The sequence below is a fragment of the Ambystoma mexicanum genome, chromosome 5q (genome assembly GCF_040938575.1).
Source record: "Ambystoma mexicanum isolate Mex_15411 chromosome 5q, UKY_AmexF1_1, whole genome shotgun sequence".
NCBI classification, from domain to species: domain Eukaryota; kingdom Metazoa; phylum Chordata; class Amphibia; order Caudata; family Ambystomatidae; genus Ambystoma; species Ambystoma mexicanum.
Genome location: NC_090933.1, coordinates 578,883,491 through 579,027,669, shown reverse-complemented (window position 1 = coordinate 579,027,669; position 144,179 = coordinate 578,883,491).

The window sequence follows — 144,179 nt, the reverse complement described above, 5'->3', positions numbered from 1 at the left end:
TTGTGTTAAAAAAATATAAACTGTTAGAATACTCCAAAAGCTATCTAACTGCTCAAAGATTCTACAACAACTAATCAGATAAATGAATACCACTAAATTAGACCAAAAAATACACAGTTAGAATACACCAATTGGTATCTAACTGTCCAAAAATTATAAATTTGTGTTAAAATAATATAAACTGTTAGAATACTCCAAAAGCTATCTAACAGCTCAAAGATTCTACAAAAACTAATCAGATAAATGAATACCACTAAATTAGGCCAAAAAATACACAGTTAGAATACGCCAATTGGTATCTAACTGTCCCAAAATTTAACAATATCCAAATAGATAAATCAAAACCACTAAAATATATTAAAAGAATAGACAGTTAGAATACGCCAATTTGTATCTAACTGCTCCAAAATTTTATAATATCAAAACAAATGAAGAATATGTTACTGCTCCAAAAAAAAAATACAACAAAGCAAAGTATAAAGCATTAGCCAGAAACAACAAGTGAACATTGAAGACAAAAAAACAAACTGTAGCATAACAGAAAAAGGTTTTTTTTTAATCCAACATGGATTTTTTTTTCTCCCACAGAACAATGATTTTAGCAACAAATACAGAAACTGAGCAAATTGCACAGTACTCTGATTTGTACTCTACTAAATATGAGGGTCGATAAAAAATAAAAGTATATTGCTTATACAATGTAATAAGTCATTACAAAATACTAATACTAACATGCTATTTTCTTTTATCACAGAAATGAAGAAGAAAAACATGGACTCCCATTACTAGACCAAACAGTAAGTATACAATAATAAGGACAACCATAGCAGCATATCACATGCATAGTATCTAATACCTTTGTTCCTTATACATTTGTTTTTCACCCAAAGTTATAAGCAAATATGAATGTGATATGCTGCGGTGGTTGTTGCCAGGGCATACAGTCTTGGGTGCATGGCCAAATGGCCATGCACCCAAGACTGTATGCCCTGGCAACAACCACCGCAGCATATCACATCCATAGAGTCAAACATTTCAACTATGATCTATGGGAAACTTTTAATGTCCGCGAACAATGTGAGTGTTCTTAGAACACTTTGAACTTGCCAGCGAACAATACGGACACCGTTTTCAGGACACCCCCTACTAACATTTCAGAACAACGCGATAGTTCTTAGAACACTTTCAACTTAACAACGAACAATACGGACAGCGTCCTAAGGACACCCCCTACGAACATTCCAGGACACCGGGAGTGTTCTCAAAAACGTCTTCAGAACACCCCCATTTTGTTTATTTGCGAACATTTCAGGACACCGCGGGTGTTCTTAGAACACATTCAACTTGACAGAGAACAATACGGACAGCGTCCTCAGGACACCCCCTACGAACACTCCCCGGACACCGCGAGTGTTCTTAGAAGCTTCTTCAGAACACCACCATCTTGTTTATTTGTGAACATTTCAGGACACCACGAGTGTTCTTAGGACACATTCAACTTGACAGAGAACAATACGGACAGCGTCCTCAGGAAACCCCCTACGAACACTCCCCGGATCCCGCGAGTGTTCTTAGAAGCGTCTTCAGAACACCACCATCTTGTTTATTTGCGAACATTTCAGGACACCGCGAGTGTTCTTAGGACACATTCAACTTGACAGAGAACAATACGGACAGCGTCCTCAGGACACCCCCTACGAACACTCCCCGGACACCGCAAGTGTTCTTAGAAGCGTCTTCAGAACACCCCCATTTTGTTTATTTGCGAACATTTCAGGACACCGCAGGTGTTCTTAGAACACATTCAACTTGACAGAGAACAATACGGACAGCGTCCTCAGGACACCCCCTACGAACATTCCAGGACACCGGGAGTGTTCTTAGAAGCTTCTTCAGAACACCACCATCTTGTTTATTTGCGAACATTTCAGGACACCGCGAGTGTTCTTAGGACACATTCAACTTGACAGAGAACAATACGGACAGCGTCCTCAGGACACCCCCTACGAACACTCCACCGAATCCCGCGAATGTTCTAAGAAGCGTCTTCAGAACACCACCATCTTGTTTATTTGCGAACATTTCGGACACCGCAAGTGTTCTTAGGACACATTCAACTTGACAGAGAACAATACGGACAGCGTCCTCAGGACACCCCCTACGAACACTCCCCGGACACCGCGAGTGTTCTTAGAAGCGTCTTCAGAACACCCCCATTTTGTTTATTTGCGAACATTTCAGGACACCGCAGGTGTTCTTAGAACACATTCAACTTGACAGAGAACAATACGGACAGCGTCCTCAGGACACCCCCTACGAACATTCCAGGACACCGGGAGTGTTCTTAGAAGCGTCTTCAGAACACCACCATCTTGTTTATTTGCAAACATTTCAGGACACCGCGAGTGTTCTTAGGACACATTCAACTTGACAGAGAACAATAGGGACAGCGTCCTCAGGACTCCCCCTACGAACACTCCCCGGACACCGCTAGTGTTCTTAGAAGCGTCTTCAGAACACCCCCATTTTGTTTATTTGCGAACATTTCAGGACACCGCGAGTGTTCTTAGGACGCATTCAACTTGACAGAGAACAATACGGACAGCGTCCTCAGGACACCCCCTACGAACACTCCCCGGACACCGCGAGTGTTCTTAGAAGCATCTTCAGAACACCACCATCTTGTTTATTTGCAAACATTTCAGGACACCGCAAGTGTTCTTAGGACACATTCAACTTGACAGAGAACAATAGGGACAGCGTCCTCAGGACTCCCCCTACGAACACTCCCCGGTCACCGCTAGTGTTCTTAGAAGCGTCTTCAGAACACCCCCATTTTGTTTATTTGCGAACTTTTCAGGACACCGCGGGTGTTCTTAGAACACATTCAACTTGACAGAGAACAATACGGACAGTGTCCTCAGGACACCCCCTACGAACATTTCAGGACCCCGGGAGTGTTCTCAAAAACGTCTTCAGAACACCCCCATTTTGTTTATTTGCGAACATTTCAGGACACCGCGGGTGTTCTTAGAACACATTCAACTTGACAGAGAACAATACGGACAGCGTCCTCAGGACACCCCCTACGAACACTCCCCGGACACCGCGAGTGTTCTTAGAACAGTTTCACTTTGCTTGCGAACAAAACGGACACATATTGAGTCCTTAGAACACCCACCAGTCAGTTTATTTAGAACATTTCAGAACACCAGTGATGTCCGCAAACAAATCGAACACAAAAAGAACGTCTAGCACATAAAAAACACAACTTTCATCCTATCTCATGCACTCCCACCCTCCCCAAACACTCCTACACACCAACACACTGTACTAAATACATATTTTGAACAAAGTTTCACCGCGCTGTCCGCGGACGTCCGCGAATCCAAGATGGCGGGCGCTACCAAAAAATCTGACGCGCTTCACGCTCCATGCCGTCCAATCAGCGAACACGTTGCATGTCCACGAACATCACGCAAGACCATTGGCCAATCAGGACACTGTCTGCGGAGCGAACAGGGAAGTGTGTCCGCAAACCGAACACAGATATCACTAATTTTTTTTGACCTACTTTTTGGTCATTTTAAAAAAAACTACTGGACGGATTTTCACCAAATTTGCAAAAGCAAGCTTTCGGGACCAAGCCGCTGCTCGTGGTCCAAATTTGGTGGAAATCCGTCCAGCGGTTTGGGCTGTAGGCGCGAGCAAAATTTCAGTCTATGGGAAAAAAAAGTTTGGGACCCCCCCCTATAACTTTGCCCTCCCTAGACGAATCCTCACCAAACTTTGCCAAAAAATTTGAAGTGACCCAAATACTTTTTTTGCAAAGTTTGGTGAGGATCCGTCCAGGGAGAGCGAAGTTATAAGCCACCCAAAAAGTGCTCTTCCTATGGAAACAGCAACTTAATCATAACTACATGGCCACTACCGTGGCCATGTAATATATATATAAATGTCATATACATTGAGCGAGCCTCCTTACGTTTGGTTTCAGCAATCAGATGAGCTATTACAACAGCTTTTAAAGAGGTGCTAATTTGTTTGCGGAAGCCAGTTTGGAATTTTGAGTAAGGAGAGTAAAGCCCAATGTGATTTTCTAAATCACATAATAAAAGTATGACAAAAACCTTGGCTTCAGTATTGATTAGGCCAATCACTCGGTAATTTGCTGGATTCTTTGGGTCACCTTTTTTGAAGATTGGAATGATTATTGAGCTAGTCCAGGACTCAGGAATTGTGCCGGTTGCGAGTATCCAATCAAATTTTACTTTTAAGATGGTTGCCAATAATCCAGGGTCAGTTTTATAGATACAAGGGGTATGCCATCCTCTCCTGAAAAGATTAGTTTCCCAATCGCCCATTCAATCTCCTCTTTGGACCACTTCAACATAGACATTTTGGGATAAGGTAGGCAGTGAAAAAAATTATTTTTGAATTTAATAGGGACAGTATATTTCATGGTGATATATGAGATCCAAGAGTTACTATCAATAATGTTATTTGCACATGGTACCTCCTGTTTAGTTTGTTTTATGACTTTCCATAGAGATCTCGTGTCATATTTACAAATTGAGGATATCAATAGACAATTGAGTTTGTTTAGATGTAGTTGGTGCACACTCCTCACCTTGTTCTTATATGTTTGAAGTATAATTTTACGTTGTTGATGATAGGTAGATGACAAAACACTCTGTGTCTTGAGATGCCTAAGGTTTCTGTTCTTTTTCCCTTTTTAACTTTTTGCATTCAGGATCGAATGGGTGTGTGTGACTTCCACAGCGATCCAGGTATTTGTTACCTGTCTTGGCAATAGCATTAGAAACAAGTTGAGATATTAAGGCTTCAAGGTCTATTATAGCATTAAGGGTTGTGTTTTGAGTCTTAAGTTTAATGTCGACAGCCGTGCTAACACAAAAGCTAATTCCCGGCACAGGCCTGGATTCAAACGCATAGAAGCCATAGCCCTGTGTATTTCAGGCAACTTTAATGTCGCTATGTTGTTTAAACAAAGACTGTCTAGACCTAACGTCAGAATCAAAGGAAAATGATCGCTTCTATAATTATCCTTAAAATCTGCTATGTGAATCAAAGAAATTAGTTCATTGGAAAGAAATAAGTAATCAATCAGTGTTTTATGGTTACCTCTTTCCCAGGTGTTGCTGTCCATCTGGGTTACATTCGAGAAAGCTTATGTCCCAATCATCAAAATATTCACTCCAGTTTTGCCCATATTTCTTTGCTTAGGGTTGAACAAATTGCTCTGTGTTTTTGGTATTCATCAACAGTACAGTGCAAAGTGCATTAAAATCCCCACCACCAACTATAACACAATCATTCGTAAGCGAGTGGATGGTTTCTAAACAAAGATCTATTTCGTCAAACATTTTCTCCTGGGTTATATTCTTTGGATTCCAGTATACATTTACTATGATCATTCTTTTAAATTTAGAGCCTAAAAGCATGATCGTTATGACAAGTATCTGTTGTGATTTCCAAATGACTGTAGAGTAATGGGAGATGTTATTATTAATGCCAATAGTTAATCTACCAAACGAGCGGTCAGTAAGGCCTCTAGTGGCTGGCACACATTGCCTGGAAAAGCCTTCAATATTGAGGTCAGCAATCTGCATGGTCTCTTGCACTAATAAGATAAGTGGGAGATCATTGCATAAAGTAAGGGATCTCCAATATTGTATATTGTTGAACCCACAGGAATTCCACGTATTTATCCTAACTGGCTTAACAATGGATTGCTAATGCTTTTTCGCCAGACATACCATTATTCAAAATAATTTTTTGAAGTGGTTCTACCCATAGCATATCTTTGGTGTTTCTTAAAGTGGCAATTAAATTAGAAATACATGTTTGCTGGTCTTTAGAGGCATTGTTTCCCTCTTTGAATTGATTTGATTCATTCAAACTAGCCGTCAGTGAGTACTGCAGGAATTCCTGTGCTTTCATTTCATCAACAAAGTTGTATAACACAAAACCTAATTCCTGTAGTTCTTTCCTATAGGTCCAGATAAGTTTGGAAACATTTACCGAAGGGAGAAAACAAATCATTCTGTAATTGTTAATACGGCAAGGGAGATTCTATCTATGTCATTAGTTGTGAGTATAGGAGCTGTGGAACATTGGATAGTAAGGCCAAGAAGTAAGCACGATTTATTCGCTTTGTCCCCATGATCTCTGCTTTACCTTCCAATCCGATAATATTTGAGTTCAATGAAGTTAGGGTATCCTCACGGCACTGGTCAGACAAATTTCTATGTTGTTCATCATATGACATGGGGGTACAGGTTGTCTCCTTATGAGTATCACTCGCAATCCTTACTGAGTTCTGGACATTGAAGTTACCTGATGCGGAAGGTTGCTTAACATCATTCTCATTGCTACGGCTACATTCTACAGCAGTAAGTGCTATGTCTACCTGCCCGTTTATGTTGGTCACTTGCTCGAGTATAACTTTGTGAGGTATGAGTCCTGTGTCCAAAGCATTGTGTAATGTACTAAAAATCTGACCACGTTGTTCATTAAATGATACCTTGGTTTGTACGTGCATGGGAGCATCATTCTTTTTAGGTGTAGATCAACCTTTTGATTGTGGATTAGCAGTATCTTTAATTAAAGAAATTGCATTCATTGCATGAGTCTGTCCTTATTGAGTTTCAGTCGTAGCTTCTAGTGAAGATATAAAACGATGTTTACTAGCACCGTTAATTATGATATATTTTTGTTCGTGTAATGGTAAATTATTTATAGGAGGTCTCTCACCATTATCTGTAACAGAAGCATAAATTGGGTTTGTAGTTACAATCCCAGGTGACTTCGCAAGGGCAGGGATAGGTGGTACAGATTCGATATTGATGTGTGCATTAACCTGCTGCGTAGAGGTACATTTTCTAGTTTTACTAGTGAAATATTTATTTTAATTTTGTTGGGTGCACTCATTTATGGTGTGAGCAATGGGAGGGTCAATTATTTCCAAAGGTCTGTCATGTTACACACCTGGTAATGAACACATTTGGGAATTGTGTTCCTTACACATGTTAGAATATTTTTTTTGCTGCTCAGATTAGGAAGCAGAGCAGCTTGACTCGCCTCAGATAGCTGCTCTAATTCAATGAGGGTTTCTTTGTTAAGTGAGTTGCTATTAGATGTAGTACTATATATTTGCTTAGGTGATAGAGCAATCTTTTTTTGAATAACATGTACTAACTGCATAGGACTTTTAGAATTAGATGCGCTCATCCTCTTGTTCTTATTCACAGCTCTCTTTAGAGCATGTTAATGATTCTTTTTAGAGCGACGAGACATGAAAATATCATGAGTATGCCTTAGTGCAGTCGATATTTCCTTGTTTCCTAGTGCCTCCATTGCGGTAACAAGAGGAGTTGGACTATCTGGTGGATTTCTTAGCAATGTAGCAGCTGCGATCGCCCCTTCACTTTCATTTGCATTGGTTGAGTGACATTCAATTGACTAACACTTGTTGATAACTCTTGCCCATTAATCAGACCCCAAAATGCCCTTAAATCCCTTTTCACCAGGGTACGCAGCATAGCTTATGGGTCCTTTTGCAGCAACGCTGCTTTCCTTGATCTACAAATGTTTTTGTACCTTAGTTTAACAAGTCTAATTCTATTAGATTGTTGTGCCTGGTCCCAATTGGAAAAAGCAGATCAACCTCAAGGATCGCTCCATGCACGCTTTTTTATTAGCAAGCTGCTGATCAAAAATATGCTGATGTCTACAGGATGATGTACCAGACCTCATCCCAGAGTTTAAACTAACTCTTTCGATCTGGCTACCCAAGAATATATCAAACCTACATGAAGTAAATGTGTGCAATGTTCATTCTAAGGTGTTGGAGTTCATTAGGCACTCCAGTTCCATGTTCAATATCCCGATGTTCTGCTGAGACCATCACATTGCTTTAACTGACTTATTTACCAAAATATCAAAGTCCGCTTTCAGGACACTATGTTCACTCCATGCGTTGGGTAAAATCTTGAGACCTATACTGGAGTTAAAGAAAAGGGCGTCAACAAAGATATAATATATAGTTGACTTACTATCTCCTCCTTTCCAGGTTGCTATGGGTGTGTCAGAGGCATCCATTCCCACATTCAGACAGGGAAGACCCATATACTCAAGCGACAAGATCCACTTCTGCACCCAAATTCCTACCCCCACCCCGTTGCTGCATCTGATTTTCCATAACCATATCTGTCACAATCTCCCATGGTTCATTATCCATATTCAACAAGCAGCAGTCTGAATTAAAAGTCTCCTGCCAGAATTACTCTACCATTCCAGACTGCCCCCTGACAGTCCCGAATTATATTGGTAATTGTTTCCAGGAATTCATTTAGATCTGCCACCCCCTAATGCCAAAAGGCATTAACAAAAAGTATTTCCAGGTCAACCACCAAGCAGTGGACCCTCACTGACATAATCCCAAAGGGGAGGTTGGACGTTAATCGTGATGTGAAACCCAGGGTACTCTTTATAGTAATCAGCAAACCATGTATGGTCACCCCACCTTATTCTTCTTGGCAGCTTAAGCAAAAACCTCATAACCATCTACAGACACATTTTCCACCAACCGTGTTTCTTGAAAAAATATACAATTACTCTCTATCAACTATGGCTCTAGTTTCAGGATTAGTTAGCAGATGGGTATTCCCCCCCATATTCTATGAAAGGGATTTCATGTATCCTCTTGAACCAACCCTTCAGAATCCAAGCTAGCTATGGAGGGATCAGTTCTTTGTTTTGTCTACTAAAACCTTTGTAATAATGCCTTGCTTGCCTCAGACTTGGTCTATCTGGTTGGAAAACTACCTTCAGGTTCCCACCATAATTGTAATTTCACCTTATGGGAATCTGATCGCCCTTCAGTAATTTCACCTTGAAAGTCTATCACTTCAGCAATGACACAATTCAAGACTAATTGGGAATTACAATAGATGTTACATTGTCCTTACTGGTCCCGATCTGGAAATTGAACCCTGCTCCGGTCAGAGGAGGATAAAAGACTTAGGTTTGAAATCGCCTAAAAGATTTTTATTACATTTCTTTGGTCAAACATACCTATGTATTAGGGCCCCATAGAATAACATTCCTGCTCAACAGTTCATTACAGTAATTAGCATTCCTACTATCAGATGACCCCTTTCCTCCCTAATTATTTTCATGTGTGTATTGTCCCAGCCCTTCGCTTCCTTTGGCTATCCTGAAGATACTCTGAGATCTGACAAAGGGCATGACTTCTATGGGCATTGTCCGTGGGTTGGGCAGGAATCGGTACAGGATTCAGTACATACAGTTTACTTAAAATTGTATCCTGTTCTGGGCACTGCATATGGGTATTACCAACTGCTCCTGAGTTACTGCATGAGTGGGTTATATCCCCTCCCACTGCCGGCCCCACCAGGTTATAAGACATATTGCAATAATATCATTTCTTGATCAATAACTGTTTACTCTCAGAGTCTGTCAGAGGGGCTGCCACTGCAGCCAGATCTCGAGCCATCCTCAAAGGACCCAGCTTAACTGTTATTTTGTATGGGGTGGGTGCTGGGATCCCCCCTATTTTCAGATCACCATGGGTAGTTCCATGGCCAACAACCATACCATCTGGTTTGTCCCTGAAGGGTCCTGCTAAAGGTCGGTTTGAATCCCGATCGCAACAGTCATACCTTGTGACCCCTGTACATCATTATTCTCTCGAGAGTTGTGATTGTTGCTACAAGAAGTTGGCTGGCTCTTCCCTACCCGCGTAGCCTCATCACTCACATCAGGGACACCCACCCTCATGCTTTCTTCCAGGACTGGTGTCATCACCCTATGTGAACCATTTCTTTTGTTACTACCCTTAGCCATTGACTATGGTATGGTAAGATTGCGGAAATATTTACAAGAGGAAGTGTTACATTTTTTGGATGTTGTAAACATTTTTTGATTTCTTTTCATTTGTGTTATGCCTATCATCTCCCTTAGGGGCCTTGTCTGTGGTCAGATCTATAATATCAGTTCAGCACTAACAACAACTCGATATTGTATAATTCCACAATTAACAGAGGTACCCTCAATAGAATTCACAACCTCAATTGCCACATTTCCTTTTTCCACATCAATCGGGTGGCCATCATTTGACAGACCCACCTGTCGGAAGAAACTCCCCTACCATGCAAGCCCTTTGATTCACTACAGACACACAACTCTTTTCCAGGCCTTCCAGTGTTTTATAGATTTCTGTCATTAATTCAGTATGTGTTCTCAGTTGGGCCCAAATGATGTCATATAAATTATCGAACGAACGAACTAAGGACCATATTCAATGCTGAAACTGTGGGCTGCTTTAAACAGATTCTGTCATTTTATTCGCTGAGGGTATTCTGGACTGCTACCTCTTCTGAGTCCTGATGTTCATCATTAGCTTCTGGGATGAGGCCCTTCTCTCTGAGCCACTGTTGTTGTTTAGTGTATTTGTTGATAAAATTAGTAAGCTTCGTAGGTGACCCCCCAATCGATGCATCACATGTCTGTTGTACAACACTGTGGACCACTAAATCTAAATTAGTGATTTCATTATTTTATACTGCGAGGTCTGCAAACTCTATAAGGCTCAAGTCATGAGGTTTAGTGTCTCTCAGCATCCGTATATACTCGTTCATCATAGAGTGTTCCAGCCTGGTGATCCCCCTCACTGGGATTATTGATTATATGTCAGTGCTTGTGCGGGGTTGTTTGCAAAAAAGAAATCATAATTTTCTTCTCGGTAATTGGAGAAAAGAGGGTTAATTTCTTTAATTCTTTTGCTGGTGCTTTAATCTTCAGTTTTTCTTGCTCCTCCCAGTGTGTTGACATACCGACACTAGCCGGACCTGAGTTGGTACCATCTAATCCAGACAATCAAATCCAGCAGGGTTGGATGTGTCTTCCCCTAAATTGTGAATTAAGGGTGCCATGATGAGATCTTCTTGACAGCCAATACATATTTCCTCATTAGGCCGCGGGACAGCATCAGTGTTTTTTTCCATGTATTGATTTCCATTAATTGAATCTTTAACCTGCGGGACAACATTAGCAATTTCATCCATGGTTTATTATCATTGAATGAATCTTCAGTAGTCAGTTGGCTCCTAAGGTCCTTTTGTGGCATTCTGTAAAAAGCCGGAAATGGGCAGTGCTAAAAACAGTAGCCCTTTAAAAGGTTACAATTCACTGGTTCCAGACAATTCAAAACAAATCCAAGATGTCTCTAGACAGGAAGCATGGGAGAGAGAATTAGGGAACAGAGGGACCATTCAGTTATTTCTTTATTTAGTTTTTTAAGAATGTAGATGTATAGGGGGCGGGGCCACCGATCGAAGGAGGTTCCTCTTCCTTTGATCTGTGGCGCGTAGCCTGCACGTACCTTGGGGACTGCGAGAAGTCCCTCCTTCGACACGCCCAGCAACCATCCTCATCACATTACACAAAAGATTCCGTACGGAGAATTACTAAGAATTAAACGCAACTGCACCACAGAAGAAGAATTTTACAAACATGCTACCAAAGCAATGGAATATCTAAAGAAAAGAGGATACAGCCCCAAACTTCCACAACAATCCTTTCAAAAAACGGAAAGGCGAACAATAGCGAAAATAAGTTTCATTACAACATATAGTGCTAATAACTCTACCATCAGGAAGATTTTATACACACATTTGAATTTTCTATAACAGACCCATACAGGACAAATATTCTAGAAGACCACCCCAATATCACCTTTCGAAGAAGCAAAAGCTTAAAACATATTCTCAGCCCATCCTATTTCAACAAAACGAAATTAGAACAATCAACAAGATTAGAACAGCAAACCTGGCTACCAGCCCCAACAAAAGGAAACTACAGATGCGGCCAATGCCACATCTGCAAATATATGATAAATGCTAAACAAGAATTCACAAAGCCAAATGGGCTAACAACAAGAATACAAAATATGATCAACTGCAACAGCAAATATGTCATGTGTGCAATTCAATGTGTCTGTCAGAAAACATATGTAGGCAGCACAAAAAGAAAATTGAAAATCAGGATAGGTGAACACCTTAGAGCAATAACAAATCAGGACTTGAGATCATCTCTTGCTACCCATTTCCAAGAAACTCATCCACATTCGGACATAACACAATTGAAATGCTTTGGGATAGAATAAATAAAGTTGCCACCGAGAGGAGGCAATTTGGAAGCCTTACTAAGAAAACGGGAAGCGTATTGGATATGCATCATGGACACATGTAACAATGGTCTAAATGTGGACCAGGAGATGCATCATGTTTTGTAATCTCCAATCTGAACTGTATAGAAATGTACTAGATATCATTGTAAATATGTTAAGAAATATGTACTGATGAAAGTCTTTTTTTGCAATGTTCTTTTCTGTGTTAGAATTGTGGTACACCATTGTTCTACAGAGAAATATCCCAGGAACACATCTTTGTGACAGCAGTAGGTACATCATTAAGCATTAGTACACATACATAGTAAGTTAGCCTCCAGGTGCTACAGCCCAACCAACACATATTATTTACAAATAGGGACAGATTCCCTAAACAAAATCTTATCTTTCATCTCAAATATAGGACACAATATTTTGCAAGAGCAATAGCAATTATATCAACTAAATATGGCCAACATCTACAAAAGCGACACCACATTTGGCAAGACAGAGTACCTACAACGAGTACTCTCTGACCAATAATAGACCAATCGAAAATGGCACCCAATCACTTGTAACGTGACTCACCCATGCACGTCATTCCGCTTTACATAATGCTTGTCCTGCGTCTCTGTATCCATGGCAATCGAACCGGGCAACACAGACGAGACGAGTATTATCACGAACACTAAGGTAAGCAGGATAACCAGACAATGAAATACATTTGAATTTTAGATGTATGCTTAAATTAGAAACCTATTATAAAATATGCCTCGTGAATTTTTAACTGGCAAGACCAAATTTGAATCTAGGATGCAAGCCCTAACTAAAATCAAAATATACATTTGGGTTATTGCAATTGGCACAAAATTACATACAGTGAACCGGATAGCCAGTAGGAATGGACCCTGCTTGGGTTTTAAGGAGCTCACCTTTTATTCGTTGCTTTGCTCTGCTACTGGTTTCTTCCCTGGGCAGTGCAGGACCCTCCAGTCTTCCTACTCCTGTCAGTCTGACAGTCGCTTCAGGAAACGTGAGCCTGCAGGACCTGCCAGGAAAGTCTACCTCAGCTACAGCCTTCTTCACCATTTAAGGTACTTTTCAAATCCAGTCGTTCGTTCCGACTGAAGGCGGTATAAAATTTTTGAAATCTTTTGCCAATCCGAGGGCTTGACCTTCTTTCTTCTTTAAAGTAACTTTTCGTCCGACCAACTTCATTCTGATCTCTTGGCAAAGACTTCACCTCAAACTATTCTGAACTATGTGATCCTCTGCAAAGACTCTGGTCCATTGACTTTGGCCCAGGCCTCTTGATTTGATCTCCTCGCTGTAGTTACTTTTTCTAGATTGCCCTGCTTACTTACTTGTTGGTGCTGCTCAACGTGTGTCTAACTTTGTCTTTCCCTCCCTTTTTAATTACTGGAGTGCCATTTTGCTCACACTTCATTTTGAGCTTAACTTTTCCAGAATCTATTGGGTGTGGTGTAGTAGATTAAGATTGTGATTTTTCAAATGCTTGATAATAGTGAAATGTTTTATAACTGATGTGTAAATAAATGTACATTCTTTTACTCAGAAACCTTGAGTCAGTGTTTGTTTGAACCATAGTAATTGATGTCATTTGTGTAACTATTGATACTGCTCACTTACTCTTGAGATAAGTCTGGCTGCTCAGCCATTGCTACCACTTTACTGTGTAGTACAGGCTTGTACCAAAGGTGAATCTGTACTGTCACTTGTAGTCTTAATTGTGTGTGGTGTTCCCAAAGGGTACTGCATATGATTCTCCCTAACACTACCTGAACACGAATAACAGTTGTACTGTGTGCCCTACCTGGTTCCTCCACAATCAGGGTTTCAAGATGTCTTAGTCGTCTAGAAAGAGTCTATTGTGAGCAAATACTTACTGATTACACCAGGCTTGTAATTTGATAAAAAAAAGCATAAGGATAAACAGTAGTAGCATTCAACCTGTGTTTTATTACTGAATTCATAATGACCTGGTTTTTGAGGGGGTTGCCCAGTCTTTATTTCACCAACAACAACTGGGTTCTAAGAAGTTAACTCTACATGCCGGCTACCACTTTAGACTAACCAAAAGCATTTTGTTATAATCATGACACACTTGTATGCAAGAGAATGCTGAATACGGCATTACTTTCTTAAAGAAATACTGACCTATATCAACCAGTTCAACATCTAAATTCCATCCTTGCAACATGTGCATGCTGATGGCATAGGAAAAATGCAAAGGACATTGTACTTTTTTCACAAGCATGGCTTTAAAACCAAGTAGTGAATCAATAAAGGGAGAAACATAATTAACCCCTAGCATTCACTATCTCTACCTTTAGGGGGTATAAAGATATATTTAAACAAAGAGATAGGACAAAGAAATAATAAGCTCAATGTGTAATGCTGAGAACCTCCACGTATTCCTAACTAGGAGACGTGTACTCATATCTTGAAAAAATAAAGTACAAAAAATACAAAAATATGTAAATTTATTACACATGGAAAAAAGTTAATAAATGAGAAAGTAAGACCCACAATATAGCACAACAACTGATCGTAAAAAATACAATAAAATTATTCAATTCACATAAAAACCATTATACATAAAACATGTGCACCACATTACAAAAACACAACCATAGCAGCAAATCACAATATCCTAAAACAAATGTGTTTCAAACAATGCATATATTCCCGACATGTGACATGTTTCAGTTCTTGGTGCCCCAAATGGCTGAACTCTCTTCAGGGGAAACAAACACTTCTTTTCTGTAGTTTTAAAGTTCTTCCAATATTGTGTGGTAGGGGTCCTAGGCACATCTACCAACAGATGTAGTTAAAACCGGCTTAAAGATATAAGGGGCAAAAGAATACCCTGAGTACTCAGTAATCCCAACAAGTTAACTCAACAGCATTCACCATCTTTCCATATGCAGAGGTGCACAGTCTCTAAAGTGTAAAGAGGGTGAGGGAACCAGTCACCATGACAAAATTATCAAGAGTCTGAACAATCACCCTCAACGTGAAAATACATTCACAAGCCTGCAACAAGGATTTATGAATAATCACCAATACATGAGCAGAGATTTGACCATCAATATGAGGCTAGTTAATATCAAATTTGACAAGAATATACTCCTTTGGAGAACCTTTTCAAAATGTGACAAAACATGTCATGCTTCCTATAGCTCTATTTACAAGGCCATTCTCTACAGGCTGATCTTCCTCAACTTCTTCAACATCTAAAGTCCATCCTTGAGACATGTGCATGCTGATAGAATAGGCAGAATGCAAAGGAAATTGTGCTTTTTTCACGAGCATGTCTTTTAAAACCATTAAATGAGCAGAGGTTCTACCATCAATATGAAACTAGTTAATAATATCCAATTTCACAAGACTGCACTCCTTTGGAGGATTTTTTCTAAAAGTAATAACAAAAGTTATGCTTCTCATGGCTCCATTTGCAAGTTCAATCTCTACATGCAAATTATTCCATCACATAAATTAACATTTCATGTAAAGTCGAAAAACACAGATTATAATTTCGCTGTTCGAAATATAGACTTTTCCATTTGAAGTAATCAAGCCTTTACTTTTTTATTCAACGTTAAGGAGATTGTGTGGTCATCTAAAACCTCAATAGATTTACATTTTTAAAACAAATGTCATTTCAAAGCCCATTTTTGCAGAATTAAATTGTGCACATTCTGCAATAAAATACATCAATTTAACATACTTTCATTTTTTTGTGTATTTCATTCATAGCTTGGGGACAATGCACCCTTCATAATATGTATTTGAATTGTGTGTACGCTATAGCGTTTGTTTGCTCCCTTAACAATTACTCCAGTTGCTCAAACACTTTTATGCATTTCTTGCATATTTAAGGACTGCAGATTGCTTCATATTGACACTATGTTAGTTGTACTGGAAGTCATTCTAAAGATTTGTTTTTCATTACAGCCAAATTATCTTTGCAATGAGGCACCTGAAAGACTGTTTGTCCTTTCAAAGGAGTTAATATTAGGGGATCATTGAAAACATGTTTCCCTCCAAACAGTATCTCACAGTCCTCAGTTCTGCTTGCATTCCCAAATTGATAAAAGCATATGTTTGGTAACCATAGTAATGTTGTCCTCAAGGAGAGCTTTTAATTTCCAAAGAACACATACACGTCTTTGTGTTGATTCGGCAGAGAATTTCCTAAATTCCAAGTGTCATGCTTTACTGGTAGCATCAAGAGCTTGTTCAGAGTAACATCACCTATGTTAAATGTTGCAGAGCCTCTTGCGGAAGTCAGAATACAAAAAACAGTGCAGCACGCTTCTTGCTGCAATAAATATCTCCCCGCATGAATAAGAAAACATCTGCATGTTTCAGACTGTCTACATAAAAACATGCAACAAAAAGGTTGCTAGTGTACACAAGAACACTTTCTATCCTTATGCATCAAACCAGGCATGATTTATTTCTCTTCCTTTCTCAAATATTTCCAATTGTTCTGTATTAAGATTAGATAGCAAAACATCTAAGTTATTAGCAAAAAACATATGGTTGCCTCATAGCATGTTCAACATCCTCGATGGCAAGTTAAACATCTGTCTGTACAAGTGAATCACCAAGAGCATTCTGACTACCTTGCAGGAACTCAGGAGTGTCCTTTGCAATTTCTGCTGCCACTAATTCTTCATGGCGATTTACTTCATAAGTATCATAACTTCCAAGCAACTATGGAAAGGTCACAACAAAAAGTAAAACAGTTAAAACAGTTGACTTTTTCTGCAGTTTGGCAAGACAGCTTCATGTGATTTATGATTTATATCCTATCTTGCAACAAAGATAGCTAAGTCATTTAAAGCATTCTGTTTTCACCTTAGTATTACCTTGTAGTATGATTAGTGCTCTCCTACTGCTTGCAAGCAAAGGCCCCCCAGGACAGTAGCCCTCTTTTGGTATGGGATTACTTTTTAAATATATTTGTACTGCCAGGTATCCTTTCTGACAATCCTTCAATCACATTAAGTTGCTTCTCACTCATTTCGGACACATTGACTGAGCAAGACTTAGCTAAACAATACTGAGGTTATCTAGTGAGTTGATTGCATATACCAAACTTTATCTGAGGGAGCCATTTTGGTGCCAAAGCTGAGAAGTTTCTCACTCTAAGTTGTCTCTGCTGACAAAGTAGGTAAAATCGTATTGGCATCTCACTTTTCCTTCAGCAGTAAGCAGTAAGATAACCTTCTGTTGTATTACTGGGTGCATTTTGAACATCAATATTTACATATCAAAGCAGAGTAATAACAGGAATGTAATAATTAATAAACTGACACTGTTCATTGCATCTGAGATTAAATGTACTATTGGTGGATATTCCAGTGACATATTGATGAACAGAAGACAGGATACTGTTGGCCTAAACAGTTAAACCTTGGAAAAACAAACCTACACTTATTATTTAATTTTCCATTATTTTGATATATTCGCTGGCAGTATTGGCTGCATTTGTGAGTCTGAAATCCTATTAATTTGTCCCAATAACTCTTTGTAATTCTGTCAGAATAGCACATGTGACATGCTTTTCTCTAAATTAAATGACAGAACTGTCAGGGTCTATTACAAACTTTGCCAGATATTTTACCCATAACAGCATGTGAATGTGGCGTTCCCAGAGAATCGACCACACCAAGTTCAGCTGGTGTAAACTGCAGCGCCCCATCTTTATCTGGGTTTTTCTCATGAATACAGTGAATGAATGAATGACTGAATGAATGAATGAATGAATGAATGAATGAATGAATGAATGAATGAACGAACGAATGAATTATGCAAGTCAGGTTCATCCCAGTATACTCTGCGCATCACAGAGTCCCAAACCAAGTGCGAGGATCCATGTTTTGCAGAATACATCAAACCAGTCAATGTCCTCTGTACCAATATTTCTGTAACATTATTCTGTAGTTCCACACATGTAGGCCAGGATGTTTGTCATCATTTATTGGAATATCTCATCCTTTTTTTCACTTTATACACCATCTCACTGACACTAACATGTTGGAAATGTGTCACTATCTTAAGCGTGTGAGCTATGGAATAGCAGAGAGTAGAACATACATTTCTGTACATTAAGTGGATTGTATGTCTGTTCTGAATCTGCAGTCTTCAAAATACATGTGTGTGCTATGGTATTCCAAAGAAGAAATAGCTTTCTGGGGTCATCCATTCTTCTACCTTTTCCAGGGGGAAAATGCATCGACAGACATTAGGCGTTTGAACTCTTCTGCCATACACTGATAGGTGCAGCTTTTGACAGATCTGATACAGTTTAATTGTATCACCCATTACCCCATCGGAATATCCAAGCCATTTGCTTCAGATGCAGATATTCGCTGAAATTACTCTTTTGTTTTGTTTTTTGTATGAGGCAAATCAGCCGGGGATATATCTTCTACATTTTGCATGTCAGCAAATAGTTAATTTTGTTTTGACAGATATTTAAAAGATGTCCTTACTTTCCTTATGTAAGTAACCTCTTGCAAACGTTCTTGTCTTTTGTGGCTACGATACAAATAATCCTAAAGCTTAGTGCGTAAATGACACCAAGATTCTAATTTTCTTTAAATTGATGTGGTAAATACACACATTTCCCTTCACTCTTTTTATGAGCTATTTGTGGGGATTCTTTGAACATCTAGTCACTGGTCCTACTATCACTTGAAAAGGATTCACTTTTTACAAAGCAATCACCTCAAGCATACCCAGGCTTTGAAGAGCTGCAGGAATAGCACACTCTTCCTTTTTATTTCAATTGCTTCTGAGAGGCATATACTCTTTTTTTTAAGCCTGTGAAACAATTTTTACATATTGTTTAAGGTTCCATAGATCCAAATGATCTTTGAAAGCATATGATCTTGATGTCCAGTTCCAACATTTGAGTGTTCAGTAGACCTCACTTTATCTTTTGTGTCAGTAGTCACCACACCATTGGGATACAGAAGAGACAGAGATGGTGCTTCGCAAGTATGCGTTTTTACAAGATGGTCACCCATTTTGGCATGATGTGCAGCTAAAATACGCATATGTTGCTACTTACTAATAGACTTTCCTTTGGAAAGACAACCCAAGAAATGAGCATTCAGACCTGTAAATTGTTGTTTATTCTCTTGGATTTTAATCTGCCTTTTGAAATGATCATTTTTGGGGTAAGTGAGGAAACCTTTAAAATGTGTACACAATTGTTGGTGCAAATTGCACACAGATGAACACCCCAATTGTAAGAGAGTTTCTCTAATTTGTGAAGTCATTGCATCTGAGTCTCCATTTTATTGGTGGAACATGTCTTTTTTTCACGTTCACTTATTACACTGTTCTTAACTTCAAAGCCACTTCCTGATTCAGTAATTTAAAAAGTTATATTCGTTTAATAATGTTTACTGTCCCCATTAAAACATCTTTTGCTATTTTTTGTATTTGTATTTGTTTATTGTTTATATCGTGCGCTGAACCCTGAGGTAACTGGGCGCTTGAGAAAATTAAAGGTTACAGACATAGACAGGCATACAGATTATCATCAACAAATGGGCCCTGGCTACAGGTGGGTCAAGTAATAAGAAACAGGGTGGAATGTACAGTGGTGAGCTGTGAGGGCTGGGCCAAGGCATCTCAGGAGATGGTTAGATTAGTGAGTGCTTCTTACTGAGGAGGCTTGTTACGCAGACAGTTTTTTATGCTGGCTTTGAAAGTAGGGAATGAGGGTTTGTGTCTGAGGGGGATGGGTAAAGAGTTCCAGCGTTTGACAGCTTGGACTGGGAAACTCGCTCCTCCTGCTGTTTTTAGATTGTATCTCAGGACCGCGAAGATCTGTGATGTTGTGGGACTGGGAAGATCTGGTTGTATGTGTGGGTTGGTGAATGCAGATTTTGTCTGCCAAGTATTTTGGGGCAGAGTTTGTGAGGCATTTGTGCGTGGTGGCCAGGGTGCGTAGAGTGATTCTGTCCCGGATGGGTAGCCAGTTGGCGTTATGTCTGTGAGTGGAAATTTGGCATGATCTCGGGAGACTAAGTGCAGCTCTCAGTGAATTATTCCGGAGTACCTGGAGTTTGTTTAGGTTGTGTTCCGAGGAGCCAAGAAAGAGTGTATTGCAATAATCCATTTTTGATAGAGCAAGTGCTCTGGCCAGCATTAAGCAGCTACTTGTGGACAGGGAAGATTTACAGCTGTAGATCAGTTTATTAGTGTAGGCCGTAGAGGATGCAACACTATTGACCTGTTTTTTAAGAGAGAGGGTTGAGGCGATGTAAACCCCCTGAGTTTTTATCTCTTTAGAGACATTGATTATGTTGCCATCAATGATGAAAGAAAAGTAACTAGTGTTGAGTTTATTCAGCCGTGCCTGAGTACCCACGATCATTAATTCGGTCTTATCATCATTGAGACATAGGCCATTGGTGGCCATCCAGGCTTGGATTTCAAGATAGATGCTATTTAGCAATTTAGAGTCGTGGTCGTAACAGCCAGTGTGGGGATTAAGAACTTGAGTGTCATCAGCATAGTTGGTGTAGACGACACCCACGTTATCCAGGCAGTTGAAGAGAAGCTTTGTAAAAATATTATATAGTGTGGGTGACACACAGGATCCCTGAGGCACACCACACAATATTGGAGTCGGGTCTGCTGAGGCCGAAGGGGAGATGACTCTGGAGCTCCGGTCAGATAAGAATGATTTAACCCAGTCGGAAGCATCAGAGGAAAATGCTGCAGCTGTGGTGAGGTGTTTGGTTAGAATTTGGTGATCGACGAGGTCAAAGGCTGCAGATAGGTCAAGTAGGAGGAGGATTGCTAACTTGCCTTTATCCTTCACCTCGTCCATTTGCATCTTTAGATCTAGGAGTGCTGTCTCAGTTTCATGTCTGGGTCTGAAACCAGATTGTCTGAGTCCTAGGAGGTCGTTCTCCTCTGTGTTTCTGGATTTGCAGATAATCTTTAGAAGGAACGGGACGGTGGTGATGGGCCTGTAGTTACTAGGGACATTCGGGTCGAGGTTGTTTTTTTTTTTTAGTAATGGCATGACCCAGGCTTCCTTGAGGTTATAAGATACCTGATTGGAAGAGAAAGAAGAGTTTATCAAGAAGGTGATGAAAGGGGCAAGTTTTTTTGCTCCATCCGTGATGATCGTGGCAGGGCAGACATCGCCTTGGCAATGGGACGTTTTTAGGCTTTTTATGATGTCTTCAACGTCCTTAGGAGTTACCTGTGAGAGGAGAAAGGGGTGCAGGAGTGAGATGTTTTATCTAAGTTAGGAAGGATGGTCTGGGAGCCCGTTAGGCTTGCCTTTTTAGCATTGATTTTATTTTGGAGTAAGGTGATTTTATCTGCGAGGGCTTGCTGGATTTTAGTGCACCAGTCTGCGTTTTTGTTGCAGTCTTGTGCGGGAGGAGCAGGGGATTCAAGCTCTTTTAGTATGATGATGAGTTCCTTTGTGCTGGATTTGGCATTCTGGATTCTGGAATCAAAGGTGTCTTTTTTAGCAGCAAGGATGGCCGCTTTGTAGATAGTGGGAGCTGACGTGAATGCAGTTTTGTTGGAGATGGAGGGTGCTTTACGTCAGGTGGAATCTGCTGCTCTTTTTGTGTTTCTGAGACTTTTTAGTTCGATGCTGAACCCTTTGTTGAGGTGAGCCAGTGGTTTGGCTTTCCTGAGTTTGAGAGGGGCTGCAATGTCTAGAGCAGAGATAAGAGTGCTATTGTATAGGTCTACCAAATTATGAGAGGCGAGGTTATTGAATTTTGCCTCATTAAGGATGTCATTAATGAGAGGCTGGAGGCTGTCTGTGGTGCTATATCGACAATTTCTGGATAGCGAGGGGGGTGCTAGAGTAGCTGTAGCTGATGAGGCTCCAGGGATGGAGACCAGGATACAGTGATGATCCGACCAGGCAACAGGTTAGTTTTGGATAGTGGAGAAGCAGCAATTGAGGTCAGAAACCCAGTCTAATGTTCTGCCTTTGGAGTGGGTGGGTGTTGTAATTCTATGTATAAAGCCTAGGTTGGGGATTGTGTTCTTAAGGGCTAGGACATGATGGTCGTTGGGATCCTTGAGGCCTAGGCTTAGGTCTCCTAGCAGGATAGTTTTGGATCCAAGTTTGGAATGTGTGGAGAGGAGGTCCAGGATGTTGTCTTCGAAGGAAGGCGAGAGGCCGGGGGGCTGGTAGACAAGATGCATGAGTATTGTGTGGGAGGGTGATAGTGTTAATTTCACTGATAGGAGCTCTGCAGATGGGAAGCTGGTATGGGGCATGGCTCTGAGAGCTAAGTGGGATTTGCCAATGAAGGCCACTCCACCACCTTTGCCAGTTCTATCAGCTCTGATAATTGTATATCCTTCCGGTAGGGCTAGGGATAGTGCAGGACCTGCTGCCTGTTCTGTAACAGCCAGGAAATCTAGGCTGTTTGAGATGATGAGGTCGGCAATCTCTGGAGCAATGGCTACAATAGAGCGTCTGTTGATGAGGGCTCCTTTGATGTTGGAGGCTTTTGGCAGGAAAATGGGCTCAACGGTTGTCGGCATGTGGTTTTGAGGGGGGGCGAGCTGAAGTGCAACTGGTGTTGAGATGAGGGTTTTTGGGTTTGCCGGTGACTTTGTGGTTAGGAAAGCGAGTACCTAGTCTTTGGTTCAGACTGTGGACTCAGAGTGGGATGAATTGCGTAGGACGTGTGGCAAAACGGTGTAAACATTTGAGGGGGCTGAGTGGGTCGATGTTAGCTGAGTTTGGACATGCTTCATTGATTGGATTAAGGTTAGGTGTGGCAAGTAGAGGGTGTGTTGGTGTGACAGATTGAACTAGAGCCAGGAATGAGGCCAAGGCCAACGTGACTCTGTGGAAAGAGGACATGGTGCAGAAAGGTGGACAGGAACTATGTAGTAGGCTAAATCAATATTTAGCAACGTAGGATGAGTAAATGCAGTTGTCTACTCCAGAAGTTTGACAATATGGGACAATGTATGCAGTATGCTAGTTCCCAGATTAAATGTTGGGTAGGTGGAAAGGCAAAAGGCTAAATTAGAATCAACAGTAGGGCATATATATAGGCAGTAGGCTAATTCAGAATCAACAGTAGGGCAGGTGTAAGGCAATAGGCTAAATTAGAATCAACAGTTAGGCAAATATATTGGCATTAGGCTAATTCAGAACCAACAGTAGGGCGAATCAGTAAGTTATGAGAAGTATGGAACCACTTGCAACTGAAAATAGTGCAAAACAATTAGGGGTAACCTTTTTAAAAAAAGAGCTTTTTTGTTAGTTTTTTAATTTCTGCCTTTGACGCAGTCAACCATACCATCCGCATAAAATGGCTCAGCAATGCCCTTGGCATCACTGACTGGGCACTGGATTGGCTGACCTTTTTTCTCACTAACCATCCTTCCCAGTTGCAACTGCGCCCTTTCTCCTCCATCACCTCACTCTCTACCTGTGGCATTCCACAGGGCTCTATCCTATCACCATTGGCTCTTCAATATCTATCTTGCCTCTCTTGCCCACCTGATGCCTCCTGCTCTCCTCATTTCTGATGTTATCCCGATGACACACAGCATTCCTTCATACTTCCCTCTATTACCTCCACTTCTCACTCTCTGATCCCTGTCAGTATGTCCACCATTTAGGCATGGTGTGCAGCAAATGATCTCTACCTTAATTCTAGTAAGAAAAAAATTCTTATGATCGGGACAACTGCGCCCTCTTTTCCTCCTACCCTCTGGCCACCCCCTTTGGGTCCTCTTCACTCACCATCCTGTGAGGCCAACAACCTTGGGGTCATCTTTGACTCTGCTCTCTCCTTCAGCCCTCACATCATGGATCTTACTACGAAGTCCCACTTCCAGCTTCACCTCCTCAAAGGCATTCTTCGTCACCTTCCCACAGAAGCTCAATGTCTCCAGAGCCCTGGTCTCCAGGCTGGACTACTGCAACAAACTCTTTCTAAATCTCCTTTTTTTCTTCCCATGCCCCCTCTAGCTAATCCAGAACAGGGCTTTTAGACGTATCCTTGGCCTCAAGCCCAGGAACCGTATCTCTTCCGCCCTAAAATCTCTCTGGATCCTGGCGGCTGCAAGGGTCAAATTCAAGAACATCTGCATCATCCACAAGTCCTTCTGGGGCCTGGAACCTCCCTATCTCCACCTCTCCCTCCCTCAATACTATTCTGCTGGAGCTCTGCGCTCCTCTAACTCCAACTCTTTGACTGTCAAATGCATCTCCAAGCAGAGAGTGGGGGGCAGGTCTCTCTCCTGTGCTGCCGCCTCCCTTTGGAACAGCCTCCCTTCCCCTCTTAAACTTGAGCCGGACCTCCTCAGGTTGCAGAAATTTCTAAAAACTCTGCTGTTCTCTACCTCTTTGCCTCTTTCTCTTTCCTGCTAATCACCCCACTGCCGCTGTGACTGTTGGCCTGATTCTCATGAATCACACAGGAATCCTGGTCCTCTTATCTTGTTGACACCAGCACCACCCGACTGCACAACACTTGCAGGCCCCTGCTTGGTGGCTCTGCATACCACCCTTGGGAGTTGCCTTCAGCAGCACTTAGCCTGAGGTTCTCCCCCTTGGCTCCCCTTAGCACATCCCTCCTGGACCCTCCACCAGCACTTGCCCATCCTGCTGTTCCCCCTCCATCCCTATCCAACACACTTTTCCTCACTGCACTTGCACCGCCGAATGCTACCAGGCCTAGTATGACCATGGCTGTATTTTACTGTTTTTGCTATTGTTATTTCTCCCCTGTCCTCTTCCTATTGAGCCTTGTGGTGCTTTGAAACACTACCAGAAAAATAGGGCTATGACCCTCTTTTTTATTGTAGGGGGGCCTGACTCTAGAGGGTAAATAAGTAACAGAGCAAAGAACAGTGAGTGAAGGCTACCACTCTCTTGGACACACAGGGAGTGCGAGAGACCTACAGAAGGCTAGGATTTGTTATAAAGTAGCCATTTGATCACACAGAGGATTACTGATAAAACACATTTTATTCCCATTAAATAAACATACTAAAACATAGGTATTCATCAATCGCTAAGCATAAAACATACAAATCTGTACATGGTGAGGTCAGTAGCATAATGGGTGATGGGTTATGAACTGTTAGACATTATCAGTATATTTCTACTGTCGACACAAAGAAATAGGTGTTTCTGGTTCGGAAACGATTTCGCATTGAGGTCTCTGAATGGTACAGAATATATAATACTCCGAACTGTCTTCAGGACACTGTGGGATATTGTTAATGAGAGACTTGTAGAGGCAGATGGGTCTATTCTTCTAAAAACTGAGAGTAAAAGAAGGGGGTTGTTCATAAAGGGGAGAAGGTGTGTGACCAAAACAACCTATTGTATAGAGTTGAGGGGACTATAGGTAGGCACCTACCTATAGAGATTTGATGGCGTCTAGAGATAGAATAGGTAAACGGCTGTCTCACATACAGGCAACATTTTCATTTGGGGTCTCTAGTGGTTACTGTAGAGAAAAGAAAATTCTAATATTAGGCCTCGTATAGCGAATGTGGTTTAGCAGTGTTAGAGTCTGTTAGAATTGTCGTCCAAGAAACAAGGCCAAAAGGTACCTGGTTTATTCTGAGGTGACGTGCATTTAGTATTTCTGATGCATGGAGTGGAAACAGTTGGCTGCTTGAAGGCGAAAAGACTTCTTTAGTAATATTGCCACTCTTGCAATGAGCGTCTCTAATGATAACTATGGAGAGAGCATGTACAAAGATATATATATATATATATATAGTCTAGTTGGAGATGAAGTCTACCGGGCTTGTCATTCAGAAAGAAGGGGCAACATGATTACCTTATTCGTTCTGCAGTGGCGTTAGTGTTACAGGTAAAAACCATAGAATTAGACCAGTAAGGCAACTCAAGGCGAACGTCCTTCCTAGGTAGTTCTGTAAATAAAGGCATAGCAAACATCAGCTACTGTGTGGTGCCTATGATGCGATGGAGTACGTGGCATGCATCTTAATGATGTGGTGGTGCTAGAGAGCAGGCAATGTTAGAAGCGGTCGTGCCTATACTCTAAAATGTAGAAAGGCGGTTAAGTCATATAAACCATCTCGTATGGTAAAAAAAGTTCACTTGGGTGCTAGATGGCAATACAGGTGGTGCCAACTAGATAAAATCGAAGAAGAAATCACAAAATTTCAACAATTTACAATTGACAAAAAACTATGAAAACTAAAACATGACATTAACAGTTACAAAGAAGAGAAGAATTATCTGTATCTGGTCCCAGGGTTTTATAACCAACAAATCCTCAACCAATCTAATGGTGGATACAATCAACGCCGTCTCCCAAGAAAATGCGTCACCTTTTCAAATAGCTCTAACAACAGTGATTCTGACTCTGCCAGCACAGGAGCCCCAACATCAAAACAAGGACAACAACAGTTTTTCAAGGGAGGGGGAGAAGAGGCAAGACCCGGCCACCAGGACCACACCTCACCAAAGATGAAATCAGCACCCTAAGTAAAGGACTCAGCTTCATACCGAGCACCAACACAGATAGATTCAACATCGAAGTAGAACTGCGCAAATTCTTCAGGCTAATTTGCCTGAAATATTTCTTTCGAGATGCGGCAGAAAAAGAACCACTTAAGTCCACTGGCTTTAAACCACCTTTGACCTTTTCACCTCTCTCGTCCATGATCTGCCCTGAGATTCTAGGTTTCGAGAATTGTATCTTTACAGAAGCCAGTACGATGTTTTCAAAACACACTAATTTTCCCGACAACCTGACAAAGAAGAAAGACTAGCCCTTAAAAATCTAGAAGGAGATCATGATTTCATAATAAAACCTGCGGACAAAGGAAGAGGCATAGTTATTTGGAGTAGACAACTATACAAAAATGTAATCAACAAACAACTCCATGATGCCAAATTCTACATGAAAATTGACATCAACCCCACCCTGCGACTCCTCGCCGAAATAGAAAGGTCTTAGGTCTCATGCCTGGCAGGAAGGATGGGTGGATGACGATGAAAAATCCTTTCTGGTAAAGAAACATTCCATCCTACTGGCTTTTTACCTACTACCAAAAGTCCACAAAAATGACTCTGTCCCAATGCGCAGACCCATAGTTGCCAGAATAGGCCCAATACTAGAACCCTTATCAGTATATGTCGACTTCTTCCTATGCCCTGTCTTCAGCAAGATGAAATCTTTTGTACAGGATATGACATCAATGATCAAAATCCTAAGCCAAATTAGAGTTGATTCAGATGATCTCACGCTAGTTGTAGAATCACTCTAAACAAGCATTCATCAAGCAGAATGTATAGATATACTAAAAACATATCTGCACTAGAGAACAAACCTCGAACCACCGACTGCATTCTTACTCGAATGCACTAGACTTGCATTGATGGAAAATGTCTTCATCTGCAAAGACACATTTTATAAGCAATGCCATGGGACCAGCACGAGGGCCACCTTCGCCCCCAATGTAGCAAATCTTTACATGGATACCTTCGAACAACAGTCGGTCTTTCATGAGAACAACAGTTTCACCAACCATCTGATATGCCTGCATCGATATATAGATGACATGTTTACAAACTGGAGAGGCCCTGAGAATATACTTAACGGCTTTCTTGGCTGGCTCAATGTCCAGAACTCCTCAATTAAATTCACGATGCAGTATGACAAGATAAGCATACCGTTTCTTGACCTAGAAATTCATAAGACCAGTGGCGATACTCTAGGCACTACACTATACAGAAAACCGTCAGCTAAAAACACTCTCTTTGCATTTTACAGCTTTCACCCGTCTAGCCTAAAAGAAAACTTACCTTATGGTCAATTTCTTCGCCTTCGTCGCAACTGCACAACGCTATCTGATTACGACAGTACCAGTCAAGACCTGTCTATGTGATTCTTAGAGAACACCGTGTGCTTCCCTGCGCCCTTCAAATTGGAAAAAAGAAAGAATTTTTTTAGACTTCTTTATGATGTAAATAATAATTTTTATAGGGTTTCAGATTCAAAGAAAGTCAATTACATGTTGCTCCATATGTTATGGAAAGAATGGAAATTTCTTCAGATCCAAGCATACATCTTAAGACCTTCAAATCAGTGCATGGTGCCCTTATTGTCTTCAAAAACTCAATTACATTTTGCTCCACATGTTATGGTCAGAGGTAAGAATGTCTTCAAAATCATAGAAATACCCTCAGGTCTTCAAAGTCGTGCAAATTGCCCTTATGCCCTTGACACGTGTTTCTCCAGATAGAGTTGTCTGATTCTTCAGGAGGGTTTATAAATGGGGGGCTGTGAATGAATACATCATGTAAATTGTGAGTACTTAATTGTGGTTTTAGTAAACATAAAAAGACAAAGCACAAGTGATGGAAGGGGCACACTGTCATTGAATGTGTTGTGACTCAAGGACTAAAACACTGGTACTCGCGTTTTGTTGTAAGAAACTGTATCTTCTGCGTGGTAATAATCAAATGCGGAGATTTCCTGATATTTTTGAATCCTTTCTAATTAGCAATAATGAGGAGTGTGGGGGATTGTGATCCCTTTAGGCTCTATTTGGGCAAAGAAGGAAGCCATCAAATTGGATAGAAACATAACTAATAATTTCAATATGCTAATTCTGTGTACTCTCTTAAGGGGATCAAACTTGATGTGGTCAATCATTCTTACCTTAATGGTCAATGGTGGTGTTCCTCCTTAGAAAATATTGAAAGGCAGGTGATTGGTTCCTCAATGGCTTGATAACCGCAGCTATGCTGCTATTTTCTGTCAAAATGGCCACAATATATTCTGGCATGATGACATCATGTCAGGCGCCATGTTGAATCGGGAAGATCTAATACGATTGTTTCTGTACATTAATGTTGGTAATACTTAATGGCTAAAAAGCCTTATATTTTATTGCTTATGCATACTTTGTTGAATCCTTGAGTCATGTTTGTGGAGGGAAAAAACGAAGTTGGTCAAAAATCTCTTAAGGTGATTAGTGGATGGAGATACAATCATTTGGTAAGATTATTGAAAAAATGGGTGAGGGTCAATTAAATGTATAAATAGTTTGTGATACCATTTGGAAAATCCTGGTAAAACTCTTCAGATTGGATGTCAAGATGTAATGGTGGTATCGGTAAGTGTATTAAATACAATGGTGAAACACAGGTAAAAAGTACATATATGTAGCATATGTATATTCAACAGCTTAGTGAGACTATTCAGGTTAAATATCTAAGTAAAGTAATCTTTAGAAAAGAAATATTTTTAAATACTGTGGTACATCACAAATGTATGCTGTTATGAGAAATAAGAGTGGTTTTAAATAAAGTGGGACAGTTCATTGTCTGAGTTTAAGCCAATGTGGCAGCTGTCTGGCAAACAAATCCATTTGGCTTCACACTGTTACAATTTCTCTTCTCTTGTTTCCTCCTCGGGCCAATTTGGAAATTCCTTCAATGCCGACAAATGAAATTTCTTTTAAGTCATCCTGTGGATGTTCTTGAACAAAGTGATTGGCAAGGGGGTATCTCAGATCCTTGTTTCTTAATGTTCTCAGGTGTTCTAATATGTATGTTCTTAAATGTTGTATTGTACTGCCTATATATCTGTCTATGTGTCTTAAAGAACAGGGCTATCCAGCATATACTATACAGGGAGCACACAAGAGAGCACGAAACATGAACAGAGATCTCTGTCTCCACCTCCCAGAGAAAAACTATCTGACAAGATTACATTCGTTACTACCTTCACTCCTCTTAGCAATCGACTAAGAAAGACGATACTACGCCACTGGGACACCCTCCAAACAGATACTTTCAAACCTGTAAAACCGCGATTTGCCTTCAAATGCAGCAAAAACCTCAAAGACATGCTAGACCATACCTATGAGGAACCAAAACAGTCAACCACCATCCAGATCACTGTATGGCATTTATCACCTGTGACAGGAGACCACAGATGCAGAACATGCTATGTTTGTTCCTTGACAAAAGACATGAAAGAAATTGATCTTAATGGGACCAAATGGAAGTTCAATGTTTTTACCAACTGCAAGACCAAATGGTCAGTTTACAGCATCAAAAGCCCATGTGGCTTGATATATGTAGGCAAATGCAAGCATGAAATACGCCAACGCATTTGCAAGCATAAATCATGTATCAAAAATGAAGTTGACGATAAGCCGATGGTAGCTCACTTCAAGGCCAAGAAACATCACCATACAGACTTGTTCTAGTTCAGAATACAGACAGTAAAAAATTCATTCCGAGGAGATGACCGCGACCTGATGTTGCGCAAACCAGAGCAAAAATGGACATACCGTCTAGACTCTGTAAAGCAAGGCCTCAACATCTCCATTGAATGAAATCCTTTTTCAATTAACTTATTTTCCGTTTTTCAAAACCAATCTCACAATCCTTGTGGCAACACCCTAACTGCGAAACAATTTCAATTATACTATCCATCCATAGTATAACTAGAGATCAATTCAAAAGGCCTTTGGGTTTTGTGCATTATCTATGAAACACCTACAACCAACTTCACAATCTCTTTGGCAACACCTTAACCACGTAGCACATGTATTTGTACTATCCATCTACACTCTATAATACAACTCGAGATCAATTGAAAAAGATGATGGTTTTTGTGCATCCTTGATTAATGATCTATCTGTAGATATCAAATTATTATCTATGTAATACCTTTTCTAAATACTCATTTAGAATATGTGCCTTTCTGCTTCCATTTCGCCAACTATGTTGCACAACTATTACCCCATTTTGGAATCCAAACCTTCCTGTACAACACCAAATGACATCCAGAGTTAAGCATAAACACTGTTACCTCTAGGCTCCCCTCTTTTTTGCTCAGTCCTATACAGAGCTGATTTATAACTTTCCCCAACATCGTTTTACCTCTTTGATGTTAAACACTCTATACCCTAATGCAGTGTGTCATATCCATCAGTAACAACTGCACCTTTCCATAACAAGCCCTGCCTGTTATACAACTTTAATTTCCTCATATGTCTTTGCCAATAAAGTTTCATGGCAAACACATAAAAGAGCTCTCATCACAGGTGAATGCGTGCACTCAGAGCTACTATCCACGGATCCTAGTACTCGCCAGCCACACGGTAGGCACCTTACGCATCTAAAATCCTTTTTCCACTGGATGATCAGTTTACTTTCTCAGTGACTGTACCTCATCAACTTTTTCAGACCGCCTAGTCACTACATAATCCCGGCACCTGGACGGCATAGTTTTGTCTCAAATTAGTAATACCATTTCCAGCGAGTGTTTCTAGGCAACACTACGCGTCCTTCACAGCCAATTTTTAACTTCTTATTCGGCACATGGAGCACGGCACCTTTGCATTTATCTGCACTATGGCACCACCTGTATTGTCATTTAGCCACCAAGTGAACTTTCTTTCACCATACGCAATGGTTTATATGACTTAATCGCCTTTCTACATTTTAGAGTATAGGCACGACCGCTTCTAACTTTGCCTGCTCTCTAGCACCACCACATCATTAAGATACATGGCACGTACTCCATCATATCATAGGCACCACGCAGTAGCTGATGTTTGCTCTGCCTATAATTACAGAACTACCTAGAAAGGACGTTCACCTTCAGTTGCCTCCCTGAAACTTGAGGAGAACCATCTCTGGTTCCGGAAGCACCTCAAAACCGTCCTCTTCACTTCTGCTTTCTCTCCTCCTCTCCCCTGCTGAATTCATGGCTGAACTGTACTGGCAACCTGGTCGCCCTTTGATCTCGGGCCCACGTCCCCTCCCCCACCAGTTACACATTTGCACTGCCTCCCTGGCAACCCCCGCACTTGCCATTAACTTTATTAGCCTCTGTAAAACCACAGACCCAGTAACCCTATCTTACATAGAGGGTTAATACTTACCCCTTTTTGTCTGTTTCTCTTGGAGCGTTGTTTCGCTCCCTTTTCATCAAGACTTGGCTGGTGGCAGTGGTAACTACCCTATTTTTCCTACCGCGGTTATCTTAAATAACCTTGGTATTGTTTTAGGCTATCTTGGTATCCTCGAACTTAAACTTGCTAGACCATATATGTTTTATTTCGGTTTCTACTGGGTTTATTCGCCATTTCTTTTTGAAAATGTCTTTCTCGTGTTTTACTCTGCGCACCAAACCAGGTTTGGTTCCTTTGTTCACTGTCTTTTCGCAGGCTTCTACGCAGAAGCCCTCCTTAGGCGCCTGTATGTCTGGGGGGGACAGGATGTGAGGGAGGAGTTTAGGACTCCCTGCACAGGGTCTCTTTGGAGACCCATGTCACACTCTGAACTGATTAGCTGTGGTGACTGTCCTGGCGGGACAGCCACCCTGCTATGTGATTGACAGCCAGGCTGTGTGCATGGGGGTAAAACTGCATAAAAAGCAGGTGTCTGGGTCTGGACAGGCAGAGTCGCCACTGGAGCGAAAGAACACACGAGGACCTGACGGAAGAGGACCCCTACCATGACTGCACCGCCCGGTGAAGCCATGCTCAAGGCCCAAATCCTCAAAATCCAAAGACAGAGAAGATCCTGCAGGAATCATCTTCCCTTGAGCTGGTGGGACCAACCAGTTCACCCGAACTACAAGCCAGGACTCCCTCCTCTGGTCGAATTTGCTGTACAGAGCTACAGTGGGCCGGATAGCCAGGAAGGTCGGACCCTGCTTGGGTTTTAAGGAACGCACCTTTTATTCTTTGCTTTGCTCTGCTGCTGGTTTCTTCCCTGGGCAGTGCAGGACCCTCCAGTCTTCCTACTTCTTGTCAGTCTGACAGTCACTTCAGGAACCGTGAGCCTGCAGGAACTGCCAGGAATGTCTGCCTCAGCTACAGCTTCTTCTCCATTTAAAGGTAATGTGCAAATCCGGTTGTTCGTTTCGTTCAGCCGCGGTGAAAGCGTGTGAAATCTTTCTCCAATCCAAGGGCTTGTCCTTCTTCACTCTTTAAACTATCTTTTCTGCCAACCAACTTCGTCCATAACTCTTGGCACAGACTTAACCGTTAACTGCCCTGAGCTGGGTGATCTTGAGCAAAAGACTTTTGTCCTATTGACTTTGGCCCTAAGCCTTTTTGATTTGGTTACATCACTGTAGTTCCTCTTTCTAGATTGCCCTGCTTACTTACCTGTTGGTGCTGTTCAATGTCTGCCTAACTTTATCTTTCCCTCCCTTTTAAATTTCTGGAGTGCCATTTTGCTCCCACTTCATTTGTGAGCTTAACTTGTCTGGAACCTATTGGAGTAGTCTGGTGTATTAAGAGTGTGATTTTTAAACTGCTTTACTTTAGTGAAATGTTATACAACTGATATGTAAATAAATGTATATTCTTTTACTCAGAAACCTTTATTCAGTGTTTGTTTGAATCATAGTAATTGCTGTCCTATGTGTAACTATTGATACTGCTCACTTGCTCTTGAGATAAGTCTGGCTGTTCAGCCATCGCTACCACATTTACTGTGCAGTACAGGCTTGTACGAAAGGTGAATTTGTACTGTCACTTGTAGTTTTAATTGTTTGTGGTGTTCCCAAAGGGTACTGCATATAATTCTGCCTAACACTGCACTGTCCCCACACCCCTCCCGTTCTGCACTTTTTTTCTTCCTCCTTCCCCTGCACTTGCGTGATCTGAATGACACTTGGCCTAGTAGGATCATTGTCTCTGTCTTCCCTGTGTTCCCCCCTCCATTGTCATGTCGAGCCTTGACACACTTGTGTGTAGGCACGTTAAAAATACCATATATATCATATCATACAGGTCTAATTCTATGGTTTTGCGACGTTACCTGCTACACTAACGCCACCACAGAACGAATAAGGTACTCATGTTGCCCCTTTTTTCTGAATGACAAGCCCAGGCGACTTCAACTCCAACTAGACTATATATATATACATACACACTAAAAAACTTTGTTATGGGGACGCTATGGTTGAGTTGCCCTACCAAAAACCTGTGCACTTCACTAAAAAAACTTTTCAAACGTGCCATTATGGTTCAAAGTAAAACCAAAAAACCCCTGAAATTCGCCAGTTATGGTAGGCTAAGCGACCATAACTGCCCGCACCACTTTCCTCTGCTAACACTAACACCCAGGACATGAAAGATGGCATCACAAATGTCATTAATGACATCACTGATGACATCGCATGTTATGGTAAGCTAAGCAACCATAACTCGACTCGCGCCACCACCGTGCGCTGCTAAGACTAACACCCAGGAAATCAAAGATGACATCATGCACAGCCTCCACAAGGGATTGCCATTACAATATTGGCAGAAACGCATCACAGATCATTGAAGACCTTTCATATGCCAAATAGTTCCTTAAGCAATGCATTGCAAAAACATTCCATTGATTTACTAAGTTCTTTCAGTACATGAACGCACTCATGAAGAAACAAAGGCATTGTCTGCAGCATGCGCTATCGAGGTGCAATATTCAAAATCTTCCCATGTTGGATACTAAATTGACTTTTCGCCTTCAAGCAGCTAACTGTTTCCACTCCACACATCAGAAATACAAAATGCGCGTCACCTCAGAATAAACCAGGTACCTTTTGCCCTTGTTTCTTGGATGACCATTCTAACAGACTCTAACACTGCTAAACCACATTCTCTATTCCAGGCCTAATGTTAGACTTTTCTTTTCTCTACAGTAACCACTAGAGAGCCCAAATGAAAATGTTGCCTGTGCGTGAGACAGTCATTTGCCAATCTATCTCTAGACGCCATCAAACCTCTATAGGTAGGTGCCTACATACAGTCCCCTTGTCAACTCTATACAATAGGTTGTTTTGATCATCACACACCTTCTCCCTTTTTTTAACAACCCCTTTTTTTACTCTCAGTTTTTAGATGAATAGACACATCTGCCTCTACGTGTCTCTCATGAGCAACATCCCACAGTGTCCTGAAGACAGTTTGGAGCATTATATATTCTGTATCATTCAGAGACCTTGATGCAAAATCGCTTCCGACAGGAGAAATGTACTGATAATGTCTAACAATACATAAACCATCACCCATTTTGCTACTAACCTCACCATGTACAGATTTGAATGTTTATGCTTAGCGATTGATGAATACCTATGTTTTTCAGTATGTTTCAATAACATTTGTTTTATCAGTAATCCTCTGTGTGATCAAATGGGTAGTTTATAACAAATCCTATCCTTCTGTAGGTCCCCCGCACTTCCTGTGGTAGCCTTGAACCACTTTGAAACACTATTCAGTTGTATAAGCACCTACCAAATGCTCAATAAAACGAAAAATACAAATAAATATAAATACTAGCTTAGTGTGCTTCAAAATTAAGATAACATTTTTTAATATAAAAACATTTTGCCGATTAAAGATTCCAATTTCTCTCTTTGCCTGATCCACTGAAGGAAAAAGTGCTTTTTTTTAAGTTTTTTTCATAAATTTAAAAAGAATTGTGAAACAGTCTTTAGTGGACATATTTAAAAAATTAGAACATGGAGCAGTGAGGAAACATGTTTTATTGGGCACATGATGAGGAAGAGTGAGGTGGTAGGAATAGGGAACTGGGATTTACACGCGAGAGGGAAGATTAAGGGGCACTGGAACAAAAGAAGAGTGTTGCATGGATATTGTGATAATGGTACAAGCAATAGTGAGTAGTGAGTAATTTGGCACCTAGATGATAAAAAGAGAGTCATTGGTAATGGACTCCTAATCAATTTTGAGATAGTCTCCTGCTATACCTACAAAAGCTAATTTATCTAAAAACACAGAGAAGGTGTGTCTTGGCAATCAAGCAACTGAAAAGGCAGGCAGAATCTCTTAGTAGCCAATCCCATTCTCCCAGTTACCTAAGCACTTCCCCTGAGTGTCATTTAAAAGTGGCCTCCTCTTCACAGGCTTTATACTGATGTGGGTTCACATCTGTGAACCTAGTCTACAGTTAACTACAATATTCACTCCAAACACTGAAATAACTGTAACATAACCAACAGTGAACATTTCAGTATCCTTACCTATTCGACATAGTATTTCAAACCATGATTAATTGTGCATGCCCATGAGAAACACAGCTACACATTCAACAATAGAAAAATGCAACACAAAGGAATGATGACAATAGACAGAGAGGATGTTAAGCAGAGAACAAATAGAGACAGAAATGTAATGGAGTACCGTGCAACGATGATTGAGGCGGGATAATGGAATATGGAAAAAGAAAGAATGAAGCAGAATAATGCGTAACAAGGATGAGTATTAATGAGGGGTGTAAAGGATTTCAATCAGGCACACACCCTGGTTCATAATTCAAATCAACACAAATTTTAATATATATATGGGGCAGCAATCACCAATGTGGTGACAAACAATTCAGGAAGTAAGTAAGGCAATTGAATTCACTTTTGAACAGCACAGAAGATAAAACACAGGGAAAAGACAGTTTTGGTTTGTGAACAGATAGCGCTTCGGTTAATATTTCCCCCTGCAAAGTTCTTAATTCACACATGAGCAATTCTACACAGATGTAAATGAGCAGCAGGTATTCTGGAATGAACAACAGAATACAGTGTTTGAATATAATCTTCCCTCCGCCAAACAAGAGAGAAAACGTTTTTGGAACTTTGACACTTTTAAAAATAACAGTTGGAAATGGCTTTGTGAACAATGAAAAGTGTGCAAAAATGTTTTAAATTGATAGAAATTCCTATGAGAGCAACACTAAACAGGTCCTAACAAACATGAGCTACAAGATGAACAACAGTACCCACTTTAAATCAGAATGGAAGTTAAGAAACACTTTAGATGGGAAAAGACATGTGTAAAACTTTTGCAAAATGCAAATTCGCGGCAAAATTTCACTATGCTATTTTTTTATAAAAACGGGTCACTGTAGTTTTTAGTTGTGGATGTAGCTACATATCTTAGGTTTAACTGAGAGTTGAAATTAGGTCTCTAGCTATGAAATTGAAGAAGTCATGGAAGTTTTAGTGAGAGTGAAAAAAATAGAACAGAGAAAAGTAGAAATTCAGTTTTAAAAATGACAGATTGGGTTATTTTAACTATATTAATGACTAAGAAAAAGAGAATGTCACGCGTGAATCTCCACAGTTACGTATGGTCGATTGTAACTCTTCACGTATGATACTGTTTTCCATTCTGGGAATTACTTCATTTAATCCAAATCACTACTGGCTCATGGTTTTGTAAAACAAATGAGAAAAATCAGCGCAAGAATGGTTCTGACAATATTAGGGTTCTGAAATTAAAGATGGGATGGTTGAGATTGGGGTTGGACAAGGAACATATATACTGTGGGTTACTATGATTCCTGTTTATACTTACAGTCCACTGTAATTTAAGATTGGACTGTCAGGGTTCTGGTCATCCCGGATCGGGTCTACTGGCAGCAGGGCACCTCTGGCTGGATGGTCAGCTGGGCGGTTCTGGTCAATTTGGACTGCACCTCAGACAGGATTTGGATTGGCCCTTCTGGTCACTGGACATGGTATATTAGCGGCATGGCGAGTTCAGTAGGCAAGCATGAATGGTAGCAAGCCAGACTGGATCAGAATTAATTCCTGAAGTTCTTTTGGGATGGTTCCAGATTTGGGCCTAGCTGAAAAGAGTTCAGCAAGTGCTGGGTCTTGGTTTTACAAATCAATCTGGATTAGGACAAGATGAAGAAGTCAGGAACAGAGCGCTGTGTGGAAATCAGGAGGTAGTCAGGAAGCAGTCTGTGTCTATGCGTGGTGAAGTTCCTATATTTATCATGCCAAGTGACATCACAATGTTTATGGTGGGGGCAGAATTTCAAACCACACCCCCACGACTGTGAGTGGTCAAAGGCACTTGCCTTGTTCTGGTTGGAGTCAGAAAAGAGCTGTCATCTTTATGATGTGATTTAAGAACTCCCACATTGATTTGAACCACAATTGCACATTTCTATAATTATGCCCCCTAATAAAATATCGGACACATACATTATATATTTTGTGAGTTATCCTTATGTCCAATTGCCATCTCTGTGAGAGCTGTCTTTGTCATTCTGTGGAATTTTGTCTATTTTAATCATACTGGTTTGGCCTAACAATTTCTAATTCAATACATATCTGGGCGATTACCCCTAGAACATGAGTATACAATATCATATTTACAGCATCAATAGTTTTGCCACAATTAGGGTTTTGGTGTAACTTTGGTTCCTTATGTAGTGCAGTGTTCACTAACATCTCCACAGAAAGAGCATAAAATTAGATTTACAACTACCAATTTTTAGATTTGTCCTCCTTCATGTTTCAAAGTTAAAGGTTTTCAAAACTTAATCACACATAGGCATTTTAAACAACAGATCTCTTTGAGCAGTGTTTTTTTTCTCTCCTTTCAACAAACAATAGCTGTCAAATAGAGGGAAGTTTCCTGACCCTCCCCAGAAGAGATCAGTGCTCAGCCTTCCATTGTCCTTGGCTCAACCAAAGACGAATGTCTAATGAGGTCGTTGTTCTAAATATGCGAGAACCTCCACCATCAATTAAGCCTTCCTGGTAGCAGCAGAGTGTCAGCATGAAATGTCCTCTTTCCCATGCTGGGCACTGTCCAATCAGAATGGGTTACTTTGAGATTCACCTAAAATATTTCATTTAAAATATATACAATGAGCATAGTTTATAAGGGATTTTGACAATTAAAGGAATTAAGCCTTCACAAAAACATGCTTTTAAACAGGGGAATTTTGCATTTCTTCAGGGAAAAAGCACATTTAAACTGAGTCTTTTACATCAGCTTTTCCCCTGCAGCATATACATCTATTCAGCACCATTTCTGTCCTTGAGTGCTGGAAATTGTCTGCAGTCTGGAAGTAAGTATTCAGCCTTTGCTTGGGGTTTTCTCTGCACAGCTGAAATTGTTATATGTTGCCACTTTTAGCTGAATTTTTCTTGTTTAACTGAAAACACACTGTTTCTGGACTGGTTTTTCATGAAATACATTTCTTAGCTGCTGTCAGTCAGTAGGGCCCGGTTTCTTCTGAGCCGCCTGGAGGATCTGTGATTTCAGTACACTTTGAATTTCAATGGTTCACTTGGAAAATGACTGAATTTAGCGCCAAAACAGAACTTTGAAGGTTACAATTGGTTGGGGAAGCTGCATTTCAAAAGGCATTTTCAGATTTAACCCACTTCTGTGGCCTTGCTTCATGTTACATGTAACAACACCCACTGGCATTCTCCTGCAGTGAGTTCTGTTTTTACACCAACTTTGACTGTGTGGCAGCCTTTTCTGATGGTGAACCATGCGCAGTTGTGCAGATATTTGTGCGCACAGGGGTTAGCACATCCATTTTTGGCTGTTTCTTTCCCCATTGGCAAAGGGTTGCAGTGGGGCGCAACAGCATTGGGTAAAAATATCCCTCAGGGGAGTACAAAGGTAATGACACAAATGAAAGTGAGGCAGGTATAATAACATACTTGAAAGAAGAATAAGGATGAAGGAGCATGAGAACTAAGATATAGAAAAGAGTGCGTATACTGAGTGACTTAGACGAGGAGGAGTGAGGCAGAAGTCATTGGATTTTAGACTGAATACAAGTAAGGCAAAATAATGCTGTGCACATTGGATACTGGGAAGATGAAGATTGACGTTGGGGAAATGGGGCATTGTGACAAGGATGAGAGATAGGAGTAAGGCAGTACTGTAACAAAGACAGGTGATGCAGAGGTCTTGTGGTAGTGGGACAAGAAAGAGTGACTTGGGAACAATGAGAAATGAGAAAGAATGAGGCATAGGCCATATAGACCTAATCATATTTAAAATTGTTTGTTGCCTCACCACCGAAATTAATAGAACTGAAACATAATAGACATTTGCACCAAGAAAGGAACGGTTAATCTATCAGGCAACTAGACAGGCAAACAGAATCTTTTAGTAACCAACCACATTCTCCCAACTACCTACGTGGTTCACCCTAAGTGACGTTTATCTATGACCTCATTTGCTGTATTTTTTATACTGCTGGGGATTGACATATTTAAACCTGCTCTCCCACTCGACCACCATACTCCCTCCAAACACTAAAATAACTGGAAAATAACAAACTTAAAATGGCACCACCTCTTTTTATTTGACATAGTATTTCAAACTGTGACTAACTGTGTACGTCAATAGGAAACCAAGAAAATCAGCTTCCAATTATTTAACAATATAGAAATGCAAGGACAAACTGGTAAGCAGGCATTAAACATACATTATAGAGGGACATGTAATGTTATAAAGCAACACTAGGGATTTAGCTAGTAAAGGTAATTTAACATAAATACAATAAACAATAAAAATGGCTGAACATCTATTTATTGGACATAATAAATACTTGGACACTTTGAACAGTAAGCAGCTGATAAAAAGACAAATGACTATCTACAATTAAGTGGAAAGAGGGACAATAGTGATTAAAGCATAGAATTAAACCAGGGACACAGTCAATAACACAGAATGAACTTGGATAGCAACTATTGTGACATGTGAAATGCCGTAGTACAACAGAAAACTCAACTGCACAAATAAATACTGGATAAAAGCCCCCACACTGATTAATTTCCATTAATATGCAAAGTGCAAATTACAATTAGCAGTGCAATCCGAAATAAACAAAACAATGATACATTTATAATAAAAATGGGTTTAAAAGAAAGTCAAGAATTACATTCATTGTAGGTTTTATTTTGCCAGGATTTTCACCTGGGAACCTGGTGTAGTATTTTAATATGGGTATTGACCTCAGTCTGTCAATTAATGTTAAATCCAAAAATATCACATCTTCAGCATAGGCCATAGTTGACTTGCAGCCACCCCATTTTATGTGGAGAAACTCCTTTAATTGGCAGGGCTGTCTCTAGATCAGCGATCTATACGTTGAAAAGAATTGGAGTGTGTACACACACTTGTCAGAAACCTTTAAAAACTGGAACTGCATTTGACAGCAAATTGTCTGCAGTTAAATGTAGCTGGATTTCTGTGTCTCATTGTAAATACCTCATTATATTAGTTAGTGGAATTGGACAACCTACAAAGTTCAACTTATTCCATATGTTTTGCCCTGTTTACTATATGGAAAGCTTGTGTCAAGCCAAGAAAGGTTGTGTAAATAGATTAGCAAGAAACCCTAGAATTCTCTTGTAGTACGGAAAGATTATGAAAGTTCAGCGAAGTATCTGAACCCTGAAGAAAACCATATTGGTTCACATTCCATACCTTAGAATGGTCTATCCACAACAATATGCTGAAAATACATTACTTGCTGCATCGAGTAGGGCTATAAGTCTATTTTTGGCTGGGCTTTCATATCACCTTTTTTTTATAAATCAACTGTTTCAATGAAGCAGGAGTCTTCCTCCTTTTACATACCTTTAAACAAATTGAACAGTATTCCAGACCATACAACTAGCTTGTCCTTGTACGCCAAAATAGAAATCCTGAGGCTCTTGTTGGGTCTGCCCTCAATATCACTAAAAGAATGTCATCCCTGTCAAAAATTAGTGACCAGAAGGCATTGTTCCAAGATTTGGTACTTATCTGAGTACACAAAGAAGCATAGAGCTCCAAAAAGTGTCTTGCTATATAGCTTCCCCAGTTGGATTAGTTAGGGCACTAGTGTAATTATTCCCCCTATTGCCTAGGAGATGCCTAGGAGATGCCAAAAGCGTTAAGATGTACTAGGGTTCAGAGCCCTGAACATGGCTTCAGCATCTCTTTGGTACATTATTGTTTTCATGTGCCTTTCAGCCAGTTTTTATATAGGGGGTAATTCATAGAATTTCACGCACAAGTGGCGCACACGGCTGGCGTACAGTGTGCACGTGCGAATGTCTGCGCCAGCCGCGTACGCTAAAATCGATTTCCGCGCACAGCGTATTCATGGATTTTAGCCTCCAAAACCAGCCGTGGAGAAGAGTAGCGCAGCGACGCTGCAGCAGCACCAGTTACGCCCCCAAGAATGCCCTCGCGCAAGGAAAAGCCATCAAAATCAAAAATCCAGCGCAAAGGGCTGCGCTAACCCTGGACCAGTTTACAGGGCTGCCAAACAGCAAACGGCAAGCAGGGAACGTGTATTACTGGGGTTCGCGTGAAGTTTCACACGCGATAGGCCCTGAGCAAGTGGGGTACGTGTATAACTGGGGTTCGCGTGAAGTCTCACACGTGATTGGATCCGGGTACGTGTATTTCGGGGATGCGCGGGAAGTTTCACACGCGAAAGGGCTTGTGCGAGTGGGGTACGTGTATAACTGGGGTTAGTGGGAAGTTTCACATGCGATTGGAGAAGGGTACATGTATTACGGGGATTTGCGGGAAGTTTCACACGCGAAAGGGCCTGTGTGAGTGGAGTACGTGTATAACTGGGGTTCGCGGGAAGTTTCACACGCGATTGGAGCAGGGTATGTGATTACAGGGGTTCGCGGGAAGTCTCACACTCGATTGGATCAGGGTACGTGTATTTCGGGGGTGCGCGGGAAGTTTCAGACGCGAAAGGGCCTGTGCGAGTGGGGTACGTGTATAACTGGGGTTTGCGGGAAGTTTCACACGGGATTGGAGCAGGGTACGTGTATTACGGGGGTTCGTGGGAAGTTTCACACACGAAAGGGCCTGTGCGAGTGGGGTACATCTATTACTGGGATTCGCAGGAAGTTTCACACACGAAAGGGCATGTGCGAGTGGGGTACGTGTATTGCTGGGGTTTGCGGGAAGTTTCACACGCGATTGGCCCTGTGCGAGCAGGGTACGTGTATAGCTGGGGTGCGCGGGAAGTTTCACACGCGATTTAAGCAGGGTACGTGTATTCCTGGGGTGCGCGGGAAGTTTCACATGCGATTTTGCTGTCAGAGTTGTGTACTGAATTTCGGGGGTGCGCGGGGAGTCCTACACGTGAATTGGCAGTGTGGGTCCTCCCAGGTGTTCCCTCTACCCCCTCCATGGCCCCTGCAGGCGGCCCAGACCACAGGGAACTACCCTGCACCCCTGGTCATGTCCAGCAGGCAGCCCATCTACCATGGGCCTGCCCCCCAGCCAAGCCACATGTCAGCTTGCACTACTGATCACCCACTCATGTCCCCCTGCACCCCCACCCCACAGCAGTCAGGGGCACCTGCCAGCAGGCCCCCACTCATGTCCCATTCATGTCCCCCTGCACCCCCACCCCCCAGCAGTGCAGGGCACCTGCCAGCAGGCCCCCACTCATGTCCCCCTGTACCCCCACCCCCCAGCAGTGCAGGGCACCTGCCAGCAGGCCCCCACTCATGTCCCACTCATGTCCACCTGCACCCCCACCCCCCAGCGGTCAGGAGCACCTGCCAGCAGGCCCCCACTCATGTCCCACTCATGTCCCCCTGCACCCAAACCCCGCAGCAGTGCAGGGCACCTGCCAGCAGGCCCCCACTCATGTCCCCCTGCACCCCCACCCCAGCAGTCAGGGGCACCTGCCATCAGGCCCCCACTCATGACCCACTCATGTCCCCCTGCACCCCCACCCCCCAGCAGTCAGGGCCACCTGCCAGCAGGCCCCCACTCATGTCCCACTCATGTCCCCCCCTACACGAAACAAAGATGTACAGTCATGGCCCACTTCTACAACAAAAAATACCACATCACGCCACCCCATTCTTGAGACGCAATGATTTCCCAATCCACCCCACACTGACACGCTTATCTCAAGACTCACTATGTACATCAACACATGTCCATCACACACATACACTGGTTGGCATTGCTTGTGTAAACCCACAATTTCACATGCATCAACCCAATGAGCAAATCCCACACATGGAACTAAACTATGAAAATGTATTATGTACATAAATAAATGAAATGAAAGCATAGCAAAATATCAAACATGAAATGAAAAGCATGTGAAAAAGATGAGTGAATGAAAATGATAAGCAATGCAAAAAAATGTGAAAGAAAAACAGTCCAAACTCTCCCTCCACCAATGCAAATCCAAAAAAAGGTAAAAAAAAGATATCCATTGTTTCACGTTCATAATGATAAATAAAAATGCGAAATCAATCCATACTCCAACTATTTACAAAACATTGGGCCTCATTACACGGTAGGCGGTGAACCAAGGTGCTATTAGCACCTTGGTCCATGCCGGTAAATTACCGGCACCGCCTTGGAGGAAAGGGGAATTACCGCCCTATTCCATGGTTGGCGGGGTGGTAATTCCCCCTTCCTCCATTGCCCTTCCCCATTCCCATTTTTGCCCCATAGGGCATAATGGGAATGGGGAAGGTGCTAATTACGGTACCGCGAATTGCGGTACCGTAATTAGCACCCTGGTCCCTTTGCGGGTCCCTACTTTAACGGCTGGTCTACACCAGCCGTTAATGTCGGGTCCCGCAAAGGGACCTCGTAGTAAGACGGTAAGGGTTAACGGTACCATTACCGGTGACCTTTAACCCTTACGGCCTTCCGTGTAATGAGGCCCATTGTCCTGAAAAAAAACTATTACTCCATGTACATAATGCAATTAAAAAAAAATGAATCCATCATGTAACTATATACAATCCATTGTCCAAAATAAAAATCCATTAATCCATGTGCAAAAATCCCAAAAATAAATCAATCCATTGTCCAACGATGTAAAGGGTCCATGAGCCCAACTAAACAAATGAAACCTACCTAAGAAACTACCTAAAAATATAACTATATACAAATGTGTGTGGCATTGTTCATTGACCACAAATAAAAGGAAAACGAAAAGGAAACCTAACTCTAAAAACTATTTACAATGGCAGCGGGCTAGTCCAACGGCTCACTTTTGGATGTCCCGGGCCAGGGCATCATTGAACTCCTGGTCAATGTCCTGGAGGCAGTCCTCTTCCATGGCCCGAGGGTTTGCAGGGACGACGACATGTTCTCCTCCAACTCTCTGCGAATTGCCTCGAGGCACTCGGCCCGTCTCAGGGCCCTCCGCAAGGAGTTCTCCGCCCTGACCATCGTGAGCTATGCCTCTTCTGACCTCTGCCGCTCCACATCTATAGCATGGCCTAACCGCTGCCACACGGAAGACACTTCCAGTCCTGGGTCTTCCTGCCCTCTGGCTAATGCCTGCCCCTCCGATGACGAAGGCCCCGAGCCTTCATGGCTCCCACCTTGTTGCTGCTGCTGCTGTGCCTCTGCCTGTGCCCTGGCTCTTGCTGCCTGCACATCCTCCTCCGGCTGGGGTGCAGTTGTTGATGTGGCCACCCCTGCTGGAAGTCCGACTCCCAACTGTGGCAGGGATGTGTCCTCCACCAGCCTGGCTGCAGGGTCAGAGGCAGCTCCACAGGGTACCCAGGTGATGCATGGGTGGGAAGATGGCATGGAGTACGACTGGCGCATGGGGGGTTCAGTTGAGGAGGGGGTCGGAACAAGGGCCAGCAAATGGAGGAATCCGGCCCTGGTGAGCTGTCCCAGTAGGTCAACGCGGTCAACGAGCCATTCGAGATGAGGTGCAGTCTCCTCATGAAAAGACTGCAGGTCACCTCGCATGGCCCGTTGACGCAACGCCACCCCACCCAGGACAGGCTCAACCCGGTCCCGGATAGCCACGTCCGCAGAGAGAGGAAGGCCAGTTGTTGTAAGTGGATCCTCTCCCTGAAAACGGGTCTGGACGTAGGCATCCCTGCTGGTGCGGGATGATGCAGTCACAGGATCGGGGACAGGATTACACACGGGCACCTTCGCGGTAGCCTATGCTGCCTCCTGTCCCTGCCCCTACACTGCACCAGTGGAATCCCCACCTCCAGGCCCCGTGTCTGTCCCTTGCACGGCCTCCTCCTCCACCAAACCCCCCACCAACCTGGATGACTCCGTGCCATCTTCCTCCGTTGGACCCTGTGGGGTCTCAGCTGCCCCTTCGGCTGCCGAGGAGTCCAACTCCGACCTCCGCCTCTTGGACCTTCCCTCAGCAGCAGCGGCCTGGGACGCGGCACCGGACTCCTCACTCCCCGACAAGATGACAGCCTGGGAGGGGAGCTGGGCCTTGCGTCTCCGGCAGGCTGGATGATTCCTGCCGCTCTGCTCCACAGCACCCTCTCTGCCCTCTTCTTCAGTTGAGGCTGTAGACAGAGAGAGATAAAACACAGGCATCAGGGCACTGTACAATGGACTGATATACACATGACAGTTGCACATGAGTGGCATTGTTTAACTACAGACACGGCATCACACTCCACGACACACATGTCATTTTAACTCACACACGTGAACATTTCAACAGCAATATTGCACCAGGCAGCACCATTCATACACATACAACAGCATGAACACCCAAAGGTGAGCCTGACATCACATGAAACAAAAGGAGTGCACTAGACATGCACACACGCCACCACACTTACATGCATGTCTACATCTCCTCCAACTCTTGCATTGATGAGATCGTCATACATGTCACATCTGCCATTCATCCTTCTACATATCAGTGTCATGTGCATCCATGTTGCATCACAGTTGCACACTTGTCAGATACACATACATGCACCTGTACACAGTGCAGATACATGCATTATGAACCACCATCCATGCCACAACCATGCCAATGTAGATACACAGAAATTCAAACATGTGTGCTCCCACACCTGCATTTGCCCAGCATGCTTACCAACACATACACCATCAATGTGTCTCACAACTGAGAGGACTCACATGTGGCAGCCTCACGCCCATGTTCATACACATCCCTACATGGCCCTAGATAAACAAATGTGCAACCTGCACACTACTGGCACACCACGACATGCACAGCGTACTATCAACATGCATGTACACTTACCGCTCGACTCCAGACGGGTCTGCCTCTCAAGGATCTTGATGTAGAGCGCTGGGCATATGCATCCCAGGACCCTCATTTGATGGTTTGACAGCTGGCCCCGGCGCCCCTTGGCATCCACTGCCTTAGCGAGGCGCCAGGCCTTGTTGAGCGTCCTGGACCTGAAGTCCTCCCAGCCCTTCTTGACATGATGTAAGTCGCGGACTGCCACCCCCTCCGCGTTGATGGCAGTCACGATGTGCATCCAGATCCTGGTCCGTCCTTCATTGTCGGCGCACAAACTTCCAAAGAGGGCATCATACTGCCCCAGGACTTGCTCCACCAGGACACCAACTTCAGTGGCAGTGAAGCTGGTGGCCCTCTGCCTCTCTGGCTGGGGGTTGTCAGTGCTGCCAGATGGTGTTGTGCTGGACATGGCAACCCCAGAGGCAGGAGTGGGTGGGCAACTGGGTCCTGGGGCTGGGCTGTGGAGCGATGGAATCCCAGTTGGGAGTCTTCGGTTCCAGCAGGGGTGGTCACAGCAACTACACCCCTGGCTGACGTGCAGGCAGCAAATGGCAGGGCATGTGGGCAGCAGGCAGTCAGGCAGCAGCAGATGGCAGTTGGGAGCATGCTCGGGGCTCTGGGGGGCAGTAATTCGGCCTTCTGGGCAGGAGCGTGGTCTTCCGTGTGTTTTCGCGTGGCCAGCTTGTTACGGAGTGATTTGGCATGTGAAAAAATTGCACGTCAGCGTGTAATTCGAGGAAAGGGCCTTAGCGCGTAAGCGCATCAGCACACGCACGCGATTTCATTGGACCAAAGGCCCTTATCGCGTAAGCGCATAAGTTACATTACGCGCGTCGCCATTTCCCTCATAGCACGTGATGACAGAGCACACGTGGAAAAACTGCAAGTCCAAGTGTCATCGCGTGTAATTGGAGGAAAGGGCCCGTGTACACGCGTATCTGACGTGTACGTGTGGGCCGGTTTAAAAGCTACGTGTAGGACGCCATTTCCTTGAAGGTGCTTTTCGTGGAGAGCGAGTGGGTGAAATCTGTACTTGTTGCTGGTTCACACGCGATTTCTTCACAGCGTTTCTAGTAACTCCCTGTTACCTCTGACAGCACTTTTCTGATTTTTTGTTGGGCCTGTTTCCTCAAACAGAGTTCACTTCTCCTTTTGTCCTGTCTCCTCAGACAGCGTACAATTCTTCTTTTGGCGGGGGTGTTGCCAATGCGCACACGCGCATATTTTTCACGTTCTTTTTCCTGGCAGACGGTGAGTTCCGCATGTACTTAGGAACTGTGCTTGCCCCGTGTGTCGCGTTCCCCTTCAGAGGTCATTGTAGGCTGTGTGTATTACGCATACGCTTATTTTTGTGTTTCTGGGTGCCACAGCATAGTGCGGGTTCATTTTTTCACGCACGTGGTCTACAAGGGGTTGCATGCACGTTAATTTTTGCTTTTGGTCTGCCTGTGCGTTGCGTGACCCATCATCTTCCCCCAGGGGTCACAGACAGCCTTATTAGAGCACTAGGGTACGAATTCCATCTAGTATCCTACACCTTTGACCCCCAATTGCCCGGGACAATAGTTTACTGCAACTCCCATACACACAACAACATCAGTGCCATGGTTGGGAGGCGACCAAGCGGTAAGGGAGGCAAAGGTGGCTGACCTTCAAAAGGTAGGGGTGGTGGGCGTGGTAGGGGACGTGGCCGGGATTTGCAGGGTGCCCCTATACCCCCATGTGTGGAGGAACAATCAGGGACACCCATGCCCCCCCCATGGTTGAGGGAAACGTGGCTGACACCATCCCAGCTCAGCCCCTGTTGGACCAGCCCATTGTGGCACCTGACCTGGCACAGGATGACTCCCAGGCTGACTTCCAGGTCAGCAAGTCTAGGCCACGTGTGGCGGTGCAAGTTGTTGTCACCAAGCCATGTGGATCTGGGGCAGCTATGTCATCTGCTGCCCCAAGTATGCAGGGTGGGGAGGCTGCAGGGGCAGCTGCAGATCCATCCACCCCAGCTCTGACTCTCCCAGCCAGGACAGTGTCAGTCCAGGTCCATCAAACTGACGTTCCCCTTGCCAACATTACCCTGCAACCAATGCCTGCATCAAGACCTATGGTGATTGTGCATTCCCACACCCCTAATACCCAGTCCACCAGTGATTCTGCCCCTACTGACCAGAGCGGCGTAAGCCACTCTGGCTCCGCAAAACCTTTAAAGAAGAGGAAGAAGGGTGCTCTGGCACGACAGGCTGAGACCCCAGACACTGCTGCACACTCTGGCACGTCAAGGAAGCCTTGCTTTAATGACGCAGAACTTGATGCACTTGTTGTCCTATGTGTCGGCACATAGCCACGAAATGTTGGTGACTGCAGGGTGCAAGACCACACCTGGTCAACGTATGGCACACTGGCAGACCATCGCCGACCGCATAAGTGCCCTTGGATTCGTGAGGCGCACAGCTGATGATTGCTACAAGCGGTGGAATGACCTGAAACGCAGAGCAAAGAACAAGCTGGCCTCAAATCATGCCCCTACTCTGGTGACTGGCGGTGGGTCTCCACAAGAGGACAACAAACTCACTGAACATGAGTCTGTTGCTGGAGCCTTCGTCACACAGGAACAGATCCAACGTGTGGGAGAACTTCCTGATTATGATGCATTGTGAGTGCCCATGCATGTGTGCGTAATGCATGTGTATGTTGTTTGGGTGACGGGTTCTGATTGAGTGCCAGTTGAGGGTGTGTGTGCCTGAGTGGTATGGGTCACCCATGTGCTTCATCAAACATTCAGTGGCCTTGGATATGGGTGTGACAGTAGCCCTTCTGCCCACTGTAGTAATTTAGCGCAACATTACGGCAGTTGCCCTTGAAGTGGCATCTTGCAACAATATTGTTTGTATTTTTCAGTGTTCGTTCAGGCTGATTGTTTTAATTCTCCCACTTTTGCTACGCATTCCTCAGCCCTATTGTCACATTTTTGACATGCTTCTGTCATTGATGAACCCCACATTGGCCACATGTGTTACCTTGTTAGGTGAATGATTTGACCATTCAGGCTGATTGAGTATTGGCCTGATCTCATACATTTTTGGGGCCTGTTTGAATGTGGAACATGATAGTTGTTTCCTGTCATTTTGAAGTGCACAACCATTGATGTGTACATCGGCCTGCAATCACTGTATTTTTGTACACTGGATGTGTTGCAGTGTGTGGCAACTGCGTATTTTGTCACACTATGTAGCATTTTTCATCTCATCATGTCCATCTCACATGGATGGCTGACAGTACTCATTCACTGACATATGGATGTACTTGTGGAATGTACCATGGCTATGGTACATGCCATCTGTGTGATGGCATGTGTCATGTATGTGTATTGGACATGCCACTCACAGGCCAATGTGTGATGGCAGTGCTACCCAGCATGCAGCAAATGTGTTGCTCTTCCATCTTGGTGTCATCAGTGTCTGCCTTTTGCCTCCCCTTCCAACTCAGTGACAGTGCATGCATGGGAGGGTTATAGTCATATGGGACATGTGTAAATCATGTACTGGTTCTGTAGCTTGTCAGGCCTATTTGTGTGCTATGGTGCTAATGCCTGTTTCCATTTTTTGTCTTTCATGTTTTTGCAGGGGATGACGCACTTGAGGCTGTTGAGGTTGAGGAGATGGTGCAGACCCAGGAGGAATCTCAGGCACGACCGGGCACCAGTGGGGGACATGGTGTGGTGGTGGGTGAGAACCCAATCTTGCTGCAGACCATTCTGTCCAGGGGTGTCTCTGGCTGCACCTCCCCAGACCTCTATTCAGCTGCTGATTCGGATGATGAGACCTATGTGCCGTCGCAGGTAAGTGTTTCTGGCAGGGATTCTGTTCTGTCCAACCCACCTGCACCAGGGGTAGAACCCTCTATGGGGATGTCAGTGTAGGTAAGTCCGCCTTTGGCGGTTACGGATGCAGGGTCACACTCCACAACATCTGATCCTATTCCTGGCCCAGCAGATCAGAGGGGGAATGCAGTCCTGCAGCCTCAGGCAGTGCCAGCACAGCAAGGCGCAGATCGCCTTGCCCCAAACATGTGTGGTGCCCGCCGACGCGGTGGCTGTACGCCACCAGGCAATACCGTATGGGAACAATCCATGTACGGTATGGCAACCCAACAGGCAGCATCAGTTGAGATGATGGCTCAAGCAATGGAGAGGGTGGCCACTTCCATTGTCCCCCCTGAAAGGCAGATGGAGCAACTACAGCAGGCAACAGACTCCATTTGCCAATCACACAGGGAAGACCTGAGGGTAGAACACCATCACCTCAGGGAGACTCTTGTTGACCTTGAGGCTTCCACTAACTTGAGGACAGAACAGCAGCTGGAGTGGCTCACGCGTTCACTCTCAGCTGAGATGCAGGCAACTCGGGAGGAGATCCGGGCATCACGTCAGGTGATGCATGGTGATCTCCGCACTATAATCCTCCAGAACGAGACCTTCCATACCCGCATGCTTGCTGCCATGCAGGACCATACCAGGGCTTTTCGTTGGCTGGCTCCCATAGCACCACCACCTCCTGATGCAGCAGCAGAGGGTGATGAGAGCCACAGCAGCAGTTCTCCCCCATTGGCTTAGCCGTGCAGGCCATGAGCCCATGGAGGTGTTTTTTTTCCCCCAACATCCACACAGGTGGCCTTTGGTGCGCACCCTGTCCTCGGACCTCCTGGGTGGCCTCCCCCCACCCCGGCCCCCACATGGCCATTTTTGATTTTTGATTTTTTTTTTACAGTGTGTTGCCTTGTGTGGCTCCCGTGGGCACCCACTGTATTCCGGCTGGGCACATGCAGGCTTATCCTGAGTTTGGGTTAGATGCTTGGGTTTGTGAGACACATAACCTTCCTGCTTCCCGTTTCCATGGGCTTGCAAATGGTGTGCCCAAGTGACAGGGAATTACACAGTGACGTTGGACTCCCATGAGCTGTGTGGGCAGTCTGTAGTCAATACTTTGTATACATTCCTAGTGGATATTGTTGTTGTATTGTACACTGCATGGTGTATTGATATGTGCTTGTGCTTCCATGTCTTCCTCCTAATTTGCAGGTTCATTCCTCATGTCTTCACAAGGCCGTCTACTTTGGAGATTGAGTTCATGTTTTAAGCAGTGCACTTACACATTTGCGTGGCAGCAACACTGTACAGTTGGAAGGGGTCGATGTGCTGGCATAATCAGGTTGTAAAACTATCATTACTTTAACTTAATACTGTCATGTTTTTGCTATGTTTGAGGTTGTGTAGCTGCATTGTATTGTTGGTAAGTATTTGGTCATGTGTGTTGTTAGTTCTACATTGCTGGGAGCATATTGTGTGTGGCCAGTTGCCATTAGGGAAACTGTACTTTGTGACACTTGTGTCAGGTTTTGGGGATTGCTTTGTTTGCTCTCACATAGCATGACATGCCGTGGTGTGTTGGGTGGCGGTGCTGGGGAGGGGTTGGGTGACATGGCACTGTTGTCGTGTTGTATTTTGCAAGGGGGTAATGAATTTAGCAGCATAGAAGTGTATCTTTTGATGACACAGCACTGGTGGTGTTTGTGTAGGTAGGGATGCACACAATGTAACACTTCCAGTTGACCAATCTCAGGCTGGTATGGTTGTGACAGTTGACTGTCCCTTATGTCATCATCATTGATTGTCAGCTGGTATGTGCCAGGGCTGTGTGCACTCCACAGGGGTGTGATTTTAGGTGAAGTAATTAGCCACCAGCTGCATACGGGCAGCCTCACCCCGTGCCCTTTCCCCTCCCATGCGCAGCGGCCGTGCATGTGGTTGGGGATGTGGGGGCACCACCATGTCCATGGGCAGGCCCCGGTGTGTTGCAACGTTGTGCAGGACACATGCTGCCACTATGATCCTGCACACTACTGGGTGAGCGTATAACAGCTGCCACCCAGAACGGTCAAGGGAGCGAAAGCGTGACTTGATCACTCCGAATGTGCGCTCCACTATGCCCCGGGTTGCAATGTGGGCTGTGTTGTATCTTACCTCGGGTGGCGTGGTGGGGTTCCAAATTGGCGTCATCATGTGGGTGCTCAGAGGGTAGGCACTGGCCCCTGGGGAGGTGGTGATGGGTATCATTAGTGGGGTTGTGACATTACTCAGTATTTGACATGCATGCATGTGCAGTGGCATTTATACTCACCGAGCAGCCATGTATCGCCATGCCGCCCAGCTTCTAGGTCCCGGTTTAGGGTTGACATTCTGTAAATAAAACTGTCGTGGGTGGACCCTGGATAGTTGCCATATACTGAGGTGATGATTCCCTTGGTATCACATACTACCTGCACTTTGATGCAATGCCAGTGCTTGCGGTTTCTATAGATGTGCTCTGATGCCCCAGGGGGACGTAGAGCGACATGGGTGCAATCAATGGCACCTAGGACTTTGGGGAATTGTGCCACCCCGTCGAAATCCTGGACGGCAACCTGCCTTTCTGAAGGTGTTCTGGGCAGGTATATGTGTCTGCAGACTGATGGGCATGCAGTCATGATGGCCAAGACCTGGTGTAGGCAGCGTGACTGCGTGGCCTGTGACACCCCCCCCACTATAGCACTTGTCCGCTGAAATGATCCAGTGGCCAAGAAGTGCAGTACATTGAGGACCTTTTCCAGGGGGCTGAGTGCTTGGGAGCACAGGGTGGGTGATGTGAGGTCATCCTCCCACTCACTCACTAGGTCGAGTATTATGTGAGGTGGAAACCTGTACCTCCCATACACCTGGTCATCAGGCATCCCAAAAAGGCTGGTTCTGTTTGTGAAAATTCTGGGCCTGACTATCCTCCTCCTCCTCCTGCGGTATCCCACGACCACTGGTGCTAGGAACGGTATATTCATCCTGCCGTCTGAACTTGTTTGTTGTTTGCACGCACTTTTCTGCTGCGTGGGTCCACGTATGCCTGCTTCCTGCTGGCGTACGTGTTTCCGGATATAATGCCTTTTTTGGCGCACGCGTTAGCCCCGTTCGAATCCATGAATACGTGTTTTGAACGTGCGTGTGGGCGTTCTGTGCATTTGCCTCCTGTACTTCCCCGTGACGCCCAAATTTTCACGCGTTGTTCCCCATTCCGCGTGTCACGCCCCCTGTTCCTCCTACTTTTGTTGTGTGCGCCGCGCTATGTACGATTTCGGCTGTGCGCGTAGCGCACACTGTCTGGAGACGTGTGCGCCAGCGTGTGCCATGCAGAATTTTGGCGCACATCCTGGGATTTACACACGCACGGACTTTCATGAATCGCTGTGCGCGGGTTTCCCTGCGATTTTCGCACTGGCACTGCGATTCGCACGCTTGTGCCAAAAATTTCAGCGCACATTAATTCCATGAATCGGCAGTTGTTTCAAATAGTATTGCTCTGTAATGGACTCAAGGGTATTGATTTGTTTTTACTTACGTAGGCTGGATTGTAATACTCTCTTTTTAGTTGCAACTTCCTTGTCAAAACTATGTCATCTCTTTAGCAGGGCAATAGTATATTTATTATTAGCTTTTAAGATTGAAATAGTGCGGGATTCTGGTTCGAAATACAAGGACATAAAGTCCAACAGTTAATCAGTATCATTATTATGTAAAGCCTAAAATAAAAATTATCCTGAGGGTCCACTTAATCCTCGTTTCTTGCCTATTCATCCTCAAATTCGCATGCATTAAAGAACACTGTTTCAGCCACGTTTTTGTCTTGAAAGAAAAGTGTAATGCAGCGTAGTCACTTTTTCCATAGGTTTAACCTTAAAGTATATGTATTTCTCATTAGGGTTACGAGAGGCAAATAAATAATCATTTGTGGAGGAGTTGTTGCCTCCCCTCAAGTCAAATAAGCAGGAATATAGTTTCCCATCCGTCAGTTTGCCATTTGTAAACCCCATGATTTCATGCAAGATTTGGGATCCATGCAGTTGGAATTAAAATCACCTGCAAATATTATGTTACCATCATGTTTTTTAAACCATAAATACAACACCTCAGGTAGCTCCCAGATAAACATAAAAACATTTCCCGCCCAAGGATTATAATGAATGTTGACAATCATACACTCATGTAGTATAACTCCATCGTTAGACCACTGCACCATCTCTACTGCCAAAAAGCTTTAGAGTTTGTGGAACATTGTTCACATTTCCTAACACAAGGTACATTAATAAACCCCAATAAGGATGGCCCTTGTTGCCGTTTACTGCAGGAAGGTGGAAAACCAGGAAGCCATCCAATAATGGCTTGTGTTGAAGCCATATTTCCTACAAGAGGAGGATGTAAATTTGTTCTTGAAAAAATTATGTCTTGATTCTGAATCAGATCCTTAGATAATGTAGAGTGTTTTATCAGAGACTTAGGGTTTACCGGCTTCGAATGTGAATTTGAGCTCATGGGGGCAATTTGCCCAAAACAGTTTCCTCCAATATCGAAGAAGTCTGGTTACTACTTTCCACAATTGACTTTTGTTTCTTTCTCTTTTCTTAGGTTGTTTGGAATTTGATTGTGACATTTCTATCAAACAGTGTTTAAGTTTACATAGAAAATTCCTTAATGCTCTATTTTTACTCATACCAGATTTTTCCTTTTTTTGATTTCTTACAAGGATTTGGAGGGTTAACGTCTATGATCTTTGGATCTTCTTTCAAAAGGACAGACTCTTCTTCCATTGTTGACTTCCCATTCAAAGTGGCTATTTCTCTACTTGCACACAAGCTCAGGGGAGCTGGCAAGCAAAGCCAGCACTACAAAGGCATATCGCTAAGGCACGGGTGCACAATTTACGGCCTGTGGGCCAGTTGCGGCAGGAACAAAGACTTTCCTAATGGAGGGCGCCCCGCAAGCAGCATTGGCTGCCCTCCGTTAGGAAAAGTCTTTGTAACTCTTCCTGGCCGGACAAAACACTGACCCTCATTGGCTCAGTGCACACACACCACTTAGCTTCTAGGAGTCACGTAGTGCATGTGTGCTGCACCAATGGAAGGCCAGCACTACGGCTGCCGTGGACAATAAGGCTTGATGCCGGAAGGCATTTCAGCCTTGCCATGCAGCCGTAGTACCAGAGATCGCGCCAGCATTGCAGCACATCTGCGGTAAGTACATATTTTGGGGCAAGGGGGTTGGATCTATCCTACCTGTTTATGTGTGTGTGTGTGTGTGTGTGTATGTTGAGATGCGGGGGATAGGGGGATGTTTCGGGTCTGCCTGCCTGCATATATGACCGTGTGTGTATGTTGAGATGCAGTGGTGGGGGGATGTCTCGGGTCTGCCTGCATGTATGTTAGTTTGTGTATGTTGAGATGCAGGGTTGGGGGCATGCGTCGGGTCTGCCTGTATGTTTGTTTTTTGGTGTATGTTGAGATGAGAGTGTGCGGGGGTGTCGGGTCTGTCTGTATTTTTGTTTTTCTGTGTATGGGCAGTACATGCTGAGATGTAGGGATGGGGGTTCGAGTCTGTATGGGTGTATGTATGCATGGTGTATGCTTGTTAGTTGGCATGCTGGGATGGAGAGTTTGGGTCTGTATGGGTGCATGGTGTATGCCTGTTAGTTTGAATGCTGAGTTGGTGGGAGGGGGGGTTCGGGTCTGTATGGGTTTATGCACACCCCTCTGTGCCTCCTGAAAGACACCCAGGGGAAAGTGTATATTCTGAACATTTTAAAGCACATCCCATTTGTCAGTTCACGTTCTGCTTTAAAATGTGCAGAAACACCCCCTGGTTTGCGCAAATGTGTAATGGGGGAGAGGGGAGGACTTTTGAATGCACACATTCAATTGCTATTTGTGAATAGCACATCTCATTAGAGAAAAGAAAATGCAAATGTAGCACCATTGGTTGTTTAGGTTGCTGCCTCTTCCTACACATCTGAACATTTGTCTCCCTGCTTATGACCTGGTTGAAGTAATCCCTTCAAGGCCTATTTTGATCCCTTGCATCCTTTCCCAGATCCCATATGGGTAATTGCAGCTCAACACCCAAACACTGATTTTGTCATGTTAATTGGTGTGAGGACCAGGCAGTTTTTCTGCTTCATTACCTGCTAATTTAATGATAATCAAATGCACAGGTTCCTGAGTAAATAAGGTCACCTATCAAGTGCCTGTAAACGAGTTTGTAAACAGGGCACCCAGGGCACAAAGGGCAGGCAGCAGTGTTTTTGTGCCCTGTCAGTAGGAGGCCAGCCATGGCTTTCATGGGGCTTAACTTCCTGCTGGGCTTGGCCTCCTTCCAAGGAAATCATTTGGTAGAGAACGTCCACCTGTTTCCTCCTGCCTTCACACTTTATAAAGGCGCATTGTGAGAGAAGATTACTCATTCTGAATTGTGGGCGATTGTTAAAAAGTTTTGTGGGAGCAGTCTGGTTGAGCTTCTCAAAGTTGCATAGGTGCATTTTCAGTGGGTAGCCGTCATGTAGTGTTGGGTGATGTTTTGTAATGAGCACTAACTTTTCAGGGCATGTACACTTTATGGCAGTTTTAGTTTTGCAAAAATGACTTTTCTAGAAAGTTGAGGCTTCCGACAGTGCATTTGTGCCGGTTTCTACATTTTGTGCTCTGGCTGAATGTTTGTTTCGAAGGTGGGATGTGTACGGCGCAGTTCTGCCTCAATTTCAAATGGCTACTGTAGTAGGGCCAGCCAATCCCTGCATTCACCACCTTAACCTCAAAAATAGCAGTTTGATATGCTATGAAACCCGCTATTCCTGAAGGAAGTACCCATAAATAAGTGCATGAAAAGGTGTGTTGGCAAGGCTATGTTCTTTATCTGATCATGTTCTTTTGTCGCTTCTAGGCTTCTCTAAAAAGTAAATAATTTCTATATACTCTAGACTTTGACCATCGTAGTGGGAGCATAACAGTGGAGTTTGCATCTTCCCCTAAGTACCATTGGACCTGCCCTTTACCGTTGGTACTCCATCTCAGTACACAGGCCCCAGGGTGCATTGCATCACTGTTTGTGCTCCGAAGATGGCCCTGCCAATGTGCAGTACAGTTAAAAAAAGAAAGATTGACCAGGAGCCCCGTCAATATAAGGATTAGTAGACTGAGACGTTTTTTTTTCATTGAGTCCAAACCTAATGTGTACTTGTGTCTCATCTGACTCGAGCGCATAGCAGTCCCCAAGGAATATAATATCCACCACCATTTTGAAACAAAACATTCACAATATAAAGATTTGCAGGGGGAAGCGATAATTAAGAAAGCTGGGGAGCTAAAAACACATCTGACTAAGCAACAGGGTGTTTTTGCACATAAAAAAAGAATCTGAATGTGCCACCTTTGCGAGTTGCACAGCTTATTGCAAGTTCAGCACGTCCTTTCACAGATGGGGATTTCCTAAAAGACTACCCGATGGAGATTTGTGAGGCAGTGTGTAAAGAAAAAAAAGATGTTTTTACAAACGTTCCTCTTTCACGGATGAGTATCCAGCAGCGTTTTGTAGACATGGCTGACAATTGTTACAGCCAACTGAAAATGCAATGTAAGGATGTCAAGTTCTTTACAACGGCCCTTGATGAGAGCACAGATGCAAGTGACACAGCCCAAAAAATTATCATTCGGGGGGTATTTCAGGAACTGGCTTCCCTGGTATCTGTGCATGGCAGGACTAATGGTTCTGACATTATTAATGCCTTTCAAAACTTTATCAATGATTTAAATTTGCCATGGGATACCCTGGAGGGCGTGATGACTGATGGAGTGCCAGGCATGGTTGGGGACCAAAATGGTTTTGTCTGCTTGAAAAGACACTTGGGCGGGAAGGCTGTCCATTAAAAAAATGATCACTGCATCATACATCAGGGGGCATTATGTGCAAAACATTTGAATTTCACTGTGCACGCTCTTTAAATAACAGATTGTTTCAGGCATTTTTTAGAAGAGGTAAAGGCGGATTATGGTGATGTCCTATATCACACTGATGTTCGATGGCTTAGTAGTGGCAATGTTCTTTGCATTACGGCAGGAAATAAAAGCATTCCTTGATGAAAAGGGAATGGACACGTCTGTCGTGCAAGATATTGACTGGGTAGCTGACTTTGCTCTTCTGACTGACCTGACAGGCCATTTGAATGATTTAAATGTAAAGTTGCAAAGAAGCCAAAATCGAATATTGGATCAGTTTGAGGCAGGTTGTGCTTTCAAATAAAGTTAAGGCTTCTGACAGCCCAACTGGAAAAAGGGATGATGGTAAACTTCCCCTGCATGTGCAGAGGCTTTCCCACATGACAAGTATGTAGATTGGTATCGGCATGTGAAGGTCCTGAAGGAACTGCAACATATTTTTGAGAATAGTTTCACACAATTCAAATCACAGTGAGCCTCTTTTAAACTTTTTGCAGACCCTTTCTCTGCTGATGTTGACAGTGCGCAACCTGAACTTCAACTGGAAGTGATTGAACTTCAGTGCTGTAGTGCCCTCAAAAATAAGCAAAGAGAGATGCCTTTATTAGCCTTTTATCAGTCTCTGAACACTGCTCAATTCCCCAATATGTCACAGGAAGCATTAAAGATGGTATCTATGTTTGGCAGTACTTACATTTGTGAGCACATTTTTTTGCAAATGAAGCTACATATATCCAGCCGAAGGACAAGACTCACTGACTAACATCTCCATGCCATCCTCAGAGTAGGAACAACATCACTGGAGCCCGCGATCCAGAAACTGACAGATGACAAATGCTGCAATGTTTCTCACTGATGAAGTATGTCTTGTTCACTGTTTTATCCTGTATGATTTGCATGTTTATTCTAGTGCCAGTATGTCCTTTCCAAAGAAAGAAATGATAAAAGTGGAATGGAAGATGTGTACTACAAAATGTAAGTTTTAAATACAAATAAAGACTGGTATTCTTTTTCCATGTGTCTACTAAAAATTGTGGGTTGAAAAGACTGCCCGCCATGCCCCACCCTGGCTCCCCGCCCCGTCTCCTGCCCCTCCTACATTTATTTTCAACCCACTATAGGCAGCATGTAAGGTACATTCGGCCCTCTGCCAAAATCTGTTGTGCACACCTGTACTAAGGCTGCCTCCTCCTGCCTGCCAACTCCGGAAGGGCTTATGTGCCCCTCATCTTCATCCAGCGATGCAGCACAGCTGAAGCCCCCATGAAGGTAAGCCCTGCTGGGCTTGAATCACTTTGCATTGAGATACCGTATGGCTGCAAGCACGGGAAGTGCTCCACTTTGTCCCCACCTCTGCCAGGATTTGATTGGCTGCTCTGCGGCACCAATACTCCAGCCCAGGGGAGCAAGCAGGTGAAGCTGGCTCCTACAATGGCCTACCACTAAGGCCTCCTCCTCCTGTCTGGCCCTGTTCCTCCATGGCAGGCATATGACATAATGCACCATCCGGCGACCCTCATCTAGTATGACCCTCCATGTCAGTGGATAGAAGAACGTCCAACCCTTAAATGTCGCTTTCACTGGTGCCTTGCCTTTCAAACCTTGCGTCACCATGTGATTAACTGCTACCATTACAAATAACCATCCTTCAACCAGCGATTATCTGCGTGTGATCTGTCCACTACTGTTGTGATCGCCCTCAACAAGCGTTCTTCGCTCCTGAGCAACATACACACGGCAGGGGTTATGAAACCCTGACCCTTCCCGTGGTCTCAACCCCAGCACCCGGCATGTCCATACATCAGTAATGTTGATTGTGGACCTGCCTCTTTCCTCTCTCCACCCACTGCCTTATGTAAAAACCCTCTAGTGGTTTCACCACCTACGAACGCTGTCACTGTAAACACCATTGTCAGAGCACCACTGTTCTCTGATTACTTCCAAAACCTCTCACATCAATGTAACTACTCGGATATTGCTTGATTGTGAATGACATATTCAGCTGAAACCAATACCCTATATTCCCTCCTATCACCACCTACCCCTTCCAGTCATCTACCTGCCATAGTGAATTCCCTGCCTCCTCCACTGTACCTGAGCAGCTGCGCCTGAATGTTTATCTGAATCCCACATCCGTGCAACAATGGATTTTTGCTGCTAACGCCATCGAGAAAAACACTGTGACTGTACACTTCACCTTACACCCACGTGTAAGGGAAGGCCTGCCAGACCTGCTAAAATCCTATTCATTAGCCATTTAACAAGGACTGCTCCAATGATGACGATTGCAACACTATGGGCCTAATTACACGGTAGGTGGTAAGGGATTACCGGCACCGGTAAGGTCACCAGTGCCGGTAATCCCTTACGACCCTATTCCGAGGTCCCTTAGCGGGTCCCTTCCTCAACGCCTGGCAAATTGCGGTACCGTTATTAGCTCCATCCCCATTCCCATTGAGCCCTATGGGGGCTCGAATGGGAAAGGGTAATGGTTACCGGAATGGGGACTTACCGGGTCCTCCAAGGTTGGAATGACCCGGTAAATCCCTATTTCGGGAACCCAGACCCGGAATGCGGTAAGGGGGTAGCCATGGTGCTAATAGCATCACGGCTACCTCCTACCACGTAATGAGGCCCTATATATTTGCCTTGCCATGGCTCGCCTCCATTTTACTGCTCCACACCTACACTTGCCTTCCCTACTTTGTTTGGCCTGATTGCAATCCTGTTGGGATGGAAATGAGTCTATCCCACACCCCTAGGTCCTTTAGAGTGAGACAAATCCCATGAATAGCGCTGTGTGCTATGGGGAAAGGGCTGTGTTAAAGAAACTCAGCTTAGATACAATATCACTGGCATTCTATATGCATAGATGTTGTGCGGGCATATGAAGAGACACCATTTTATAGTTGTGGAAGATGAATGCAGTCCTGCATGGCTGTGCAGTAAACGTAGGACCAACGGAGAAACATTAACAAGCCCAAACGCTGAGGACAGGTGAGCCTGCACTGCTAATTCCCACAGAAACCTCCTCTTGTTCCCTGACTGTTGCCATTGTTAAGTATCACAATGATGAATGCGCCCTGCAAAGCCGTGAGACAGCACCAGGCTCCTCTCCATGCCGATTCATCACAACTAGGCCAACAGCAGACCTCCTACCCCCACCCAGCCCACCAGGATGGATAGCACCTCTCACTAACCCCTTCCAAGAGTCCCTGCATTCCATGAAAAGTGAGTGACCCCAGTCCGCTGGTCATAAAAAACCTGAACATGCGTGACCATATCACCACTTCCATAAGTACACCCTTTGTAGTGCGAGGTACGGAGAGGGATAAATTATAGATCAAAATGAAGGTGGAAGCCTTGGGTTCGAGGACTGCATTAGAGATAGAGCACAGAATGTGTGGTTCAGTCAATTTGGAGTCAGAACATTCTCGAGCAGCAGAGTCCTCTGCTGACCTTTTACTTTGTACAATTAAACCTTGTTATCCTTGCAAGCAATCTCTTTGCCTTTTTTCCCTAGAGGGTTGCATTTTGTCTGGCGTGAGCGTAAACAGGGACTTGCCTTCAATCCCTTCAATGTAGCCTCAGCTGTAACTTGTACATCGTGCTGTATGCCTTCTCGCAATCTATAATGCTACCTCTCTTAACTTAAGTAATGTAACTGGATAAGTCAATCCGTTGTCAGACCACGTACCCACTTGAATGCTGTCTCTTTGGCATATCTGTACACCTGAAGTAGCCCCCTGTACCTAAAGGCGCAGCTTTGCCAGACTCTGCATTCACACCAATTTTGTCTTTTATAATGCTTACCTGTACACCTGAAGTTGCCCCCCGTACCATGAGGCGTGGCTTTGCCAGACTGTGCATTCACACCAATTTTGCCTTTTATGAGGCTTACCTGTAAACCTGACCTAGTCCACGTATCTTGAGGCGCGGCTTTGCCAGAGTATGCTTTCTAAATCCCACTCGTATGTTGTAAACCCTATGAGTGGTTTTGCACTTTTGAAGAATGTCACTTCACACTTACTGTAACTAGCGCCTAGATGCCTGAGGGTGCTGTGCGCTGCTATAAATACAAAAATAAAATAATTGGGATTTATCACTTTTAGGGTACGGGACAACATGTGTGGGTGGTAAAACTGAAAAACAGGTAGTTTAGCAGCACAAATATAGTCCTCCAATAAAATTAACTTTGCACTTCTTGAGGTCAGAGTGACCTTCTGATCTTTCAACTCCGTGTGGATGCTTTTGCATAACTTAACGAGCGATTTTAGGGCCTAGTTCACGGAAGCGTTTTATAATGGCAAAATCACATTGGAAAACACTCTGTGGTTTAGGCCCTTAGTACCAAGTTTAGAGCGAGCAATGGAGAGTGGCTTGTCTCCAGCAATGGATCAAAGAGAGCACATGATGGGGTGAATGAAGCGGGTGTGTGAAACTAGATGGTCCAAACCAGTCCGTAATGTTACTTTGATCGGCCAATAAAAAATTGGTCAGGCAGACATATTTTGAACTCTAGCATGGCTTTCTTGAGTAGACAATGGTTAAAAAACCTATATACTCGTTCACTACTATAACACATGTAAGACATATCAGCAAATGTAATTAGAATTCCCTTTTGGCTGAACACATTTTACGTTCTTTGAATGGACTAGATCTTGCCAGAGGGCCCATATTTGTGAAATGAATGGCAGATTAAAAGCATATGATGCAGGTTCTCATCCTTGGAGAGTGGCTAGGACTTTAAATTACATGTTGTTCTACTTACCGTGCTCCAAGCATATGGAATGTTACACTATTGAATGCCAGGCCAAGAATATCATGGGGATATTTACACATCTTTCACATGGATTTTTAAGGTTTTGGTAGGTGTTGGGCAGGCACAGAATAGGGTTAGTATGTGCGCCTCTCCTTCCTGCTCCGCCTGCCAAAACTAAATAGTTTCCCATCTGCATTTGATTTTCATAATGGTTCGAAATCATTGGATTCGTATAGCATCCGCCACCTTTTAGAAACAGCTAAAATAGGAATGCTTGTTAAATGACTCCCAACTAACCTACATGACGGAGTTCATTTAGACTTCTTTGCAACACACAGTGCACACATGCGTGCAAAACAAATTTCTACATGATTAACTGGCAAACGACTAAAGTGTCACCAGGTTTAACAGGCAAACCACACAAATGTCCCGGAGGTAACTCCATGTGCGCATATTGGCGGTCTGTTCTAGAATGATCCTTCTGTGCGAACCAAAAATGAAGGGTATGCCGTCTGATGGCTTTTGTGTTGATGAGATTTATACCACGATTATGTGTGTGTATGTGATGGATAAGCTGAAAGCAGAGGGCTTACAGCACAACTCTAAACCGTTGGCTTTGGAACCCTGCTGGCTTTATTTTATTGTGAGCCACGTCCATATTTCAGAAGAACTAGACTGCATGAATGTCGAATACATACTTGACAGTTCAATTGGATTTTGACAGGTGAGAGAACGTTTAAGCTTTGAAAAGTTTTAATGCCACCAAGTATTTTCAGCTGAAAAACACTTTAATTGGAAGCTCATTTGGGGGGGGGCCGGGGCCTGTTGAAAGCCATGACAATTTCACTGTTGTAAGGGATGTGGGTGCTTTTCAGAGTAAACGGCTCTGCTGCACACGGCAGTGCTTCTTTGTAGATTTCATTTTACAAGTTATCTACAGGAAGCAGAGCTGCAAAAAGAGGTTGGTCAAAATATTCTTAAAATTAAAATGCTTAGCTGAGTGCAATGACAAACAATGAGTCCCGGGCTTATCCGGTTATTAATTTGCACACCACTTACAATTGTTGCAAATGATTGACAGAGGTCATGTTTTCATTAGCACATAGGACGCTTGTTGCTGCCTGCTTGTTTCTCAACCCTGCCTTACAAGTAATGGAAAGGCGGTTAAAGGGAAACATTGGGACCATAGGTTGTTCTGGCATTGGAAATATGAACAGTCTATTTGCAATCTGTGGAAAATGCAGGTTTTTTTCCAATAGCGCTAGTGACACTTTGAAGCATTGTAAATAAGGTGAGTTAGTATTGCCCACAATAATGGTGCTTATTTCATCAATCTCGACTGGATAAACGGCTCACTGCACACTGGCAGGAAGGATTCCGATATGCTTCATTTTGAATTATCAAAGCATTTGCAACATTTTTTTGCAGGGTGAAGAGCTTTGATATTCTGGACCCAGGTTGTTGCGTGTCAAAACACTTTTGATTCTGTGGGCTTGGGAAAGGGGCACAGTTGGAGTAGGCAGTGGGAGCTCAGCAAAGTTGTGGAAGGATTCCACTGTCTTGCTTTTCTCTAGACTTCTCTTTCCTTCTGTCTCCTCCACTTCCTGCAGCTCAAAGAATTTTAGGTCTGATGCAATAAGGCAAAGACATCTTGTACATTAGCAGCAATTAGGCCGTTATATGCAGGCTTGTATTTCCCAATCCTATGTGGACTTTAGCCTTCATGAGGAAGGGGCCTCCGCCTCTTTAATTGATTCATTCCCACAATGCAAAAATAATAAATTTGGACCTCTTTTGAGAGTGTTGATCATTCGAAGGCCCTAAGCATCACTGAGGTGAAGAAGGAATGCTCCAAGGCAAAGGAAAGTTCTGCTCCCTACCCAACCTGAGGGCACACTGGGGTGTGAACTGCTTCTAGAGCAAGATCTGCCTCTGCTAGATACACTAATTCTTAGGACCTCACCATGTTGAAGGACCCCTGCCATTGAGTGCCAGCCTACCCCGTGTTTGGAGAATGAGAACAAGGACTCATTGCAGAGGCCGGGAGGATAGCTATGGGGAAACGCATTTGTCTTGGAAACATGACAATGCAGAGAAACACAGGTTCGAATCCCAGCCCTGCGGTTGTAGACTGAGCCCTAGTATTCTAGTATTACGCGAGTTACAAAAGATGTATTAATTTATGAATCTTGTCCCTGGGCCCCTGGATTGGGATTCACAGCAACTGAAGAAGCAAAGCAGCTGTTTTCCTGCATTTCTGCTGCATCATTCCACATTAAATCTCGACTGCGTTTTAACACATTTGAACCAACAGTTACCACAGAGCTGCCTTTTGCACTTCTTGAAAACTCTTCAAACTGCTGTAGCTTCTCCTCAACTCAGTTTGCCGTTGCACCACACCAACTGAGTGCATTGATTGAGCAGGTTCAAAGAAGAAGTGCACTGCTGTGTAGTTCTTCGAACATCCACATTTTGAACAGCACCTCAAACCACCACCAGGTTCATTGCCGATCGAAGTTCAAACAGCAAATTGAAGACTCCATTGAACAGTAATGTGCGCCAGCTAAACCGACTCAATGCCTGCTCCCTGTTTGGATCACTGTGACTCACAACATTGAACCTGGTTCGACCAACCCACACAATAATAGGAAACCTGCTTCGACATCGTCAAACTTCTAAGAATGGATTAAGGTACTGTTGGTGGGCCCCTAGTTCCAATGGACCATTTCTCGCATCCCCAGAGACTGGTTAAGTCCCTTTATGCACTTTTTCCACAAAGACGTCCTTTTTTACCATCATTGAAGTGATGTCTTGTCTTTTCCTCTCTGCTAAGTGTCCTGAATGCTTGCATAATTATTTTCTGTATTTCGCTGTCTTCCTTTACAGGGGTGGGTTTTTGTTAGTGTTTTCTAGTACAGTTTTCATTGCATAGTGGTGTGTTTTATTGAAGTACATATATTGTTATAGAACCTTGATTGGACATTTCTTCATTTGCAGTTGCACTATTGCTGTTTGGGCTGCTACTATCTCACATTCACATTTCTCAGAAGATTATCAGGCCTATTCATGGAATTAATGTGCGCGGAAAATTTCCGTGCAAGCGTGCGAAAGCGTGCGAATCGCAGCACAAGTGCGAAAATCACAGCAAAACCCGCGCACATCGATTCATGGAAGTCCGTGCGCGTGTAAATCAAGGGATGTGCGCTAAAATCCTGCGTGGTGCACGCGGGCGCACACGTCATCAAACAGTGTGCGCTACGCACACAGCGAAAGCGCACTTAGCGCAGCGTACACAACAAAAGTAGGCGTAACACGGGGCGTAACACGCAGAATGGCGAACAACGTGTGAAAATGTGGGCGTTACGGGGGAAGTACAGGAGGCAAATGCGCGGAACGCCCACATGCACACCTACAACACATATTCATGGAATCGAACAGGGCTAACGCGTGCGCCAAAAAAGATGCGCTAGTCCGGAAACACGTATGCCAGCAGGAAACAGGCGTACGTGGACCCATGCAGCATAAAGGTGCGCACAAACAACAAACAAGCTCAGACACTATGATGAATATACCGTTCCTCGCAGCAGTGGTCATGGGATACCACAGGAGGAGGAGGATGGTCAGGGCCAGAATTTCTACACCCAGAACCAGCCTTTTTGGGATGCCTGATGACCAGGTGTATGGAAGGTACAGGTTTCAACCTCACATGATACTCGACCTGGTGAGTGAGTGGGAGGATGACCTCACATCACCCACCCTGTGCTCCCAAGCACTGAGCTCCTTGGAAAAGGTGCTCAATGTACTGCACTTCTTGGCTACTGGGTCATTTCAGTGGACAAGTGCCATAGTGGGGGGGGTGTCACAGGCCACGCATTCACACTGCCTACACCAGGTCTTGGACATCATGACTGTACGCCCCTCAGTCCGCAGGCACATATACCTGCCCAGAACACCTGCAGAAAGGCAGGCTGTTGTCCAGGACTTTTATGGGGTGGCAAAATTCCCCAAAGTGCTAGGTGCCATTGATTGCACACATGTGGCTCTACATCCTCCCAGGGCATCAGAGCACATCTATAGAAACTGCAAGCACTGGCATTCCATCAACTTGCAGGTAGTATGTGATGCCAAGGGAATCATCACCTCAGTATATGCCAACTATCCAGGGTCCACCCATGACAGTTTCATATACAGAATGTCAACCCTAAACCGGGACCTAGAAACTGGGCGGCATGGCGATACATGGCTGCTTGGTGAGTATAAATGCCACTGCACATGCATGCATGTCAGATACTGAGTAATGTCACAACCCCACTAATGATACCCATCATCAGCTCCCCAGGGGACAGTGCCTACCCTCTGAGCACCCACATGATAACACCAATTCGGCACCCCACCACACCACCTGAGATAAGATTCAACACAGCCCATATTGCAACCCGTGGCATAGTGGAGCGCACATTCGGAGTGCTCAAGTCACGCTTTCGCTCCCTTGACCATTCTGGTGGGCAGCTGCTATACGCTCCCCCAGTAGAGTGCAGGATCATAGTGGCAGCATGTGTCCTGCACAACGTTGCAACAAGCCGGGCCTGCCGGTGGACATGGTGGTGCCCCCACATCCCCAACCACATGCACGGCCGCTGTGCATGGGAGGGGAAAGGGCACGTGGTGTGGCAGCCCGTACGCAGCTGGTGGCTAATTACTTCACCTAAAATCACACCCCTGTGGAGTGCACACAGCCCTAGCACATACCAGCTGACAATCAATGATGATGACATAAGGGACAGTCAACTGTCACAACCATACCAGCCTGAGATTGGTCACCTGGAAGTGTTACATTGTGTGCATCCCTACCTACCCAAAGACAACCAATGCTGTGTCGTTAAAAGACATACATTCATGCTGCATGAATGACTACCCCCTAGCAAAATACATCATGAAAGTAGCGCCATGTCACCCAACCCCTCCCTATCTCCGCCACCCAACACACCATGGCATGTCATGCAATGTGAAATCAAACAAAGCAATGCACAAGACCTGACACAAGTGTCACAAAGTGCACTGTCCCAAATGGAAACAGCCCACAGACAATATGCTCCCAGTAATCAATAACAAACAACACACATGACCAAATACTTACCACCAACACAGTACATCAACACAGCATGAAACATTGCAAAAACATGACAGTACAAAGTCAAAGTAGTGGTAGTCTTACAACCTGAATAAGCAAGCACATCGACCCCTTCCAACTGCAGAGTGTTGCTGCCACGCAAATGTGTCAGTGTACTGCATACAGCATGAACTCCATCTGCAAAGGAGACGGCCTTTTGAAGACATGAAGAAGGTACCTGCAAATTTTGAGGAAGACATGGATGCACAAGCACATATCAATACACCATGCAGTGTTCAATACAACAACAATACCCTCTAGGGATGTCCACACAGTATTGACTACAGACTGTCCACACAGCTCATGAGAGCCCAATGCCACAGTGTAAGTCACTGTCACTTGGTCACACCCTTTGCCAGCCCATGGAAACGGGAAGCAGGAGGGGTGTGTGTCACGAACCCAAGCATCTAACCCAAACTCAGGACAAGCCTGCATCTGCCCAGCTGGAACACACAGTGGATGCCCACGGGAGCCACACAAGGCAACACACTGTAAAAAAAAAAAAGAAAAAAAAATGGCCATGTGCGGGTCGGCGGGGTGGCTACCCAGGAGGTTCGAGGACAGGGTGCACACCAACACCCACCTGTGTGGATGTTGCAGAAAAAAATACCTCCAGGGGCTCGTGGCCTGCACGGCTATGCCATTGTGGGAGAACCGCTGTCGGTCTCTTTACCCTCTGCTGCTGCATCAGGAGGTGGTGGTGCAATGGGAGGCAGCCCACGCAAAGCCCTGGTATGGTCCTCCATGGCAGCAAGCATGCCAGTCTGGAAGGTCTGATTCTGGAGGATGATAGTGCCGAGATCCCCATGCAGCACCTCACGGGTTGCCTGCATTTCTGCACGCATGGCCTCGCGTGATGCCCGGATCTCCTCACGGGTTGCCTGCAGCTCAGGTGTGAGCTGCTCCAGCTGCTGTTCTGCCCTAAAATTTCGGGAAGCCTCAAGTTCAAGCAGAGTCTCCCTGATGTTATGGAGTTCTACCCTCAGGGCTTCCCTGTGGGTCTGTGACGCTATTGATATGGCTTTGTGCAGAGTCTCCAGTGCAGCCCGTCGGTCCCTGTTGGACGCCAACATGTCTTCCCTGTGTGATTGGCAAATGGAGTATGTTGCCTGCTGTTTTTGCTCCATCTGAATTTCAGGGGGGATAATGGAAGTGGCCACCCTCTCCATTGCCTGAGCCGTCATTTCAAATGATGCTGCATGTTGGGTTGGCATACCGTATATGGAGTTTTCCCATACAGTATTGCCTGGTGGCACACGGCCACCGTGTCGGCGGGCACCACACCTGTTTGGGGCAAGGCGATCTGCACCTTGCTGCGCTGGCACTGCCTGAGGCTGCAGGACTGCATTCCCCCTCTGATCTGCTGGCCAAGGAACAGGATCAGATGTTGTGGAGTGTGACCCTGCATCCGTAACCACCAAAGGCGGACCTACCAACACTGACATCCCCATAGAGGGTTCTACCCCTGGTGCAGGTGGGTTAGACAGAACAGAATCCCTGCCAGAAGCACTCACTTGCGACACCACATAAGTCTCATCATCCGATTCAGCACCTGAATAGAGGTCTGGGGAGGTTCACCCAGAGGCACCCCTGGACAGTATGGTCTGCAGTAACAAAGGGTTTTCACCCACCACCACACCACGTCCTCCACTGGTGCTCGGTCATGGCTGAGATCCCTCCTGGGTCTGCACCATCTTCTCAACCTCACCAGCATCAAGTGCGTCATCACCTGCAAAAACATGAAATACAACAAATGCAAACAGGCATGAGCACCATAGCACACACATAGGCCTTACAAGGCAGAAATCCTATACATGATTTACACATTTCCCACATGACTATAACCCTGGCATGCATGCACTGTCAATGAGTTGAAAGGGGAGGCAAAAAGCAGACACTGAGGACACCAAGATGGAAAAGCAACACACTTGCTGCATGGTGGGTAGAACTGGCATCACACATTAGCCTGTGAGTGGCATGTCCAATACACATACATGACACACGCCAGCACACAGATGGCATGTACCAAGGCCATGGTAGATTAGACAACTACAGCGATATGTCAGTGAATGAGTACTGTCACCCATACATGTGAGATGGACATGATGGCCCTCATTACGACCCTGGCGGAGAACCATGGTGCAATTTGCACCATGGTCCATGGCGCTAAGCTGCCAACTCCGCCATGGTGGTTGGCGGACTTACCGCCCCATTCCGACCTTGGCGGGGCGGTAAGTCCCCAATCACCATTTACCCTTCCCCATTCCCATTTTTGCCCCATAGGGTATAATGGGAGTGGGGAAAGCGTTAATTACGCCACCGTAAATTACGGTGGCGTAATTAACAACAAGTCCCGTAGCGCCATGGATTTTTCCGCCTGGAAAAAGCTGGCGAAAAAAGCACCATGGCGCTACGGGAACTCGTAGTCAGGCGGAAAGGTACGCCATGCTTTACGCCGGCGTAAACCCCTTTCCGCCAGGGTCGTAATGAGGGCCGATGAGATGAAAAATGCTTAATAGTGTGGCAAACGATGGATGTGCCACACACTGCAACACATCCAGTATACAATAATACAGTGATTGTAGGCAGATGTACACATCAATGGCTGGTCACTTTAACATGAAAGCAAACAACTATCATGTTCCACATTCAAACTGGCCCCAAAAATTAATGTGAGCAGGCCAATACTCAATCAGCCTGAATGGTCTGATCATTCACATAACAAGGCAACAAATGTGGGCCAATGTGGAGTGTAATGAATGGCAGAAGCATGTCACGTATGTGGCATTAGGGCTGAAAAATGTGTAGCAAAAATGGGAGAATTGAAACAATCAGCCATAATGAACACTGAAAAAATCTGAACAATGTTGTTGCAAGATGACAGGTCAAGGGCAACTGCAGTAATGTGGCACTAATTGGCTACTGTCGGCAGAAGGGATACTGTCATACCCAAAATCAAGGCACATGAATGTATTGGAGGAAGCACCTGGGTGACCCATACCACTCCGGAGTACACACCCTCACGTGGCACTCAATCAGAACCTGTCACCCAAACAACAGACACATGGATTACACACACATGCATGGGCACTCACCGGACAATGCGTCGTAATCAGGTAGGTCTCCCACGCCTTGGATCTGTTCCTCTGTGATGAAGGTTCCAGAAACAGACTCATGTTCAGTGAGTTGGTTGTCCTCTGGTGGAGACCCAGTAGAGGCATGATTTGAGTTTAGTTTAGTTTAGTTTATTATTTGTATAGCGCCGCCTGGCCCTAGGGCATCCAGGCGCTTGCGATGAATACAACAAGAATAATACAACAGAAATGTACAAACCGATTACATATTTACAAATTTACAGTCTTGGTGCATGCTAGTAAGGTAGGGCTAGGCAGTTTACGTTTCTTTGGATAGAAGCCAAATTTTGGTGTTGTGTCTAAATCTGTGAAAGGAAGGTTCTGATCTCAACTCGAGTGGAAGTGAATTCCAAAGTTTGGAGGCAAGCACGGGGAAGCTGGAGCCACCTGCTTTTTGGAGCTTAAATCTTGGGATATTTAAGCAATGTGTTTGAGCTGATCTGGTAGGGCGCGCTGGGGTGTGGTGATTGAGATTGTCGGATAGGTATCTGGGTGCTTGGTTAGCTAGGCATTTGTGTGTGAGTGAGATGGTTTTATATTCAATTCTTTGTGGTATGGATAGCCAATGGCAGGTGCGTCTGGCGTCCGAAATGTGTTCATGTTTGGGTATGTTCAGGGCTGCTCGCAAGGCGTTGTTTTGTATGACTTGTAGTTTGTTGATGTTTTTCTGACTGGTTCCCAAGTATAACGCATTGCAGTAGTCAACTTTGGAAAGGACTAGCGCTCTGGCTAAGGTGATGCAGTTGGATGGTGAGAGGTAAGGTCTGCTGGCATTGATGAGTTTACAGGTGTAAGCAGTGGCTGATGATATGGAATTGATCTGTCTTGTCAGTGTGAGGGAGGAGTCGAGGTAGATTCCTAGGGTTTTGACGCTGTTAGAGACGATGATGTTATTGCCGTCTATAGTGAATGCTTGATAGAGTTTGTCGAGTTTATTAAGTCTGGGTTGGGAACCTAGGAGAAGAAGTTCGGTCTTGTCGTCATTGAGGCATAGGCCATGCTTGGCCATCCATTCTTGGATAATGGAATAAATGTTGTTGAGAGCAGTGAGGTCGGTGGAGTAGTCGCCTGTTAAAGGGATCAGTATTTGGGTGTCATCTGCGTAGTTGGTGTAGATGACACCCAAGCGGTCCAATATGTCAAAGAGGGGTTTCGTGAACACATTATATAGAGTGGGGGAGACGCAGGAGCCCTGGGGGACACCGCAAGTGACTGGGGCTGGGATGGCAGAGGCTGTGGGTGCGTAGACTCTCATGGATCTGTTGTTAAGGAAGGAATGGATCCATGCGTTGGCGTTATCTGAAAATTTGGCTGCTGAGGATAGATGTTTGCAGAGGATGTCGTGGTTGACCAGGTCGAAGGCGGCCGATAAGTCAAGAAGGAGAAGGATGGCTAGTTTACCATTGTCTTTAATGTTGTCCATCTGTATCTTAAGGTCAATCAGGGCGGTCTCAGTGCCGTGTTTGGGGCGGAATCCTGATTGTCTGAGTCCTAGTAAGTTATTTTTCTCAAGGTGGTTCTGTATCTGAAGATAGGCAGCTCTGTCGAGGATTTTTAGTAGGAAGGGTACGGTCGTAATGGGTGTGTAGTTGGTGGGGACATTAGGGTCAAGGGTGGGCTTCTTAAGTAAAGGAAGAACCCAGGAGTCCTTGAGGTTGTTGGGCACTATGTTGGAGGTGAAAGATGAGTTGATGAGGGAAGTGATGAAGGGAGCAAGTTGTTTGGCTGCATCTTTAATGACTGGGGCTGGGCAGGTATCGCCTTGGCATTTGGACGGTTTAAGAGAGTAGATTATTTCTTCAACCTCTTTGATGGTTATGGTGGAAAACTCAAAGAGGTTATTGTCATCATTTTGGGGGGTGGTGTGGGTGTGTGTAGAGGGGGTGATGTTATCAGTGAGGGTGAGGCTTTCTTTCTTTGTCAGGATTTTGGCTTGTAGTGTGGCAATTTTGCCTAGGAGTGCTTCCTGGATGCTCGTGCACCAGTGGATGTCTTTGTTACAAGTGTCTGGAGTGGGGAGGGTGATTCGAGTTCTCTCAGGATATTGAATAGCTCTTTGGTGTTAGATTTGGCGTTGCTGATTCTTTCATTGTACATGTTTTTTTTAGACTGGATGATGGCTGATTTATAGATGTTCGATGCCAGTGCGTAAGATGTCTTATTAATAGTGGATGGTGACTGTTTCCATGCTAATTCAGCTTGTCTTTTGGATTTGCGGAGTGTTTTTAGTTTGGGGGTGAACCAAGAATTGAGGTGTGCTCGTGGTTTGGCTTTCCGAAGCTTGAGTGGTGCTATGGTGTTTATGGCCTTAAGGATAGTTGTGTTGTATAACTCTACTAGTTCAGTAGGGTTGGTCATGGTGGGTGAGAAGTCGATGATGGGTTGGAGTAACGGGAGGAGTTTCTCTAGTGTGATATTTTTGTTGTTTCTTGTGAGTGTGGGTGGGGCATTGGAGGAAGGCCCTGGTGTTTGAGTGCCTTTGTTGATGGTGAAGGTAATAAGGTGGTGATCAGTCCAAGCGCATGGAGTGTTGGAAAGGATGGTAGTGTTGCAGTTGAGGTCAGCTATCCAGTCAAGGATGCGGCCTTTGTTGTGTGTGGGTTGTGTGATATGGTGGGTGAGTCCTAATTCTGAAATTGTGTTGGCGACAGTGTGAGCTTTGTCATCTTTCTCATCATTGAGACCTAGATTAAAGTCTCCTAGGATGAGTAGTCGAGAGTTAGGTTTGATATTGTCAGAGAGTTCTTTGCCAGCTTGTTCTTTGCTCTGCGTTTCAGGTCATTCCACCGCTTGTAGCAATCATCAGCTGTGCGCTTCACAAATCCACGGGCACTAATATGGTCTGCCAGTGTGCCCTACGTTGACCAGGTGTGGTCTTGCACCCTGCAGTCACCACTATTTTGCGGCTATGATCCGACACATAGGCCACAAGTGCATCAAGTTCAGCGTCATTAAAGCTAGGCTTCCTCGACGTGCCGGAGTGTGTAGCCGTGTCTGGGGTCTCAGCTTGTAGTGCCAGAGCACCCTTCTTCTTCTTTTTCAAAGGTGGTGCGGATCCTGAGTGGCTTACGCCGCTCTGGTCAGTAGGGGCAGAAGCACCAGTGGACTGTGTACTAGGAGTGTGCGAAGGCACCATGACCATAGGTCTTGGAGCAGGCATTGGCTGCAGGGTGATGTTGGCAGGGGCAACTTCAGTTTGATGGACCTGGACTGACACTGTCCCGGCTGGGAGACTCAGAGCTGGGGTGGATAGAGCTGCAGCTTCTCCTGCAGCCTCCCCACCCTGCCTACTTTGGGCAGCAGATGACGTTGCTGCCCCAGATCCACGTGGCCTGGTGACAACAACTTGCACCACCACACGTGGCTTAGACTTGCTGACCTGGAAGTCAGCCTGGGAGTCCTCCTGTGCCGGTTCAGGTGCCACAATGGGCTGGTCCAACAAGGGCTGAGCTGGGATGGTGTCAGCTACGTTTCCCACAACCATGGGGGTTGGGACATGGGTGTCCCTGATTGGTCCTCCACACATGGGGGTCTAGGGGCTCCCTGCAAATCCTGGCCACGTCCCCTACCGCGCCCACCACGCCCACCTTTTGAAGGTCGGCCACCTTTGCCTCTCTTTCCGCTTGGTCGCCTCCCAACCATGGCACTGATGTTGTTGTTGTGCGTATGGGAGTAGCAGTAAACTAGTGTCCTGGGCGATTGGGGGTGAAAGGGGTAGTGTACTAGATGGAATTCGTACCCTAGTGCTCTAGTAAGGCTGTCTGTGACCCCTGGGGGAAGATGACAGGTCCCGCAACGCACAGGCACCGCGAAAACAAAAATGAACGTGCACGCAACCCCTCGTAGACCACTACACTGTGGCACCCAGAAACACAAAAATAAGCGTACGCATAATACACGCAGCCTACAATGACCTCTGAAGGGGTACACAACACACGGGGCAAGCACAGTTGGTAAATACGGGCGCGACTCACCGTATGCCTGGAAAAAGAACGTTAAAAAGACCTGCGTGTGCGCTTTGGCAACACCCCCGCCAAAAGAAGAATTGTACACTGTCTGAGGAAACAGGACAAAAGAAGAAGTGAACGCTGTTTGAGGAAACAAGGCCAACCAAAAAATTGAACGCTGTCAGAGGTAACAGGGAGTACAAACTTAAAACGCTGTGAAGTAATCGCGTGTGAACCGACAAGAAGTACAAAATTCACCCACGAAAAGCACTTACAAGTAAATGGAGTCCTACATGTACCTTTTAAACCGGCCCACACATACAACGTCACTTACCCGTGTACGTGCTAAGGCCCTTTCCTCCAATTACACAAGCTTACACTCGGACGTGCAGTTTTTGCACGTGTATGATGAACATGCACCCGTGTTGAGGGAAACGCCCTTGCACGTTACGTCACAGACGCGCTTACGCGCTAAAGGGCCTTTGGTCCAATGAATTTGCGTTTGTGCGGTGTATTCACGTGCTGATTCACTATGCACCCGTCACGAGGGAAACACCCGCGCGCGTAATGTCACAGACGTACATAGGCCCTTTCCTCAGATTACACGCATTCACACGCGGACGTGCAGTTTTTTCACATGTGCTGAACCACTATGCCCACGTCACGAGGGAAACGCCTGTGCGCATATTTCACAGACGCGCTAACGCGCTAAGGCATATCCTCGAATTACATGCAGACGTGCAAGATTTTGATGTGCCAAATCACTCCATAACAAGCTGGCCACGCAACAACACACGGAAGACCATGCTCCTGCCCAGAGGCCGAATTACTGTCCCCCAGAGCCCCGAGCACGCTCCCACCTGCCATCTGCTGCTGCCTGCCTGCTGCCCACGTGCCCTGCTATTTGGTGCCTGCACGTCAGCCAGGGTTCCAGTTGCTGTGTCCACCCCTGCTGGAACAGAAGACTCCCGACTGTGATACCATCGCTCCACAGCCCAGCCCCAGGACCCAGTTGCCCACCCACGCCTGCCTCGGGGGTCGCCATGTCGGGGCAAACACCATCTGAGACCACTGGCGACCCCCAGCCAGAGAGGCAGAGGGCCACCAGCTTCAGTGAGAAGGAAGTCGGTGTCCTGGTGGAGCATGTCCTGGGGCATTTTGATGCCCTCTTCGGAACATCACGCACCAACAAGGAAGGATGGGAGAGGATCGGGGATGACGTAGTGGTTGCCATCAACGCGGAGGGGTGGCAACCCGTGACATCAAGCACATCAAGAAGCGCTGGGAGGACTTCAGGTCCAGGACCCTCTACAAGGCCTGGCGCCTCGCGGAGGGGGGCAGAGTCAGCATGAGTGACATCCAGATGAGGGTCCTGGAACGCATATGCCCAGCGCTCCATGCCCAGATCCTTCGGAGGAAGACCCGCCTGGTGTTGAGCAGTAAGTGGCCAAGCATTGGTGTGTGAGACAGGGCATGTTGCAGTGTGCTGGTGGTCTGATGCTTGCTTGTATGTGTGACATAGGCCATGTATGGATGTGTGTGTGCAGGGACATCATGGTCATGCATGTGAGACCATGTACATGTATGATTCACATGTGTGTGAGAAGTGTGTGTGCGACTTTGAAACGCCATGGATGCATGGCACATGTCTGTGATGATGTGTTGATTCACTCATGCAGTGCGGTCACCGTTGTATGCACTGTGTCTATCCACTGTGCCTGTGGTGTACAAGCCATGATGCATGACCCTCCGGTGATGTGTGTGCATGGGATCAGTGTGAGCCATGATGCATGTGAGTTTGAAGGCAACATTTTGGTTAATAGAGGCCCTTGTAAATGGATGCTGATGTTGATTGCAGGCGCCGTGCCTGTTTCTGCATGTGTGTTGCGTGCATTCACCCATGTGTTGTGGAGGGACAGGATGGAAGTGACGTTTGACACTGCCACTCATGTGTTATTGCTTCTTGTCTAGGGGAATATTGTACTGTACCCTGATGCTTGTGTTCTATGTCTCTGTAGCGTCAAGTGAAGAAGAGGGCGGAGACGGCGCTGTGGAGCCAAGCGGCGGGGATGCCTCCACCGACCGGGTGGCGACGCAAGGCCCAGCCACCCTCCTAGGACTTGCCATCATCCGGGAACGAGGGGGCTGGTGCTGCGTCTGCCACTACGGCTGTGGTGGAAGGGCCGGGTGAGCCACACAGGGGCTTGCAATGGCGGAAGACGGTGCAGAGACAACCAGGTTGTTGGTCTCCACAGCGGAGGAGGTGCCCGCTACTGAGCCGCACATGGGGCCTGGTGGGGGTAGTACCACTGGTGCAAGTGGTGCAGTCCAGGGCCAGGGTCAGGAGGAGCACAGGTTACCGTGGAGGGGCCTGTGCATGTCGCTGTCCTTGACCCTGTGACTGCACCACCATGCACCAGCAGGGATGCCCCGTCCCAGGCCTGTCCGCAGGTATGGTAGAGTGCCATGTCATCTGCCTCTCCACTACCTGCAGACGAGGGGTCCCATGAATGTATGGGCTCCGTCCTGATTGGTGTCGCGTTGCGCACGCATGACATTCGTGATGACGTGCGTTCTTCCTGGGCGGAGAACGCACGCCATCACGAACAGCAGCGTCGCGACGTGGCACTGTTGGGAGGGGCCCTGGTCGGTGGGTTCCTACATGTGACGCGCACTCTGGCGGACTTCTCCTCCTCTGTGAAGACCATGCGCCAGTCATTCTCCCTGCCGTCTTCCGGCCCAGATTCCACCAGGGCCCCCTGTGTACCTGGCCTGACCACCACAGCCAGCTTGGTGGAGATCCCATCCCTGTCACAGTCGGGAGTCAGCGGTCCAGCAGGGGTGGACACCACAACTGGAGACCAGCTGATGGAGGATGTGCAGGCATCATCAGACAGGGCACATGGACAGCAGCAGCAGCAGCAGGAGCAGGCTCTAGGTGGGAGCATTGATGGCTCGGGGCCGTCAACATCAGGGGGGCAGGAGGACCCTGGAATGGGTGTGTCTTCCTGTGGCTGTGGTAGGGCCAGCGTATAGGTGCAGAGCTGCGGCAGGCAGAAGAGGCGCGTCTCACCATGGTCAGGGCGGAGTTCTCCATGCGTCGGGCGTTGAGGCTGGCAGAGTGCCTCGAGGCGACTCGCAGGGAGTTGGAAAAGGCCATGAGTGCCTCCCTGCGAGACCTCAGGGCCAGGACAGAGGCCCACATCCAGAAAATAGAAATGTAGTTCGATGATGCCCTGGCCGACAACATCACTGAGTGAGCCGCAGGAATTGCCTGCTGCCATTGTAAATAGTTTATAGTGTTAGGTTTCCTTTTCTTTTTTTTATTTTGGGGTTTTTGGACTATGCCCCACACTTTTGTATATAGTTTTTTTTGTTAGGTAGGTTATTAGATAGGTTTCATTTATTTCGTTGGGCTCATGGACCCTTGAAAATTGGATTGTACATATTTGGACGTTGGATTTATTTGGACATTTTAATTTCATTTCACCATGGATCAATGGATTTACCTTTTTGCGTTTCATTTGGATTTGGTTTGGTGGACAGAGAGTTTTGGCCATTTTTCTTTTGGATTACTTGGGATTTCTTGAGGAATCATTTTTGTTTTCATTTGGACATGCATATCATTTCATGTTTGCCATTATTTTATGCTTTAATTACTTTACATTGATTTTCATGTTAATACATTTTGATGTTTTACTTCAATGTGTGGGATTCGCTCATTGGGTTCATGCATGTCGACATGTCGGTTTACTCAATCAATGGCAACCAGTGTGTGTGTGTGTGTGTGATGGACATGTGTTGATGTATATAGTTGACCTTTGGTTTGTATCATGAGATGGGCATGTCACTGCTGGGTGGGTGAGTGGGTGGGGGGACATGAGTGGGACATGAGTGGGGGCCTGCTGGCAGGTGCCCCTCACTGCTGGGGGGTGGGGGTGCTGGGGGACATGAGTGGGACATGAGTGGTGGCCTGTTGGCAGGTGCCCCTCACTGCTGGGGAGTGGGGGTGCTGGGGACATGAGTGGGACATGAGTGGGGGCCTGCTGGCAGGTGCCCCTCACTGCTGGGGGCTGGGCATGCTGGGGGACATGAGTGGGGGCCTTCTGGCAGGTGCCCCTCACTGCTGGGGGGTGGGGGTGCTGGGGGACATGAGTGGGGGCCTGCTGGCAGGTGCCCCTCACTGCCGGGGAGTGGGCATGCTGGGGGACATGAGTGGGGGCCTTCTGGCAGGTGCCCCTCATTGCTAGGGGTGGGGGTGCTGGGGGATATGAGTGGGACATGAGTGGGGACCTGCTGGCAGGTGCCCCTCACTGCTGGGGGGTGGGGGTGCTGGGGGACATGAGTGGGACATGAGTGGGGGCATGCTGGCAGGTGCCCCTCACTGCTGGGGGGTGGGGGTGCTGGGGGAGATGAGTGGGACATGAGTGGGGGCCTTCTGGCAGGTGCCCCTCACTGCTGGGGGTGCTGGGGGACATGAGTGGGACATGAGTGGGGGCCTGCTGGCAGGTGCCCCTCACTGCTGGGGGTGGGGGTGCTGGGATACATGAGTGGGACATGAGTGGGGGTCTGCTGGCAGGTGCCCCTCACTGCTGGGGGATGGGGGTGCTGGGGGACATGAGTGGGACATGAGTGGGGGTCTGCTGGCAGGTGCCCCTCACTGCTGGGGGGTGGGGGTGCTGGGGGACATGAGTGGGACATGAGTGGGGGCCTGCTGGCAGGTGCCCCTCACTGCTGGGGAGTGGGGGTGCTGGAGGACATGAGTGGGGGTCTTCTGGCAGATGCCCCTCACTGCTGGGGGATGGGGGTGCTGGGGGATATGAGTCGGACATGAGTGGGGGCCTGCTGGCAGGTGCCCCTCACTGCTGGGGGGTGGGGGTGCTGGGGGACATGAGTGGGGGCCTGCTGGGAGGTGCCCATCACTGCTGGGGGGTGCAGGGGGACATGAGTGAGACATGAGTGGGGGCCTGCTGGCAGGTGCCCCTCACTGCAGGGGGTGGGGGTGCTGGGGGACATGAGTGGGGGTCTTCTGGCAGGTGCTCCTCACTGCTGGGGGGTGGGGGTGCTGGGGGACAGGAGTGGGACATGAGTGGGGGCCTGCTGGCAGGTGCCCCTCACTGCTGGGGGGTGGGGGTTCTGGGGGACATGAGTGGGACATGAGTGGGGGCCTGCTAGCAGGTGCCCCTCACTGCTGGGGGTGGGGGTGCTGGGGGACATGAGTGGGGCATGAGTGGGGGCCTGCTGGCAGGTGCCCCACACTGCTGAGTGGTGGGGGTGCTGGGGGACATGAGTGGGGGCCTGCTGGCAGGTGCCCCTCACTGCTGGGGGGTGGATGTGCTGGGGGACATGAGTGGCACATGAGTGGGGGCCTGCTGGTAGGTGCCCCTCACTGCTGGGGGGTGGGGGTGCTGGGGGACATGAGTGGGGGCCTGCTGGCAGGTGCCCCTCACTGCTGGGGAGTGGGGGTGCTGGGGGACTTGAGTGGGACATGAGTGGGGGCCTTCTGGCAGGTGCCCCTCACTGCTGGGGGGTAGGGGTGCTGGGGGATATTAGTGGGACATGAGTGGGGGGCTGCTGGCAGGTGCCCCTCACTGCTGGGGGTGGGGGTGCTGGGGACATGAGTGGGACATGAGTGGGTTCCTGCTGGCAGGTGCCCCTCACTGCTGGGGGGTGCGGGTGCTGGGGGACATGAGTGGGGGGCTGCTGGGAGGTGCCCTCACTGCTGGGGGTGCTGGGGGACATGAGTGAGACATGAGTGGGGGCCTGCTGGCAGGTGCCCCTCACTGCTGGGGGGTGGGGGTGCTGGGGGACAAAGAGTGGGGGCCTTCTGGCAGGTGCCCCTCACTGCTGGGGGTTGGGGGTGCTGGGGGACATGAGTGGGACATGAGTGGGGGCCTGCTGGCAGGTGCCCCTCACTGCTGGGGGGTGGGGGTGCTGGGGGACATGAGTGGGACATGAGTGGGGGCCTGCTAGCAGGTGCCCCTCACTGATGGGGGTGGGGGTGCTGGGGGACATGAGTGGGGCATGAGTGGGGGCATGCTAGCAGGTGCCCCACACTGCTGAGGGGTGGGGGTGCTGGGGGGCATGAGTGGGGGCCTGCTGGCAGGTGCCCCTCACTGCTGGGGGGTGGAGGTGCTGGGGGACATGAGTGGCACATGAGTGGGGGCCTGCTGGTAGGTGCCCCTCACTGCTGGGGGGTGGGGGTGCTGGGGGACATGAGTGGGGGCCTGCTGGCAGGTGCCCCTCACTGCTGGGGGTGGGGGTGCTGGGGGACATGAGTGGGGGCCTGCTGGCAGGTGCCCCTCCCTGCTGTGGGGTGGAGGTGCTGAGGGACATGAGTGGGACATGAGTGGGGGCCTGCTGGCAGGTGCCCCTCACTGCTAGGGGGTGGGGGTCCTGGGGGACACGAGTGGGACATGAGTGGGGGCCTGCTGGCAGGTGCCCCTCACTGCTGGGGGGTGGTGGTGCTGGGGAACATGAGTGGGGGCCTGCCAGCAGGTGCCCCTCACTGCTGGGGTGGGGGTGCTGGGGGACATGAGTGGGACATGAGTGGGGGCCTGCTGGCAGGTGCCTCTCACTGCTGGGGGTGGGGGTGCTGGGGGACATGAGTGGGACATTAGTGGGGGCCTGCTAGCAGGTGCCCCTCACTGCTGGGGGTGAGGGTGCTGGGGGACATGAGTGGGACATGAGTGGGGGGCCTGCTGGCAGGTGCCTCTCACTGCTGGGGGGTGGGGGTGCTGGGGGACATGAGTGGGACATGAGTGGGGGCCTGTTGGCAGGTGCCCCTCACTGCTGGGGGGTGGGGGTGCTGGGGGACATGAGTGAGACATGAGTGGGGGCCTGCTGGCAGGTGCCCCTCACTGCTGGGGGGTGGGGGTGCTGGGGGACATGAGTGGGGGCCTTCTGGCAGGTGCCCCTCACTGCTGGGGGGTGGGGGTGCTGGGGGACATGAGTGGGACATGAGTGGGGGCCTGCTGGCAGGTGCCCCTCACTGCCGGGGAGTGGGCGTGCTGGGAGACATGAGTGGGGGCCTTCTGGCAGGTGCCCCTCATTGCTGGGGGGTGGGGATGCTGGGGGATATGAGTGGGACATGAGTGGGGGCCTGCTGGCAGGTGCCCCCCACTGCTGGGGGGTGGAGGTGCTGGGGGACATGAGTGGGGCATGAGTGGGGGTCTGCTGGTAGGTGCCCCTCACTGCTGGGGGTGGGGGTTGATGGGGGACATGAGTGGGACATGAGTGGGGGCCTGTTGGCAGGTGCCCCTCACTGCTGGGGGGTGGGGGTGCTGGGGGTCATGAGTGAGACATGAGTGGGGGCCTTCTGGCAGGTGCCCCTCACTGCTGGGGGGTGGGGGTGCTGGGGGGCATGAGTTGGACATGAGTGGGGGCCTGCTGGCAGGTGCCCCTCACTGCTGGGGGGTGGGCGTGCTGGGGGACATGAGTGGGGGCCTTCTGGCAGGTGCCCCTCACTGCTGGGGGGTGGGGGTGCTGGGAGACATGAGTGTGACATGAGTGGGGGCCTGCTGGCAGGTGCCCCTCACTGCCGGGGAGTGGGCGTGCTGGGGAACATGAGTGAGGGCCTTCTGGCAGGTGCCCCTCATTGCTTGGGGGTGGGGGTGCTGGGGGACATCAGTGGGACATGAGTGGGCGCCTTCTGGCAGGTGCCCCTCACTGCTAGGGTTTGGGGGTGCTGGGGGACATGAGTGGGACATGAGTGGGGGCGTGCTGGCAGGTGCCCCTCACTGCTGGGGGGTGGGGGTGCTGGGGACATGAGTGGGACATGAGTGGGGGTCTGCTGGCAGGTGCCCCTCACTGCTGGGGGATGGGGGTGCTGGGGGACATGAGTGGGACATGAGTGGGGGTCTGCTGGCAGGTGCCCCTCACTGCTGGGGGGTGGGGGTGCTGGGGGACATGAGTGGGACATGAGTGGGGGCCTGCTGGCAGGTGCCCCTCACTGCTGGGGAGTGGGGGTGCTGAAGGACATGAGTGGGGGCCTTCTGGCAGGTGCCCCTCACTGCTGGGGGGTGTGGGTGCTGGGGGATATGAGTGGGACATGAGTGGGGGGCTGCTGGCAGGTGCCCCTCACTGCTGGGGGTGGGGGTGCTAGAGGACATGGGTGGGACATGAGTGGGGGCCTGCTGGCAGGTGCCCCTCACTGCTGGGGGTGGGGTGCTGGGGGACATGAGTGAGGGCCTGCTGGGAGGTGCCCCTCACTGCTGGGGGGTGCTGGGGGACATTAGTGAGACATGAGTGGGGGCCTGCTGGCAGGTGCCCCTCACTGCTGGGTGGTGGGGGTGCTGGGGGACATGAGTGGGGGCCTTCTGGCAGGTGCCCCTCACTGCTGGGGGGTGGGGGTGCTGGGGGAAATGAGTGGGACATGAGTGGGGGCCTGCTGGCAGGTGCTCCTCACTGCTGGGGGGTGGGGGTGCTGGGGGACATGAGTGGGACATGAGTGGGGGCCTGCTAGCAGGTGTCCCTCACTGCTGGGGGTGGGGGTGCTGGGGGACATGAGTGGTGCATGAGTGGGGGCCTGCTGGCAGGTGCCCCACACTGCTGAGGGGTGGGGGTGCTGGGGGACATGAGTGGGGCCTGCTGGCAGGTGCCCCTCACTGCTGGGGGGTGGAGGTGCTGGGGGACATGAGTGGGACATGAGTGGGGACCTGCTGGTAGGTGCCCCTCACTGCTGGGGGGTGGGGGTGCTGGGGGACATGAGTGGGGGCCTGCTGGCAGGTGCCCCTCACTGCTGGGGGTGGGGTGCTGGGGGACATGAGTGAGGGCCTGCTGGGAGGTGCCCCTCACTGCTGGGGGGTGCTGGGGGACATTAGTGAGACATGAGTGGGGGCCTGCTGGCAGGTGCCCCTCACTGCTGGGTGGTGGGGGTGCTGGGGGACATGAGTGGGGGCCTTCTGGCAGGTGCCCCTCACTGCTGGGGGGTGGGGGTGCTGGGGGAAATGAGTGGGACATGAGTGGGGGCCTGCTGGCAGGTGCTCCTCACTGCTGGGGGGTGGGGGTGCTGGGGGACATGAGTGGGACATGAGTGGGGGCCTGCTAGCAGGTGTCCCTCACTGCTGGGGGTGGGGGTGCTGGGGGACATGAGTGGTGCATGAGTGGGGGCCTGCTGGCAGGTGCCCCACACTGCTGAGGGGTGGGGGTGCTGGGGGACATGAGTGGGGCCTGCTGGCAGGTGCCCCTCACTGCTGGGGGGTGGAGGTGCTGGGGGACATGAGTGGGACATGAGTGGGGACCTGCTGGTAGGTGCCCCTCACTGCTGGGGGGTGGGGGTGCTGGGGGACATGAGTGGGGGCCTGCTGGCAGGTGCCCCTCACTTCTGGGGGGTGGGGGTGCTGGGGGACATGAGTGGGACATGAGTGGGGGCCTGCTGGCAGGTGCCCTTCACTGCTGGGGGGTGGGGGTGCTGGGGGACATGAGTGGGGGCCTGCCAGCATGTGCCCCTCACTGCTGGGGGGTGGGGGTGCTCGGGGACATGAGTTGGGGCCTGCCAGCCGGTGCCTCTCACTGCTGGGGGGTGGGGGTGCTGGGGGACATGAGTGGGACATTAGTGGGGGCCTGCTAGCAGGTGCCCCTCATTGCTTGGGGTGGGGGTGCTGGGGGATATGAGTGGGACATGAGTGGGGGCCTGCTGGCAGGTGCCCATCACTTCTGGGGGTGGGGGTGCTGGGGGACATGAGTGGGACATGAGTGGGGGCCTGCTGGCAGGTGCCCCTCACTGCTGGGAGGTGGGGGTGCTGGGGGACATGAGTGGGCGCCTTCTGGCAGGTGCCCCTCACTGCTGGAGTTTGGGGGTGCTGGGGGACATGAGTGGGACATGAGTGGGGGCCTGCTGGCAGGTGCCCCTCACTGCTGGGGGGTGGGGGTGCTGGGGACATGAATGGGACATGAGTGGGGGTCTGCTGGCAGGTGCCCCTCACTGCTGGGGGATGGGGGTGCTGGGCGACATGAGTGGGACATGAGTGGGGGTCTGCTGGCAGCTGCCCCTCACTGCTGGGGAGTGGGGGTGCCTGAGGACATGAGTGGGGGCCTTCTGGCAGGTGCCCCTCACTGCTGGGGGGTGGGGGTGCTGGGGGATATGAGTGGGACATGAGTGGGGGGCTGCTGACAGGTGCCCCTCACTGCTGGGGGTGGGGGTGCTAGGGGACATGAGTGGGACATGAGTGGGGGCCTGCTGGCAGGTGCCCCTCACTGCTGGGGGGTGGGGGTGCTGGGGGATATGAGTGGGACATGAGTGGGGGGCTGCTGACAGGTGCCCCTCACTGCTGGGGGTGGGGATGCTAGGGGACATGAGTGGGACATGAGTGGGGGCCTGCTGGCAGGTGCCCCTCACTGCTGGGGGGTGGGGGTGCTGGGGGATATGAGTGGGACATGAGTGGGGGGCTGCTGGCAGGTGCCCCTCACTGCTGGGGGTGGGGGTGCTAGAGGACATGGGTGGGACATGAGTGGGGGCCTGCTGGCAGGTGCCCCTCACTGCTGGGGGTGGGGTGCTGTGGGACATGAGTGAGGGCCTGCTGGGAGGTGCCCCTCACTGCTGGGGGGTGCTGGGGGACATTAGTGAGACATGAGTGGGGGCCTGCTGGCAGGTGCCCCTCACTGCTGGGTGGTGGGGGTGCTGGGGGACATGAGTGGGGGCCTTCTGGCAGGTGCCCCTCACTGCTGGGGGGTGGGGGTGCTGGGGGAAATGAGTGGGACATGAGTGGGGGCCTGCTGGCAGGTGCTCCTCACTGCTGGGGGGTGGGGGTGCTGGGGGACATGAGTGGAACATGAGTGGGGGCCTGCTAGCAGGTGTCCCTCACTGCTGGGGGTGGGGGTGCTGGGGGACATGAGTGGTGCATGAGTGGGGGCCTGCTGGCAGGTGCCCCACACTGCTGAGGGGTGGGGGTGCTGGGGGACATGAGTGGGGCCTGCTGGCAGGTGCCCCTCACTGCTGGGGGGTGGAGGTGCTGGGGGACATGAGTGGGACATGAGTGGGGACCTGCTGGTAGGTGCCCCTCACTGCTGGGGGGTGGGGGTGCTGGGGGACATGAGTGGGGGCCTGCTGGCAGGTGCCCCTCACTGCTGGGGGGTGGGGGTGCTGGGGGACATGAGTGGGACATGAGTGGGTGCCTGCTGGCAGGTGCCCTTCACTGCTGGGGGGTGGGGGTGCTGGGGGACATGAGTGGGGGCCTGCCAGCATGTGCCCCTCACTGCTGGGGGGTGGGGGTGCTCGGGGACATGAGTTGGGGCCTGCCAGCAGGTGCCTCTCACTGCTGGGGGGTGGGGGTGCTGGGGGACATGAGTGGGACATTAGTGGGGGCCTGCTAGCAGGTGCCCCTCATTGCTTGGGGGTGGGGGTGCTGGGGGATATGAGTGGGACATGAGTGGGGGCCTGCTGGCAGGTGCCCCTCACTGCTGGGGGTGGGGGTGCTGGGGGACATGAGTGGGACATGAGTGGGGGCCTGCTGGCAGGTGCCCCTCACTGCTGGGAGGTGGGGGTGCTGGGGGACATGAGTGGGCGCCTTCTGGCAGGTGCCCCTCACTGCTGGAGTTTGGGGGTGCTGGGGGACATGAGTGGGACATGAGTGGGGGCCTGCTGGCAGGTGCCCCTCACTGCTGGGGGGTGGGGGTGCTGGGGACATGAATGGGACATGAGTGGGGGTCTGCTGGCAGGTGCCCCTCACTGCTGGGGGATGGGGGTGCTGGGGGACATGAGTGGGACATGAGTGGGGGTCTGCTGGCAGGTGCCCCTCACTGCTGGGGGGTGGGGGTGCTGGGGGACATGAGTGGGACATGAGTGGGGGCCTGCTGGCAGGTGCCCCTCACTGCTGGGGAGTGGGGGTGCCTGAGGACATGAGTGGGGGCCTTCTGGCAGGTGCCCCTCACTGCTGGGGGGTGGGGGTACTGGGGGATATGAGTGGGACATGAGTGGGGGGCTGCTGACAGGTGCCCCTCACTGCTGGGGGTGGGGGTGCTAGGGGACATGAGTGGGACATGAGTGGGGGCCTGCTGGCAGGTGCCCCTCACTGCTGGGGGGTGGGGGTGCTGGGGGACATGAGTGGGGGCCTGCTGGGAGGTGCCCCTCACTGCTGGGGGGTGCTGGGGGACATGAGTGAGACATGAGTTGGGGCCTGCTGGCAGGTGCCCCTCACTGCTGGGGAGTGGGGGTGCTGGAGGACATGAGTGGGGGCCTTCTGGCAGGTGCCCCTCACTGCTGGGGGGTGGGGGTGCTTGGGGAAATGAGTGGGACATGAGTGAGGGGCTGCTTGCAGGTGCTCCTCACTGCTGGGGGGTGGGGGTGCTGGGGGACATGAGTGGGACATGATTGGGGGCCTGATAGCAGGTGCCCCTCACTGCTGGGGGTGGGGGTGCTGGGGGACATGAGTGGGGGCCTGCTGGGAGGTGCCCCTCACTGCTGGGGGGGTGCTGGGGGACATGAGTGAGACATGAGTGGGGGCCTGCTGGCAGGTGCCCCTCACTGCTGGGGGGTGGGGGTGCTGGGGGACATGAGTGAGGGCCTGCCAGCAGGTGCCCCTCACTGCTGGGGGGTGGGGGTGCTGGGGGAAATGAGTGGGACATGAGTGGGGGCCTGCTGGCAGGTGCTCCTCACTGCTGGGGGGTGGGGGTGCTGGGGGACATGAGTGGGACATGAGTGGGGCCCTGCTAGCAGGTGCCCCTCACTGCTGGGGGCGGGGGTGCTGGGGGACATGAGTGGGGCATGAGTGGGGGCCTGCTGGCAGGTGCCCCACACTGCTGAGGGGTGGGGGTGCTGGGGGACATGAGTGGGGGCCTGCTGGTAGGTGCCCCTCACTGCTGGGGGGTGGGGGTGCTGGGGGACATGAGTGGGGGCCTGCTGGCAGGTGCCCCTTACTGCTGGGGGGTGGGGGTGCTGGGAGACATGAGTGGGACATGAGTGGGGGCCTGCTGGCAGGTGCCCCTCACTGCTGGGGGGTGGGGGTGCTGGGGGACATGAGTGGGGGCCTGCCAGCATGTGCCCCTCACTGCTGGGGGGTGGGGGTGCTGGGGGACATGAGTGGGACATTAGTGGGGGCCTGCTAGCAGGTGCCCCTCACTGATGGGGGTGGGGGTGCTGGGGGACATGAGTGGGGGCCTGCTGGGAGGTGCCCCTCACTGCTGGGGGCTGCTGGGGGACATGAGTGAGACATGAGTTGGGGCCTGCTGGCAGGTGCCCCTCACTGCTGGGGAGTGGGGGTGCTGGAGGACATGAGTGGGGGCCTGCTGGCAGGTGCTCCTCACTGCTGGGGGGTGGGGGTGCTGGGGGACATGAGTGGGACATGAGTGGGGCCCTGCTAGCAGGTGCCCCTCACTGCTGGGGGCGGGGGTGCTGGGGGACATGAGTGGGGGCCTGCTGGCAGGTGCCCCACACTGCTGAGGGGTGGGGGTGCTGGGGGACATGAGTGGAGGCCTGCTGGCAGGTGCCCCTCACTGCTGGGGGGTGGAGTTGCTGGGGGACATGAGTGGGACATGAGTGGGGACCTGCTGGTAGGTGCCCCTCACTGCTGGGGGGTGGGGGTGCTGGGGGACATGAGTGGGGGCCTGCTGGCAGGTGCCCCTCACTGCTGGGGGGTGGGGGTGCTGGGGGACATGAGTGGGACATGAGTGGGGGCCTGCTGGCAGGTGCCCCTCACTGCTGGGGGGTGGGGGTGCTGGGGGACATGAGTGGGGGCCTGCCAGCATGTGCCCCTCACTGCTGGGGGGTGGGGGTGCTAGGGGACATGGTTTGGGGCCTGCCAGCAGGTGCCTCTCACTGCTGGGGGGTGGGGGTGCTGGGGGACATGAGTGGGACATTAGTGGGGGCCTGCTAGCAGGTGCCCCTCACTGATGGGGTGGGGGTGCTGGGGGACATGAGTGGGACATGAGTGGGGGCATGCTGGCAGGTGCCCCTCACTGCTGGGGGGTGGGGGTGCTGGGGGACATGAGTGGGGCATGAGTGGGGGCCTGCTGGCAGGTGCCCCACACTGCTGAGGGGTGGGGGTGCTGGGGGACATGAGTGGGGGCCTGCTGGCAGGTGCCCCTCACTGCTGGGGGGTGGAGGTGCTGGGGGACATGAGTGGGACATGAGTGGGGACCTGCTGGTAGGTGCCCCTCACTGCTGGGGGGTGGGGGTGCTGGGGGACATGAGTGGGGGCCTGCTGGCAGGTGCCCCTTACTGCTGGGGGGTGGGGGTGCTGGGGGACATGAGTGGGACATGAGTGGGGGCCTGCTGGCAGGTGCCCCTCACTGCTGGGGGGTGGGGGTGCTGGGGGACATGAGTGGGGGCCTGCCAGCATGTGCCCCTCACTGCTGGGGGGTGGGGGTGCTGGGGGACATGAGTGGGACATTAGTGGGGGCCTGCTAGCAGGTGCCCCTCACTGATGGGGGTGGGGGTGCTGGGGGACATGAGTGGGGGCCTGCTGGGAGGTGCCCCTCACTGCTGGGGGCTGCTGGGGGACATGAGTGAGACATGAGTTGGGGCCTGCTGGCAGGTGCCCCTCACTGCTGGGGAGTGGGGGTGCTGGAGGACATGAGTGGGGGCCTGCTGGCAGGTGCTCCTCACTGCTGGGGGGTGGGGGTGCTGGGGGACATGAGTGGGACATGAGTGGGGCCCTGCTAGCAGGTGCCCCTCACTGCTGGGGGCGGGGGTGCTGGGGGACATGAGTGGGGGCCTGCTGGCAGGTGCCCCACACTGCTGAGGGGTGGGGGTGCTGGGGGACATGAGTGGAGGCCTGCTGGCAGGTGCCCCTCACTGCTGGGGGGTGGAGGTGCTGGGGGACATGAGTGGGACATGAGTGGGGACCTGCTGGTAGGTGCCCCTCACTGCTGGGGGGTGGGGGTGCTGGGGGACATGAGTGGGGGCCTGCTGGCAGGTGCCCCTCACTGCTGGGGGGTGGGGGTGCTGGGGGACATGAGTGGGACATGAGTGGGGGCCTGCTGGCAGGTGCCCCTCACTGCTGGGGGGTGGGGGTGCTGGGGGACATGAGTGGGGGCCTGCCAGCATGTGCCCCTCACTGCTGGGGGGTGGGGGTGCTGGGGGACATGAGTTGGGGCCTGCCAGCAGGTGCCTCTCACTGCTGGGGGGTGGGGGTGCTGGGGGACATGAGTGGGACATTAGTGGGGGCCTGCTAGCAGGTGCCCCTCACTGATGGGGGTGGGGGTGCTGGGGGACATGAGTGGGACATGAGTGGGGGGCCTGCTGGCAGGTGCCCCTCACTGCTGGGGGGTGGGGGTGCTGGGGGACATGAGTGGGACATGAGTGGGGGCCTGCTGGCAGGTGCCCCTCACTGCTGGGGGGTGGGGGTGCTGGGGACATGAGTTGGTGATCACTAGTGCAAGGTGACATGTGGTTGGCTGGGGGCATGCCCATGGTGGATGGACTGCCTGCGGAACATGATCAGGGGTGCTGGGTAGTCCCCTGTGGTGTGGGTTGCCTGCAGGGTCCGTGGAGGGGGTAGAGGGCACACCTTTGAGAACCCACACTGCCAATTGACATGTGGGACTCCCGTGCACCCCCCTGGATACACGTACCCCACTCTGACAGCGAAAGCATGTGTGGAACTTCCCCCGAACCGCATTATACACGTACCCCGCTCGCACATGCCCAATCGCGTGTGAATCTTCCCGCTCACCCCATTAATACACGTACCCCGCTCGCACTGGGCCAATCGCGTGTGAAACTTCCCGCGCACCCCAGTAATCCACGTACCCCGCACGCACAGGGCCAATCGCATGTGAAACTTCCCGCGCACCCCCCAAATCCACGTACCCCGCACGGACAGGGCCAATTGCGTGTGAAACTTCCCGCACACCCCAGTAATACACGTACCCCGCTCGCACTGGGCCAATCGCATGTGAAACTTCACGCGCACCCCAGTAATCCATGTACCCCTCTCACACAGGCCCAATCGTGTGTCTAACTTCCCGCGCACCCCAGAAATCCACGTAGCCCGCACGCACAGGGCCTGCCGCATGTCGAAAATTCCCGCGCACCCCCCAAATCCACATACGCATGCAAAGGGCCAATCGCGTGTGAAACTTCCCGTGCACCCCAGTAATACACGTACCCTGCTTGCACAGTCCCAATCGTGTGTGAGACTACCAGCGCAGCGGGGTATGTGTATTCGGAGGGGTGCGCGGGCAGTTTTACAGGCGTTTTTGTGGTTGTGGGCCTGTGCGCCATGTATGGGATTTGTGCGCCGTACATGGTGCATGGGGAGGGGTTGAGGGCGTTACTGGCGCTGCTGCAGGGTTGCTGCGCCACTCTGCGCCACGGCTGGTTTTGGATGTTGAAATCCATGAATACGTTCTGTGCAGAAATGTATTTTAGTGCACGCGGCTGGCACAGAAAGTCGCACGAGCACACAGTGCGCCAGCAGCGTGCGCCACTTGTGCGCTGAATTCTATGAATTACCCCGTACAGTTTGTGCTTTGCCCACGTTATTACAAAAGCCAAAGGAGATATATTTCTCATCCGTGACTGTTTCACCTTTATAGTTTCAATAACTGTTGTTATGTATACGTGGGAGGTCTGATTGATTTAGCCACTAATAAATTTCCTCACCATTTACAAACCTAAGTGACATTCATTCTTATGGGTTGTAGTGTTTGTATTTCTGTCTGACACCAGCCACAGCATTGCATGTCCTTGTTTTCCTGCTGGGTGTAGTGTATTTGTGGGTGAACAGTAGGGATGCGTGTGTATAATGGACAGAGTAAGCTGGAAGTGTTTCACAAAATCTATCACATTCTGTCCGTGGAAATACCTGTGACATGTAGAAAAAGTAAATTTTTCTAAGGGAGATCAACTTGTGCAAACCGAACAATGAGCAAAGGAAGCTTGAATAGGGTTAAAAAGTTAATGAAAACTATAATGAAAACTATATTAAGTCCTAATTGCCAACAAACCCTCACTTCCTTACACCTGTATTTATATTGACTATTCCTTCTGCCTTCTCTTCAGTCAGAAATCGGATGATAATGTGGGGAAATGTGTGTCTGTGAACCCCTGCAGTAAGGGATGCCCCTATCGGTCATATATATTGTATACAAAAGTGTTGATACCTGACCTACCATAAACCATATATTTAGAAAACTGATTGCTAAAAGTCCACTAAATGGATCATTTGAAAGCAATCTCAATATATTTAATACTTGCTCAATTGAATCTGTAAATATAACTCATCAATGTTATCAATTCGGCACATAGGGCTCAATTGGAATGGGCATGGAGGTAATAATGGGCACATTACAAATGGCCCATTATTACCTCCCTCTTCCCCTCGCAGGACCCAGAAAGGACGTCTGGCTTTACCAGACGTCTGTTACGAGTCCCGCAAAGGGAACCTCGTAATCAGCGCTCCCGTAATGAAGGGTGCCGGTCCCATACCGGCACCCTTCATTAGTGAACCGCAAAGGTTGTAATTATAATGAATATACAGACTGCTAAATAGGTACATATTAGGACAGTTTTTCTAAAGTCCTACCACAACTTCATAAAAACTGTGGTCCTCATTACGACTCAGGCGGTAGAGGGTTAACAGCGCTAGTAGAGCTGCCGGCTGTTAACCCTCTACCGCCTCATTACGAGGTCTGCTTGTGGGTCCCGCTAAGGACCTCTGGTAAAACCAGGTGTCCTTAGCGGGACACGCTAGCAGACCAGGATGAGAACAACGGGCCCGTCATTAACGGGCCCGTTGTTAGCATCCTCCCCATTCCCTTTGAGCCCTATGGGGGCTCAAATGGGAATGGGGATGTACTGGGTCCGGGTCCCGGGAAAGGGAATTACCGGGCCCTCCAAGGACAGAATGGCCCGGTAATTCCCTATTCCAGGACCCCGGACCTGGTACCCGGTATGGGGGTAGCCATGCCACTAAAAGCAGCATGGCTACTTCCATACTCATAATGAGGCCCATTCAGAATGGCAGTCAGATATTCTTGGGGAGTAAAACCAGGTTAGATATACTTTTAGAATATTATCAGTATTTCAAGGGTAATAGACCTTGTCAGCCGGGCAGTGATACTCAGTTATAGAAATCACACAATAAATGTAACAGATATTAATTTGCAGAGCACAGTTCAGAGCTAGTAATGTAACTCATAGGGCCTCATTACGACTTCGGCGGTAGCCATGCCGCTATTGGGTTTGGGTCCGGGTTCCCAGAATGGGGAACTACCGGGCCATTCCGAGTTCGGAGGGTCCGGTAATTCCTCCCTCCAGTTACCCGGGCCGGACCTTCCCCATTCCCATTCAGCCCTATGGGGGAGGGAGCTAACAACGGGCCGATTACGAGTGGCCCGTTCTTAGCTCCCTCTTCCCATCGCGGGACCCGGTAAGGACGCCTGGTTTTACCAGGCGTCCATACCGGGTCCCGCGAAGGGACATCGTAATGTGGTGGAACGGGTTTAACGGGTCCGCCTTCTTTAGCGGAGCCCATTAACCCATTCCACCAGGCTCGTAATGAGGCCCATATACTTTCTGGAGGGGCATCAAGCTATTTAGTGATAAATATGAACACTCAATAACTATTTTAGAATGCACTAAGCAAAGCAGGGAAAGCAAAACCCAATTACACTTTAGGAAAGACACAATATATTTCAAGGTAAGTAATTGAGTTATTGGTATATAAATATACGCTCTTTAATAGCTAGTTATGCCCAGTATATATTTAGTAAGTGTGTAATACAGTTTCTAATGGAAGGATGAACTTGATGAAACTATCTTAGAATATCACCAAAGCTATTCAGGGACGCACAGCCCAGGGTTACAGGTTTAGAAGAGCAGCTGCTATTGAAGGTGAGTAATACATATGTACTTTTAAGAGGGGCTACCAGCAACTCAAGACTATAGGCCCTCATTCCGAGTTGGGCGGTAAGGGTTAACGGTCACCAGTAAGGAGACCGGTGCCGTTAAACCCTTACCGCCCAATTACGAGGTCCCTTAGCTGGACCCGCAAAGGCCGTGTTTTCTGACCACATGTCCTTTGCGGGTCCCGCTAAGGAACCAGGGTGCTAATAACGGGCCCAAAATTTACGTGCCCGTAATTAGCACATTCCCCATTCCCATTGAGCCCTATGGGGGCTCAAATGGGAATGGGGAATGGTTGGTTGAATGGGGACTTACCGGTCCGCACAGGTCAGAATGTCCCGGTAAGTCCCCATTCACCCGGACCAGACACGGACCCGGGTTTGGAGGCAGCCATGGCGCAAATAGCACCATGGCTACCTCCATACTCAGAATGAGGCCCTAAGTATTAACTCAAAGGCCATCATTACGGAATGGGGATGTACTGGGTCCAGGTCCCGGGAAAGGGAATTACCGGGCCCTCCAAGGACAGAATGGCCCGGTAATTCCCTATTCCAGGACCCCGGACCTGGTACCCGGTATGGGGGTAGCCATGCCACTAAAAGCAGCATGGCTACTTCCATACTCATAATGAGGCCCATTCAGAATGGCAGTCAGATATTCTTGGGGAGTAAAACCAGGTTAGATATACTTTTAGAATATTATCAGTATTTCAAGGGTAATAGACCTTGTCAGCCGGGCAGTGATACTCAGTTATAGAAATCACACAATAAATGTAACAGATATTAATTTGCAGAGCACAGTTCAGAGCTAGTAATGTAACTCATAGGGCCTCATTACGACTTCGGCGGTAGCCATGCCGCTATTGGGTTTGGGTCCGGGTTCCCAGAATGGGGAACTACCGGGCCATTCCGAGTTCGGAGGGTCCGGTAATTCCTCCCTCCAGTTACCCGGGCCGGACCTTCCCCATTCCCATTCAGCCCTATGGGGGAGGGAGCTAACAACGGGCCGATTACGAGTGGCCCGTTCTTAGCTCCCTCTTCCCATCGCGGGACCCGGTAAGGACGCCTGGTTTTACCAGGCGTCCATACCGGGTCCCGCGAAGGGACATCGTAATGTGGTGGAACGGGTTTAACGAGTCCGCCTTCTTTAGCGGAGCCCATTAACCCATTCCACCAGGCTCGTAATGAGGCCCATATACTTTCTGGAGGGGCATCAAGCTATTTAGTGATAAATATGAACACTCAATAACTATTTTAGAATGCACTAAGCAAAGCAGGGAAAGCAAAACCCAATTACACTTTAGGAAAGACACAATATATTTCAAGGTAAGTAATTGAGTTATTGGTATATAAATATACGCTCTTTAATAGCTAGTTATGCCCAGTATATATTTAGTAAGTGTGTAATACAGTTTCTAATGGAAGGATGAACTTGATGAAACTATCTTAGAATATCACCAAAGCTATTCAGGGACGCACAGCCCAGGGTTACAGGTTTAGAAGAGCAGCTGCTATTGAAGGTGAGTAATACATATGTACTTTTAAGAGGGGCTACCAGCAACTCAAGACTATAGGCCCTCATTCCGAGTTGGGCGGTAAGGGTTAACGGTCACCAGTAAGGAGACCGGTGCCGTTAAACCCTTACCGCCCAATTACGAGGTCCCTTAGCTGGACCCGCAAAGGCCGTGTTTTCTGACCACATGTCCTTTGCGGGTCCCGCTAAGGAACCAGGGTGCTAATAACGGGCCCAAAATTTACGTGCCCGTAATTAGCACATTCCCCATTCCCATTGAGCCCTATGGGGGCTCAAATGGGAATGGGGAATGGTTGGTTGAATGGGGACTTACCGGTCCGCACAGGTCAGAATGTCCCGGTAAGTCCCCATTCACCCGGACCAGACACGGACCCGGGTTTGGAGGCAGCCATGGCGCAAATAGCACCATGGCTACCTCCATACTCAGAATGAGGCCCTAAGTATTAACTCAAAGGCCATCATTACGGAATGGGGATGTACTGGGTCCAGGTCCCGGGAAAGGGAATTACCGGGCCCACCAAGGACAGAATGGCCCGGTAATTCCCTATTCCAGGACCCCGGACCTGGTACCCGGTATGGGGGTAGCCAAGCCACTAAAAGCAGCATGGCTACTTCCATACTCATAATGAGGCCCATTCAGAATGGCAGTCAGATATTCTTGGGGAGTAAAACCAGGTTAGATATACTTTTAGAATATTATCAGTATTTCAAGGGTAATAGACCTTGTCAGCCGGGCAGTGATACTCAGTTATCGAAATCACACAATAAACCAACCCAGTTACAAATATACACATTGTAACAGATATTAATTTGCAGAGCATAGTTCAGAGCTAGTAATGTAACTCATAGGGCCTCATTACGACTTCGGCGGTAGCCATGCCGCTATTGGGTCTGGGTCCGGGTTCCCAGAATGGGGAACTACCGGGCCATTCCGAGTTCGGAGGGTCCGGTAATTCCTCCCTCCAGGAACCCGGCCCGGACCTTCCCCATTCACATTCATCCCTATGGGGGAGGGAGCTAACAACGGGCCGATTACGAGTGGCCCGTTGTTAGCTCCCTCTTCCCCTCGCGGGACCCGGTAAGGACGCCTGGTTTTACCAGACGTCCATACCGGGTCCCGCGAAGGGACATCGTAATGTGGTGGAACGGGTTTAATGGGTCTGCCTTCTTTAGCGGAGCCCATTAACCCGTTCCGCCAGGCTCGTAATGAGGCCCACATACTTTCTGGAGGGGCATCAAGCTATTTAGTGATAAATATGAACACTCAATAACTATTTTAGAATGCACTAAGCAAAGCAGGGAAAGCAAAACCCAATTACACTTTAGGAAAGACACAATGTATTTCAAGGTAAGTAATTGAGTTATTGGTATATAAATATACGCTCTTTAATAGCTAATTATGCCCAGTATACATTTAGTAAGTGTGTAATACAGTTTCTAATGGAAGGAAGAACTTGATGAAAATATTTTAGAATATCACCAAAGCTATTCAGGGACGCACAGCCCAGGGTTACAGGTTTAGAAGAGCAGCTGCTATTGAAGGTGAGTAATACATATGTACTTTTAAGAGGGGCTACCAGCAACTCAAGACTATAGGCCCTCATTCCGAGTTGGGCGGTAAGGGTTAACGGTCACCAGTAAGGAGACCGGTGCCGTTAAACCCTTACCGCCCAATTCCGAGGTCCCTTAGCTGGACCCGCAAAGGCCGTGTTTTCTGACCACATGTCCTTTGCAGGTCCCGCTAAGGAACCAGGGTGCTAATAACGGGCCCAAAATTTACGGGCCCGTAATTAGCACCTTCCCCATTCCCATTGAGCCCTATGGGGGCTCAAATGGGAATGGGGAATGGTTGGTTGAACAGGGATTTACCGGTCCGCACATGTCAGAATGTCCCGGTAAGTCCCCATTCACCCGGTCCAGACACGGACCCGGGTTTGGAGGCAGCCATGGCGCAAATAGCACCATGGCTACCTCCAAACTCAGAATGAGGGCCTAAGTATTAACTCAAAGGCCCTCATTACGAGTATGGAGGTAGCCATGGTGCTATTAGCGCCATGGCTGCCTCCATACCGGGCTCCAATACCGGGTTCCTTAAATGAGGAATAACCGGGTCATTCCAATATTGGAGGACCCGGTAATTCCTCCTTGAAGGAACCATTCCCCATTCCCATTTCAGCCCCCATAGGGCTCAATGGGAATGGGGATGAGATAATAATGGGCACGTAAATAACGGCCCGTTATTAGCTCCCTGTTCCCCTTGCGGGACCCGGAAAGGATGTCTGGTTTTACCAGACGTCTGTTTTGAGTCCCGCAAAGGGAACCTCGTAATAGGGGCTCCCGTAATGAAGGGTGCCGGTCCCGTACCGACATCCTTCATTACGGGAGCCCCAGGGTCGTAATGAGGCCCAAAGACTGTTTTTGCTCTGTGTAGAGCAGAAAAGGGAAAGCAAACCCAATGGTACACTTTAAGAAAGACAGAATGTATTTCAAGGTAGGTAAACCCTATTGGTAAGCTTGTATGCTTAAGAATAATGAAACAGTACCAACACGTATTACTTTTCAGAAGGGGGAAACACCATTCAAAATTAGTAAAGCAAATTGTATACCTTTACATGTGACTGCTTAAATAGTATGGGCTCGCACCCACAATTGTCACAGGAAAATGACATGAATGACAGTTCCATTGTTTAACTAGTAGTGGCATGCACTAGCAGTTGTTCAAGTTATAACACTAACTAATAATTAAGTACTTTATACTTGTTAAAATTTCCAGACAGAATCCTTATCATTAAAGTATTTCCGTAGTCTATAGAATGGGTTTTCTTAGAGGCAGAAGAGGGACCCTAGTGGTCTAGGTGCCAGCTGTAGGCAAGTCAGGATATGGTTCAGTTGCAGGAAAGTTAGAGTTCCAGAGAATATCTTCTTTAACAAGTATTAGCTTCAGAGTTAGTTAAAGTGTTCAGGAGCTTCGGCGAACACTCCCTATATGCGTTCCAGCAGTAGGTCTGAGCAAGTGGTATAGGCAAACTCCCAACCATGCAAATCACCACTGTAGCCTCAAAGGATTCACACACGATTTAAGGTAATTATTACACTTTACCCTAGGAGAAAAGAAGAGCTTCGAAGTGGATGCCTTCAGGATGCAGCAGCACAGGACCCTGTCCCTGGATTCTTGATCTGGAGACAAAAGAACTGAACACTGGATTGGAACTTGCAGCAGCACTCTGGTGAGGGGACATCATGGATTGGAATGGTGACCCTGGAGACCCTAGAGGAGTCCCACAAGTTTCAGTGAGGTTTTCGCTTTGTAAGACAATGCACTGAACTCAGGCTCAAGATTCCAGGGTATTGGCAGTTTGCAGCCTACCAAGTTTGCAGCACATCATGGAATGCTCAAAATATGGGTCTTCTTGAGGCTAGTGGATCTCACTAGCTCTGGGTAGTGGTCGTCACATTCAGGACCCCCAGGTTGATTGGTAGGAAGGGTTGCAACAGGCTCTGGTTACACAGCAGGCTCTCTGGTTGCTGAAAATCGGTGCAGACATATTTTTCTTCATTTTCCTCTTTGGATTCAGCTCCAGTGGTCGACTTGTCAGCAGCTTCCAGAGTCAAAGTATTTATCAGAAACAAAAAAAGGGGAGGTCGAGTTGTCCAAAAGCCAGCCATCCCCTATTAGGACTTGGTTCCTTTCAGGCAAGGTGAAAGACAAAGGGCTGCAGAGTTATGGACTCCTCCCTTGCTTCCTGCCTTCTTAGACACTCCAGAACCTTGGCAGGGAAACTTCCCCTGAGGTCGTTCCTGCCTAGGATGGCAGGGAAGACTTCGGAAACAACAAGCAAATGAGAAATTGCAAACAAAGAAGTAGCCCACCATTCTATAAGATTGGTGGCCCTTCAGTGCATTACCGAGGCTGATTTAACAGCCTGCGAGTAATAATGACTAAAAGTCATGAAGGTAAAACCACTGCTACCAGCTATTCAAATAAACTTGCAATTGAATCAAAAATGTTACCAGGTAAGTAAGAAAGGGGATACATTGTATCCCCCAGCACTCCACACAAGGCGGGGTGTGCTGGCTCACTTAAAGCACTTTACTTCTTGGGAATAGTAGTACACCCAGGAAATAAGAAAATTAAAAGGAAGCCACTGCATTTAAAATGCTGTGTGCTGCCATACTATATTACATCCTAGTGTAAAGTTTTAGGAACTATAACTCCGAACATACACTATGGAGAGACATAAAACGGTCACCCATATAAAGGGTAAAATGACTAGATGAGAGGGAAAAAAGATTTCCACTCACCTAGAGATAATGTAAATTAGTACCCCGGCGAGAGACAATCAGAATGCAACAAGCATTCTGATTGGCTCTCGCCAGGTCCCTACACGGCCGGGAATCCCCCCGTTGGGATTCCACGGCCTTTGTCCCCGGCGGGGCAGCCCCTCAGCCAATGAGGAAGCTCGAAGCAGGGCCATCCCCGCTCCGAGCCTCCCCGCGGCTGAGAGGCTGCCTTCGCCCACCGCTGGGGACTCGGGTAAGTCTTTTTATTTTTTTATTTTTTTTCCTTCCCTTCCCTCCCCTCCCTCCCACCAGCCCCCCCCAACTAGGGGCCATCCCCGCTCTGCGCCTCCACAGGGCTGGGGGCTTCCCTTGTCCCCTGCCGGGGATGCAGGTACTTTTTTTTTTTCTTTTTCCCCGTCCCACTCCCGCCCTCCCAACCCCACTTACCTTTTTTTTATCCTTTTTTGGGAGCGGACGCGCTGGGAACACGTGTTCCCAGCACGTCCGCTCCCGATAGCCACCATGGAAAGGGAAAAAGAACTTCATTTTCCCTTTCCATGTCGGCGGCCATTTTCTTGGTCGTTTTTTTTTTCTGTCCCAAAACGCTGCAGCGTTTCGAGACAGAAAAAAATTGCTTTTGGTATCCCGGTCACGCAAATTTTGCTTCGCTCAGGTCCTTACCTATGGGCCCCGGGGCATTACCTGAGTCGGTAATGCCCCGCCGCTCGGGTTCTATTGCTTAAATAATAAGTCCAAGAAAAAAAGTTCTGGGGTTGACACAGGTTGCGAAGATTGGTCATAAGTATGAAAATCTTATCTAACAGTGCAGTACATTAATCGAAAGGGAGAGTTGCTTCACCCATGTTGTGGGGGGGGGGGGTCATTGGTATATGTTGAATGTCTGTCATTTAATTTGTTATAATTATATCACTTACATTGTTTTTTTCTGTGATCTGTATATGTTTCATACTGGTTTTTCATGTTATTATCGGGTAGTTTACGTATTATGTATTCATTTATTCAGCCTATATATGTTTGATACTTTTTGTATGTTATGTGTTCATGTGGTTGCAATTTATTCACCTACTATTACGCTCACCTGGTCTCTGCGGAGGCATTGGGGCATGGTTGCTCCCTCCCAGGGGTGAGGTCGCTCGGGTTCGACTTCGCCCTCTGCGCTTATGTGGTGACTGGTGGTAATGGGTGATGCTGCTGAGAACTGCTACTGCGTGGAGAATAGGGGGCATGAGTATGTCAGCTTGTGCGCCTGATCCCCTTGCAGACCCCTTCTCCCAAACCGTGGTACCCGTGGGATGCGCTTTCCCTGGAAAGCTCACCTGTTGATTCGTTTTGGCGAGCACTCCATCCTGCTGCTTCTGGCAGGGGCGCTTGTATGATCTGGACCGAGTTCCTTCACTGGTCCCTTGCACGTGGCAGTCCAGTCCTGCTGCAACTAAGCCACTATACTTCAGGTAAGTGTTCCTGTTTGCCTTTGTCTTTCCTCATCTGTTTTTGTTGTATTGTAAAGTTTGTTATCTTGTATTGCTGTCCATTGTACTTTTGATGTTTTCTCTTTTGCATTCTTCCTTTGCAGGTGATGTTGCCAGCCCAGCAGAAGCTGCGGAGCTCAAGGCGGCAGCCAGAGGGAACTAGGAATGAAGCTGCAGTGGTACAGTAGCTGGCAAGTTGTCAACTAGAGGGTGCACAAGGTTCAAATGCGGCGTGGCCCGAGGACGGATGTTCTAACCTTGTCTTTCTTCTTCTTCACAGGGTCCGAGTTTGGGGATGCGGAGCGCTGTGCTGCGGCATCGGGATCACTGGATGTCAGGAGATGAGTCTGCAGATGAAGCGATGAAGAACCGGTTTCCTGGAGGTGAGTATGCAGGAGAACACCTGGTTTCAAAGGTAAGTAAACTGGTCCAAGCGGTGGTGAGCGCCACGTGCATGCGAGTGCACAGTAAAGCGAAGCACCGGCCTTAAGGATGGAGCAGTTTATATAGATGAGCTTCTGAAGCCAAGCCCACCAGGTTCAGACTGCCTGCCACACCCAGCCACACCTGATGAGTCAGCACATGAAGACCAGGCCTAGGGAGACACCCGAGTCAGCACATGAGGATGTTCTCTGGAATAAAGGCTTTCAGGTCCTTTTAAAATGAAAGCATTCCTGCACTGAAATAAAGTAAAAGCACTCCTGCACTGAAATAAAGTCCAGCCAGGGTCCCTGTGTTTATGGGTCCCAAAGGGTAATAAGTGATCAAGCGACCCATTGACCCATCACTAGATGGTGTGGTTTTCGTGTTCCAGGGCCTGTGGCCATGACACCTACACACTTTTTTTGCATTTTTAACTTTTGGAAAGAAATAAAGAAAAAATATTTTCTTTGATGAATTTGGTTGAATAGCCAGCATGATTTGGTTTTTCTGACATACAGGCCGTGATCTTTTTTGTAAGGGGAATATATGTGACTATGAGGCAGGCCAATGGAAACATCAGGCCAATCAAATAGAGTGATATAATCATAACCTACGCATTGGAATATTTTACACTTTAAAAAGTGGGAACATACACGGGAAGGGCCTCTGACATCGAAAAAACTGCAGGAAGTAAAACCAACTGTTGATACAGGATGAATGGATTTATGAGAGAGGCCACATTAAGGGCTACAGAAGGGATGATTCCTGTTCTAAGGAGATGAATCCAGTACACAGGGGCACATGCAGAGAAGGGGAACCTGAGGTAGTTCCAGCTTCATTAAAGCATGCCAAGAGTGGCCTGCTGACTGAGACTTCCCTGTGAATATTTGGGGGTGGCAGGTGGCTCTTTGCGTTTAAAGACCAATCCAAAGTGAGTATGAGAATTCCCAAATTGAAGTGACTTCTTTCTTCTGGCCACAATTTTGTATTTCCTGTTAAGTCGCAGAAAGAGGGGTGGTTTGAAGAGGTGATTCTAAAATACATTGATTAAATGGGAAATGCACATTGCATTCTCACTGCATTTAAAATCAAATGAGATGTCATTTCAGTCCATCCCAAAAATACATTTCTGAGCTGTGTGGAGTGGTGCAGCTAGCATTGCATGCAGTCCATGCACAAGTCTTTGTGATATAAAGATGTCCATATAATAGCCTAATGAAAATTTGCTTGATATTATGTGTTCTCTGAAGGCCACAGCTATTTAAAAGGAATGGGAAATTAAAGTAAGCTTAATTGATTCATTTCTACTCCCCTAAAATTGATGGGAATGCAACTTCCATATACCCCTCATTCTTGAAACTGCACAGTGGCACTCTATTAGTGCGGTAAGAGGTCAGGGACATGTACATCATTTAGCAAAATCTGTGTGCACCGATAATACTGCTTCCCTAGTCAAAACCAGCAGAATGTTGATGTAATTCATCATAATCTTACTTTAAACTGCACCCACATAATAACAACACACAGCACCTCAGTGACCTGTTAAGTGTGAGCCATGCAACAGTTATCTGATTCCATAAATTACTGAGTTATTTGTATCATCGGGAAACGCAATTTTATGTGTAATTTGGAAATGTTTTGGATGTAAATAATTTGATGACACTGGTTTATAAGTGGCATAATTAAGTATATAATGCCTATTGCTATTCAAAATTAAACGTGGAGATTTAATTATGTAACATTATGTTTGTTTGTGAAAAATAGTGAGATTCAAGCAGGCTACTTTATTTGTGTGTACAAGCAGCATTTCGTTGTACAATATTGAGGTGATTTCCTTTACATAGAGCTCGGAGACCATCCTTTATTCAGTTTTTAAATAGATTTGAGTTTTGTTCAAGGCATCTGTTTCTTTCCCAGAATTGTAGGAAACTGTATATAAGGGGACATTAGATCAGGGTTGCCCGGTTAGTGAAAAGTCATACATTACCACACACATATCTTAGAAGATACAAAGAAAACACACTCTACAATGCTTTTTTGGAATGCCAAAGTCCACAAAAAGTTTGTTTTCCCTCCAGAAATGCTACAGCAGCTTTCATGGACATTTGCAATATAAGCTGAGACAAAAGGTATCTCTTGGCATAATACTCTGCCTCTCGATGTCTCACCCCCCACACATTTATTTATTTTTTCTTCATTGTCAATACCCCAAAATAGAACTTCTCCTCTACTCATCATACAAGGTTTTATCCATACCCAATTAACATATTGCATTATCTACTACCTCCCGAGTAGTGTGGAAAAGTCTCCAATGAATGCCTGGGACTACTGGTCTCACAAGAGGTATATGGGGGGGTCACCTGCACCATCACACATTTTCCCCTCTCCTTGGCAGAGGCCTGTCACATGAGGTCTGATATGAGTAAGCCTACCTCTTTAGGAGATGCTCTTTGTTTCAAGCCATTTTGTTTTGTCTGTGCCATGTTTACTAATAATACTTTGCTAGGATGACAAATTACATGGAAAACAAATGAGAGATCTTTTTTTCTTATTGCTCCTGTATGCCCGAGCTGGCAGTGTCCCACCCCTCACAAACTCTGCATCGATCTGGAAAGGGATTGCAGATCAAAAGCAGTGCATCCTGCAACATCAAGCTCACATGCCTGTAAACCAAGAAGGCAGCTAAGCTTCAAACTGTTCTGGCTGTGTCACTGCACACTGAATCGTTATATAATTTCTGGCACGTTCCGTGAATCAGGGGTACTTACTACACCAATCTTGACACTGTCGTTATTACTATGCACATATGGGATCACTTTCCTGTAGGCTAGCCCAGGAGTGGGAAAACACCCAAATAAAAGCCACAGGCAGTTTATCAATAGTGTGGATGTGAGAGGCTGGGGAGCAAGACACCGTGGTTGCGGGAGACAGAGAAAAATGGCTGAAGAGAGGTGGAGAGAGACAGGGAAAAGCAGGTGTAGAAAGGAGTCTGAGAAGAGGCAGGGACAGGCGGTATTCATACAGGGGAAATAGAATGTGGAAGGGAGAAAGGAAGTTGGAAGGAACACCATAGACGAGGTGGAATCAAATTGCAATGAGGAAAGCAGAAATAATGCTGAGGTGGAGATTACATCATAGAGGAGGCTGATGGAAACAAAAAAGAGTGAGATGGAGAGAACACAGAGGAAGGAGTTTAAGGGAAGATCGAGGGCGATATTGGAGAGGCTATTTGCAGAAGTTTGGAGGAAGAGCCCGGGAGGGGCTAAGAGGTTAGAGAGAGGATAGAATGAGGAGGAACACATAGGAATAAATTGTGAGATGGAAGGAAAGGGCCTACACAAGGCTATATAAGGGCAATCCTACCAGGGGTTGAGGAAGGAGTAGGTGGTGGGTTGTTGAGGAGAAACAGTAGGAGAGGCGGGCAATTGAGAAAGGACGGTAGGGGGTACAGGAGAGGTGCATGCCAGCATTGTGAATTACCAAGGAAATAGATGAGGATGGGGTTTCAGAGACAGAGCCAGGGCCCTAAGAAAGCAAATGTGATGAATTGACTTCTGCCTTGCAGGAATACAATGATGAGCATAGGCTAACACACCTTCTCAGCCCTCACACCTCTTCAAATCAAGAGCCAACTAAATCATTAATATAAAACTTTGTTAAAAGGGACGTAATGGTTCAAAGTAAAACCGAAAAACCCCTGGAATTCGGCAGTTATGGTAAGATAAGCAACCATAACTCGCTCCACCGTGCACTGCTAACACTAACACCCAGGACATCAAAGATGACATCACAAATGTCATTGATGACATCACTGATGACATCACATGTGCATTTACTTTTCATGAAAACTCTGTAGGAGGGATTCTTATAATGTTGACCAAAAAGTGTCAAGGATCATTTGAATAAATATCATGAGTTAATTAGTGCATTAAGCAATGCATTGATATAAATAGCATTCTATTATGAAGGTCTATCCAGTATACTAAGCAACTCATGCAGAAACGTAGGCAGTGTGTGCAGTATACATGATGAAGGTGCAATATTCATAATCTTGCCATGTAGAATAATGAAATGATAACTGCTTTCTTATTAGAGTTTTGCATACTGTGACACATGTAATAAGTAGCTAATAAAACCCACTTAATACATATTTACATTATTACAGACAAAACACAAAGAGACAACAACACATACTAATATGAGTATATACAGGGACAGAGAAGTAAGCAAAAAAGTAGAAGTAGTAGCAGAAAGAGTTCATAACCTAACTGATTATCTTTATGCAGAGAAATGATTGCTCTATTTCAAAGCTGCTACTTACTGTATGTATGTGTATCAAATGATGTCAGTGAACCCTAAGGAAAGGAGTGTGAGTACAATGTATACAAATATGAGCATATACAGGGAAGGTATAGTAATAAAAATAAAACTATGAGAAAGTGCTGATAACTCTAATGATTATCTTCATGCACAGAAAGGATTGCTCTCTTTCAAGCCTGTGTCTTCCGCTAAATATATGTTTCATATGATATGACTTGACCCTAATTCTACAAATATAGTACCTTTTCAATTTTTACTTGCTGACTGTTACTGAACAAAACTAAGTTGCTTAGATATGTCAGTCAAGGAAAAAAGGGAGAGCCAGCCATGTGGTGTCATCAGTGATGTCACCAATGACATTTGTGATGTCATCTTTGATGTCCTGGGTGTTAGTGTTAGCAGTGCACGGTGGAGCGAGTTATGGTTGCTTATCTTACCATAACTGCCAATTTTCGGTTTTACTTTGAACCATAACGTCCCTTTAACAAAGTTTTTTTACTGAATTTCATAGGTTTTTAGTAGCGCAACTTAACCATAACGTCCCTTTTAACAAAGTTTTTTCATTGAATTTCATAGGTTTTTATTAGCGCAACTTAACCATAACGTCCCTTTTAGCAAAGTTTTTTCATTGAATTTCATAGGTTTTTATTAGCGCAACTTAACCATAACGTCCCTTTTAACAAAGTTTTTTTACTGAATTTCATATGTTTTTAGTAGCACATCTTAACCATAATATCCCTGACTTTATATACATGTAACATAGAACATACTGGACCCCTAGCTAGTGATTTCGATGTCCACGGACTACCGCCATGTCCGTGGACATATCGAAAATCTGAGCGTGGTGAATGTAAATGTAAATAGTGTGCCCCATTTCCCCTTTGAGTTTAGCTCTGAAAATATCAGTTTTTTTGTTTTTTTTGCAGATGCTTGACAGAAACCTGTTATTTTGTATTTTTTTTTATTTTTCTTACTTTACTCCTAAAATCTTCACATAACCTTCTCCAAAGCAACCCTTACATTCCAAAACAGAATGGCATTTCCCATAAAAGATAAGGAAATGCCATCTTCTTTAAAATAGAAAGCATTACTGGAATCAATATTCTCATTATTACAGAAGAACATACCAGCTCTAAGCATGAAGGCACACATACCTCGGCTGATTACATACCTAGCATTGTTTTGCTGAGGAAAAAAACTGAACTATTGTCCCATATTGCCCTAGGTACTAATCCAGAAAAAATTACTTTGGCATTTGGAAGGATGTTCATTACTGCTTGAACCAAGTGTTCCAAATCTGCCAACAAAGTAGGGGCACTGACATGGCCCAAATGGAAAGCACCATAGTGCAAAACTACCACATGGGGACTGTTCATCCTGCCCATATCTTCACAAACTTGTACAATTCCCTGTACATTCCAATCAGGCACAGTGCTCCACACCACCTCCATCCTTTAACATCAAAATTCTTTGCAACATGCCTGCATTGAGCATACTGTTGTAAACAATGCACAAACATATCTCCAAGCACCAACACCCTGACTTTCTCCACTTCTGCCATCTTCACTACACACAGCCTCTTTTAACACAAATCCAGACCTCAACATCTGATTGGCTGATCCCTACAGTTTTCTTTCCATGCTGGATTTGCTGGAAAACCCTGGATGTAGCACGCCCTGTCCGCGGACCGCGTAACTCTTAGACAGCCCTTCTACTATTTCTACTTCACTCTCTGTGCCATTCCCTCATTGGATACAGCTAAGCAGGCACACAATGCAGAGAACGTCCTCAGAACACCCCCATTTTGTTTATGTACAAACATTTCAGGACATCGCAAGTGTTCTTAGAACACTTTCAGCTTGACAACAAACAATACAGACAACGTCTCCAGGACACTCCCTGCAAACATTCCAGGACCCCATGAGTCTTCTTAGAACACTTTCAACTTGACACCGAATCCATTCTGTTTATTTACGAACATTTCAGAACAGCCGTGTTGTCCGCAGCAAAATCGAACACAACAAAAGCGTCTAGCACATAAAAAAACAGAACATTGAACCTATCTCATACTCCCCCACCCTCCCCAAACACTGTTACACACCAACACACTCCACTAAATACAATTTTTAATCCAAGTTTCACCGCGCTGTCCGCGGTCGTCGGCGAATGCAAGATGGCGGGCGCCACAAAAAATCTGACGCGCCCCACGCCATCCAATCAACGAACATGTTGCATGTTCGCAGACATCACGCAAGCCGCCCGGCCAATCAGGGCACTGTCCACGGAGCGAACCGGGAAGTCCGTCCGCGAAGCGAACAGAGATATCACTAATTTTTTTGCCTTATATTTTGGTCATTTTAAAAAAAAACTACTGGACGGATTTACACCAAATTTGCAAAAGCACGCTTTTGGGAGCAAGCCCCCGCTCCTCCCGTAAATTTGGTGTAAATCCGTCCAGCGGTTTGGGCTGTAGGCGTGAGCAAAGTTTTTTCCCATTATGTCTATGGGAAAAAACAAAAGTTTTGGGACCCCCCTATAACTTTGCCCCCCCTGGACCAAACCTCTCCAAACTTTGCAAAACAATTCAGAGTGGGCCATATACTTTTCCTGCAAAGTTTGGTGAGGATTCGTCCAGAGGGAGCGAAGTTATAAGCCACCCACAAATGCTCTTCCTATCCAAACACCAACTTAACCATAACTACATGGACGCTACTGCGTCCATGTAATATATACATATATATACTTTAAACACACCATGTACAAAAACAACTACATAGAAAATACTACAAAATTGCACCCATGTAGAAAGAACACAGAATATGCAAGATAGCATGATACATTAATGTGACCTAGCCAGTCTCTAGGGTTCTATGGACCAGGAGGCAGTTATCAGGCAGTGATACCATTTGCAGTTTCTTGGTGGTTCAACAACAGCGAACCATGCTCCTCAAGGCTGTTCCGGAGTTGAAGTCAGTTTGAGATGCTGCAGTCTCTGTTGCCCAGCAGCAAGAAGATGTCAAGGCCAGGTTGAACTGAAGAAGGCTTCGGTTCGAACATTACTCAGGCACTGAGGATCATGGAGGTCCCCATGTTCGGGTTTAGCTGTTAAATTTTGATGGCGTTCCAGTTGGAGACAGGGTGTGCAGGTGAGCAGGTCTGATGCGAGGGCTTGAAGGATGTGGTTCAGAGTGAACAAAATGGTCAGTTGGATCATCGACCCGATTGGCAAGGAAGAGGCTGGTGGTTTAAATGGCGGTTTCAAGAGATGCAAGTGATGCAGTACTTCTTTCTTTGAGCCAAGGAAATGATATGCTTCAGCTGGTGCAGTGTGGCAGCAAACGGGTTCAAGCAGGTGGAAATGCAATTTGAATGTCATAGAGTGCCAATGGCAGCACCTCCCGCCGCACACTATTATTTCCTCCTCCAATGCCAGCTCCAGAGGTTCCTGTGCACGGGCAGTGCAGAAATTAAATATTCAACCATAAACCATTCCTTGTCAATGAATGGCTGTTAAGTGGCACAGAAAACTATTTTACAATTAAGGAATATGAAAATCTTGTCACATCTTTAATTAAGTGATTCAGTGACATCTGTAATGTTTGTCTGCTTGCTGAAGGAGCAGACAATGTGAAGTCACAATTGAAGTCTAACAACTGTTTACAGGGCAGTTCTGATGTCATTTTCTTATTACAGGTAAGTTGTGATATAATAATACAATTATTTCCAGGTCTTTATAGGGATATTGCAGGATGCCATGTATTAGAATCAGATGAAAATACTACCACTGCTAATAATAATAATATGAATAATAATAATACTATTAATAATAGCAGTAATACTACAAACAAGTATTACCATTATTATTATTTTAACCAAATTAAAGTTATAAATATAATACAAACACTCATATTAATATTAATAATAATAACAATAATAATAATACTAATAATAACAATAATAATAATCATTATTATTATTGTTATAATAATAGCAGAATAATGTTGACAAAATGGTACATGCTCACTGTTGAGACTTACAAAATAACTTAAATACCTTAACCAAAGCCCAGTCAATCTCTTAAGAAGGCATTAAGCAGCCCTGTCTGAATCCACACATCTGTCATGAGAATTTGTTAACAAACTGCGGGTCATGATTATTCACACGGGTCTACCAATGTTCTGCCAATGATGCCTGCCTGGGTGCATATTCACATCAAGGGGAGGGAGCTCAGCTAATTAGGTGTCTGTTAAAATGGGTGAGAACACACAGTGTACCGCCTGTATTTCTCCAGCCAACTGAGGCTCTTCCCCGGGTGCTACTATCTTGGTTATGGGGAGGCAACAGGGAGACCATCCCTGTTACCTCTCCATGACAGGGAGGTTACAGGGATCGTCTCCCTCCGGTCACCTGTTATGGGGAGGCAACAGGGAAGGTATCCCTGTTGCCTCCCCATGCCTGACCCTCTCCCCACTCCCCAAGATACCCCACAACCTTCCCTAACCCCTCCCACCCACAGACTAAGAGGCCGATTCATGGAATAATAAGCGCGGCGCAAGTGGGCAAAAACGTGCGAATCGCAGTGCAATTGCGAAAATCGCACGAAAAGCAGCGCACGTCGATTCATGGAAGGCCGTGCGCGAGAAAACCAGCGGATGTGCGATAAAAAGTGCGCGGCGCACGTTGGCGCACAGGCCATCTAACAGCGTGCGCCAGGTCACTGCGAAAATCGCACAGGCCACAGCGAAAATCGCACATAGCGCGGCGCACGCAACAAAAGTAGGCGTAACACGGGCGTAACACTCGGAATGGGGAACAACTTGCCAAAACGTGGGCGTCACGGGGGAAGTACAGGGCACAAGTGCGCGGAACGCCCACACGCTCGCCTACAACACGTATTCATGGAATAGAATAGGGGAAAAAAGCGCACGCTCAAACCAGCGCACAGGCACAAACACGACCGCCACAAGAAAGCAGGCGGTAGCGTCTCTGCGGCTGTAAGAAATGTGCGCCAAAAGGTGCGCCAACAAATCGCACCTATATACTGCCATGATGAATGTCCCATACTGTGGCCCTCCAGGAAAAATGACATGCAAAGGGGTACCCACAAACACGGACACCCGCTGACAAAAAATACGTGTGCGTGTATACCGGGGTGCGCGGGAAGTCTAACACGCGATTTCAGCAGGGTACGTGCATCACAGGGGTTCGCGTGAAGTTTCACACGCGATCGGGTCTGGGGGAGCGGGCTACGTGTATATCAGGGGTTCGCGTGAAGTTCCACACGCGAACAGCCTGGGCGCGTGTATTTCAGGGGTGTGCGGGAAGTTCCACACGCGAACAGCCTGGGCGCGTGTATTTCAGGGGTGCGCGGGAAGTTCCACACGCGAACAGCCTGGGCGCGTGTATTTCAGGGGTGCGCGGGAAGTTCCACACGCGAATAGCCTGGGCGCGTGTATTTCAGGGGTGCGCGGGAAGTTCCACACGCGAATAGCCTGGGCGCGTGTATTTCAGGGGTGCGGGGGAAGTTCCACACGCGAACAGCCTGGGCGCGTGTATTTCAGGGGTGCGCGGGAAGTTCCACACGCGAACAGCCTGGGCGCGTGTATTTCAGGGGTGCGCGGGAAGTTCCACACGCGAACAGCCTGGGCGCGTGTATTTCAGGGGTGCGCGTGAAGTTCCACACGCGAATAGCCTGGGCGCGTGTATTTCAGGGGTGCGCGGGAAGTTCCACACGCGAATAGCCTAGGCACGTGTATTTCAGGGGTGCGGGGGAAGTTCCACACGCGAATAGCCTGGGCGCGTGTATTTCAGGGGTGCGCGGGAAGTTCCACACGCGAATAGCCTAGGCGCGTGTATTTCAGGGGTGCGGGGGAAGTTCCACACGCGAATAGGCTGGGTGCGCGTGTATTTCAGGGGTGCGCGGGAAGTTCCACACGCGAATAGCCTGGGCGCGTGTATTTCAGGGGTGCGCGGGAAGTTCCACACGCGAATAGCCTGGGCGCGTGTATTTCAGGGGTGCGCGGGAAGTTCCACACGCGAATAGCCTGGGCGCGTGTATTTCAGGGGTGCGCGTGAAGTTCCACACGCGAATAGCCTGGGCGCGTGTATTTCAGGGTTGCGCGGAAAGTTCCACACGCGAATAGCCTAGGCGCGTGTATTTCAGGGGTGCGGGGGAAGTTCCACACGCGAATAGCCTGGGGGCGCGTGTATTTCAGGGGTGCGCGGGAAGTTCCACACGCGAATAGCCTGGGCGCGTGTATTTCAGGGGTGCGCGGGAAGTTCCACACGCGAATAGCCTAGGCGCGTGTATTTCAGGGGTGCGGGGGAAGTTCCACACGCAAATAGGCTGGGGGCGTGTGTATTTCAGGGGTGCGCGGGAAGTTCCACACGCGAATAGCCTGGGCGCGTGTATTTCAGGGGTGCGCGGGAAGTTCCACACGCGAATAGCCTGGGCGCGTGTATTTCAGGGGTGCGCGGGAAGTTCCACACGCGAATAGCCTGGGCGCGTGTATTCCAGGGGTGCGCGGGAAGTTCCACACGCGAATAGCCTGGACGCGTGTATATCAGGGGTGCGCGTGAAGTTCCACATGTGATTTGACAGTGTGGGTCCTCCCAGGTGTACCCTGTACACCCTCCACGGCCCCTGCAGGCAGCCCACACCACAGGGGACTACCCTGCATCCCTGGTCATGTCCCGCAGGCAGCCCACCCACCATGGGCATGCCCCCCAGCAAAGGCACATGTCTCCTTGAACTAATGAACACCAACTCATGTCCCCTTGCACCCCCACCCCCCAGCACTGTGGGGCACCTGCCAGCAGGCCCCCACCCATGTCCAACTCATGTCCCCCACCACCCCCACCCCCCAGCACTGTGGGGCACCTGCCAGCAGGCCCCCACCCATGTCCAACTCATGTCCCCCACCACCCCCACCCCCCAGCACTGTGGGGCACCTGCCAGCAGGCCCCCACCCATGTCCAACTCATGTCTCCCACCACCCCCACCCCCCAGCCACCAGGGTCAGCCTCCACCAGGCCCCCACTCATGTCTCCCACCACCCCCACCCCCCAGCCACCAGGGGCACCCTCCACCAGGCCCCCACTCATGTCTACCACCACCCCCACCCCCCAGCCACCAGGGTCAGCCTCCACCAGGCCCCCACTCATGTCTCCCACCACCCCCACACCCCAGCAGTGCAGGGTCACCCTCCACCAGGCCCCCACTCATGTCTCCCACCACCCCCAAACCCCAGCCACCAGGGGCACCCTCCACCAGGCCCCCACTCATGTCACCCACCACCCCCACACCCCAGCAGTGCAGGGTCACCCTCCACCAGGCCCCCACTCATGTCACCCACCACCCCCACACCCCAGCAGTGCAGGGTCACCCTCCACCAGGCCCCCACTCATGTCTACCACCACCCCCACCCCCCAGCCACCAGGGGCACCCTCCACCAGGCCCCCACTCATGTCACCCACCACCCCCACACCCCAGCAGTGCAGGGTCACCCTCCACCAGGCCCCCACTCATGTCACCCACCACCCCCACACCCCAGCAGTGCAGGGTCACCCTCCACCAGGCCCCCACTCATGTCTCCCACCACCCCCACCCCCCAGCACTGTGGGGCACCTGCCAGCAGGCCCCCACCCATGTCCAACTCATGTCCCCCACCACCCCCACCCCCCAGCACTGTGGGGCACCTGCCAGCAGGCCCCCACCCATGTCCAACTCATGTCTCCCACCACCCCCACCCCCCAGCCACCAGGGTCAGCCTCCACCAGGACCCCACTCATGTCACCCACCACCCCCACACCCCAGCAGTGCAGGGTCATCCTCCACCAGGCCCCCACTCATGTCTACCACCACCCCCACCCCCCCAGCACTGTGGGGCACCTGCCAGCAGGCCCCCACCCATGTCCAATCCATGCCCCCCTGCACCTGGGTCCCAACATTCCCCAATCATGTCCGTAATGCCCATCCTCCCCTGCCAAAAGGCCCAACCAACTATCACACCCACCCACATATCAAAGGCAATTACATGTTACACCCCCAATTTAAATAATGCAATTTAACACATGTCTGTCACACACAATGGCTGCAAGTGAATGACAAAACACCCAACATGACATGCCTGAAAGCAATGAGATGATACGACACATTGAAGATTAAAAAAATAATATGTATTTAACAGCAAGTAGAATGGAAATGAAATAAGAAAAAACACAAAGCAAATCAAACAAAACAAGATGAATGTCCAAGAAAATAATCTGAAAAATTAAAATAAGCCAATGAAGAAGATCATCCTGGGTCCATGACCCCTACCAAATTAAACCTAACTGACTACTAACTAAAAAGTGAACTATATACAAAAAAGTGGTGCATTGTCCAATCGCAACCAAAAAAAAATCAGAAAAACAAAGGAAACCTAACCCTAACTATACAACTATATACAAAGGCAGCGGGCTATTCGGACGGCTCACTGGTTGTTGTCATGGGCCAGGGCATCATCGAACTCCTGGTCAATGGCTTGGAGGCGGGCATGTTCCCTGGCCCCGAGGTCCCGCAGGGATAACGCAGTGTCAAGCTCAAACTCCCTGCGAAGACCCTCGAGGCACTCAGCCCGCCTCAGCGCCCTCCGCATGGAGTCCTCCGCCCTGACCATCGTGAGCCGTTCCTCCTCTGCCCACTGCCGCTCCGCACCTATCCGCTGGCACAACCTCTCCCACACGGAAGCCACTCCCATTCCAGGGTTCTCCTGCCCTCCGGCCGATGCCTGCACCCCTGATGTTGATGGCCCCGAGCCATGATGCCTCCCACGTTGAGCCTGCTGCTGCCTCCGACGCAACTGCCTGTGCCAGCACGACGGCATCCAGGCTGATGGAAACCACCGACGCCGTCGTGCACGTGCCCTGCCCGATGATGCCGTCACATCCTCCATCTGCTGGGGTCCAGTTGCTCTGGTGTCCACCCCTGCTGGATCTCTGACTCCCGACTGTGGCAGGGATGGGATCCCCACCGAGCTGGCTGCATTGGTCGGGGCAGGTCCACAGGGGGCCCTGGTGGCATCTGGGCTGGAAGACGGCAAGGAGAACGACTGGTGGATAGCCTGCACAGAGGAGGAGAGGGCCGCCACATTGGCCTACACATGCAGGAAACCCCCGAACATGGCCGATCCCAATTGGGCCACGTCGGCACGGTGCACTTCGTGATGACGTGCGTGCTCCTCCCGGGAAGCACGCACGGCATCACGAATCACAGCCGTGCGCATCGCGACCCCAATCAGGACCTTCTCCGCACGGCCAGGGGTTCCCACGTCCGCAGGTGGAGGGGAGTCAGGTGACATGGACATCCCCTCTACCTGCGGACAGGCCTGGGACGGGGCATCCCTGCTGGTGCATGGTGGTGCACTCACAGGGTCAGGGACAGCGACATGCACAGGCCCCTCCACGGTGACCTGTGCTGCCTCCTGCCCCTGGCCCTGGACTGCACCACTTGCACCAGCAGGGATGCCCCCACCAGGCCCCATGTGTGCCCCAGTGGCGGCCTCCTCCTCCTCTGTGCAAACCACCAACCTGGATGGCTCCTCACCGTCTCCCACCGTAGCAGGCCCCTGTGGGGGCTCACCCAACCCTTCCGCTGCAGCCGTGGGGGCATCCCCGCCGCCTTGCTCCACAGTGCCGTCTCCGCCCTCTTCTTCACTAGCCGCTGCGTAGAGGGAGACAAAGAACACAAGCATCAGGGCACTGTACAATGGTCCCCTAGACAGGAAGCAATAGCAGATGAGCACCACTGTCAAAGTACACTTCCATCATGTCCCTCCACAACACATGGGTCAGTCCAGGCAAAACACACACAGTAACAGGCATGGTGCATGCCATGGACATTTCCATGCATGTCCAATGGACTCTTGAAACATTCAATGATATGTAACTCACATGCATCATGGCTCATGCCCATCACATGCACACACTTCACCTCAGTCACATCCATCTGGCCCCAAACACACCAAACACAGCGGATACAAGGGTAATTTGGCTGCTTTACTGAATCTCTGCATTGTCACACACATGTGTCATGCATCCATGGCATGCACAAGTCACAGACACGCAGGTCAGGCACACAGACATGGCTACCATATATGTACCTGGCATCAGCACCCATCCCTCACCCCCACCCATGTCCAGGTACAGAGACTGGCATGCTCTCATGTTCAAAATCTGAATAGGGCTCCCCATGCGGCATTTCAACACATGCAACAACCATGTGCATCACACATCACTGGTCGCACATGCATTACCATGATGTCCCTGCACACATACATGCATACATGGCCTATGGCACACATACAGGGAAGTATCATAGAACCAGCACACCGCAACATGCCCTGTCTCACACAGTAATGCATAGACACTTACCGCTCAACTCCAGACGGGCCTCCCTCTCAAGGATCTGGGCGTGGAGCGCTGGGCGTACGCGTTCCAGGACCCTCATCTGGATGGAACTCATGCGGCCCCGGCCCCCCTCCACGAGGCGCCGGGCCTTCACAAGGGTCCTGGACCTCAAGTCCTCCCAGCGCTTCTTGATCTTCAGGACGTCGCGGGTTGCCACCCCCTCCGCGTTGATGGCAACCACACAGTCGGCCCAGATCCTCTGCCATCCTTCCTTGCTGGCGCGGGACGATCCAAAGAGGGCATCATACTGCCCCAGGACATGCTCCACCAGGACACCAACTTCGGTGACAGTGAAGCTGGTGCCCCTCTGCCCCTCTGGCCTGGGGTTGCCACTGGTGCCAGATGTGGAAGTGCCCGACATGGCAACCCCAGAGGCAGGTGTGGGTGGGCAACTGGGTCCTGGGGCTGGGCTGTGGAGCGATGTAATCCCAGTCGGGAGTCTTCAGTTCCAGCAGGGGTGGACACAGCAACTGGACCCCTGCAGATGGCTGATGTGCAGGCACCAAATGGCAGGGCACGGTGGCAGCAGGCAGGCAAGCAGGCAGGCAGCAGCAGATGGCACGTGGGAGGCTGCTCGGGGCACTGGGGGGCAGTAACTCGGCCTTCTGGGCAGGAGGGTGGGCTTCCGTGTGTTTTCGCGTGGCCAGCTTGATACGGAGTGATTTGGCACGTGAATATCCTGCACGTCAGCGTGAAATCCGAGGAAAGGCCCTTAGCGCGTAAGCGCGTCAGCACGCATACGCGATTCTATTGGACCAGAGTCCCTCAGCGCGTAAGCGCGTCTGTGACGTGACCCGCACGGGTGTTCCCCACTCAGCACGTGATGACGGGGCACACGTGGAGATACTGCACGTCAGAGTGTCATCGCGTGTAATTGGACAAAAGTGCGCGTACACGCGATTGGCCTATGTACGTGTATTTAATGGGTGCGCGGCCACTTACACACGCAAGTACGTCAGCGAACCTGTATCCCGTGGTGCGTGTGAATTTCCGCACGCTATTGGACTGGGAACTGGATTCCAGGGGTGCGCGGGTCACACGCTGTATCCCGTGGTGCGTGTGAATTTCCGCACGCTATTGGACTGGGAACTGGATTCCAGGGGTGCGCGGGTCACACGCTGTATCCCGTGGTGCGTGTGAATTTCCACACGCTATTGGACTGGGAACTGGATTCCAGGGGTGCGCGGGTCACACGCTCGCCTAGAACACGCGCAAAGCATAAATTGCGGACTTTAACAATAACAAGCTCAGACGCCAGGATGAACATACCGTTCCTAGCAGCAGTGGCAGTGGGCTACCAAAGGAGGAGGAGGAGGATAGTCAGGGCCAGAATATTCACACCCAGAACCAGCCTTTTCGGGATGCCTGATGACCAGGTGTATGGGAGGTACAGGTTTCCACCACACATCATACTGGACCTGGTGAGTGAGTGGGAGGATGACCTCACATCACCCACCCTGTGCTCCCAAGCACTCAGCCCCCTGGAGAAGGTCCTCAATGTACTGCACTTCTTAGCCACTGGATCATTTCAGCGGACAAGTGCCATAGTGGGTGGGGTGTCACAGGCCACCCAGTCACGCTGCCTACACCAGGACTTGAACATCATGACTGCATGCCCATCAGTCCGCAGGCACATATACCTGCCCAGAACACCTGCAGAAAGGCATGCTGCCGCCCTGGATTTTTACGCAGTGGCACGATTCCCCAAAGTGCTAGGTGCCATCGACTGCACCCATGTGGCTCTACGTCCCCCCAGGGCATCTGAGCACATCTATAGGAACCGCAAGCACTGGCATTCCATCAACGTGCAGGTAGCATGTAATGCCAAGGGAATCATCACCTCAGTATATGCCAACTATCCCGGCTCCACCCACGACAGCTTCATTTACCGGATGTCCACCCTAAGCCGGGACCTAGAAGCTGGGCGGCATGGCGATACATGGCTGCTTGGTGAGTATGTATGCCACTGCACATGCATGCATGTTGGATACTGAGCAAGGTCACAACCTCACCAATGATACCAATCCCCACCTCCACAGGGGACAGTGCCTACCCTCTCAGCCCCCACATGATGACGCCAATTCGGAACCCCACCACGCCACCCCAGGTAAGATTTAACACAGCCCACATTACAACCAGGGGCATAGTGGAGCGCACATTCGGAGTGCTAAAGTCACGCTTTCGCTCCCTTGACCGTTCTGGCGGGCAGCTGTTATACGCTCCCCCAGTAGTGTGCAGGATCATAGTGGCAGCATGTGTCCTGCACAACGTTGCAACACGCCGGGGCCTGGCCGTGGACATGGTGGTGGCCCCACATCCCCAACCACATGCACAGCCGCTGCGCATGGGAGGGGAAAGGGCACGGGGGGAGGCAGCCCGTACACAGCTAGTGGCTAATTACTTCACATAGAAATCACACCCCTGTGGAGTGCACACTGCCCTGGCACATTCCATCTGACAATCAATGATGACTCAACCTGACACTGATCCTGAATGTCTGGAGAATGAACCGGGAATTCCATGTCAGCCTGAGATTGTTCACCTGGAAGTGTCACAATGTGTGCATCCCTACCCACACAGACACCACCAATGCAGTTTTGTGAAGTTACACATTGAAGCAGCTAAAATGAATACCCACTTGCAAAATGCAACAAGAGGACAGTGCCATGTCAGCCAACCCAACCCCAGCACTGCCACACGACACACCGTGCCATGTCATGCTAATTGCAGGTAAACAAAGTAATCCCCACAACATGACATCACTCTCACTATGTACAGTGGCACTATTAGAAACCTGCAACACCTGAAATGCTCACAGCAATGCCGGACCAACAACATACTTGAGCACGTAGTACCATTAACATGACATCACAAATGTTACATATTAGTAGTCTCACCACCTGGAAATGCCTGCACTCCCACCACTACCAACTGTGCAGTGTTGGCGCCATGTAGAGTTGTAGGTGCACTGCTGCCAACATGGTCCCCATCTCCAGACTAGAGGTCCTTGTGTGGACTTGAGGAAGGGACCTGCAAATTGGGAGGTAGACACAGAAGAAGAGTTACACATCAATGCAACATGCAGTGTACAACACAACAGCAATATGCACTATGAATGTATACACAGTATTGACTACAGACTGGCCACACAGCTCATGGGAGTCCAACGTCACTGTGTAATTCACTGTCACTTGGGCACACCCTTTGCAAGCCCATGGAAACGGGAAGCAGGAGGGGTGTGTGTGACTCAAACCCAAGCATCTGAACCAAATACATTACAAGCCTGCATGTGCCCAGCCACAATGCAGCGTATGCCCACAGGAACCACGGAAGCAAACAGATCGAAGCCAACAGATTGAAGCCAACACATCGAAGCCAACAGATCGAAGCCAACAGATCGAAGCCAACACATCGAAGCCAACACATCGAAGCCAACACATCGAAGCCAACACATCGAAGCCAACAGATCGTCCCAAAAAAATTGGGAATAAAAGAAATCAAAATAAAAATAAAAATAAGAAACAATCAAAAATGGCCATTGATGGGCCCGGGGGGGTTGGGGAGGCCACCCAGGAGGTCCGAGGACAGGATGCACACCAGAACCCACCTGCGTGGATCCTGGGAAGATAAAACACCTCCATGGGCTCATGGCCCACACGGCTACCCTATTGTGGGAGTATCACTGCTGTCGCTATTATCACCCTGTGCAGCTGCATCCGGAGGTGGTTGCACTATGGGAGGCAGCCCACGCAAGGCCCTAGTCTGCTCCTCCATGGCTGCAAGCATGCGGGTGTGGTAGGTCTGGTTCTGGAGGATGAGTGTGCGGAGGTCCCCATGCAACAACTCACGGGATGCCCGGACCTCCGCCCTCGTTGCCTGCATCTCAGCTGAGAGCGTACGGGTGAGACGCTCCAGCTGCTGTTCTGTCCTTTGGTGTGTTGAAGCCTCAAGCTCAACAAGAGTCGTCCTGAGGTGTAGGAGCTCCTGCCTCAGGGCTTCCCTGTGGCCCTGGGACTCAATGGAGATGGCCTCCTGCAGAGTCGCCAGTGCCGCCCGCCTGTCCCTGTTGGACCCCAAAATGTCCTCCCTGTGTGACTGGCAGATGGAGTCGGTTGCCTGCTCTAGTCGCTCCATCAGCCTTTCTGGGGGGACAATGGAAGTGGCCACCCTATCCATGGCCTGAGCCATAATCTCGGATGATGCAGCCTGTTGGGTAGCCATACCGTAAATGGATTGCTCCCATGCGGTATTGCCGGGTGGCGTATGGCCACCACGTCGGCGGGCACCACACCTGTCTGGGGCAAGGCGAACTGCGCCTTGCTGTGCCGGCACTGCCTGAGGCTGCAGGACTGCATTCCCCCTCTGATCTGCTGGCCCAGGAACAGGATCAGATGTCGCGGAGTGTGACCCTGCATCCGTAACCACCGAAGGCGTAGCTGCCAACACTGACATCCCCATGGAGGGTACTGACCCTGGTGCAGGTGGGTGAGACAGAACAGAATCCCTCCCTGGAACACTCACCTGCGACGGCACGTAGGTCTCATCCGAATCAACACCTGAGTACAGCTCGGGGGAGGTGCAGCCAGAGACACCCCTTGAGAGCACGACCTGCAGCACTTGTGGGTTCTCCCCCACCACCACACCACGTCCCTCACTGGTGGTTGGTCGGCCCTGGGACACCTCCTGGGTCTGCACCATCTCCACAACCCCAGCAGTATCAGGTGCGTCTTCCCCTGCAAAGACATGAAAACAAAGAAATGGAAACAGGCATTAGCACCATGGCACACATTGAGGGCTGAGAAGCAAGAGAACCAGTACTTGATTGACACATGTCCCACATGACTAAAACCCTCCCATGCATGCACCCTCACTGCGTATGAAGTGCAGGCAAATGGCACACACTGATGACACCAAGATGGAAGATGAACAAATTGTCTGCATGCTGCCTGGCAGTGGCATCACACATTGGCCTGTGATTGGCAGGTGAAACACACATGCCATCACACAGATGGCATGTACCATTGCTATTGAGTGAAGATGGAGAGGAGGGCAGCACCTATTCATTCAGTCCAGTTCCCGCATGTAATAGCTTTTCTAATTCTAACAGGTCAGATTTTTCACCTGGAGCTGCCAGTCTGAAATGGTCAAATTGCACAGGGACATGTGTGTACAAATGATATCCAGGTAACAAAGTCACTCCACTTTACCATACCCATGTCAGACATGTGACTAGTGGACAGCGACATGCCTAGTGAAAGTGGTGGAATGCAAACAAACTGACTGAATGAACAGTGAAAAAGAAGCAAATATGTTGTGTCAAGGTGACACTTCAAGGGCAACTGGCGTGCAGTTGTGCTAGATGTCTACTGTTGGCAGAAGGGATACTGCTATGGCCAAATGCAGCTGCGCAGGAAGGATTGCATGAAGCACATGGCTGACCCATACGACTCAGGCGCACACACTCTCACCTGGCACCCAAACAGAAGCCCTCACACACACACCATGCACATGGATGACACACACATGCATGTGCACTCACCGGACAATGCCTCGTAATCAGCCAGATCTCCCACGCCTTGGATCTGTTCCTCCGTGACGTAGGTCCCAGCGACTGACTCATGTGGAGTGAGTTCCATGTCTACTACTGGAGACCAACCTCCAGTCACTAGAGTTGCGGCATGACTTGAGGCCAGCTTACTCTTTGCCCTGCGCTTTAGGTCATTCCAGCGCTTATAGCAATCATTGGCTGTGCGCCTCACGATTCCAAGGGCACTTACGATGTCCGCAACGGTCTGCCAGTGTGCCTGGCGTTGTGCAGGTGTGGTCTTGGATCCTGCAACAATGACCATCTTGTTGTCATGTCCGGACACATACTCGACAAGTGCATTCAGTTCGTCATCCGTGAAGCTGGGCTTCCTGGACGGGCCGGACTGTGTAGCCGTGTCTGGGGCATCAGCCTGTGCCGGACGAGCACTCTTCCTCTTCCGCTTGGAAGGTGGTGGTGATCCTGAGTGTCCTGCGCCGCTCTGGACACTAGGGGCAGGAGCCCTGGTGGACTCTGTATCAGGAGTGTGGGATTGCACACTCAGCATGGGAGTTGGTGCAGGCATTGGCTCTAGTGTGATGGTGTCAGGGGGAATGTCAGCAGCATGGACTAGGACCGACACTGTCCTGGCTGGGTGTGTGAGGGCTGGGGTGGATGGAGCCGCAGCTGCCCCTGCAGCCTCTCCGCCCTGCCTCCTTGGTGCAGCAGATGACCTTGCTGCCCCAGATCCACGTGGCATGATGGCATCAACGTGCACCAGCGCACGTGTCGTAGCCCTGCTGACCTGGAAGTCAGCCATGGAGTCAGCCAGGTCTGGTGCCACAATGGGCTGGTCCAACAAGGGCTGAGCATGGATGGTGTCAGCCACTTCAGCCTCAACGGGAGGGGGGGAGGGGGGGAGGGGAGGGGATGATGGGTGCCCTTGACTGGTCCTCCACACATGGGGGGACAGGCTCACCCTGCAAGTTACGACCACGTCCCCTACCGGATCCACCACGGCCACCACTTGTGGCTCTTCCACCTTTGCCACCCTTACGGAATCCTCGCCTCCCAGCCATGGCACTGATATTAATGTGCGTATGGGAGTGGCTGTAGACAATTGTCCTGGGCAATTGGGGGTCAAAGGGGTTGGGTACCAGATGGTAATTGTACCCTAGTGCTCTAGCACGGCTGATTGTAACTCCTGGGGAAAGATGACGGGTCACGCAACGCACAGGAGGCCCAAAAAAGGGAGATGACGTGCACGCAACCCCTCCTAGACCACGTGTGCAGAAAGAAAAACCTGCACTACGCTGTGGCACCCAGTAACACAAGAATGAACGTATGCGTGTCACACGCAGCCTAGAATGACCTCTGAAGGGGTAGGCTACACACGGGGCAAGCACAGAAGTTGGATACGTGCGTGACTCACCGTCTGCCAGGTAAAAGAGCGTGAAAAATGAGCGCGTTTGGCTGGCTAAACCCCCGCCAAAAGAAGATGTGTACGCTGTCTGAGAAGACAGGACAACAGTAGAAGGGGACACTGTTTGAGGGAACAGGCCCAGGTAAACCAGTAAAAGAGAAAAAAGAGAAAAAGCTGTCAGAGGTAACAGGGAATACGAACTGGAAACGCCGTGAAGTAAATCGCGTGTGAAACGACAAGAAGTACAGAATTCACCCACTCGCTCTCCACGAAAAGCACGTACAAGGAAATGGTGTTCTACATGTACCTTATATACAGGCCCACACGTACAGCGTCACTTACGCGGCGTGTACGTTCACCAATCACACGCTTTGTCACTCCTGCGTGTAGATCCATTTTCACCAATCACACGCTTTGTCACTTCTGCGTGTAGATCCATTTTCACCAATCACACGCTTTGTCACTTCTGCGTGTAGATCCATTTTCACCAATCACACGCTTTGTCACTTCTGCGTGTAGATCCATTTTCACCAATCACACGCTTTGTCACTTCTGCGTGTAGATCCATTTTCACCAATCACACGCTTTGACACTGGGACGTGTCACGCAACAATTTCCTGCACGTGCAGGTGACTATAGGCGCGCATATGCTGTTGACGGGTTTACGCGCTAAGGGCCTTTGCTGACGTGTGGGATTTCACTCCCTATCAGGCTGTCCACGCGTTCACACACGAGAGACCACGCTCCTGGCCAGGAGGCCAAATTACTGCCCCCCAGAGCCCTGAGCACGCTCCCACCTGCCATCTGCTGCTGCCTGACTGCCTGCTGGCCACGTGCCCCACAGTGCTGGTGGGTGGGGGTGTTGGGAGACATGGGTGGGGGCCTGGTGGAGGGTGCCCCTGCACTGGTGGGGGTGGTGGGAGACATGGGTGGGGGCTTGGTGGAGAGTGCCCCTGGTGGCGGGGGGGTGGGGGTGGTGGGAGACATGGGTGGGGGCCTGGTGGAGGCTGCCCCTGCACTGCTGGGGGTTGGGGGTGGTGGGAGGCATGGGTGGGGGCCTGGTGGAGGCTGCCCCTGCACTGCTGGGGGTTGGGGGTGGTGGGAGGCATGGGTGGGGGCCTGGTGGAGGCTGCCCCTGGTGGCGGGGGGGTGGGGGTGGTGGGAGACATGGGTGGGGGCCTGGTGGAGGCTGCCCCTGGTGGCGGGGGGTTGGGGGTGGTGGGAGACATGGGTGGGGGCCTGGTGGAGGCTGCCCCTGGTGGCGGGGGGGTGGGGGTGGTGGGAGACATGGGTGGGGGCCTGGTGGAGGCTGCCCGTGCACTGCTGGGGGTTGGGGGTGGTGGGAGACATGGGTGGGGGCCTGGTGGAGAGTGCCCCTGGTGGCGGGGGGGTGGGGGTGGTGGCAGACATGGGTGGGGGCCTGGTGGAGGCTTCCCCTGCACTGCTGGGGGTTGGGGGTGGTGGGAGGCATGGGTGGGGGCCTGGTGGAGGCTGCCCCTGGTGGCGGGGGGGTGGGGGTGGTGGGAGACATGGGTGGGGGCCTGGTGGAGGCTGCCCCTGCACTGCTGGGGGTTGGGGGTGGTGGGAGGCATGGGTGGGGGCCTGGTGGAGGCTGCCCATGCACTGCTGGGGGTTGGGGGTGGTGGGAGGCATGGGTGGGGGCCTGGTGGAGGCTGCCCCTGGTGGCGGGGGGGTGGGGGTGGTGGGAGACATGGGTGGGGGCCTGGTGGAGGCTGCCCCTGCACTGCTGGGGGTTGGGGGTGGTGGGAGGCATGGGTGGGGGCCTGGTGGAGGCTGCCCCTGGTGGCAGGGGGGTGGGGGTGGTGGGAGACATGGGTGGGGGCCTGGTGGAGGCTGCCCCTGCACTGCTGGGGGTTGGGGGTGGTGGGAGGCATGGGTGGGGGCCTGGTGGAGGCTGCCCCTGCACTGCTGGGGGTTGGGGGTGGTGGGAGGCATGGGTGGGGGCCTGGTGGAGGCTGCCCCTGGTGGCGGGAGGGTGGGGGTGGTGGGAGACATGGGTGGGGGCCTGGTGGAGGCTGCCCCTGGTGGCGGGGGGGTGGGGGTGGTGGGAGACATGGGTGGGGGCCTGGTGGAGGCTGCCCGTGCACTGCTGGGGGTTGGGGGTGGTGGGAGACATGGGTGGGGGCCTGGTGGAGAGTGCCCCTGGTGGCGGGGGGGTGGGGGTGGTGGGAGACATGGGTGGGGGCCTGGTGGAGGCTGCCCCTGCACTGCTGGGGGTTGGGGGTGGTGGGAGGCATGGGTGGGGGCCTGGTGGAGGCTGCCCCTGGTGGCGGGAGGGTGGGGGTGGTGGGAGACATGGGTGGGGGCCTGGTGGAGGCTGCCCCTGGTGGCGGGAGGGTGGGGGTGGTGGGAGACATGAGTGGGGGCCTGGTGGAGGCTGCCCCTGCACTGCTGGGGGGTGGGGGTGCAGGGGGACATGAGCAGGTGTGCAGGGTAGTCCCCTGTTTTGTAGGCTGCCTGCAGGGGCCGTGGAGGGTGTACAGGGAACACCTGTGAGGACCCACCCAGCCTAATCGCGTGTGACTTCCCACGCACCCCTGTAATACACGTACCCAGCCAAATCGCGTGTGATGATTCCCACACACCCCTGTAATACACGTACCCAGCCAAATCGCGTGTGATAATTCCTGCGCACCCCTGTAATACACGTACCTGGCCAAATCGCATCCCTGTAATACACGTACCCAGCCGAATCGCGTGTTAAACTTCCCGCATACCCCTGTAATACACGTACCCTGGCCAATCGCGTGTTAAACTTCCCGCGTACCCCTGTAATACACGTACCCTGGCTAATCGCGTGTTAAACTTCCCGCGTACCCCTGTAATACACGTTCCCTGGCTAATCGCATGTTAAACTTCCCGCATACCCCTGTAATACACGTACCCTGGCCAATCGCATGTTAAACTTCCCGCGTACCCCTGTAATACACGTACCCTGGCTAATCGCGTGTTAAACTTCCCACGTACCCCTGTAATACACGTACCCTGGCCAATCGCGTGTTAAACTTCCCGCATACCCCTGTAATACACGTACCCTGGCCAATCGCGTGTTAAACTTCCCGCGTACCCCTGTAATACACGTACCCTGGCTAATCGCGTGTTAAACTTCCCGCATACCCCTGTAATACACGTACCCTGGCCAATCGCGTGTTAAACTTCCCACGTACCCCTGTAATACACGTACCCTGGCTAATCGCGTGTTAAACTTCCCGCGTACCCCTGTAATACACGTACCCTGGCCAATCGCGTGTTAAACTTCCCACGTACCCCTGTAATACACGTACCCTGGCTAATCGCGTGTATAACTTCACGCGTACCCCTGATATGCACGTTACCCGCTTTGCGTTCCTTGTTTGGCAGCCCTGTAAACTGGTCCAGGGTTAGCGCAGCCCTTTGCGATGATTTAGCGATTTTGATGGCTTTTCCTTGCGCAAGGGCGTTCTTGGGGGCGTTACTGGCGCTGCTGCAGGGTCGCTGCGATACTCTGCACCACGGCTGGTTTGGGAGCCTAAAATCCATGAATACGCTGTGCGCGGAAATCGGTTTTAGCGCACGTGCCTGGCGCAGTCAATCGCACGCGGACACTCTGCGCCAGACGCTTGCGACACTTTTCTGCGAAATTCTATGAATTACCCTGTAAGTCCATTTTCTGTGTACTATGGTGGCAGCCATCTTGTTTTTTGTTTTTTATGGAAGATTGGGTTTGCACAATACGCGCAGAGCCCCTCTCCCATGAATTAACAAAATAGCAATCACCCCCTTGTCTAGTCTCGGGCTGCAGAACATTACCGGCCATGTACAGCCCCCAAACCAGGGTGATAGCTGTATGAACCTATTTACAGCAAGATCCTACTTTCCACAAGGAAAAACAGATTTGCAGAGGGGAGAGATGTGCAGCATCTATCTACTACACTCAAGCCATGACCAAATACTCAATGCTGCTTCTTGTGTGTGATAGTGTTTATTTAAAATAGATTTGCAGATTTGAGCGTAAGTAAACACTAGTTAGTGGGAGTATTTAACAAAGCCCAATCTGACCTTGCCGTGAGAGGCTAATAATCCCTCTCAGCCTGGGGTTGGGAGGAGTACCAGGTTATAAGCCAGAACCAGTCCTACACCAGAGGGGAGCAAGGCATTTGAGAGGGTGCCAATTCTTGTCCCCTCCCCAAGTGCTTACCTATACATGGTCAGTACTAACTGCCAGCACCCCATAATTCTTGACACAAATACTGGCCAGGTTTTCTCTTTACTCCCTAGAACCTGATCAATGTCAAGAGACCGACGGCAAGATTACAGCACATTAGCCCCCCACGCCAAGTGTCTTCAGTCATCAGAGCTATAGAATGAGAGAGTGCCCACAAATGAGAACCAAGCGCACTTTCACAGTTGCCGGAGATGCCGCATACAAGTTTGCCTGTCCGTTAACTACGGTACCAGTAAGCTTGTCGGTACCATAGTTACCAGATCGGCAAACTACGAGTTCTGCTCGTGGGTGCCTTTACACCCGCCAGTTCGAAGCTGGCGGGCTTACCGGCACCCGTGAGCAGAGCATGTCAGATGCGCCAGCACCATTCTGAATGGTACCGGTGCATCCGACATCCGCATTCGTATTGAGCCCTATGGGGCTCAAATGGGAATGGAGAGTAAAAGTTTCCAGCCCCTGGCAATGTGGAAATACAGGGTCTGCCAGGGTAGTAATGGCCCTGTATTGCCCCATTGCAAGGGGCCGGAAAAATTTGCAGGTTTGGTGGCAGCCTGCGGGTTTACCGGCAAGGCTACCGACAAACTTGTAATGAGGCCAATTGTCTTCTCTCCAGTCACATTCAGTGTTTCACTTGAAAGAACATACTAGAGGCTGGGTATTTAAAAATATTATACCAAGTGGGTGGACCCCTATATTGCTACTCAACATTTGAATCTTTGGCAAAAACTTGATACTTCAAGGATTCTGGAAAAATACGGGAAAAATATTGTTTTGTTACTGCTCTATATAAAACAAAACATCATACTAGAGGTTAACATGCTTGATTTATGTTGATTGAACAATCTTCTGCAAAATTACAAAAAACAGCAGTGGAATCCTTTTATCCAAAGTGTCTTCCATCCAAAAGAGCAGTCGGTGGGATTGGTTTCTTAGTGGGATGGAAGGGAAGTCAGTTTGACTCCTGAGGTGTTGCATGTAAGCCAGACTAGCCTGAGTCCTAAGTGTTGGTATACAACTAAGTGCTTAGTGGCCAAAACCATTGAGTTTGTGCCTAATCAGTGCTGTGAGAACGGGTCAGATTATGACATGATGGTGTGCGTAATTAAATGATAAGTGGTGTTTCTCCATTAGTGTATTATGTTTATGGGCAACTCACTGATGTGTGTAAGGGATGATTGTGTGAGTAGGGGTAAGGGATGATAAGGGATGGAGGCATGAGTTGGATATTTATAGGAGGCAGACGAGGAAAAGAAATGGGGTTAGGGTATTAATAGAATGGTGAGTGGTGGGTCGACCGGTTACCGGTTGAGAGTAACTCTTCATTGCCTATTGTCTGGAGGTGGAGCGCTGATTCTAACAACTTGTGTACAGCAATACAACCCCATATTCCATGCGGAGTGCAGCGCAGTGAGTGGCGTGTCAAGTGGTTACCTGTGGTGAGTATCTCTTCATTGCCTATTGTCTGGAGGCGGAGCACTGATTCTAACAACTTGTGTACAGCAATAAAACCCCATATCCTACGCAGAGCCTGGAGCAGTTAGTGGCGGGTTGAGTGGTTACCTGTGGAGAATATCTCTTCATTCCCTATTGTCTGGAGGTGGAGCACTGATTCTAACAACTTGTGTACAGCAATACAACCCAATATTCCATACGGAGCGCAGCGCAGTGAGTGGCGTGTCAAGTGGTTACCTGTGGAGAGTATCTCTTCATGCCTATTGTCTGGAGGTGGAGCACTAATTCTAACAACTTGTGTACAGCAATACAACCCCATATTCCATGCGGAGCGGAGCGCAGTGAGTGACGTGTCAAGTGGTTGCCTGTGGAGAGTATCTCTTCATTGCTATTGTCTGGAGGCAGAGCAGTGATTCTAACAACTTGTGTACAGCAATAAAACCTGATATCCTGCGCAGAGTATGGAGCAGTTAGCAGCGGGTCGAGGGGTTACCCGTGGAGAGTATCTCTTCATTGCCTATTGTCTGGAGGCAGAGCACTGATTCTAACAACTTGTGTACAGCAATAAAACCCCATATCCCACATGGAGTGCAGCGCGGTGAGTGGCAGGTCGAGTGGTTACCTGTGGTTTGCTGCAGCTTTCTGTCATCGTGCACACTGGGTACGTTTTATTGCCCTTTGGCGCTTTGGTATTACGGTATCACAGAAGTATTCCCAATTGCACATAACACCGTTTTTTTGAAACTAACTACTTATCGGTCAATATACCGCTCCACACATTAAAGGTCTGCCTCTTGGAAAGTATACATATTTTGATACTCTGCTACTAGTCACCAATTATGCCAGTGGTAAACCGAAGATATCAGCTGCTCAGTAGATAGTGTATGTTTTGTGCACATGCACTATCTGTCACCCGCGATTTAGAAAGAATACAACAAATACTAACACTGCTAAGGAGTCCGTAGCTGGCATTATTGAAACCATCTGTGATGGAAATAATCTAGAAAAAGGAGATAGAGGCAAAATAACTGCCCTTTTAGCTGACTGCAATCAATCCAGTGGATTGTGTAGACTGTGCAACAACCTTGTCCTTAAATTGCCCCATCTCGCTTTCTAATGAAGAAGTGACTGCTTCTGACCTTTAACTTGTTAATCCAATTGATAATAACTCACTGCTGAATCTGTGTTTAAGTTTACAAGCAGAATCAAATGTAGTTACTATCTCTGATTCAGCGCCAGGAAGTTCTGCCTTAACTATGGATACAAATTCTAACTCTGATGTAAATCTTTCCACGTCACTGGATTTAACACTGGATTTAACACAAATAGCAGCAAATGCCTCTCCTCCTCTCCTATTCATCAAACAAGTTATATGGACTCTAATGTGTTTATTTTGGATATTTGTACGGAGCCTGAATCTCTGATAATTTTGAAAGACCTGTTTACGATATGTAATAACTTATACAAAGATCAACAAGTTATCAAGCATGGGCTGACTAGTTTGGTTGACGTAGTGCTCTACTCACATGATTCTCTTGCTACTGAAAAGATGAGAGAACATGAGACTCATGTAATTAGGGAGAATTTAACTACTAATATTGTTGTGGTCACTGGGCCTCTTCAAGGTATTGGAGAAATAAAGGCACATCAAGCTGAGAAGGGCGCAAATTGCAAACATAGTAAATCAGAAAACTTTGAATATGTGACTAATACTAGTCAAGAGGCAACTACATCTGTCAAAAAACATATACCAACTCCCCTTAATAAGAAAAAAACACAAAAGAGAAAAAAATGTAGTAAATAAAAAAGGGAATTTGCCAAAATATTTGGATGGTCAGGCGTCTGAGCATCTCAAGCATTAGGATATTCGTTTACAGAGAATATGATATGTGTCAAAACAGAAAAGGGTTTTGAAATTGCGCAGAGGTAGATACAGTAAGAACTATCAGAAAAATCACAAAGTTTGATCCCAGATTTATGGGACACAATTATAGAAATGGGAATTCATAATAATTCAAAGTTATTTATGTACGAACGTTTAGGCAATCAAGCAGGGAAAATGACATTTGACCCTGGTTTAAATCCTTTAAGAGTAGTAGAGGAAGTGAAGAAAAAGCAGGATACACATACTATTGTTGTAAATGATTCCCTGCATGATTTGGAAATTATATTCACTAACTCAAACATAAAACCACCTAAAAAGGTAAATATAGTAGACTTATATGCTACCAAGACTTATATGCTACCAATACAAGCTCTTATTTAAACAGAACTAATGTATTAGAAATGATTAATCAAGCTAAATTCAAAGTAATTTCCTAACAGGACATCACTTTAGTAGAAATACCACGTGTGTCTTGGGAGGAAAATTGCTCTGTAATTCATTTGGTGTATTCTATTGTTACAGAGTTGATTATATCTCAAACCTGCACATTTTGATATTGGGATTTCAGTTTGTGAAAGAGAATGAATTGTAAAATACGGACAATACAGTGGAGAAACCATGAGCAAGTGGCTTTGGTGCCTCCATTATGAGAGATACCATAAACGATATAGTCACTAAGGTATGCAAAACTTTACTCTCTAAAGACAGTAATAGAGTAAATATTCAGAATATTACCTCAGAGAGATCAGAATTTGATGATGAGCATGACCAAATGACATGAGTGTAGATTGTTTGAATATTAGATCATGGAACACTTGAGGATTTAAATCTTTTGTCTATAATCTGCAGGTGCAGCATTGCTTAGTAAATTCTGACATTGCTTTTATACAAGAAATTTGGTTATTAAAACTGTTCTATTTGGATGGGTTTTTTATTCTGCCAAATTTGGCGCCGCAAAATTTGAAAGGCAGACCATATGGTGGGCTAATTATTGGTGTTGTGGTACATTTGAAAGCTTTCATGTTCACTATTAAAGTTAAACATGAAAATGTGTTGGCAATAACGGTTCATCTTTCTATGATGGGAACTGTGAAATATATATTATTTATAAATGTTTAAGAATCCCCCATGTAATATAATAACAGAATGTTCATCGCCCACATTGAACTACTTTTGGAGATATGGGAGACTGAATATACGGCTTCTCCATACTTCATTGTAGCGGATATAAATTATCAGTGACTGCTTTTTCCTGACATGCATGGTCGCCTTTTATATGAAGGCCCAATTAGGATAAATGGCTATTGCAGCCAAGCAATCGGCTTTGAGGCCAAAGAGAGGGAAACTAGAACTAATAGCTGGTCTACCTTTATTTGTTTCTGTCAGCTGTTTCAACTGATAGAGGTAAGCAAAGGTAGTTTGTAAATCTTCGATTGACTGTCTTAACAAATGAAAGGGGCTATGAAAAGGTAAATAATTTCCATTTGATTTCAACTGATCTAAGTGACCATGTGGTAGTACAATTTTCCCTGAGAAAAATGGACCAAAATATTTGTAAACAAGTTACTGGTAATGATCATCTTAATAATGCTGGGAACAGAATAAAATGGTCTGAAAAGAATGTATTGACTCTAATGAACATATATGTACATCTTTTGTCAATGATGCTCAGATGATGGTACTCAATGTAGAGACATTTTAAAAAGTGATGCATTCTCTATATGAGGAATTTGGAAAACTCCAAGACAAATCCTTCTCAAGCTAAAGGAAAATAATCATGATTATGATAATATTGTTGCTAAAAAGAAAAAAACAATTATGTGTGGCAATTAAGCAAACTAAAAAAGTGATCACTGAGCAAGCTATGGCTATAAATAAATTAAGAATGCTTTTCAAAAATTGGGTTAAATCACATAAGGGATCCATTGCTTCATTACAATGGCAAATTATGAGAAATGTCCTTAGAGGCAAGGAAATGTGTACATTTTGGCACATTTATAATAAACATAATAATGCTAATTTTGGGAAAAGTGAATTAAATCCCATTTCTAATGATATATGGAAAAACTATATTCTTGGTATGTATCATAGAAGGAATGCTTCTGTTAATGAATCTAATCATGTGGACGTAATACATAAGAAGTGTTTTATTTTTACAGAGGATTATATTTAATGTGTTATTGTTGTGTTGAAGTGATTGCGAGCACCTGGTCCGGATGGTCTGCCTAATGCTATTTTTAAGGAAAATCCTAAAATTTGAGCACACGTTTTGTTCATTATTTTTCAGAAGATTGTTGAATCCGGTCAAATTCCTTTAAGTTGGAAATATGCAACGCTAATTTGAATTTATAAAAAAGAACTACGTGAGCTCCCGACAAATTATCGATTACTGGGTGTGATTGATTCTAGTTCAAAAATATTTGCACAGCTGCTTTTAGGTTACATAAATGATTGGCTGCTCAAAGAAAATATTTTAAAACTTCAACAGACCGGTTTTAGAAGGTTTTAGCACTCTCTTGAACCTCTGGACATTAATGTATTGATTAGATTGAAAAATATGAGGGGGCCTTGTTAGGCAAGAATTGATGTAGTAACCCTGTGGGAGATTACACAACCATTGTCCTCTTGGTATTAGGTAAACCACTCACTGGTATAGGTCTGTACTACACATGTTGGTAGCGTGACTGAGCAGCCAGACTTATATCAAGAGGGTAAATGTGAGCTGTAGCATCAAGATTCTCCAATACAAGTATCCAAATAACTCTTACACTTAAGGTTTTCTAGTAAAATCATTATTTATTTATTTATTTAACAGTCAGTTTTAAATAAACATTCTTTAAAAATTGCACCTCTGCAAGACTATATTGTATGTGTGGTAATTACTGGATTCCTTTTGATCTTAGGCAGAGAGGAGTGGAGAAGCATATTGTAGCTAGGTAGAAGACTTGTATTCAATGTAAGGGCCCCGCTATCTTGAATATGCACAGATCACACTTCCATCATGATACTCTCTAAGTTAATTCAGACAAGGCACTCTGGGAAAGGACATTACAAGCAATGTCCTTCATAACAACAGCAAGGATTGCCCTCTTTCAGAAAGCTTAAAGACAGTCCTAAGTCTCTAGCCATTGTGATGAAGCTAAGGCAACATTTGAAGCAACCTACTGTTGAAAATGTCTGACTGCAGTTGAACACTGGTATCCAGGATAAAGAAGGCAGCACACATTTAATCAGAGGTTCTCATGGCACCCCAACACCAAATAATCTGCATTTGTCTCTCTCTACAATTTTGAGCCGCCAAACACCCTTGAGCCACTTCAAAGACCCCACAGTGCTACGTCGTAGACGATTCAATGCACCAGAAAGCACCAAGAACCCCAGCCCTTTGTGTTCTAATGAAGTCTTTTAACCCACTTTATACCTTAAAGACATATGCTTGAACTTGTTGACCACAATTCAATCATGAGCTGAAAAAGAACTATCAAAACTCATTACAACTTTGCTGTTAAAATGCTGGAAACCCCAGCGTGCTGGTTTTACTGACTCTGGCAGAGCAGCCTCAGAAATACCGGTGCATTACAGGTCCTTGGCAGCATGCACATCCCCCTGCCAGAAACTGTAATACTGGCACGCAAGAATTACCGGTGTAGGCAGCATAATAGCGATAGTGATAATAGCAATACCAGCACCCAAAGCGCCATAATTACCAGCATCAGAATTAACGTCGCCACCAGAATGGAAATCTCACCGGCAGTCCTTTATGAAAACTGAATCCACTTTGAATTCCCCACTTCTAACTGCCGTTCCTGATGTCCACCTAAGGAAACCAAAGTTCACAGACGCAGAGCTGGCTGCACTCTTTCGGACTGGCCACCTGGGCACCAGCCAGAGGAGGAAGATGTCCATCTGGCAGGAGGTGGCAGACAGTGCCACGCCCATGGGGACTGTCCCACGTATGCCAAGGGACTGCCATAAGTGGTGGGACGACTTGCGCCTGAGGGTCCGAAACCTCCTACCTACACACTTGAGGAAATATGCTGCCACAGAAGCAGGGACGGTGGCACCCCTAATGTCATGCCCTGCAACGAGAGGTGCAGCTCCATCATGCACATGGAGAGTATAGAAGGAGTAAAGACAGCAGAGGCAGGAGCTGGGACCCAAGGTAATGGTGTTAAGTACGACAAACCCAGTGTAAATGTAAATATTGAGGCCAAATACATTTATCCCCAGGCAGATAAACACCAAATGGGCAAGCGCACAGGTCCAACATGTATCAGTCACTTCAAATAGCGTGACCACACACACATACCAGGGAATGTGGGTAGACGTAGCCATGCACAAGCACTGCTATCAAAATGTAAATCCCCACACATGGACACATGATGAGCACCCATGTGTGCTAAGGGAGAACAGGACAGGAATCGTAGGCCCGCTGCACACACAATGACAAGCTACCTTGCCAGACCAATGTGCACTCCCACCACCCACATGTAGAAGCACACATCGGAGCACACAGGCCAAAGCAGCTGCATGACAAGAGCAGAACACACAATGTAGCATGAGTGTAATGCAAACCTGCAGATATAATATCCAGTAGACTAACCACATGCTCCTCTCTCTTCAACAGGCACACAGTGCTCTGGCAGCGATGCACCTGGACCATCAACATCAGGACCAGCAGGTGCAGGCAGACCTACAAAGGCCCCACAACCTCCAGCTGCGGCACCCCTGCCACCTCCAGCTGCACCAGCCCCATTACCTCAAGCTGCGCCAGCCTCACCACCTTCAGCTGCACCAACCCAACCACCATCATCACTACCATCACCTCCTGATGCTGTAAGTGGCGCAGCAGCAGTGCATGTGCCTGCCACCATCTCCACACCCGTGGCCAGTGGCCCCCCAGTGCCTCCTGTGTCCTCCTAACCATCACAGGCACAACAGCCACCACGGACGAGGAGGACGACGACGATAACACCTCCTACCAGACACCGCGTTTCAGCTCAACAACACCCAACAGTCCTCCTCCACTGCCACAGCCCAGCATCTGTTCACTTGATGCACACCTGCATGCAATTGAGGAGTGCCACATGGAGCTCACTGGACTTGCATGCCAGCAGCTGGACAAAATGTGCATCATGCTTGAATGCCTGCAGGCCCCCAGCTACAAGAGTGCCCATTCTAGATGTCATGCCACTGCATCCCTCCTCACCCTTACCCAAAGAGTGTGTGAGGGCAATGAGATTGACTCTTCCACAGTCAAGACCAGGAGGCATGCCCTACAAATGACCCTGGAACACATGCTGGGCCAGGGGACTGACCCACCATCATCAGTCTCAACCACAGAGAGCTCCCTGCATGACATCCCAAGGTGCTGCTTGCAGTATGGGCCCCAAAGGAGTTTTCAAAGGGTTCCATGCCAAAGAGGGGACGCAAGTGTATCTACATTGACTGGATGCTTCCCTGGGTGTGTTGGGCATAGGGTGGTGTTTGGGAGGCAGAGGGGTTTTTTGGGGAGAGGGGGAGGGAGTCTTTGGAGAAAGGGGAGGGGGTGTTTGGAGAGGGAGGTTTTGGGGTAGGTGAGTGTTTGGGGTGGGAGAAGGGGGTGTTTGGGAGTGGGGAGGGGGATGTCTGGGGAGAGGGGGGTGTTTGGGGAGAGGAGGAGGGGTGTCTGGGGAGGGGAGGGAATATTTAGGAGGGGGTTGTTTGGTGCAGGGGGTGTTTGGGGAGGGGGTGTAGGGCTTGTGTGCATTTATGTTGTTAGTTAATACATAGTTGTCACCTACATCACTGACTGGACATTCCTTTTTTCAAAAAACAAGTGTTGTACAGAGTGGAGGGGATACTATAAAATAGTATCTATCAGTTCTTGGCAGGCCATGTGCCCATCCCTGGTCTCTATGCGTACGTGCTTGGGGCCGGCTGGCGCTGCATCATCATCATCATCCTCTGGTGGAGGAATGTCCAGATCTGGGAATAGGGGTGTGTTGAGCCTGACGCAGATGTTGTGCAACATTGCACAGAGCAGGACTATATGCCCCACCTTCTCTGGCCTGTACATTAGCACATCCAAATACCACTGTAGGCATCTTAAATGTGCCTTCAACAGCCCAAAGGCCAGCTCAAGGGTAATCCTGGTACTTACATGGGCCCTATTGTATGCCACTTTCTGCAGCACCTGGGGATTCCTCAGAGAGGCCATTAGCCACGGAAGCAGCAGGTATCCAGAGTCACTTCAAGGGGCAAGGGGTAAGGCAAAGGTGTGAGATTACTCAGCAGTGGTGCTGCCTGTGACGGAGTTTCACGTTACAGTCCTTGCACGCATATTATTTATTTATTTGAATTTATAAAGCACTGCTCAGGGAGGTGTTGCATTCTGGTACCTGTAGAGCATTTCATGTGGATGTCCTGTTGGGTTTGAAATGGCTTGGTCAGTGACTGCCCCATCTCCATTGAAATGTTACTCCTGTGTGTTGCGACCAGTACATTGAGGGGTGCACTGGTGAGTCCTGCATGTGCTGGGTGCTCTCTGGACATGTTTTTGTGACATTGTTGCACCCCACACTTTGCCTTTCACTCATGCAGCTGGTATTGTACATGTACTCATCCAACATCCACATCCGGTGCAATAGCACAGCGAGTAGAGCGCTTGCATTGACATCTGTGCAGAGCCAGCTATCGCGGGTTTGAATCCTGGCACGGCCAAACTCAGCCTTTTATTCTTCTGAGGTCGATAAATGAGCATCACACACCGTGGGTAATCATAAGCAGTGCTTAGATACCTAACGGTTCATAGTCCTATATAAATGCTAAATTATTGTTATTATTATCCTTTGTGCTCTATACTGCTACATGTAGGCCGGCAGCGTGCTGTTCCGGAGGACCATTGCAACATGGGTTGATCCTGGGGATCGGGAACAGCAGTGTGTGATGGTAAAGTCGGCATCACAGGTGACCTGGACATTCAAGGAATGGAACTGCTTCCAGTTCCTGTAGACCTCCTCTAGGGTGTGGGGGGCCACCAGCTCAACATGCATGTAGTCCAATGCTGCCACCACATTGGGCATACCCGCAATTGCATAGAATCAGGCCTTGTTGGTGTTCAACTGTTCCTGGGTGGTGGATAGCGTGATGTGTTGCCCCACATGGCGGATTGGGCCTCCAGCACCTGCACCAGCACTCTGGAGAAGGCAGGCTGCAAAATGGCATGAAGCTGCCTCACAGAGTTCTGGAACATGCCACTGGCCAGGAAGTGCAAGACAACACCAGCTTTAGCTTTGGTACTGCTGACCTGATGTTGATCCTGCACTCAATGTCCTCCTGGATGTGAGTCAGGAGGTCAAATATGGTCTCCCTGTTTAGGTGGTACAGGGTTAGTATCTCCCTGTCAGTGAGGGTCCAGGATGTGGCCCTTGTGTGAGTGATCGCTACATACCTATGATTCTCCACCTGCATCCCCATCCTCCTCCTCCTCCTCCTTGTTCTTTCCTGGGCCTCCTGTTGTCTCTGCTGGTCCTCCAGCCCCTGCAGGTATAGAATGGCATGTAGCGCCACAGAGTTCCATGTTTGCAGAAATGAGTTGCAGCATGGTTGTGTTGGTAAGTGTTTTTTGGTAGGTGTGACCCGTGTACTCTTCCTGTGCACAGGGTGCACCTGTGGCCTTATTTCGTTTTCATATGTCCATTTACCGGCTGCTCTGAGGTTTTGTTATCTCTGCCTTGGTTTTGCTGGTATTACCAGCAAAAATCTGCCAGTATTAATGGCAAATCCAATCTCGTGATATGCCAGTGATACCATTGTGCCGGTATTAGTGGCACAGGTTTCCAGTGTTGCCTGCAATTACGGCTGAGGTGATATTGGCACTGGTAATTCCGGTAACTGTGTTTCGGCAAACTCATACTTTGCAGGACTGGTAAAAGTGCTGGTAAACAGTATTACCGGCACTTTTACTGTGTACCGGCAAACCTGGAATGAGGGCCACTAATTCAGAAGAACAAGAAACTCCAGGACCTTCAAGGAATGAAACATTGTGCTGTTTGGGGACAGGGAGCGGTCACGCCTCTTACTTTAACAGTGAACCTAATACCGAACAGGACCAACACTGAGGACCCAATGGTAGACCTCCCCAACAATCAACTATCAGTCATCATCCTCTCTAGGAATGCACCTACACATGCCGAACAGTCTGTACTCTCCAAGCAACTGACCTTCTGCCACAGCCCGGAACTAGACAAAATGGAACTCTGTGAGCAAATTGAAGATTAAATTCAATGCTTGAGTCTAAAAATAAATAAGCGGCAGGACAATGAACATAGGACTCATAGGGATAATTATATTATGATGGCACGAAAAGGTGCTTGAACTGGACACCACAAAGTGAGTGTAGCCTAAAACTTGAAACCTACAGGACTGTCTCAGAAAACATATCAGATCTGATATACTCAACAAACAAAAGGTGATAGTGGTGGTGCGGTTCTGGTCATTGATACAGAGAAATAAAAATGGAAGCATACAGAGAACTTCTTGACACAAATTATTTTCAGGAACTTAATGGCCACCCCACCAGGGAGTACACACAAACTCTGGAACAAATCATCAAATCCATGCCAAGCATCACTGAGGAACACCTCCTGCATCTCATACCAAACAATCCAACTCATCAGATCGTTTATTTGCTCCAAAAGACAAAAGATTCATAAGCCAGGAAATCCTAGCTGGTCAATAATCTCTGGAGTAAATACATGTAACGCTCACCTGGTATCCAGGGGGACGTCACTCAGCCTGTTCTGACCTCCTACAACCTCAAACCCTTCCCTGGAGTCTACTCGTCTGGAGACTGGGTCTGAAACACAGGTTTGGTAGAGTTTAACTCTCAATTGTCTCTGCATGCTTGAATCCCTTTCTTCCCCGGGGTCCAACACTTCCCCTTGGTCCACAGTTTACCTTGTTTTCTTAAGTGGTGTGCTCTCCATCCTTCTTTCAGCGCAGGGGCGCGTTGATTGATGCGGGCTCGTTGCTGCCTAGTTACTTCACTGGCAAGAGTCGGACCGGTAACTATAATGAGTCTTATACAGTTCTCTAACCTTCGTTCCTTTCCTTTAGATGATGGTCGACGTCCGGGGATGGCGGCGTGCTGCTGAGGTGAGTAAACTGAAGGTGAGTGAGAGTGAGTTGCGCGATACGACCCTTTCATATTTGTATTGAACTGAGTTCATTTTTTCTGTGTCTTTTAGGTGCCGCAACGTTTTCAGCACAGATGCCGATTAAGAAGAAGAAATGCGGTGAGTAAGCGGGGATGCGGCGGCTCTAAATGTTTCCACGCTGACCTGGTGTGTCTTTTCCCTCTTGTAGACGGATGAGAAGTTCCGGAGATAAAGTTCCCCCAGAGCGGCTGGATTCAGGTAAGCGTTTGTATCTCGTACAGTCTTTAAAGTAAGTGAAGATTTGCAGAATGCTTACTAATGCCTTTTTTCTGTTCTTTTCCCTTTCCTTAGGAAGCGGCGTGCCGGGATGGGAATGACACCGCCGAAGATGCCCGCAGAACAGAAGGAGCGATGGAAAATGGGCTGCAGCTCCGCAAGGTAAGGCTGTTCCCAATGGTGTTTTTGTTCTTGCAGGAGCTGAGCGCAGAAGAGAGATGCAGGCCCTCTGGAGACCGATCCGAACACAGTGGGCCTCATTACACGGTAGGCGGTGAGCCATGGCGCTATTAGCGCCATGGCTCATGCCGGTAAAATACCGGCACCGCCTTGGCGGAAAGGGGATTTACCGCCCCATCCCAAGGTTGGAGGGGCGGTAAATCCCCCTTCCGCCATTGCCCTTCCCCATTCCCATTTCTGCCCCATAGGGCTCTATGGGAATGGGGAAGGCGCTAATTACGGCAACGCAATTTTGCGGTGCCGTAATTAGCTCGGAGGTCCCTTAGCGGGTTGGTATTTAACGCCTGCAAAAAGCAGGCGTTAAAACTCCAACCCGCTAAGGGACCTCATAGTAAGGCGGCAGGGATTTACCGGTACCGGTATTTTACCGGTGCCGGTAAATCCCTACCGCCTACCATGTAATGAGGCCCAGTGAGTGTCACGCTGCCAGTGCAAAAAATGCAAAGTATGTTTCTCAGCCTGGGCGTGGCTTAAATAGTCTCTGGGTATCCCAGGTGTCTCTGGGCTGAACCACACCCAAAAGGCTAGAGTGCATATGCAGTTCTACGAACCAAAATATGTGGGGGCATCCAACGTGTCCCCATCTATGCACTACAAGTCCAATGCTCAATGTTATCCTATGGGAGTGAGTCAGTCTGGTGCACAAGCGCCAAGTCTGACCCCAAGTGGGTCTTTGGAGAGATGGAGTGGCCCTTAAGGGCCATGTAGGTGATCGTGGCCTGGCTCCAGCTGGCGCCTTTGAGGACTGGGGACACGAGGGGCAGGAATCATGACAATACATTAACCAAAGCCATATCTGTATATATTTAATACATGTTATGTTATGTTTCTGGGCCTTTGTATAGCACCTTTCACCATTTGTATGATATCAACGTGCTGTGGGTTAAACGCACTCGGGGACCATAGTCCAGGTCACTGGAGAATGTAGGGTGGCAAGTAGTACGTGTGTATGTTCAGTATGTGTGCATCTTACCCACATTTTGTGGTGGGTAGCTGTATTCTAATATTAGGAGTAGTGTGAAGGTTGTGTGAGACCAGTAGTACGTGTGCAGCTGGGCCGAATTGTCTTAGGGGTAGCTGCATTCTAGCACAGGTGGTGCATTTATATGAGATTATGTGAGCAGCTAGCCTGAAATTAATCATGGGGGATAGCTACATTCTAATTGTTTTATGGTGCAGAGGGGAGAGTCAGCATATTGGTAGGCATGTACAAGTGTATGTGCCGTTGGAAGAGGTGTACTGTTGCTGAGTATCTTCCTGTGCCTGACAAATTAATGTTTGCTCCCTATTATAGAGGTTTGATGCTTTAGTGCCCCAGGAAACTCTCGGTCTAGTGTGGACTAAATTCTGTTTTGCCAAGCATGGCCATACCTCTTTCTGGATTAACAATATAATCAATGTTGAGTTTGGCTGTATCCCAAACCTGCTGTACCAGGCTATTAGTTTGCCTATGCTTTGGAGTGTTGTGTGTTTAGGTCTGTGTAAGGCAGGGGCTGCAGAGGGTAGTGTGAGAAACCAAAGGGTGTCTCACTTGCTAGTGCCTGGGGAACTCTCTCTCTCAGGTGGCTAGGGCACGGCCATCGCCTTTGGATCAAGACCCTGGGGTGGACCAGTGCAGGAGGATCACCTGGGTGGAGGATCTTCAAGGAGTGGGAGTGGGGCAGCCGATGGTGAGATGCAGAACCCCCCCTTTCCCATGCCAATACCCCATACTATGTTGTGGGATTCTCCTGCATTCCACCCCACCCCCTTTCTACACAAACACTGAGCCGAGGAAGAGGAGGACTGAGAGTAAAGAGGCTAACACTTATCTCATTGCAAATGTTCCGTTCAAAGTCAGTCACTTTACCTTAATCACACACATCTGACACCCATTAGCTCCCCCCACATGGATAAATGGCACAACATGGAGACACAATCTGAGCAAGGTGAGACATGGGAAGGAGCAGATCTTCCAGGGTGAAGGCAAACCCAATGGAGCAGGATGACCGATCGTGGGACCAGAGCGGAGGGTAGAGAAACCCTGAAGATCCCAGCAGGAGGTTGTTGCCTCCACGAAACCATGAAGGATACGCAGAGAAAGCCATATCACAGACAAGAAGAAGTCTGCATTGTGTTTCAAGGATGCCAGCGACCCTCCTGCGTGTATGGCAGAGTGGGGGAGGCGAGCCTTGTGAATAACAGCCACAGAGACAAGAAAAGAATGCACACAAACGGTGAGTTAGATAAAGACATGAAAGGCCAATTTGTGTCAAGGTGTTAAGCAATGCTTCTCGCTGGCGCTGTGTACCTGATTTTCCTGACGGTAGAGCTGTTGAACCCAGACTGTCTACTGTTGAGAAGTTAGTGCAACATGAGAAACCAACCCAGGACCCACCAGGGTATGACTTGGGAGTCCTGAATCAGCTGCCCACACTCCATGCAATGGCTCTTCTCAGATTTCTGTGGCACAGGAACAGTGCAAGCACTTACTGGGAAGGTGAGGCTGTGTTCTTATTTCCAAAGTCTATGGGCCTCATTACACGGAAGGTGGTAGGGGATTACCGGCCCCGGTGCCGGTAATCCCCACCGCCCTACTATGAGGTCCCTCAGCCGGTCCTGTCCTTAACGTGTGGTCAGACCACGCGTTAAGGACAGGACCCGCTGAGGGACTTCAGTGCAAATAACGGTACAGCAAATTGCGGTACTTTTATTTGCTCCTTCCCCATTCCCATTGAGCCCTATGGGGGCTCAAATGGGAATGGGGAATGATTCCCGGAATGGGGACTTACCGGTCTCGCAAAGGTCGGAGTAGGCCGGTAAGTCCCTATTCCTGGAACC